Source organism: Pristiophorus japonicus, chromosome X (genome assembly GCF_044704955.1).
Source record: "Pristiophorus japonicus isolate sPriJap1 chromosome X, sPriJap1.hap1, whole genome shotgun sequence".
In the NCBI taxonomy this organism is placed as follows: domain Eukaryota; kingdom Metazoa; phylum Chordata; class Chondrichthyes; family Pristiophoridae; genus Pristiophorus; species Pristiophorus japonicus.
The window spans coordinates 15850545-15994723 of record NC_092010.1 but is presented as its reverse complement, the minus strand read 5'-3'; the positions used below and the strand labels follow the sequence as shown (position 1 = coordinate 15994723).

General features: G+C 43.7%; 1 protein-coding gene across 1 annotated transcript; it reads left to right on the top strand.

Annotated features, from left to right (window-relative positions):
• The first annotated feature begins 39262 nt into the window (after positions 1 to 39262).
• On the top strand, positions 39263 to 137513 carry col2a1a (collagen, type II, alpha 1a). Its single transcript, XM_070869409.1, has 53 exons — positions 39263 to 39314; positions 39960 to 39976; positions 43228 to 43260; positions 43620 to 43652; positions 43759 to 43812; positions 44106 to 44207; positions 47742 to 47819; positions 59582 to 59626; positions 59801 to 59854; positions 60405 to 60458; positions 60572 to 60625; positions 62123 to 62176; positions 62368 to 62421; positions 64006 to 64050; positions 64274 to 64327; positions 64894 to 64938; positions 65444 to 65497; positions 70088 to 70186; positions 70695 to 70739; positions 71703 to 71801; positions 73145 to 73198; positions 73696 to 73803; positions 74856 to 74909; positions 76117 to 76215; positions 78066 to 78119; positions 79161 to 79259; positions 81556 to 81609; positions 83686 to 83739; positions 84151 to 84204; positions 84589 to 84642; positions 85695 to 85739; positions 91368 to 91466; positions 91562 to 91669; positions 92397 to 92450; positions 94729 to 94782; positions 95035 to 95088; positions 96446 to 96499; positions 97661 to 97768; positions 97881 to 97934; positions 101802 to 101855; positions 102899 to 103060; positions 103233 to 103340; positions 116619 to 116726; positions 116817 to 116870; positions 125516 to 125623; positions 125871 to 125924; positions 126883 to 126990; positions 129576 to 129629; positions 130417 to 130524; positions 130865 to 131153; positions 133368 to 133555; positions 136095 to 136337; positions 136694 to 137513. The coding sequence occupies exons 1-53, from the start codon at positions 39305 to 39307 to the stop codon at positions 136838 to 136840; spliced, it is 4182 nt and encodes a 1393-aa protein (XP_070725510.1). The 5' UTR covers positions 39263 to 39304; the 3' UTR covers positions 136841 to 137513.
• The last annotated feature ends 6666 nt before the right edge of the window (positions 137514 to 144179 follow it).

Here is a 144179-nt window from a genome sequence, read left to right as displayed (position 1 = left end):
GCTCCGAGCTCCCTAAATTCGCCTCGTAGGACCTCATCCCGTTCTTTACCTATATCGTTGGTACCTATATGCACCACGACAACTGGCTGTTCACCCTCCCTTTTCAGAATGTCCTGCACCCACTCCGAGACATCCTTAACCCTTGCACCAGGGAGGCAACATACCATCCTGAAGTCTCGGTTGCGGCCGCAGAAACGCCTATCTATTCCCCTTACAATTGAATCCCCTATCACTATCGCTCTCCCACTCTTTTTCCTGCCCTCCTGTGCAGCAGAGCCAGCCACGGTGCCATGAACTTGGCTGATGCTGCTCCCCCCTGATGAGTCATCCCCCCAACAGTACTCAAAGCGGTGTATCTGTTTTGCAGGGGGATGACCACAGGGGATCCTTGCACTACCTTCCTTGCACTGCTCTTCCTGTTGGTCTTCCATTCTCTATCTGGCTGTGTACCCTTTACCTGCGGTAAGACCAACTCACTAAACGTGCTATTCACGTCATTCTCAGAATCGTGGATGCTCCAGAGTGAATCCACCTTCAGCTCCAATTCCGCAACGCGGTCCGTCAGGAGCTGGAGGCAGATACACTTTCCGCACACGTAGTCGTCAGGGACACCAGAGGCGTCCCTGATTTCCCACATAGTACAGGAGAAGCATGACACGTGTCCAAGCTCTCCTGCCATGATTTAACCCTTAGATACACTTAAATTGGCAACAACAGTGCTAAAAGTTACTCACTAATCTAGAAGAGAAAAAAGAAAAACTATTTACCAATTAGCAGCCAATCGCTTACCCACTTGGCTGTGACGTCACCTTTCTCTTTCTTTCTACTTCTTTTTTGCCTTCTCCCTGTAGCTGCACAAGCTGGGCCTTTATCGGCCTCTTGCCGACTCCAGACTCACGTCTCTCCGACGCACCTCCCGACGCCTCTCGCGGCCTTTTGTAGGCCTCTCACCGACCCCGGACTCACATCTCTCCGACTAGGGGGCATAGTTTTAGAATAAGGGGCTGCCCATTTAAAACTGAGATGAGAAGAAATTTCTTCTGAGGGTTGTAAATCTATGGAATTCTCTGCCCCAGAGAGCTGTGGAGGCTGGGTCACTGAATATATTTAAGGCAGAGATAGACAGATTTTTGAGCAATAAGGGAGTAAAGGAATATGGGGAGAGGGCAGGGAAATGGAGCTGAGTAGATGATCAGATGGCCTATTCCTGCTCCTATTTATTATGTTCTTATGTTCATAATAATCTTGAATTGCTTTTCAATGACTCTAAATGGCTTTCCACAAACTCTTTTTGACAGTTCCACACTGTTCACTACTCACAAAAAAAATGGTACTGCCAGACTCATGTCCACCCTCAAAGCCTCCTTGATGAAGTGCAACATCCCCACCGACACCTGGGAGTCCCTGGTCAAAGACCGCCCTAAGTGGAGGAAGTGCATCTGGGAGGGGGCTGAGCACCTCGAGTCTCATCGCCGAGACCATTCAGAAATCAAGCGCAGACAGCGGAAACAATGTGCGGCAAATCTGTCCCACCCACCCCTTCCCTCAACGACTATCTGTCCCACCTGTGACAGGGACTGTGGCTCTCATACTAGAATGTTTAGCCACCTAAGGACTCATTTTAAGAGTGAAAGCAAGTCGTCCTCGATTCCAAGGGACTGCCAATGATGTTATGATGATTCGGGAACCACGCAGCCGGTATATCTTCTTGTGCTCCACGTGCATTTGCCTTTAAAAGGAAATTCCACCAAAATTTCTTTGTAAATAAATCCCATTTTCGTCACCATTTTGTATTGTATTTGCTTCGAGTTCTTTGCTTAATAATTGATAGCAACACATTGCTATTAACAACTGGTTGGTTCATTAACAAAGGCAGCTCGAGATCTGTGTTTCAGAGCTTGAGTGGCAGCTGCAGTCACTGCATTGCATTTATGAGGCTGAGAACTTCATGGATAGCATGTTTAAGAACTGTTGTGTATGCAATAACTGTTAGACTGAGTACTGTTTAACTCCAAGAGGTATGACCTTGGCTCTGCTTTATTAAGGCCCAAAGTGACAAATATACAACATGGCTGGCCTTTTATACTTGGGCTGCACGCCTCGTGGGTTATGGGGAGCGGGCGGGTAAGTGGACCTGAGTCCACGGCCAGATCAGCCATGATCTTTTTGAATGGTAGAGCAGGCTCGAGGGGCTAGATGGCCTACTCCTGTTCCTAATTCTTATGTTCTTATGCTCTTATGTTCTTATATATGCGTGCAGCCCAATGACTTCCAACAGTAACGCCATCTAGTGGCTAGTGATCCCAAAAGTATATACATGACAATACCCCATTCTGAGATATCAACATAGTCTTTTACAAATTGAGACGGCCCAGTGTTTTACACTCCCGGGTTGACCGTCTCCGTTCAACTCCAGCCTTGGGTGTGTGTTCAGAGTCTATTGTGACTGGTGGCTGGGTGGCTGACCTGGTGGGAGTGGCAATGGCCATGTCAGAGATTGAAAGTCCATTTTCATTGAACAAGTCAGTGATTGAAAGTCCCGATTCACTGATAACCACTGAGTCCTTTGATGACTGGGGGTAGGTTGGTTGTCGATTGTCTCTTCCTCCGACTGTTCCGGTTCGTCTGTGTGCCGCAGCTTTGTCTGATCCATATGTTTCCTGCATGTTTGCCCATTTTTGAGCTTCACAATAAATACTCTGTTGCCCTCCTTGGCCATGACAGTACCAGCGATCCACTTGGAATCCTGTCCATAATTCAGAACATATACAGAATCATTTCAGAAATATCGAGTGACACAGCTGCACGATCGTGATACCCTTGCTGACATTGTCTTCTATATTCAACATGATTATTCAAGTCAGGGTGTACAAGAGATAGCTTGGTCTTAAGACCGCTCCATCATTAGTTCAGCAGGTGAGACTGCGGTAAGCGTGTGTGGTCTTGTCCTGTAACTAAACAGTATGCATGACTGGCGGGTCTGCAGTGACCCTTGGGTTACTCGCTTCATACTCTGCTTTATGATTTGGACAGCATGTTCTGCTTGCCCATTGGATGCAGGTTTGAACGGTGCTGACCTTACATGTTTGATACCATTGAGTTTCATGAACTCTTGAAACTCCTGACTGGTGAAGCACGATCCGTTGTCGCTAACAACGATGTCAGGCAGACCATGTGTCACGAACATGACACTGAGATTCTCAATGGTAGCTGTGGATGTGCTGGATGACATGATTATACACTCTATCCACTTTGAATATGCATCCACCACAACAAAAAACATCTTCCCCAGGAAGGGACCTGCAAAGTCTATGTGGATCCTGGACCAAGATTTGGACGGCCACAACCACAGACTCAGCGGTGATTCCGCTGGTGCTTTGCTGAGCTGCATGCAAGTGTTGTACTGATGCACACATGATTCCAGCTCAGAGTCAATTCCCGGCCACCATACATGAGACCTGGCGATGGCTTTCATCATTACAATGCCGGGATGTGTGCTATGCAGCTCATCTACAAATTTCTCTCCCTTTATTCGGCATAACAACACAATTGCCCCACAGTATACAATCCGACTGAATAGACAGTTCGTCTTTGCGACGAATGTAAGATTTGGTCTCCTCGCACATTTGCTTGGGTATGGCAGACCAATCACCTTTGAGGATGCAACTCTTCACCACTGATAAAATCAGGTCCTGGCTGGTCCAGGTCTTCACTTGTTGAGCCGTGACAGGGGTTCCTTCACTCTCAGAAGCATCCATAACTAACAATAGGTCCGCCGGTTGTGGCATTTTCACCTCCGGTGTGGGCAACGGCAGACGGCTCAAAGCATCGGCACAATTCTCGGTGCCAGGTCTATGGCAAATGACATAATCATAAGCGGATAATGTCAGAGCCCACCTCTGGATGCGGGATGAAGCATTGGTATTGATCACTTTGTTTTCAGAGAACAGTGAAATGAGCGGATTGTGATCTGTCTCCAGTTCAAACCGAAGACCAAACAGGTACTGATGCATCTTTTTAACCCCATACACATAGGCTAGTGCTTCTTTCTCTACCATGCTGTAGGCTCTTTCTGCTTTAAAAAAGGGGACAGACAAAAGGCAGTTAACTATAGGCCGGTTTGTTTAACATCTGTAGTGGGGAAAATGCTTGAAACTATCATTAAGGAAGAAATAGCGGGACATCTAGATAGGAATAGTGCAATCAAGCAGACGCAACATAGATTCATGAAGGGGAAATCATGTTTAACTAATTTACTGGAATTCTTTGAGGATATAACGAGCATGGTGGATAGAGGTGTACCGATGGATGTGGTGTATTTAGATTTCCAAAAGGCATTCGATAAGGTGCCACACAAAAGGTTACTGCAGAAGATAAAGGTACGCAGAGTCAGAGGAAATGTATTAGCATGGATCGAGAATTGGCTGGCTAACAGAAAGCAGAGAGTCGGGATAAATGGATCCTTTTCGGGTTGGAAATTGGTGGTTAGTGGTGTGCCACAGGGATCGGTGCTGGGACCACAACTGTTTACAATATACATAGATGACCTGGAAGAGGGGACAGAGTGTAGTGTAACAAAATTTGCAGATGACACAAAGATTAGTGGGAAAGCGGGTTGTGTAGAGGACACAGAGAGGCTGCAAAGAGATTTGGATAGGTTAAGCGAATGGGCTAAGGTTTGGCAGATGGAATACAATGTCGGAAAGTGTGAGGTCATCCACCTTGGGGAAAAAAAACAGTCAAAGGGAATATTATTTGAATGGGGAGAAATTACAACATGCTGAGGTGCAGAGGGACCTGGGGGTCTTTGTGCATGAATCCCAAAAAGTTAGTTTGCAGGTGCAGCAGGTAATCAGGAAGCGAATGGAATGTTGGCCTTCATTGCGAGAGGGATGGAGTACAAAAACAGGGAGGTCCTGCTGCAACTGTATAGGGTATTGGTGAGGCCGCACCTGGAGTACTGCGTGCAGTTTTGGTCACCTTACTTAAGGAAGGATATACTGGCTTTGGAGGGGGTACAGAGACGATTCACTTGGCTGATTCTGGAGATGAGGGGGTTACCTTATGATGATAGATTGAGTAGACTGGGTCTTTACTCGTTGGAGTTCAGAAGGATGAGGGGTGATCTTATAGAAACATTTAAAATAATGAAAGGGATAGACAAGATAGAGGCAGAGAGGTTGTTTCCACTGGTCGGGAAGACTAGAACTAGGGGGCACAACCTCAAAATACGGGGGAGCCAATTTAAAACCGAGTTGCGAAGGAATTTCTTCTCCCAGAGGGTTGTGAATCTGTGGAATTCTCTGCCCAGGGAAGCAGTTGAGGCTAGCTCATTGAATGTATTCAAGTCACAGATAGATAGATTTTTAACCAATAAGGGAATTAAGGGTTATGGGGAGCGGGCGGGTAAGTGGAGCTGAGTCCACGGCCAGATCAGCCATGATCTTGTTGAATGGCGGAGCCGGCTCAAGGCGCTAGATGGCCTACTCCTGTTCCTAATTCTTATGTTCTTATTAGACAAACTTTTTGAAGCATGCGCGACTGGTTGAAGTTTACCTGGCTCATTAGCTTGTTGGAGTATGCAACCAATTTCATATGACGAAGCATCACAGGCCAATACTAAACGTTTACATGGGTCATAATGTACCAACAGCTTGTTAAAGCATAGCAGATTAGTGGCTTTCTCAAAAGCTCTGTCTTGAGACGCACCCCACACGCAGTTGTCGCCTTTTCTTAGCAGCATGTGCAGTGGTTCTAATAAGGTGCTCAATTTAGGTTGGAAGTTGCCGAAGTAGTTGAGTAGACCCAGGAATGAATGCAGCTCCGTCACATTCTGCGCCTTGGGTGCATTTTTGATGGCCTTGGTTTTCGCGTCCGTGGGCCTGATGTCGTCAGCAGCAATTTTCCTCCCCAGGAATTCGACCTCCGGTGCCATGACGATGCTCTTCGAGCGTTTCAGTCTGAGTCCTACTTTGTCCAGATGATGTAGAACCTCTTCCAGGTTGTTCAGATGTTCGGCGGTGTCACGACCTGTGATCAGGATGTCATCTTGGAACATGACGGTTCTGGGAACGGACTTCAATAGACTCTCCATGTTCCTCTGAAATATTGCTGCAGCCGAGCGAATTCCAAAAGGGCACCTGTGATAAATAAACAGTCATTTATGCGTGTTAATGCTCGCAAGTCTCTTCGATGTCTCAACCAGCTCCTGTGTCATGTAGACTGACATCAAGTCCAGTTTGCTGAACGACTTCCCCCTGGCTAGCGTTGCAAACAAGTCATCAGCCTTCGGTAACGGGTACTGATGCTGTTTTGAAACTCTGTTGATCGTAGCCTTGTAGTCTCCACAGATTCTGACTGTGCCATCACTTTTCAGCACAGGAACAATGGGGCTGGCCCATTCATTAAATTCAAGCGGTGATATGATCCCTTCACGCTGGAGTCTGTCCAGTTCGATTTCGACCTTCTCATCATATACGGAACTGCCTGAGCTTTATGATGGACGGGTCTTGCATCCGAGTCCACGTGGATCTGCACCTTGGCTCCCGTGAAGTTGCCGATGCCTGGTTCGAACAGTGAGGGGAACTTGCTCAGTACTTCGGCACATGTACCTTCCGCCGACGACAATTCCTTGATGTCGTTCCAATCGCATCTGATTTTTTTTAAGCCAGCTCCTGCCGAATCGTGTTGGGCCATTGCCTGGGACAATCCATAGCGGTAACTCGTGAACTGCACGGTCATACGACACTTTAATTGTGGTACTGTCAATCACCGTTATGAGTTCTTTGGTTTACGTGCGCAACTTGGCATTGACTGGACTCAGCCTGGGCCTCACAGCCTTATTATCACACAGCTTGTCGAATGCCCTCTGGCTCATTATCACTCGCCCCCGCATCGATACCGGCACCCCATTAAATTTCATGTTGATCATTATCAGTTTGCTCTTAGTTAGGAACGAGTATAGTCCATATACTTCCTTCTCTGGTATCTCAGATTGCGTATCCAGATCCGCGCTAGTCTGACCATCCTCCACGTGATGTGTCGCAGCACGCTTGTTCATCTGCGGACACTTGCGCTGGAGATGCCCTACTCTCAGACAACCTTTGCAACTATATTGCTTAAATCGGCACTGCTGGTGCCGGTGATTTCCCCCACAACGCCAACACGGAGAAATCGGCTGTGTTCAGCTGGCGGACTTTGGGCAGCCTCAGGTTTCAGGTACGCAGTCAGGTAGGCCCTGCCATGTGCCACTCTGCTGAATGCCAAATCAATCATATTTACAGTACTTGCCAAGTTTCGATTTTTTACTGATATCTGCTTTCGACGTCTATCCGTCGTCATGCATGACTGAGCGATCGTGATGGCCCTGTTCAAGTCCAACGTCTCCACCGTCAGTAGTTTACGCAGGATCACCTCGTGGTTGATGCCGATTACAAAGAAGTCCCGCAGCATGTCTGCCAACACAGCCCCGAACTTACACGGTCCCACTAGATGTCTCAGGTCGGCAACGAATTCCGCCGCATTCTGGCCCTCTGAGCGAATGTGCGTGTAAAGCCCTTATCTCGAGATGATGATGCCTTCGTCTGACTTAAGGTGGTCCTGTACCAGTGTACACAATTCTTCATACGCCTTCTTTGTTGGACTCCCAGGCAGGAATAGATTCTTTTAGACCCTAGATTTTTGGACCGCAACCCATGAGGAGCACCGCCCTGCGCGATCTGCGTCGCCAACCTCCTCCATTTTGTTGGCCATGAAGAACTGGCTCAAACGGCTCACAAAGTCTGCCCAATCTTCTTCCACAAATCACTCCAACAATCCAATTGTGCTCATTTTTGCATGCAAAGATTCGTGTTGCCTCGTCGCCAAATGTTGTGTATACAATAACTGTTAGACTGAGTACTGTTTAACTCCAAGAGGTATGACCTTGATTCTGCTTTATTAAGGCCCAAAGTGACTGATATACAAAATGGCTGGCCTTTTATATTTGAGCTGCACACACGTGCGTGCAGCCCAATGGCCTCCAACAGTGACGCCATCTAGTGGCTAGTGATCCTAAAAGTACATACATGACAAGAACATAAGAACATAAGAAATAGAAGCAGGAGTAGGCCATTTGGCCCCTCGAGCCTGCTCCACCATTTTAATATGATCATGGCTGATCTGATCTTGGCTTCAGCTGCACTTTCCTGCCCACTCCCCATAACCCTTCACTCCCTTATCATTCAAAAATCTGTCTATCTCCACCTTTTAAATATATTCAATGACCCAGCCTCCACAGCTCTCTGGAGCAGAGAATTCCACAGATTTACGACCCTCGAGAGAATAAATTCCTCCTCATTTCCGTTCTAAATGGACGACCCCTTATTCTGAAACTATGCCCCCGAGTTGTAGATTCTCCCACGAGGAGAAACATCCTCTCTGCATGTTTAGAAGAATGAGAGGGGATCTCATAGAAACATATAAAATTCTGACGGGTCTGGACAGGTTAGATGCAGGAAGAATGTTCCAGAACCAGGGGTCACAGTCTAAGGATAAGGGGTAAGCCATTTAGGACCGAGATGAGGAGAAACTTCTTCACTCAGAGAAGTTGTTGATGCCAGTTCATTAGATATATTCAAGAGGGAGTTAGATATGGCCCTGATGGCTAAAGTGATCGAGGGGTATGGAGAGAAAGCAGGAAAGGGGTACTGAGGTGAATGATCAACCATGATCTTGAATGGCGGAGCAGGCTCGAAGGGCCAAATGGCCTACTCCTGCACCTATTTTCTATGTTTCTATGTACCTTGTCGAGCCCCCTCAGTATCTTATGTTTCAATAAGATCATCTCTCATTCTTCTAAATTCCAATGAGTATAGGCCCAACCTGCTCAATCTTTCTTCATAAGTCAATCCCTTCATCTCAGGAATCAACCTAGTGAACTTTCTCTGAGCTGCCTCCAATGCAAGTATATCTCTCCTTAGATAAGGAGACCAAAACTGTACGCAGTACACTAGGTGTGGTCTCACCAATACCCTGTACAGTTGTAGCTGGACATCCCTGCTTTTTACTCTATCCCCCTTGCAATAAAGGCCAATATTCCATTTGCCTTCCTGATTAATTGCTGTACCTGCACACTAACGTTTTGTGTTTCATGTACCCCCCAGGCCCCTCTGCACTGCAACAAGTTTCTAGAGGTGGACACCTCGCAGCCTAAGAGTGTGCAGACAGAGAGGGAATGGGTGACCGCCAGATAGAAGAAGAGGACCAGGCAGGTAGTAAAGGAGACCCCTGGGTGCATCTTGTTCTCCAAGTATTCTGTTCTGAGTACCGGTGGGGTGGGCGATGGTTCCTCTGGGGAGTGCAGCCAGAGCCAAGACCACGGCACCATGGGTGGCTCAGCTGCACAGGGGGGGAGGAAGAAGAGTGGAAGAGCAATAGTGGTAGGGGTTTCGATAGTTAGGGGAGCAGACAGGCGCAGATGTGACTCCAGGGTCAAGGGTCTCACTGAGCAGCTGCAGGTCATTGAGGGGGGAGGGTGAACAGCTAGAGGTCATGGTCAATATCGGTACCAATGACATGAGTAGAAAGAGAGATGAGGTCTTGCAGGCAGATTTTAGGGAGCTAGGAGAGATTAAAAAGCAGGACCTCAAAAGTAGTAATCTCCGGATTACTCCCGGTGCCATCTGCTAATGAGTACAGAAATAGGAGGATAGAGCAGATAGGACGTGGCTGGAGAGATGGTGCAGGAGGGAGGGCTTTAGATTCCTGAGGCATTGGGATAATTTCTGGGGGGAATGTACAAGCCGGACGGGTTGCACCTCAACAGAGCTGGGACCAATATCCTTGCAGAGAGGGGAGGGGTTGCTGCGGAGGAGAGTTTAAACTAGCTTGGTAGGGGGATGGGAACCTGAGAGTAGATTCAGAAGGGGTTGAAGCAAAGCTGGAATTGGAAAGCAGAAAATTAGATAGTCAATTTGGAAGGCAGAGGAAACAAAGGCAGAAAATAGACAACAGGGGAGTTTGGCTGTGCTAAATGGTATATACCTCATATGCCCAGAAGAGGCAAGGGCCCAAGGGCAGCACGGGCCAGCCCACACTGCGATGTGTGTACGCACTAGGTCCGTGCAGCAGAGCTGGTCTCCAGTCGTCTTGGTTAACCCTTGCCACTGGACGAAGACCTAGCTCTGTCAAGTCCGTGTGGTGGCTGGTGTGCAACGGCCACCACACGCTAAAAAATCCACGCACAGGCATCTTCCACCCTTCAACATGTAGTTCAGGACCTGGAACATTAGATCCCTCATTGAAACACCTGTGAACTCATCCATTTTTGGCGTGGAAGCAAGTCATCCTCGATATAGAGACTTAGTTGCAAGGTGACCAGGGTGCTTGACAATCCAGAAGGACGGACAGAAAGGAAAAGGAGGCGGGGTAGCTCTGTTGATAAAGGATGGAATCACTGCAACAGTGAGAAATTATACTGGCTCAAATGATCAGGATGTTGAAACAGTTTGGTGAAGATAAGGAATAATAAAGGGAAAAATGAGAAAAAAGTCACTGGTGGGAGTAGTCTATAGGCCCCCTCACAGTAGCAACTCTGTTGGTCAGAGTATAAACCAGGAAATAGTGGGGGCTTGTAAAAAGGGTACAGCAATAATCAAAGGTGATTTTAACCTTCATATTGATTGGACAAATCAAATTGGTCAGGGTAGCCTTGAGGAAGAGTTCAGAGAATGCATAAGGGACTGGTTCCTTGAGCAGTATGTAACGGAACCAACCAGGGGGCAGGCTATCTTAGATCTGGTCCTGTGTAATGAGACAGGATTAATAAACAATCTCCTAGTAAAGGATCCCGTCGGAATGAGTGATCATAGCATTGTTGAATTTCAAATTCAGATGGAGAGTGACAAAGTTGAATCTCAAACCAGCGTACTAAGCTTAAATAAAGGAGACTACAAAGGTATGAGGGCAGAGTTGGCTAAAGTAGACTGGGAAAATAGAGTGTAGGACAGTTGATGAACAGTGGCGTACATTTAAGGAGATATTTCACAACTCTCAAGAAAAATATATTCCAGTGAGGAGGAAAGGGTGTAAAAGAAAAGATAGCCATCTGTGGCTAACTAAAGAAATAAAGGACGGTATCCAATTAAAAACAAGGGCATACAAAGTGGCCAAAACTAGTGGGAGGACAGAAGATTGGGAAGCTTTTAAAAGCCAGCAAAGAATGACTAAAAAAACGATTAAAGGGAAGATAGACTATGAAAGTAAACTAGCACAAAATATAAAAACAGATAGCAAGAGTTTCTATAGGTATATAAAAAGGAAAAGGGTGGCTAAAGTAAATGTTGGTCCCTTAGAGGACGAGACCGGGGAATTAGTAATGGGGAACATGGAGATGGCAGAAACTCTGAACAAATATTTTGCATCAGTCTTTACGGTAGAGGACACGAACAATATCCCAACAGTGGATAGTCAAGGGGGGAGGAACTTAACACAATCACAATCACTAAGGAGGTGGTACTCAGTAAGATAATGGGACTAAAGGCAGATAAATCCCCTGGACCTGATGGCTTGCATACTCGGGTCTTAAGAGAAGTAGCGGTAAGGATTGTGGATGCATTGGTTATAATTTACCAAAATTCCCTGGATTCTGGAGAGGCCCCAGCAGTTTGGAAAACTGCAAATGTAATGCCCCTATTTAAAAAAGAAGGCAGAGAAAAAGCAGGAAACTATAGACCAGTTAGCCTAACATCTGTAGTTGGGAAAATGTTGGAGTCCATTATTAAAGAAGCAGTAGCAGGACATTTGGAAAAGCATAATTCAGTCAGGCAGAATCAGCATGGATTTATGAAAAGAAAGTCATGTTTGACAAAGTTGCTGGAATTCTTTGAGGATGTAACGAACAGGGTTGATAAAGGGGAACCAGTGGTTGTGGTGTTTGGACTTCCAGAAGGCATTTGACAAGGTGCCACATAAAAGGTTACTGTACAAGATAAAAGTTCACAGGGATGAGGGTAATATATTAGTATGGGTAGAGGATTGGCTAATTAACAGAAAACAGAGTTGGGATAAATGGTTCATTCTCGGGTTGGCAATCAGTAACTAGAGGGGTGCCGCAGGGATCAGTGCTGGGACCCCAACTAGTTACAATCTATATTACTGACTTGGAAGAAGGGACTGAGTGTAACGTAGCCAAGTTTGCTGAGATGGGAGAAAATGCAATGTGTGAGGAGGACACAAAATATCAGCAAAAGGACATAGACAGACTAAGTGAGTGGGCAAAAATTTGGCAGATGGAGTATAATGTTGGGAAGAGTGAGGTTATGCACTTTGACAGAAAAAATCAAAGAGCAAGTTATTATTTAAATAGAGAAAAATTGCAAAGTGCTGCAGTACAGCGGGACCTGGGGGTCCTGGTGCATGAAACACAAAAGGTTAGTATGCAGGTACAGCAAGTGATCAGGAAGGCCAATGGAACCTTGGACTTTATTGCAAAGGGGATGGAGTATAAAAGCAATGAAGTCTTGCTACAGTTATACAGGGTATTGTTGAGGCTACACCTGGAATACTGCATATAGTTTTGGTTTCCATATTTAAGAAAGGATATACTTGCTTTGAAGGCAGTTCAGAGAAGGTTCACGAGGTTGATTCCGGAGATGAGAGGGTTGATTTATGAGGAAAGGTTGAGTAGATTGGGCCTCATTGGAATTCAGAAGAATGAGAGGTGATCTTATCGAAACATATAAAATTGAGGGGGCTTGACAAGGTGGATGCAGAGAGGTGTTTCCACTGATAAGGGAGACAAGAACTAGGGGTCATAATCTTAGAATAAGGGGCTGCCCATTTAAAACTGAGATGAGGAGGAATTTCTTCTCTGAGGGTTGTAAATCTGTGGAATTCACTGCCTCAGAGAGCTGTGGAAGCTGGGCCATTGAATAAATTTAAGACAGAGATAGATAGTTTCTTAACCGATAAGGGAATAAGGGGTTATGGGGAGCGGGCAGGGAAGTGGACCTGAGTCCATGATGGGATCAGCCATGATCATATTAAATGGTGGAGCAGGCTCGAGGGGCCATATGGCCTACTCCTGCTCCTATTCCTTATGTTCTTATGATATGAAGGACCGCCTAAGAAAAGAAGAAATACTTCAATGCAAGGAGTCGAGGGAATAAGGCAGATGAGCACAGATAGACACTTGGGAGTATGATATTGTAGCTATTCCTGAGACATGGCTGAAAGAACGGCAGGTATGGCAGCTCAACATTCCTGGTTACAGGGTTTTCAGACGAGATGGAGAGGGAGATAAAGAAGGAAGTGGGGGTGGGGGAGTCGCAGTATTGATTAAAGAAACAATTACAGCTGTGAGGAGGGAAGAACATTGAACAAAAAGGGGAGATCACACTATTGGGAGTGTATTATAGATCCTCCAAACAGTCAGAGGGAGATAGAAGAGCAAATTTCTGGTGTAAAAACTATAGGGCAGTAATAGAAACATAGAAACATAGAAAATAGGTGCAGGAGTAGGCCATTCGGCCCTTCGAGCCTGCACCACCATTCAATAAGATCATGGCTGATCATGCAACTTCAGTATCCAATTCCTGCTTGCTCTCCATACCCCTTGATCCCTTTAGCCGTAAGGGTCGCATCTAACTCCCTTTTGAATATATCTAATGAACTGGCCTCAACAACTTTCTGTGGTAGAGAATTACACAGGTTCACAATTCTGAGTGAAGAAGTTTCTCCTCATCTTGGTCCTAAATGGTTTGCCCCTTATCCTTAGACTGTGACCCCTGGTTCTGGACTTCCCCAACAGCGGGAATATTCTTCCTGCATCTAACCTGTCCAATCCCGTCAGAATTTTATGTTTCTATGAGATCGCCTCTCATTCTTCTAAATTCCAGTGAATATAAGCCTAGTCGATCCAGTCTTTCTTCATATGTCAATCCTGCCATCCCGGGAATCAGTCTGGTGAACCTTCGCTGCACTCCCTCAATAGCAAGAATGTCCTTCCTCAGATTAGGAGACCAAAACTGTACACAATATTCAAGGTGTGGCCTCACCAAGGTCCTGTACAACTGCAGTAAGACCTCCCTGCTCCTATACTCACATCCTCTTGCTATGAAGGCCAACATGCCATTTGCCTTCTTCACCGCCTGCTGTACCTGCATGCCAACTTTCAATGACTGATGTACCATGACACCCAGATCTCGTTGCACCTCCCCTTTTCCTAATCTGTCACCATTCTGATAATCTGACTTCCTGCATTTGCCACTAAAGTGGATAACCTCACATTTATCTACATTATACTGCATCTGCCATGCATTTGCCCACTCACCTAACCTATCCAAGTCACCCTGCAGCCTCTTAGCATCCTCCTCACAGCTCACAATGCCACCCAGCTTAGTGTCCTCTGCAAACTTGGAGATATTACATTCAATTCCTTCGTCTAAATCATTAATGTATCTTGCAAATAGCTCGGGTCCCAGCACTGAACCTTGTGGTACCCCAATAGTCACTGCCTGCCATTCTGAAAAGAACCCGTTTATTCCTACTCTTTGCTTCCTGACTGCCAACCAGTTCTCTATCCACATCAGTACATTACCCCCAATAACATGTGCTTTAATTTTGCACACTAATCTCTTGTGTGGAACCTTGTCAAAAGCCTTTTGAAAGTCCAAATACACCACATCCACTGGTTCTCCCTTGTCCACTCTACTAGTTGCATCCTCAGAAAATTCCAGAAGATTTGTCAAGCTTGATTTCCCTTTCATAAATCCATGCTGACTTGGACCGATCCTGTCACTGCTTTCCAAATGTGCTGCTATTACAACTTTAATAACTGATTCCAACATTTTGCCCACTACCAATGTCAGGCTAACCAATCTATAATTCCCTGTTTTCTCTCTCCCTTTTTAAAAAAGTGGGGTTACATTAACTACCCTCCAATCTATAGGAACTGATCCAGAGTCTCTAGAATGTTGGAAAATGATCACCAATGCATCCACTATTTCTCGGGCCACTTCCTTAAGTACTCTGGTATGCAGACTATCAGGCCCTGGGGATTTATCGGCCTTCAATCCCATCAATTTCCCTGACACAATTTCCCGCCTAATAAGGATTTCCTTCAGTTCCTCCTCTCGCTAGACCCTCGGTCCCGTAGTATTTCCGGAAGGTTATTTGTGTCTTCCTTAGTGAAGACAGAACCAAAGTATTTGTTCAGTTGGTCTGCCATTTCCTTGTTCCCCATTATAAATTCACCTGATTCTGACTGCAAGGGACCTACATTTGTCTTCACTAATCTTTTTCTCTTCACATATCTATAGAAGCGTTTCCAGTCAGTTTTTATGTTCCCTGCAAGCTTACACTCATACTCTATTTTCCCCCTCCTAATTAAACCCCTACGTCCTCCTCTGCTGAATTCTAAATTTCTCCCAGTCCTCAGGTTTGCTGCATTTTCTGGCCAATTTATATGCCTCTTACTTGGATTTAACAATATCCCTAATTTCCCTTGTTAGTCACGGTTGAGCCACCTTCCCCGTTTTATTTTTAAGCCAGACAGGGATGTACAATTGTTGAAGTTCATCCAAGTGATCTTTAAATGTCTGCCATTTCCTATCCACCAGATATGATGTAATTGGGATTACGGAGACATGGCTCCAGGGTGACCAAGACTGGGAACTCAACATCCAGGGGTATTCAATATTCAAATGGACTGGAAATAGCTACTTGAAGGTAAATCAGTGTCAAAGCATTAGGAGGCATTCAAGGAAGAGATCTTGAGGGTACAAAGCAAGTATGTTCCCTTAAAGAAAAACGGTGGGACTAACAAATCTAGAGCTCCCTGGATGTCAAGGAGAATACAGGATAGGATAAAGAAAAAAGGGAGGCTTATGACACATACTGAGAGCTCAATACTGCTATAGACAGTGCAGGGGTGAAATTAAAAAGGAAATGAGGAAAGCAAAGAGAGATCATGAAAACACTTTGCAAGTAAACTTAAGGAAAACCCGAAGATGTTTTATAAATACATTAAGAGCAAGAGGATAACTAAAGAAAGTGTAGAGCCTATTAGAGACCTTAAAGGTTGTCATGTATGTAACCTTCATGTAACAACACTGTATACTGTATACACCTAAGAAATGCACCTTGACCACAGGGGGTGGACTTGTGGGAGACACTCCTCACCTGGTCATCCAGATATATAAAGGGAGGTCCCACGCAGGGTCATCACTTCTTGGTCCTGTGAATAAAGGTTCGGGTCACAGAGTGACCTTGTCTGCAGAATGTGCCTCGTGTGAATTTATAGTAGTGTATAAGGACATTACATTTGGCGATGAGAAACGGGAATCAACGACTCATGAGAATGGCCACCGGTAGCACAGAGGAACGCTACTGTGTTGGTGAGGACTGGGACGATTTCGTTGAGAGGCTCTAGCAGAGCTTTGTCACGAAGGACTGGCTGGGAGATGCAGCGGCTGACAAGCGAAGGGCGCATCTACTGACCAGCCGTGGACCTAAGACGTACGCGCTGATGAAAGACCTGCTCGCACCCGAGAAGCCAGCGGACAAAACCTTTCAAGAACTCAACAAACTGATCGTTGAGCACCTCAAACCGGCGAGCAGTATACACATGGCCCGACACCGATTCTATACACACCGACGTCGGGAAGGACAGAGCATACCAGACTTCATTGCGAACCTTCGGCCAGCCTCTGTAAGTTCACAGACGCCTGCAGGGGGGAGATGTTAAGGGATTTCTTTATTGAGGGCATTGGTCATGACGGGATTTTCAGAAAGCTAATTGAGACCAAGGACTTGACCTTGGAAGTGGCAATGTTGATGGCTCAGACCTTCATGGCGGGGGAGGAGGAAACCAAGATAATATACGCGCGCAACTCTGCTTCCAACGTGGCGATGGATCAGGGAGTTAACATTGTAAATGCGACTCAGAACCCCACAGGCAGGCAAGGGCAATTCGACACCACGCAGGCAGTAACAGACTCGAGAGTGGGTCATCAACAGAGACAATGGCAGGTTGAACGGACATTTACGCCATCACGGTGGACAATGCGTCCCGGGATGGGGCCATTGACACCCACTAACAGAGTGCTCAAGAGTAATCAAAGAGACAATCAGAGAGGAATGCCTGGTAACAGCCCTTTTGTTCACAACAATCTCAACTCATGCTGGAGGTGCGGGGGCAGACATGCTGCAAAAACCTGTAGGTTTCAACAATTTACCTGTAGAAATTGTAACTTCAGTGGACATTTAGCCAGAATGTGCAGGAAGCCCGCAGCAAGGCTAATTTACGAGGCAGATGAACCAGAAGAGGGGTCTACAAGGCAGGTTGATGCTTGGGACAAAGCAATGGACACTGAAGTTCAGCAGGTTCATGTGGCAAACATCCACAGCTCATATACCAAAACGCCATCTATGATGATGAAAGTCCTATTAAACTATATCCCGGTGCTGGACACGGGGGCCAGCCAGTCACTTATGAGTGTCCAACAATTCGAGAAACTATGGCCACTCAGAGCTAGCAGACCCAAACTAGAACGCATTGACACGCAATTACGGACGTACACCAAAGAGATCATCCCAGTGCTAGGCAGTGCAATGTTGGTGGTCACACATAATGGATCAGAGAACCGGCTGCCACTCTGGATTGTCCCGGGAAATGGTCCCGCGCTTTTGGGGAGGAGCTGGCTAGCCGAGATGAACTGGAAATGGGGGAATGTGCACGCCATTTCATCTGTGGAGCGAAGTTCATGCTCACAGATCCTACAGAAATTTGAGTCACTGTTTCAACCTGGTGTCGGGACTTTCAAAGGTACCAAAGTAGTGATACGCATCACCCCGGACGCCAGACCAGCGCACCACAAAGCCAGAGCTGTGCCGTATGTGATGCAGGAGAAAATTGAAAGTGAGTTGGACAGGTTGCGAAGAGAGGGCATAAGTTCACCCATTGAATTCAGCGACTGGGCAAGCCTCATCGTCCCTGTCCTAAAAGCGGATGGCTCGGTCAGGATCTGTGGCGACTACAAGGCCACTATCAACCGAGTGTCACTACAAGACCAATACCCGCTTCCGAGAGCGGAGGATCTTTTTGCCACGCTGGCAGGCGGCAAGCTGTTCACCAAGTTGGACCTCACTTCAGCCTACATGACCCAGGAACTGGCCGAAGAATCCAAGCTACTGACCACCATCACCACACACAAGGGGCTGTTTGTCTAGAACAGGTGTCCGTTTGGCATTCGATCAGCGGCCGCTATCTTTCAAAGGAACATGGGGATCCTGCTCAAATCCATCCCTGGAACAATCGTATTTCAGGACGACATCCTTATCACGGGTCGAGACACCGAGGAACACCTCCACAACCTGGAGGAGGTGCTGTGCCGACTGGACCGGGTAGGTCTGCGACTAAAGAAGTCCAAGTGTGTGTTTTTGGTCCAGAGGTCAAGTTTTTGGGCAGGAGGGTTGCCGCAGACGGGATCCGGCCTACCAAATCCAAAACGGAGGCGATTCGTTGTGCGCCCAGGCCCAGCAACACATCGGAGTTGCGTTCATTTCTGGGACTCTTGAACTATTTCGGGAACTTTCTGCCGAACTTAAGCACATTGTTGGAGCCGCTACACATGGTCCTGCGTAAGGGTTGCGATTGGTTTTGGGGGGACTGTCAGGAACGGGCTTTCAATCGGAACCTGCTTTGTTCTAAAAAGCTGTTAATCCTGTACAATCCCTGTAAGAAATTGGTTTTGACATGTGATGCATCATCCTATGGAGTTGGGTGCGTGTTGCAGCAGAGTAATGATGAGGGCCAACTCCAACCCATGGCTTCTGCCTCCAGGTCGCTCTCCCAAGCAGAAAGGGGATATGGGATGGTTGAAAAGGAAGCACTCGCATGTGTCTACGGGGTGAAAAAGATGCACCAGTACCTTTTTGGCAGAAGGTTCAAGTTAGAAACGGACCACAAGCCATTAACATCCCTGTTGTCAGACAGCAAAACTCTCAATGCCAATGCGTCAGCTCGCATACAGTGATGGGCTCTCACACTGGCTGCATGTGACTACACCATACGGCACCGGCCAGGCACCGAAAATTGCGCTGACGCGCTCAGCAGGCTTCCACTGGCCACCACTGAGGGGGCAGCGGAGCAAAGCGCTGAGATGGTCATGGTCGTTGATGCCTTTGACAGCGCAGGCTCCCCCATCACAGCCCGCCAGATCAAAATCTGGACCAACAGAGATCCCCTCCTATCCTTGATTAAGAAATGTGTCCTGACTGGGGATTGGGCGCCCGCACACAGAGCATGCCCTGAGGAGGTCAGACCGTTTCACAGGCGGATGGATGATCTCTCCATCCAAGCCGACTGCCTACTATGGGGCAGTCGGGTAGTCATGCCCCAGAAGGGAAGGGAAGCATTCATCAGGGAACTCCACAGCGAGCACCCAGGCATCGTGCTCATGAAGGCCGTTGCCCGGTCACATGTATAGTGGCCGGGAATTGACTCAGACCTGGAACACTGTGTTCGCACGTGCACAACATCCTGGTTAGCGACAACGGCCCGTGTTTCACTAGCTATGAATTCCGGGAGTTCATGTCAGGTAATGGCATCAAACATGTCAGGACAGCACCGTTCAAGCCGGCTTCCAATGGCCAGGTGGAACGTGCGGTCCAAATCATAAAACAGGGCATGCTCCGGATTCAAGGACCCTCCCTTCAATGCCGGCTATCGTGCCTCCTGCTGGCCTATAAATCCCGACCACATTCGCTCATGGGAGTTCCGCCCGCGGAACTACTCATGAAACGTACACTAAAAACTCGGCTGTCCCTCATTCATCCAGTCCTGTCAGACATTGTTGAGGGCAAGCGCCAGTCCCAAAATGAGTGTCATGACCGTAACACAAAGGGGAGATGTATAGAAATCGATGACCCTGTATTTGTTCTTAATCACGCTTTGGGGCCCAGCATGGACACTGAGGAACCTGAGGAAGATCATGAGATGTTGCCCACACCACTGCCAGTGAACGAGCAACAAGAACATTCAGCAGCATGCACAGTCCCTGCGGCCAGCCCGGACAAGCCGGAATCACCACAGGTGACAGAGACGCATGCCAAGGCTCAACAACCAGAGCCCCAACTGCGGCGCTCCACGAGAGAGCGTCGACCGTCTGAAAGACTTAATCTTTGACCCCATAAGACGTTGGGGGGGAGGTGATGTCATGTATGTAACCTTCATGTAACTGTAACCTTCCTGTAACAACACTGCAATACTGTATACACCTAAGAAATGCACACCTTGACCACAGGGGGTGAACTTGTGGGAGACACTCCTCACCTGGTCATCCAGGTATATAAAGGGAGGTCCCACGCAGTGTCATCACTCCTTGGTCCTGTGAATAAAGGTTCGGGTCACAGAGTGACCTTGTCTGCAGAATGTGCCTCGTGTGAATTTATAGTAGTTAATCTGTGTGTGGAGGCAGAAGACATGGGTATGGTTCTTAATGAATACTTTGTCTGTTTTCACAAAAGAGAGGGGCGATGCAGACATTGCAATCAGGCGGGGGGAGGAGCAATGTGAAGCATTAGATGAAATAAACATGTGAGAGAGGAAATATTAAAGGGTTTAGCAGCTTTGAAAGTGGATATATGCCCAGGCCCGGATGAAATGTATCCCAGACTGTTAAGAGAAGCAAAAGAGGAAATAGCAGAGGCTCTGACCATCACTTTCCAATCCTCTCTGGCTACAGGTGTGGTATTGGAGGACTGCTAACATTGTACTGTTGTTTAAAAAGGGAGAAATGAATAAACTGAGTAATTACAGGCCAGTCAGCCTAACCTCGGTGGTGGGAAAATTATTGGAAAAATTTCTGAGGGACAGGATAAATCTTAATTTAGAAAGACATGGATTAATCAAGGACAGACAGCATGGATTTGTTAAGGGAAGGTCATGTCTGACTAACTTGATTGAATTTTTTGAGGAGGTAACAAAGAGGGTTGATGACGGTAGTGTGTTTTATGTCGTATACATGGATTTTATCAAGGCTTTTGATAAGGTCCCACATGGCAGACTGGTCACGAAAGTAAAAGCCCATGGGATCCAGGGTAAAGTGGCAAGTTGGATCCAAAATTGGCTCAGAGGCAGGAAGCAAAGAGTAATGGTTGATGGGTGTTTTTGTGACTGGAAAGCTGTTTCCAGTGGGGTTCCGCAGGGTTCAGTACTAGGTCCCTTGCTTTTTGTGGTATATATAAATGATCTAGACTTGAATGTTGGGGATATGATTAAGAAGTTTGCAGATGATACTAAAATCGGCTGTGTGGTTGATAATGAAGAAGAAAGCTGCGGAATGCAGGAAGATATCAATCAACTGGTCAGGTGGGCAGAACAGTGACAAATGGAATTCAATCCAGAGAAGTGTGAGGTAATGCATTTGGGGAGGGCTAACAAGGCAAGGGAATACACATTAAATGGTAGGACACTGAGAAGTGTAGAGAAACAAAGGGACCTTGGAGTGCATGTCCACAGATCCCTGAAGGTAGCAGGCCAGGTGGATAAGGTGGTTAAAATGGCATACGGAATACTTGCTCTTATTAGTCGAGGCATAGAATACAAGAGCAGAGATGAACTGTATAAAATATTAGTTAGGCCACAGCTAGAGTACTGCATGGAGTTCTGGTCACCACATTACAGGAAAGATGTGATTGTACTGGAGAGGGTTTGGAGAAGATTTGTGAGAATGTTGCCTGGACTAGAAAATTTTAGCTATGAGGAAAGATTGGATAGGCTGGGTTTGTTTTCTTTGGAACAGAGGAGGCTGAGGGGAGACCTGATTGAGGTGTATAAAATTGAGGGGCCTCGATAAAGTGGATAGGAAGGACTTATTTCCCTTAGAGGGGTCAACAACCAGGGGGCATAAATTTAAAGTAATTGGTAAGGGGTTTAGACAGGATTTGAGGGGAAATGTTTTCACCCAGAGGGTGGTGGGGGTCTGGAACTCACTGCCTGAAAAGGTGGTGGAGGCAGAGACCCTCACCCACATTTAAAAAGTACTTGGATGTGCACCTGAAGTGCCGCAACTGACAGGGCTTCGAACCAAGAGCTGGGAAGTGGGATTAAGCTGGATAGCTCTTTGTCGGCTGATGCGAATACGACGGGCTGAAATGGCCTCCTTCCGTGCTGTAAATTTCTAGAGAATTTCCTCTCACATCGCCCATTTACCGCCCAGTTAGCGCCCGTTTTGGAGCAAAAATATAAAATACCGCCCGTTTCAGCTCCCGATTAGCGCCGACGGTAATTTGGGTCGACCATTACTGCCGGCGTTGCTGCAAATCGCCCACCCACTTTGGACACCCAGAAATCGTGGAAAATTCACTCCCAGTGCTAAATTCCAATAAAACGTTTCTTTTGAGGCCCGCCCATTAACGCTGCGCTAGATACTGCCCATTCTGGAGTACGTACCTGACTTGGGCCCAGCGTTATGCCTCCCTCTATTTTGTTTGCAGCTTTACAGTGGGCCAGAAGATCATGGATAATGAAAAAACCTTTAAATTCTTGATGCAAATCTAATTATATGTGGTGTACATATTAACAGATATGTGAGGTTTCGACAACATGACCACCACGACTGTAGTTAAGTGATTCTATGCAGAAAATTAACTTCTGTATCTGATTGGGACAATTGGGAGAACCTTCCGTTCAGTAGGCTTTGGACTGACACATGTGCTGAATTTCTGCTATAAATTGGTTCTGTGTTAGCTGATTGACACTTCGACTTTGTGGTGGACTGGAACATCACCTCACCAACGTGCAAACATTGTATCAGGAAGCCTATGAAGGATTGTGACCTCTAAAAGCCTTGCAAATTATTGGATTGTGTAATTAAAAAGTTCTCCTAATCTAACGGGTATTCAAAGGGGCTCACTGTCTCACACACAGACCAGGCACTGAATTAACTCCCAGTACAGGATTACAGAGAGAAAGGGACTCACTGTCTCACATGGAAGGGTTGTGTCCACGCAATGGAGCCTCATCCAAGTCACTGTGTACATAACGACCTGAGGTGGAGTGGGGAGAAGGGAGTCAGTCACTGGGTGTACAAGGAGAGGGGAGGGGGATGGTGTCCGTCACTAGGTGTGCATCCAAGTAACCATTCTTCACGTGGCTTCACAGTGTGGTCGTGGGGCTATTCAACTGTAACAGGCATGACAACTGTAATGTATGCACCTGTGAAAATGCTCACAGGTTGGTAGAGCTGTTGCACTGTGAGTGGCTTACCCAGTTATGTGATGTTCACAAGACTCAAGAAAACCCCAGTCAGTTGGGTCTAGGTCATCCAAGATGAGGTATGAGTTTACATGGGTCACGGGCAATCACACATTTAAAGTTGTCTTTCCTAAAAGTTGTCAAATGGTATATATTTTCCCCTTCCCAGAAGTGAGTGACACACAGTACAAGAATGGTTTATTTGAATAAAAATTTGATATAAAACTTGTAATTTGGATTAAACTTTAACAACATAATAAAATAACATTTTTTATGAATACAAATTTTCACAACAAAAATCATTATAAACAACAAACAGCAACAACAGTATAAACAGCACTGAAAAGACTCTGCACCCGTCCACAATTCTACCTGTGGCCACCTTTCCCAACGCCTTTCCTCCCAATTGCCCCCTGACAGCCCTCCTCCTCCTCCCACTAACAATAGCCCTGGCCCTGCCCACGTCTGGTCAAGTACGTCATGCACCAGCAAAGCACCTCGAGCGTGACTGCTGAGGGGGGGGTGGGGGGGCGACAATGGCAGTGCTATGTTTGGGGGTTATGGAGAAGATGGAGGAGCTAAGAAACTGGTTGTCCCCCAATGATCAGGTGCTGTCACCATTGGTGGTATGGCACCTTGGGGTGCAGTGCCATATCCCACGACCATCGATTGCCGCATAGCATTGGCATTGGCGGTCCGGGTGTTCTTCCTCACCGCGGCAATCAGCTTCACCATGTCCTCCAATTGACGGGCTGCTAAAGCCTTGATGTTTTCAGACAACCCAGCAATGGCCTGGAGGAGCTCTTGAATCAAATCAATGCTCATCCTGGACAGTCCTACCATGTCTAGGCTAGCATCTGCCTGTCGTGTACCTTCGGCAGATTCACCATGGGGGTCGGTATGCGCTGTGCAGTCCACTTGATCCCGCTTTCTCAGGCCAGAATCCAAGAAAGTTGGATTCCGACGAGGAACCGGTGGCCGCAGGTTGAAAGGACCCTTGAAGTCCCGCCACCCCTCCCTCCTTATGCACCACCACCATTACAACGTTTTGAGGAGTGTTGCCCTCCAGCTCCTCCAACACCATCTCCTCTGTCTCCTCCACTATCCCTTCATTTGGTCTTCCCTGTAATGACTCCTCTCTAGGAGGAGCAGGGGACTCCGCCTCTGCAACTGTAAAAACATGACATTAATGGTTGGCGACAGGGGAGGGGAGGGGTCAGAGGTAACATCAGAGCAATTCACTTTGCGCAGGCTCATGTGGAGAACAAACATTTTTTACTGAGAATCATTACATGAAAGTATCATAAGCAAAGTATAGAGAAAGTACATGACATAACAAAACTTCAGTCCCAAACAGTTTGGTTTCCAAATGGCACAGTGCAATCAACCAAAAAATCACTAACAACATTTCTTGCTCCCACCATTACATTACATTCTACATTATTTTGCCATAAGATTGAATTACATGACCACAGTACAGTCCAGGGATTATTCAGATTTACCCTCCGGGAGAAGTGGTTCGGCACCAGCACACGTGGCGGTGTGACCATACGCCCCCGTGAGGGCTGCAGCACGTTCCTCAAGGTCAATCCGAGGAATGGTGTTGGGCGGACCACCGCCCGTTTTGTGGAGCTTCGCCCTATTGCCGGCTAGTTTTTTCTGCAAAGGTGACAAAAAATGTGAGAACTAATTTGACAGCTACTAATACCGAGCACACACACACATACATATACATCCCCAATTAACCATCCCCCAATCTTTTCGGCAACGACGGCACGATTTAAGTTTTGTTAGCACGCAAATGTTGCGTGATGAACACATGAAAATACAGAGGACTAACACAATGAGATCGATGATGGGAAATAAAAATGACACCAAGCTTTACAACAAAATAAAACATGTCACTATTCAAGAGTAAATCGTCAATGTATGATAAAAGTTAGTACTTACTCTCGCAGACCCACCGATGTAATTCCACCATTTGTGGCACTGGTTCGGGCCCCGCATCATGGGCGCGACGGAGGACACCGCCTCCGCGATCTCTCGCCATAACCACTGATACACGAACAGTGATGGTTTCTCTCGCCCACCCAGTGTTAACTGATTCCAACGGGTCTCCACTTCGCCCAGCAATGCCTCCTGGGCTTCCTCCGAGAAACGAGTGGCCCTTTTTCTCCCACCTAACTCCCTCTCCACTTGCATGGCTCGATGCTCCATTGTATTGATATTTATTTATATATATATTTCAATGTAATTATTTATTTATTATTTTAAAGATTTATTATTATTATAATTATTACTAGTTATATTATTAAATTGTATTTTTTTATAATATGATATAATTGCCAAGATACTAAATACTCCTCAAAACACCTCAAAAATCCTCACAGCTCCTCTCTCACAGACCTGAACCAACCTCTGCAGCTTCAAGATGTCCAGTGCTGTCCTACTCTTCTCTGCACATGTGCAGGGTCACCCTTGACCCCGAAATCACGGGAGAATGACCGTGCATGCACAGAGAAGAATTTCCGGCCGTTTTCTACAGAGGTTCTGCTTCCCTTTCTAAAGATAAGGTGATCGGCGACTTTTCTCTTGGTTTGGCCGCCAGCTCCAGTTTGCTATCGCTAGTATTGGCCACCGCCGACATCGAGGACCCGAAAACTTCGGGAGCGTGCACCAGCGGTATTCCGACGGTTAAAAAGACGCAGCCACCGAAATACCGCTAACGATCGGGCGCCAGCGATGTGAGTGAAATTTCTAGCCCAATGATTCTATGAAAGGTTTAACAATCAAACTACACATTACCAGTTCATCTACTAAGCTCACAACTGCATGTCTCATCGTGGATGACCTAGACCAACTGACTGGGGTTTTATTGAGTCTTGTGAACATCACGTGACTGGCTAAGCCACTCACAATGCAACAGCTCTAGAACTCTTTAAAATTATATAATTAAACCAAGTGCCCCTTTTTGGCAAGGGTGCTAGAACCTACACATTTACAAGTAAACTTTAAGGGAACCTTGCCAAATCAAATCAAAATTCTGTTCCCTGTTGCAATGATGCACTCCAGTCCCTCCAGTGCTCACGTCTCACAGAAGGCCGCAAGTGTACCGGTGGACAGCGCATGCTCCATCTCCAGGGACACCCTGGCGCAAATGTAGCCGCGGAAGAGAAACAGGCAGTTGCGCTAAATGACTCCCTCGACCACCTGCTACCTGGACCTGTTAATGGCCACCTTGGCTAGGCCCAGGAGCAGTCCTACGAGGAGGCCCTCTGACCTACCCGCTCCTCTCCGCACAAGTGCCCAAAGATCAAGAGCATGGGATGAAGTGCAACCAGAAATCGAGGAGTAGCCCCTTCAAATAATGGAAGAGGGGCTGCAACCTCACACACTATAAAAACATGGAGCACGGACTCTTCCAGATCGCAGAAGATGCAGGCGGCCTGGGAGTCCATGCACCAACTTAAAAACTTATTGCACGGGACTGCCCGATGCAACACCCTCCAGGCCAAGTTCCCAATAGATAAAGGGAGGACTCCCGCGTAGAGAGCACTCCATTGGGGACCCCTGCCTCCTCCGGGCAGCAAGACAGTGCGCCATGGCGTATCCGGACGGCAGACGAGGATGGCAAAATGGAGGGTGTGCAAGACCAGCCCACACAGGAATCCCCACACAGAGCTGAAAAGTACAGAAGGGATTTCCCGGAGGAGGCTCAAGTTGTGAGGCGTCAGATCCCGAGGGTGGTTTTGGGGCTTGCCGCCGATGAGGAATTCCATTCGGACGGGGGTCAGTTCGGACGGGATCGCCCCACGTGCTTGATCCTCCTCAACACAGCTATTGGAGTCAGGGCCCAGTGCCACTTGTAGCGACGATGGCTTTGGCCACGAACCTGACATCGGCGCAGGATAGTCGCTGCATCAGCTCCTCTGGCGCCATCCAACCCGCTCCTCTGCAATCCAGTAGGACCCTGACTCTTGTCACCATGCCAAACATAGCTCTCTCCTTCGCCTGCCACCTAAATCTGCGGTTGTGGAAGTACGGATTCCTGAGCAGCAGCTCCTGAAGGACAGCCGCCACTCCAGACGAGTAACAACTGCGCTTGCAGGTGATCTTGTTCCAAATCCTGATGAGTTCCTGGTAAAAGACAGGCAGCCGCTGCATGGAGGCCCGGACGCCTCCCATAGTTGAGGCTGTACTGCTGCCGGAAGAAATACGTTAACAGATCACACCATCTGGGAGGATGCTCGATGTGCAGGGACTGAAGAAGGAACGTCGCAGCCTGGGTGCACACGCACACCAACGCCTGACTGCCCTCCCTAAGCGGGAGACTCAGAGCCGCGGCAGAGACCCAATGCTTCCTGTTGTCCCAGAAGAAGTCGACAAGCTTCTTCTGTATCTTCGTGACAAACGCAGGGGGAGGGGTCAAAGTGACCAACCGGTACCACAGCGTAGTGGCCACCAGCTGCTTTATGACTAGCGCTCGACCCCTGTAGGACAGCACATGGAGTAGTCCTGTCCAGTGCCCTATGTGAATGATGAGCAACAGCTCTACAACTCTTTTTGGTTGAAGACAAATAAATCAATTAAATCAAGTGCTCCCATTAAGGGGCGGGGTGGGGGGGGCCACACTCCAAACATTTTCAAACAAGTGCCCCCTTGTTTTTTTGGCCGGGAGTTTCCGAGGGCACCGAGAGGCAAATTATACAAGTGTCCCCTGGCTAAAAGGGGGGGCAATAAAACCGGCAATAAAACAAATTAAACTTTAAAACATATGAAATCAAATTAAAATTTGGTTGCCGGGGGTGATGATGCACTCCAGTCCCTCCGGCGCCCACCTCTCGCGGAAGGCCGCGAGCGTACCGGTGGACACCGCATGCTCCATCTCCAGGGACACCCTGGCCCGGATGTAACCGCAGAAGAGAGGCAGGCAGTCTGGCTGAACGACCCCCTCGACCGCCCGCTGCCTGGACCGGCTGATGGCCCCCTTGGCCGTGCCCAGGAGCAGTCCTACGAGGAGGCCCTCGGACCTACCCGCTCCCTTCCACACAGGGTGCCCAAAGATCAGGAGTGTGGGACTGAAGTGCAACCAGAATTTGAGGAGCAGCCCCTTTAAATAATGTAACAGGGGCTGCAACCTCGCACATTCCGTAAAAACATGGAACACGGACTCCTCCAGACCGCAGAAATTGCAGGCGGCCTGGGAGCCCGTGAAACGGCTTAAAAATTTATTGCACGGGACTGCTCAGTGCGCCACCCTCCAGGCCAAGTACCCAATAAATAGTGGGAGGACTCCCGCGTAGAGTGCGCTCCATCGGGGACCCCCGCCTCCTCCGGATGGCAGACGAGGATGGCAAGGTGGAGAGTGTGCAGGAGCAGCCTATACAGGAAACCCTTCCACGCAGAACTGAAAGGCACGGAGAGAATTTCCCCGAGGCGGCTCAAGTTGTGAGGCGCCGGCTCCCGAGGGAGGTTTCAGGGCTTGGCGCCGATGAGGAATTCCGTCCGGACTGGGGTCAGTTCGGACGGGATCTCCCCACGTGCTTGAGCCTCCTCGACACGGAGTCAGTGCCCAGAGCTGTTTTTAGTGACTCGATGGCATCGGCCGCGCGGCGGACGTCGGCCGAATTTAGGTGCCGTGCCAGCGTGTCTGGCGCCATCCAGCCCGCTCCTCCGCCATCGAGCAGGTCCCTGACCCTGGTCACTTCACCAGCCACAGACCTCTTGTCCGCCTGCCACCTAAAACCGCGGTCGTGGAGGTATGGATTCCTGAGCAGCGGCTCCTGCAGGACAGCCGCCACTCCAGCCGGTGGAGAGCTGCGTTTGGTGGCGACGCTGTTCCAGACCCTGATGAGTTCCTGGTAAAAGACAGGCAGCCCCTGCATGGCGGTCCTTACGCCCCCCAGGCTCACAAACAGGAGCTGCGTGTCATAATTGAGGCAGTACTGCTGGCGGAAGAAATACGTCACCAGCGCACGCCACCTAGGAGGGGGCGCGCCGTAAAGGTATCTCTGCAGGGTCTGAAGACGGAAATTCGCTAGCTCGGTGCCAACGCACACCAACGACTGACCGCCCTCCCTAAGCGGGAGACTTAAGTGCTTCCTGTTGTTCCAGAAGAAGTCCACCAGCTTCTTCTATATCTTGGCGACAAACGCAGGGGGAGGGGTCAAAATGACCAACCGGTACCACAGCATAGCGGCCACCAGCTGGTTCATGACTAGCGCTCGACCCCTGTAGGACAGCACTTGGAGCAGTCCTGTCCAGCCCCCTATGTGAGTGGTGAGCAACAGCTCTACAACTCTTTCGTAGGCAACAGCTCTACAAAGCTGTGAGCATACTCACAGGTGCATACATTACAGTTTTCAATAACTTCCCCACCACCGATGTTAGGTTAACTGGCCTGTAATTTCCTGCTTTATCTCTTTCCCGCCCCCCCCCCGTCTCCCCCCCCCCCCCCCCGCCGCTTTCTTGAACAGTGATATAAAATTAGCAACCCTCCAGTCCATCTAGCACTGCTCATGTATCCAATGAGGATTGAAATTGTGTTTGACAAATTTATTAGAGTTTTTTGAGGATGTAAGTAGCAGGATAGATAAATGGAAACCAGTGGATGTAGTATATTTGGATTTGCAAAAGACATTCGATAAGGTGCACATGAAAGATTATTACACAGATCAGGGCTCAAGAGATTGGAGTTAATGTATTAGCATGGACAGAAGATTGGTTAACGGACAGAAAACAGAGAGTAGGGATAAACGGGTCTTTTTCAGGTTGGCAGGCAGTAACTAGTGGGATGCCGCAAGGATCAGTGCTGGGGCTTCAGCTATTTACAATCTATATTAATAACCTAGATGAAGGGACCAAGTGTAATGTATCCAAGTTTGCTGATGATACAAAGCTAGGTGGGACAGTAAGCTGTGAAGAGAACACAAAGTGTCTGCAAAGGGATATAGACAGAGTAAGTGAGTGGGCAGTAAGGTGGCAGATGGAGTATAATAAAGGGAAATATGAGGTTATTCACTTTTGGTAGAAAGAATAGAAAAACAGAATATTTTTTAAATGGTGAGAAACTTTTAAATGTTGGTGTTCAGAGAGATTTGGGTGCCCCTGGTGAGACCACACCTGGAGTACTGTGCACAGTTTTGGTCCCCTTATCTAAGGAAGGATATACTTGCCTTGGAGGTGGTACAACGAAGGTTCACTAGATTGATTCCTGGGATGAGAGGGCTGTCTTATGATGAGAGATTGTGGAGAATGGGCCAATACTCTCTGCAGTTTAGAAGAATGAGAGGTGATCTCATCGAAACATACAAGATTCTGAAGGGGATTGACAGGGTAGACGCTGAGTAGTTGTTTCCCCCGGGCTGGAGTGTCGAGAACTAGGGGGCACAGTCTCAGGATAAGGGGTCGGCCATTTAGGACTGAGATGAGGAGGAATTTCTTCACTCAAAGGGTTGTGAATCTTTGGAATTCTTTGCCCCAGAGGGCTGTGGATGCTGAGTCTCTGAATATAATCAAGTCTGATAAATAGATTTTTGGAGTCTAGGAGAATCAAGGAATATGGAGATCGGGCGAGAAAGTGGAGTTGAGGTCGATGATCAGTCACAATCTTATTGAATGGCGGATCAGGCTCGATGGACCGTAGGGCCTACTCCTGCTCCTATTTCTTATGTTCTTAAATATTGTGACCAATGCCTCTGCTATTTGTACCTTTGCTTTCTCAGCAACCTAGGACCAGATGTCTTACCAACTTTCAGTAATGCTAATCTTTTTAGTCCGTCTTCTCGATCTATTACTATCCTGTCCATAACTTCCCTTTCCTCTTTTAGTGTAAACTTCACATCATCTGGTTCGTTTGTGAAGACAGGTGCAAACTACACATTTAATACTTTGGCTATGTCCTCTGCCTCTACATGAAGATTTCCCTTTGGGTCCTTATTAGGCCCATCTTTTTCCCTAGCTAACCGCTTACACTTTAAGGGCTAGAAATTGATCAGCCTACCGCCGCGTTTCTCGGCAGTATTTCCTTGTTTTGGGCGGTCTTTCATTCATTGGGAATTTCATCAGGGCCTCAGGCCAGTGGGTTCGAAATACCACTGGGGAGCGGACTGCCAGCGTTCAACGCTGGGAAACCGCTCCCACCCGAGTTTGGTGGGAGTGGTGATCCATACTTCTGAAAAAAAAAACACCCAATTGGAGCAGCCTTTTGATGGATGGTCAGTATGAAACACTCCAATAAAAGGTTAGTGAATGTTTTTTTTTAATTCTTTTGCAGCGATTCAGTTAAAAAAGGTCCTTTGAATGTTTTCCGATATTTTATTTTTTATTTTTTGAAAAAATATTTTTTGTGTTTTCCCCCCTCCCTAGGCCGACTCTAGCCTCGGACTTAATTTGACCAGGATCGCCGAGAATCCACATGCAACACCCATTTTTCCTGCCGAGAGTTTTTTTTCCTATTTTTTGACCAAAGTTCCGCCCAAAGTACCGTCAGGATCTTAGCGGTCTTTTCAACGGTAAATGGGCAGAACTTGCCTTTGATCAATTTCGACCCCTATATGTTTATAAAATGTTTTCGGGTTCAATTTAATATTGCCTGCTAATCTTTTCTCGTAACATCTCTTGTAACATATTAACTTTTTTCAATTCCCTCTTGCACTTTCCATAATCTTCCTGGTTATTAACTGCATCTTTCTCCTGACATTTGTCATGAGCCTCTTTTTTCAGTTTTATTTTAACCTTTATTTCCTTTTTTGCAGCAGAAACTTTGAACCAATCAAAAATCTTGGACATGATTCTACAGTCAGACATCCATGAACTTACTGTAATCTAACATTACCATAAAGTGGAGGAGTTATGTGTAATAGAAGTATATTCATGTTTTAGAATACTTATATGCATATTTTGATGGGGTATGTTGGTTAAAACAAACTGGGATTATAATAGACACAAAATCTCTTAAGCAAATCTTTTGTGGGTTGATTGGAAAATCTAAAATGTGAGGGTTGGGTTGTAGTGAGAGCAATTTAGCCTTTTTGTGATTGGAATAGCTGTGGTATCCCCTTCCCCTCTCTTTTTTTCAATCCTAATTAGGAGGTTTGTTTATCTTTCAACTTTCATTTCTAACAAAGGGTTATACCCAAAAACCTTAACCTGCCTTTTCTCTTTGCAGAAGCTGTGAGACCTGTTGTGTATTTCCAGTATTTTCATTTTTTATTACAGATTCATTCAATTATTCTTCAATTGTCTATTCTGAACACTTAAACTTGACCATTTATCCAGTCTGCTGACTGTAATGGCAATGCTACCTCCACAGAATGGGAAGCTGACTCTCCATCCATCTCACTGGGTCGATTTTCCATTGTGGTGTTACATCACGTGACAACAGCCCCTCCCACCCACCTTAACACCTGGACCAATCACGTTAGGACATTCTGCACACCTCGGGCTCCAATTGGTCGGATTTCCAGTGACGCTCCCTCATCAATTGGTTGCTCTTTCTTTCTGAATGGCAGCTGTCAAACTCGCTCCATCCCCTCAAAAAAATCCACTGGATGAAGTTTATTGGGGGAGGGGGGCCTGTGAAAAAAGTTCATTCACAAATTTCTTTTGTTCATTTTTATCACAGAGAGTTCATTTTTATCACAAAAGAAACCAACACAACGCTAAGACCCAACAGTTTCAGTGCATGGTTGTCAAGTTTGACTGACGGACAAAAGTTGAAGTTAGAAACTGTTGATGGGAGCTGGTTGTAGATGGATCTGTTAGACTAGGGGTGAGGAGCAGATACAAGATTGGAGGGAATTAGAATCTTGGGGACCACACATAAAATGTGATACAGACAAAGCAACAAAAATAGTCCATTGATGTCTTCTGGATTGAAACATGGAGGTCAAGGACACCTGCATCTAGAATTCAAGGCAAATAATGCCCATTGCAGCCCCAGTCCCCCAGTCTTTCAGTCACAGTAGATCATTAAAAGTTAGTGTGCAGCCGACACCGGAGATATGCTTTTTGGTGCAAGTTTGCTGACAATGGTCAACGAATTAGTGGACTGTCTGCAGGGTGTGTAAGGGGGCTCCTGCATGCTCCTCTAGAGTGTAAGGGAGCACGTCAGTCCGCACAGGAGCTAGCCTCAAGCCATGGGAACATCTCAAAATCGGACACAATTGTCTCTGCGCGTGCCAGAGTCCCGTCACTGAGAACACAGTTAACACATTCACTCCCCAGAACTTTCTGAAACTCTCAAATCTGCGACAGGTGAACAAAATATCAAATACATCGTGATTATTTCAAAGTAATAAACTGTGAACACAGACTGTGCTCTGTAATCCTGTTTTCACAACTTCGTCCAGTGGAAATCTTAAATACTGTGAGCAGAGTTGTCCCTCAAACTGATAGGCAAGGCTTTTAATAAACAAAATCTGAATTGCCCAATATTATTCAGAAAGACACTTCGTTGTTTAAAGACATTTCTTTAAATATCTATCATACAGAAAAACAAAACGTAAAAATAATTCTGAAAGATTATTGGAGTTAACTAAAAACCTGGCAGTATTTCTTCTAAAGTCTTACAACTTCACATTTCAACGGAACCTACCAAGCATAAAGTAACGTTTCTTTTTCACTGCAATAGATTCCTGTTCTAGTTTGAGCTTGCACTGCAATGTTGCAGAGAGAAAAAGCTGGTCGGAAAGTGAAGCCCATGGGATTTTTCACAAAGAGAATACACACGTGAAACGTTAAAGTCGGGAACACTTGCTGAAATAAATGTTTGATTCGAGTTGGTCTAAATTTGCGATGCTATGATAAATCATTAAGGTTTTTTTTAAAGGGGGTCTTGGGTTTGTCTCACCCAGGAATATATAGAATTATAAAGACTAAGACGCTCTTTTAAGCCCGGGGCACCAGCTCCTGTATTCACAATTCACTCAAAACGTCTGCATAAAACTTCTCGAAAAGTTGAGCAAAACTCTATTTCTCCTTGCTAAGTTCAAAACGACCAATTTTAAGAAAACGTGTGTTGTAACTGACTTTCAAATGGTGGTTTTTAATTAAGAAAAACTTGTTTTAACCGTGATGAAGTTCACGCTGAAAGTTTTTTTTAGAAAGTTAGTTTTTTAAAAGCAGTATTTTGGGGACGGCTGGCTGGGCTGGAAGGCGGGGCCTTGGTGAATGGGGAGAGCGAGCAAAGGATTGGAGAGGGTCGGGTTACAGCTCGACTGGGGGGCAAGGGGTGGATCAGATTCACAAACAGTGGGGATATACGCAGTCATTGAAGGGAGAGCGGATTTAAAACTGCAGTACCCGGCCCAGAGCAGAGAGCGCTGAGTTTCTGCTGGGGCCCGGTACTGGATACCTTTTTTACCCGTTCCAAGGTTGACTTTATGACGGCTCGGTAATCGTGGGACTCCTCTTCTCTCTTCATCCACATAACGACTCTGCATGTCTAATATTTAGATATGTTCAGGTTTGTGGACTCCCGAACATTAGTGCTGCTTGCAGCAACGCAAGCCATCCTATTAGCTGTTGTCAAATGTCAAGACCCAGATATCCGTAAGTGTATCTTTTTCATTCTTACAAAAAAAAATGCTTGCAAAAAGTGAATTCGTGTAAAATAAAAGTTTATGATTAGTTTTATAGAAGGGTCTTCAATTGGAAATTCAGCAATGAAAAGATTGGGGGAGGGTACAGAGAATTACACTTCTGAAATTTTTTATCGTTATTTTTATTGTTTTTAATTGAAACGCTTGTGGGACTGTTTAAAAGTAACGGGGGGCGTCATATGTGAGAGTCATGTGTATCTCTTTGATGTATTGTGTCGGTTTGAAACCTTTTTAAAGTTTGAAGCGAGTTTGTGAAATCAAAAGGAACCTGTTTTAAAAAGTTTTTTTTCTAAAACTGTTGGAATTGCGAAAAGTGGAGTGGGGATTCCGGGATTCAGGAGCAGTACTTGTCCAGTTGAAAGTATAAGCAGGTCTTGGGTGGGGGGGGGGGGGGGGGGGAGGGAAATGGTGTGTTTGAATCAGTAATACACAGCCAACCTGGGAAGTTTTAATCCGGTAAACTTGAAGATCAGAATTCCCCCAATCCATCGAAATTCCTTTATTATTTTTTTAAGTCTGCAGCTTCCTACTCCTGACACTTTGGGTTAGGAACCAGGACAAAGCAGTGGGGTTGAACTGCAAACTTAGCAGAGTCTATCTAAAGGTAGCACTAGAAGGATAAATTAACTTGGAAGTTTGCAAAGGTCTTCAAACCACACTGAACGTGGAGTGTGCACGCAGCTCAGACGAGCTGGAAGTATTTCATGACGGTTTTGAGAGGAATTGCTTAAATTCCCCAGCCAAGCTGATGATGCTGAGGTCAAGAGAATAAATTTAACAGCTCTACTGAGAGGCGGGGGGGACTTGGAGCCGAGGAACGACTCCTGTGTCAAGTTTTGGCAGCCAAAGCCATAACACAGGCACTGGAGGCGAGCGAGAGGAAAGGGGTTAAAAAAAAAACAGACTTTTACGGTGGGATGGCGTGAGGACAGATAGAAACTGTGAGGGAGATTGATAGGTGGCCAGACTGGAGGGGGGAAGCGCCTCCTCCAGAGGGGCCCAGTCGAGGGATCAAACAGTCCTGCCCAGCACCCTGACATCCTCCTATTCACGGTAACACAAGAATGGGACAGAGAGATAACTTGGGACTATATAACTTTAGCATAATCGGAGAAAAGTATCCACAGATCCTATTTGGAGTTGCTTAACTCACCTTTATTTTCCTATATTTTAGCCACAATAACTTATGCTTACAAATTGTAGCTAAGGTTATGAATTTTCTACTAGTTTAAAATATTTTAAAAAGACTCTAATTGGTACATCTGTTAACCTGATTCGGACATCTGCCACGGTATTTAGACGAATCCCAGGTTTACTATGAAACTTGAAATGTACTCGTCTAAACTCAGTAACAACAGAAAGCAACAATAAAAGATACAGGCCGATCTAACAAGAAAGGACAGGTTTCTGTGTCACTTGATACGGTCTAGGCTCTCTCGCTCTTGTCTGTCTTCGCCCTTCATGCGAAGCCAGTCACTCTTTCTTCTATCGTTTTACAACCAGTCAGCACTCACGACGCTCTAGACATCAATTCCTCCCCTTACCTCTGAAAGTTTGAAACACCTGGCTGGGGTGAGCCGGGTGTATTGTGTCTGATCCCTGATTGTAAGATTAGAGACTTCAGTTTGTCAGCAGAAGTGAAGCTAAATTGAAAGGGCTAGAGAAAAAAAACGTGTTTGTGTTTGTAATTTCGAGCCATAAAATACATCATTAGTTATCAAAATTGGAGTTGAGATGGATTTGGAAAGACATGAAAGGCGTGTTCCTCTTTTAAAAGCTGTTTGTTTGTATTATAGTGTGGTTAGAATGCGCTAGTTACATATCAAACCTCTTCAGTTCAGTCCAAAAATACAAAGGAACACTTCAGAGCAGCGCAGCTAGTAAACTGGTATATAAAGATTTCAAAGTAGTCATGGAGTCTGAAATACTGCACCCCCCCACTTTGAAATAGCAGAAAGTTCGAGCCTCCTAACCCCAGAGGTTCTGACAGTGACCTTGTAATTTGTTCCCTTTACGAATACCCAGTGAAAATCTCTCATTGGTCTCCAGAAATGGTTCAATATGTTTCAAGTTGCTAGTTAGCTCTCTGAAATATATATCAATATTATATATAAATAGCTGGAAATACATGTTAAATGAAAGTGCTATAATGTCTTCCAAGCATAGTTACCTTTGGGTTATTTATTTCTGGAAGTTAGACTGCAGTTCAGATACGCGTTGGAATGCAAGCAGGAGCTGGATGTGAGCAGGTTCTGAATGATGCTTTTGTGTCTCTGCTGTTTGCCTGGAGAGGTGTGAGTGTGTGTGTGTGTCTGTGGATTGATTGCAATCCCCTTACTATTTATTTAACCTGGTCCCGACAGTACGCTGTGAATCGGCGGCTCTGTATGTCAATTGAGAATGAGATCTATTCATTCGATCTGAGGGTCTACCGGGCTCACACATGGGAGAGAAGCTGATCCCAAACCAACAACTGGGCACATTCCAGAGGCGAGACAGCTTCCATCATACCTCCGATTGCAATTTATACCTGATATTGACATGTCTTAAATATTGAAATAATATGGTTTGCTAAAGAAAAGTACTAATTTAAAAACGTTTTGCATATTCATAAATACATATTTAATATTCTCATACCTCCAATAGACCGTTTCCCCAGTTTTGATCACAATGGATACACAGCGCTTTCGACTAGATTTTTTATAACGGGCAATTAGCAGTCAGGCTTTGTAAATGAAACCTCGAATAAAATGCAGTAGTTTCAGCAAAGGAATTCTAAAATTCGTTATTATGCCGCGATTTTATTGACGTTTATTGATATACATATTTAGCTTTGAGTTAGAATGTGAGTGGGGTGTTACAATGCCGCCATCTGGTGGAAATTGTGTGCATGTGCTTCCATTGTCTAGCTATATGGACACATATATTGCTAAAAAAATATTCTACGACAATGAAGTAGCTCATGGCTTGTAGATTTACAACCGGATATTCCAGCTTTTGGTAACTTCTTGAAAATGTTTTCATTTAGATGCTGCAAGAATTTAACCTACATGTAAATTTGGAAATATAAAGGGTTTTATGTGTAATTAAGATAATTATAAATACTTATGTATATATATGTTATACTTTTATATATAATATATAGGAAAACTGATATTTTTGTAATCATAGTTATTAATTCCGATAGTACATTCAATATTGTTCTATTGCAGTATAACTAGCCTGGAAAGTTTTAAACGAGAATTTTATTCGAGTAGATATGTACAGAAACTCATGATTGTTTTGTCGTGCGTCTCAGTCTGTTATTTATGACTAACAGATTTCTTGCCCTCTCTTTCTCTCCTCTCCGCCCGCCATTCACTTACAGAGGAGCTGCAAGTGAACTGTGTGCAAGACGGGCAAAGATATAGTGACAAAGATGTGTGGAAACCCGAGCCTTGTAGAATCTGTGTCTGTGACACTGGGATTATCCTTTGCGACGAGATAATCTGCGAAGATCTTAAAGATTGCCCTAATCCTGAGATTCCCTTTGGAGAATGCTGCCCTATCTGTCTGAACGACCGAGCTGCTCCCAGCGATCGTAATTTATTTATTTTTTTCCTATATAAATAAATTACTGTAAAGTCCCCATTCATGGACACAATCGCCAGGGTCTTCCCTGGGAAGATTTGTCCATCAGTGGCTGCTGTGTTTTCAAACAAAAAGGTGAAATCTGTATTTTTCTTGTACTTTCTCTTTTGCTGTCGTTTTATTCATTGCTGCAGTAAGTTCAAAGATATCGAGACTAGGCTGGATTTTGCAAGCTCGCTTTGATCATTTTATGAGAATTAGAAATCGATTCACTGGCGTTTTTTTCCTACGAAGTACCCAGTCGGGAAATAAAAGTCAAGTCACAAAGTGAGTCACATTCTAGCTGAGTGTCACACACTGCGATTCTTGCTTTCATTTCCGAAAGCTGATTTCATCAAATTGCAAGTAGTTACTACGTTGGGTCAATTTAAAATTAAAAAAGGGCCTTCATAGCTCCACGATTTTACATCCCAAATGTATCCACCTCCTAAAACACCTGTAAAGCACCTGACCTTAGCAGAAGCACTGTGTGTTCCCTCACTGTTCCTGTTTCATGTGACATGTGAGTTGAATGCACTCCGGAGATAGTTAACATCAACAATCTCCTGAGATTCCCCACTTCTCGTGGGAACAGATTGGGCTGTGAATACACCAGCACCTGTACCTCAATGCCACTATGAAAAATATTTGCCAAGTTCCGTACAGTCAAACTCTTCCACACATTTCTCCTAATGGCTGTCTAGACCAAAATTAGAGATTTTCTCTCCTTTTGTACTTTTGTGTGCAAATCGGAAAGATTTAAGACTTTGAATTTATTGTTGTGAATTCTGCTGCTGGTGCTGAGTGTTCCACAGATGACCTGCATACTGTTGGGTCTCCTGTATAAAATAAGATGAAGTCAGGTACAAATCTTTGAACATTTATTACTGCTTGTGTCAGTAAATAAAAGAGGCAAAAGAGAAGTACGGGATCTTTGTAAATCAGATTATGCTTTTTTAAAAATAAGTATTTGCTGCAAATGTTTAAAGATATATATTCAATTATGCTTATTATCTAGCCAAGCCTTAATGCCAACTGAGCAATTTTGTTTTGCCAAAAAATGCTGACTTTAAGAAGCTTTTTTCTTTAAAAAATCCCAAACTCTGCTGGAGGATTAATCGTTATCTGATAATTTGCTTTTTTAACAGGTCATTTTGCGAGCCTTTTTTTTTAATACATTCTGATATGTGCTTGCTGGTTTTATTGCACTGAATCGTAAGTACTTGACAGACAATTCCCTGATGTTTGCAGAGTTAAATATTTGTATCTGGATGGGCAGGTGTTGCAGCCATAGCTCAGTGGCAGTCAAATGCACGTCACTGACAGTGTCTACAGTCATTGCCCCACACCAGTGTGGGAAACCAAGGCTGGGATTTTTATCAAGTACCTCCACCCCAGCTAGGGCAGCACTGTTAGTCTGTGAATGCCATATTATGTACATGTGGATATAGCTCTCATTAAAGACACTGTATAACGTATCATTTTTTTTTCCTTCCCATCACACACAGGGCAGAGAGGTCCTAAGGTAAGATCATACTATCAATGACTTGCATGTTTAGATTGGCTTAAACATTTTATGTCCAAGCCTGAGTATTGTGTAGAGTTAACGATAGTACAAGCCTGTTAATGGCATCAGCCCAGCCCCACCACACAGAACAACAGTCCCTTTATCCAGATCAGGCACTGTGGAATGTATATAGGGAATGACTGAGTGCACATGATTCTTTTACCTACTCCACACCATGATCCTTTAGAGGTCAATGGATTTGCACATCTTGTCCGACCTGCAGTTCATTATTTAATGGATTTATGCAGCTTAATTTTCATTACTGGTGATCAGACCCAATATATATTTACTACAGGATTTGCTATTTGGTGAATAGGGTGAAGAATATGTTTATTGTACACAGCTGGCAAGAAAATAATTTTAATGGGCATAAGTGAAATGTTAAGTGACTGACCGAGCATTTGCCTGAGGCACATCATAGTACAAAAGACAGACTGTAACATTATCCACAGTCAGTACACCTGGAGCAGAAGTACAGAGCAACCTCAGGATCCACCACATTAAAATTACACTTTTTAAGTATTGTTATTTTCAAACATTGTTTGAACTAATAATAACGTTTCAGTACCTGCACAATAGAACGTCCCACACTTCCCTGGAGCATGGTCCTGAGCACAGTCCCTGACAATGGCCCAAAGATTACTCCCTGACACTGCCCTGAAAACACTCACTGACCCTGCCTTGTCTACAGTCACGGACACTGTCTGCAGTCACCGACACTGTCTACAGTCACCGGCATGGCCCTGTCTGCAGTCACCGACACTGTCTACTGTCACCGAGGCTGTCTATCGTCACCGACACTGTCTACAGTCACCGACGCTGTCTATAGTCACCGACACTGTCTACAGTCACCGGCACGGCCCTGTCTGCAGTTACCGACACTGTCTACAGTCACCGACACTGTCTACTGTCACCGACACTGTCGGCAGTCACCGACACTATCTACAGTCACCGACTCTGTCTACAGTCACCGACGCTGTCTACAGTCACCGACACTGACTACTGTCACCGACACTGTCTACTGTCACCGACACTGACTACTGTCACCGACACTGACTACTGTCACCGACATTGTCTTCAGTCACCGACACTGTCGGCAGTCACCGACGCTGTCTGCAGTCACCGACACTGTCGGCAGTCACCGACACTGTCTACAGTCACCGACATTGTCTACAGTCACCGACACTGTCTACAGTCACCAACGCTGTCTACAGTCACCGACATTGTCTACAGTCACCGACACTGTCTACAGTCACCGACACTGTCTACAGTCACCGACATTGTCTACAGTCACCGACGCTGTCTACAGTCACCGACACTGTCTACAGTCACCGACACTGTCTACAGTCACCGACATTGTCTACAGTCACCGACACTGTCTACAGTCACCGACATTGTCTACAGTCACCGACACTGTCTACAGTCACCGACATTGTCTACAGTCACCGACATTGTCTACAGTCACCGACGCTGTCTACAGGTCACCGACACTGTCTACAGTCACCGACGCTGTCTACAGTCGTGTCTGCAGTCACCGACATTGTCTACAGTCACCGACGCTGTCTACAGTCACCGACATTGTCTACAGTCACCGACGCTGTCTACAGGTCACCGACACTGTCTAAAGTCACCGACGCTGTCTACAGTCGTGTCTACAGTCACCGACATTGTCTACAGTCACCGACGCTGTCTACAGTCACCGACATTGTCTACAGTCACCAACATTGTCTACAGTCACCGACGCTGTCTACAGTCACCGACACTGTCTACAGTCACCGACGCTGTCTACAGTCACCGACGCAGTCTACAGTCACCGACACTGTCTACAGTCACCGACGCTGTCTACAGTCACCGACGCAGTCTACAGTCACCGACATTGTCTACAGTCGCCGACGCTGTCTACAGTCACCGACATTGTCTGCAGTCACCGACATTGTCTACAGTCACTGACGCTGTCTACAGTCACCGACACTGTCTACAGTCACCGACACTGTCTACAGGTCACTGACATTGTCTACAGTCACTGACGCTGTCTACAGTCACCGACACTGTCTACAGTCACCGACACTGTCTACTGTCACCGACACTGTCTACAGGTCACTGACATTGTCTACAGTCACCGACGCTGTCTACAGGTCACCGACATTGTCTACAGTCACCGACTCTGTCTACAGTCACCGACGCTGTCTACAGTCACCAACGCTGTCTACAGTCACCGACACTGTCTACAGTCACCGATGCTGTCTACAGTCACCGACACAGCCCTGTCTAAAGTCACCGACACTGTCTACTGTCACTGACATTGTCTACAGTCACCGACACTGTCTACAGTCACCGACATTGTCTACAGTCACCGACACTGTCTACAGTCACTGACACTGTCTACAGTCACTGACACTGTCTACTGTCACCGACACTGTCTACAGTCACCGACATTGTCTACAGTCACCGACACTGTCTACAGTCACTGACACTGTCTACAGTCACTGACACTGTCTACAGTCACCGACACTGTCTACTGTCACTGACACTGTCTACAGTCACCGACACAGCCCTGTCTACAGTCACCGACACGGCTCTGTCTAAAGTCACCGACACTGCCTAAAGTCACCGACACTGTCTAAAGTCACCGACACTGTCGACAGTCACCGACGCTGTCTACAGTCACCGAAACTGTCTACAGTCACCGACACTGTCTGCAATCACCGCCTTGAGTTCAGTTATTAATATTGACCCGAGTACAGTCAGATAGTACACTGAATACTGTCACAGACTGTATACAGTTACTGACACTACCCAAATACAATCACTGACAATGCCCTGACTACCAATCACTGATCATACGCTGAATACAATCACAAACATTGTCTGAGTGTAATCATCTGTATTTTTGAAAAGGAAACTACAATACCCACTCCAGGAACCCCCTGCAGAAAGATACGATAATCGTGTCCTCTCCCATCATCCTGACCCAGAAATGTTTGCCATTGGTGTACCAATATGCACAGTTAATGCCAAGAGACTGCATGCTCATGGAAATACATTAAAATAGATAATTGCACCAATATACAAACTTTTACACAGTGCACTTAAAAACATACATGAATATTGTTTATTGCACACAAGGAAATAAACTCTTAAGATGTTTCACACTGTTTCCACTCATCAGTTTAAGTATTAATGTCCTTTTCTTTTTCAAATAAATTTAGGGACTGAAAGGTGAACCAGGGGACATTAAAGATGTAAGTTAGATTCATGCTTTTAAATATTATTGAAAATTCTACGAACTTTTCTGCTTTACTGCGGGCCCCATCTGCTTGTATTAACTCACGGTGAAAGTAACAAGAATATCAGAGCTTTGGTTTAAGTTTTTGCATCGGCATTTATCACACTGACTAAAGGGGTCTACATAAAGGCGCTGAAAATGTAACCAATGCTGTTGAATATCCTTTTGACATTAATCATTCATGTAGAAGTTAGATATTTGAATGCTTGATTTTTTTTTAAGGTTTTACTTACTGCTGAAATACTAATTCATCAGGATTGATAAGATTCCAAGCATTGCATCTCTATGTTACTTACTTTTCTTTCTTTATCCCAGGTTGTAGGACCAAGAGGACCTCCAGGCCCACAAGTGAGTTTCTCATGTTGAAGGTTCCTTCTTCCAAACGTTGTGGCTACTGTTGGAATTTTAGAAAGCATTTTGAATCTTGCAACGCTTCTCTTTGCTTTTCTCTTAGGGACCATCTGGAGAGCAGGGCACAAGGGGATCACGTGGAGAGAAGGGTGAAGCAGTGAGTGATCTTAGCACGATGTGGTTTTTCACTAGTTCCATGCAATGTAGTAACTTTGGTAAAATAGCAAGATGTGTTACAGTATCCCAGACTCCATGGTAACTAGACTGCAACAGGAGTCAGGGAAAAGATATGTCTCTAGAACTGCAGCAACTGAGAGCTGAACTTTAATGCTTTGTACATGTAAGAGCAGCATTTCCCCAGTTAGTAATAAATTCTGATGCGTTTGCTGTCGATTTATGCATGATTTGAATTGTCTTTTCTAATTCGGAGGCATTTTCGTCTGATTTCAGGGTGTGCCTGGTCCACGTGGAAGAGATGGTGAACCTGGAACTCCCGGCAATCCTGGCCCACCCGGACCACCTGGATCATCTGGCATGTCTGACTTTAGCGGAGTAAGTACAACTGAACCAACTTAACCTGCTCTTTAATGCGCAACCCAGTTCCTCTGTTACTCAAGTCTGAATTGTATCACAGTTGTGTTTAAGCTTTCCATTCTCTCTACGGCATCACTTTTCAAAAATGTTATATTTTAATTAGAAAACAGTGACTTTAATAAAATGAACACTTGCCCAACAGGCCCAGTCTGTGGTTTTGTGTATCTCTGCCCTCCAGTGCAGCCTGTAACCGTCAGTAAAAGCGAAGCTGTCTCAGCACTCCCTAAACCAATATACAAATGTACATAGAGAAACATAGAACCATAGAAAATAGGTGCAGGAGTAGGCCATTCGGCCCCTCGAGCCTGCACCGCCATTCAATGAGTTCATGGCTGAACATGCAACTTCAGTACCCCATTCCTGCTTTCTCGCCATACCCCTTGATTCCCCTAGTAGTAAGGACTACATCTAATTCCTTTTTGAATATATTTAGTGATTTGGCCTCAACAACTTTCTGTGGTAGAGAATTCCACAGGTTCACCACTCTCTGGGTGAAGAAGTTTCTCCTCATCTCGGTCCTAATGGCTTACCCCTTATCCTTAGACTATGACCCCTGGTTCTGGACTTCCCCAACATTGGGAACATTCTTCCTGCATCTAACCTGTCCAGTCCCGTCAGAATTTTAAACGTTTCTATGAGATCCCCTCTCATTCTTCTGAACTCCAGTAAATACAAGCCCAGTTGATCCAGTCTTTCTTCATATGTCAGTCCTGCCATCCCGGGAATCAGTCTGGTGAACCTTCGCTGCACTCCCTCAATAACAAGAATATGAAAATATATATGAAAAAGGACAGGCAAGGACCAGCTTGTCCATCAAGCCTGTCTCATCCTGACATGGTGTAACTTCTGCACATCATGACCTCTTATCAGAAGATTATTTGAATGCAGGGGGGAATCACAATCAAGCCTCACCTCTATGTCCACACATGCCCACTGTCCAGCAGGAGTCACTGGATAATGATCAGGAACTAGTACCCTGGTAGAATTTCCCCCACCTAACCCAGCGACACTGAGGCCAATTGCAGCATACTTAACACTACACTGGGTGAGATCAGCTAACTCAGCACAGCTGGGGGATGGAACCAGAAACCTTCCTGATCTTTTACCCATCAAAACATCACGAGCCAAAGTCGAGTTCTAAGTATATCTGAATCTGATTCAGTGGACGTAGGATTGGAATCAGTCTGATAGGCACTTCTTTCATACTATCTGGTCTCCTGATCTTTTTTTAATCACTTGATGGTCATTTTAATTCAAACTGAGGTTGTCATGATGGAAGCGCTGCAGGAAGATTGGCAGCCATTTCCCAAACAATGGGATTTTGCCTTTAATGCCATTTGTAATCCGAGAACCAAAAATATCAAAGCTGTCCAATTTGGTCACGAGTTCTTTTTTAAACAAACAAATGCAGCAGTAAACAAATTAAACAATTCCCCGGAATTTCCACTCAGCTGAATGCAAAGTATCAGGGAGTATCATCCCTGACTAGTCAATAGTAGAAGTCTACACAATTAATTGCTGTCAATATTAAGTGTAGAAGGTGAAAGTTCAGTGGTGCGCAAAGACCTTCACTACTTTTCTTGGTAAAATAACTAAGAAATATTATTTATAGAAATATGAATTAGCTGAGCCAATGACAGCCTTATAAAGAGACAGTAGAGGTAGGAACATGAATTAGTTATACATTGTGCACAAATTCTCTATGTATGTCAATAATCTCAAAGAACAAATTGCTTAGATTTGACCATTGATGTAGACAGTCTAAATGTGTTAAAGAAACAATTGGATCAAAAGAGAGGTAAACAGACAGGCTTGCATTTATATCAGGTTTCTCAGACACATCTCAAAATATTTAGTATACAATGAATTACTTTAAGTGCAGTGACTGTTGGAATGTAGACAGAGACATCAGCTATTTTGCACACAACAAGATCCCACAAACAGCAATAGGACAAAGAACCGGTTATCTGCTTTTGGTGGTGTAGGTCAAGGGAAGAAAATTTGCTGGCAGTGGGAGAAACTCCCTAAGAAGGTCGATTTAGAGCATTTAAGAATGCAAAAAATCAAATTAAGAATTAGATTTTTATTGTGAGATTGTTATTGTCAGGGATAATGCCACATATTGTCTGTGATTGTGACACAGACTTAGAAAATATGTCAGCAACAGTGGTAAATACCTCATAATCCTGACTGTATAACTGATAGGTGTCAAGGGCAGGAGTAAGGTAACAGTCAGCCATGAGAAGAGATGGTTATCTGGTCACATGATTGGCTGTTATATAATTAGTTGTTGTTTTCAACTAAATAAAATAAAACCTCCCTCTGTTCTGCCCCAACAATATGCCTCAGCCTCAGTTTCCTATGTTTCACTTCCTGTGGCGAGATTGCCAATTTTGACCAAATTAGGGATTGTTTTGTACTGTAGGCCCACACCCACAAAGAGCTGGATTGAGACTATACAAAACACATTTCATGTCAGCCCCAACAGAGAGAGGAGATTTTTGTCTCCACTGTCTGGATTTGAAGCCAGGTCCCCAGAGGTTAGAGGTTGAAATGATAACCCACAAGATTACCCAGTGCCCTAATAAAGCCCAAGGTAATGGGGGAGAAAGTCACCTGGTTTGTACCTCCCGTTAGCACCTGCGGGGGGCGATAACGGGCCGCTAAGGGGTTACTGACCGGGCACGGCAAATTCACCGACGCCTTCAAACTTCCCTGGCGGTTTTGCACTGGCGCTTTCATTTACCGCCTCGCTCTCTTGCGCCCCGGAGATCGTGACATCATCCGGTGCTTATCGCCCCGTTATCGCCCCGGATGTGATATTTGCTCCCGCCCGCTGCAGCATTGCCGGGCGTCAACAACGGCAGCTGCAGGAGGCGTCACCTCGGCTGGTCGCTTGGGGAGCAATATTTAAGAGCAGTGGTGGTCAGGTAGGGCAAACTTTATTACTCGCACCAGTCTGGTGCCTTCTGATTGTTTTTGATCCTGCGATTCCTCAGCCCTCCACTCTCAGAGTGCTTGGGGCTGTTATGCACGTAGTGCAGTTTCCATGGCCCCACAAAGAGAACATTAGGATTGATTCAACCCATCATTGCCTCTTTCCTTTAAGCGAGGGAAGGAGCCTCTAAAGAAGACAGCGCTGCACTGAACATTGTTCGATGCTCTGCCGCTACCGCCCCTCTCACACACTTTAGGGAACGGTAGCGCTTGATTTAGCATTCCACTTCCCTCTTGGAATGCGAAAGCTGAAGCTCCCGGGAGCAGCACATCTTTTTCGCCTGGCGATACTTTTGCAACTATTCAAAAGTTATTGCCCCAAATGGGGTGTTACGCAATTTTGAGCCCATTGATTTGAGACTTTGTGATGTTGCTGTGATATTACGCATGAGGATGTAAGTTTTCGTTCTCGCTGGTGTTTCTGTAGCAGATGACATATATTGAGAGAGTGAAGCAGTTACACAGTTAATTCAACCTTTTTTTGTACTTCAACAGAACTTTGCTTCTCAGATGGCACGAGGATTCGATGAGAAAGCAGGAGGTGCTCAGTTGGGTGTTATGCAAGGACCAATGGTAAGAAAGGCTTTTATTTACCAGCAATATTCACAAAGTGGAAAAATCATACACACCTGACACCTTTGCTCACCAATGATCATAATGAAATAAACAGGCTTTAATTAAACATTAAACAATGGCACGCTAAATATCTAATTCCAACTATACTTATATAAGGATATGATGCATGCAGTGTTAAATTAGTACCCATACATAGCCCTTTGTATGTATCGCTCCATTTCGATCCCTCATATCTACCCCTCCATACACAGTCCTCATAAATATCATTACACACATCGCCTTCCATAGTTATTCCTCCATACATAGTCCACATGTCTACCCGTCCATAAATAGCCTTCCATATCTATCTATACCCACATCCCCATCCATATACACGTATCTATAACTCCCTGTACCCACATAGTCTTTCACACACAACCATCCATTACTTCCTCTGTGCCCTCCCCACTCGGAAGGTCTGTGTCCATACTTTCCAGTCAGTAGTCAGTGGATTGTATCAGACCCTTCAGTTACACCTGCCCATTCCATTACATTACCTAACCTCATATTATTACCTTCAACATTTCCAGGCAGTAACAACCCAACAGCTTTCCTTGTGGTCACTCATCATACTCAGCCATGTCACTTCTCTCTCTTCCATTTATAATGGAAGAGCCCTTTCATTAGTCCATCTTCTTGTCCAGCTAGTTTTCAATCTCTATCTGTAGTCCAGAGTTCAAACACACTCAGTCTTCTTACATCACCATACAAGTTCCAATTTTCATATCTGTACAGTGCTTTTGGCCACATATAACACAAGGGCCTGGAGTTTCCGTGAGACTGTGCTGGGTTTTTCAGTGCAATTCGCCCCAAATCGGCCAAACCAGCGCAAAAGATCAAGGAATTTCAAATGCAAATCACATTCAGTTTCTGTGATCTTTTGCGCTAGTTTTAAAAACATCGTGCTAGAAGCTGGTCTCATCACAAAACCGGCCACACCTCCAGATCAAATTAATCGCCATTGCGAGTTTCAACTAATTGCGCTCGTTTGCGGGACTTCCAGGAGGCCCTTAAAATTACGCAGCTTTTTTTTAAGTGCAAGGACACTAATAGTCACTTTTTAAAATATTATTATTTTTAATTTACTAAGAAATTGACCACTGTACACCAATGTTACTAGCAAATGGTTCTGTATAGTATTTTAAAGTCATAATCAAAATCGGGTTAATCACAGTTTTAAAAATATTACATTCTAAAACACTGCCTGATTGCACTGGTTCATGGCAGATTTTCTGTTTGGCAATATGCAAATGCGTTTGACTGGAAACCTGAGCAAAAAAAACACTTCTCAAAACTAGCGCAATTTGCGCCCGGATCACCGATTGCACCCAAAGCAGAAACTCACCACACATTCTACTTCCAGTTACATAGGGCACAAATTTGGCCAGGAGTTGCTCCGTTTTTTTTGGAGCAACTTGATTTTTTTGGAATATCATAAAAATCGCAATTCTGCACATTTAATTTGCGCCAGTGTAAGTGAGTTAGTTAGGATTCTTTTTTAGTTTAGTTTTTTTTTCAAAAGGGGGCATTACCAGCCACCTACGCCTGTTTTGGCCATTTAAGCCAGTTTGGACAGCTAATAGTTGCTCCAAACTAACTTAGGCCAGTGTATGTGACCACTTGTGGCCCACACAGAAAACCCTTGGAGAATTAAGAAATCAGCGCAAGTAAGTACATTCTAAAGCACAAAGCACTAAACAAAGTACAAAAATAAGCATTTAATAACAAATAAAAAAATACAAGGAAGCTGAGAGGACCTGCACCAAGACTTACAAAGCACTAAACAAAGCACAAAAAGTAATAAGCAATTAATTAACAAATAAAAAATAGAAGGAACCCTGCATCTAAAGCACCAAGGCCAAAGAAATAAGCAATCAATCAATCAATAACAAATAAAAATAGAAGTCTTACCTTTTATGTGAAGGGAAGACAGTGGGCCGCCGATGAGGGAGCCCATTCGGCCAGGGATAGGGGCGGCGTGCTTCGGCCCCTCCCACACAGCCTGCAGAGCACACTCTCACAGATTCTGGGGGAGAGGAGCTACTGCGCATGTGTGCACACTCTAGCGCGCATGTGCAGAGGTCCCGGCACTGTTTTCAGCGCCGGGACCTGGCTCCGCCCCCGAATTCAGTTGCCACACTGCGCCACCATCAAGGAGAGGCTGGGGAGTGGCCAAACTTGGCCTGAAGATTTTTGGCGCCCTTGAAGTTCTACAAAAACGGCGCACCTCTGGTGAGTGCGCCAGAAATCTGTACTGGTCAAATTTAGGCCCATGCAAATTCCTTCAAGTTACGAAATGCCTCTTTTGGAATTTCTATCCTTTGCTGAAATTTGCTGTTACTTTGGCCATCTGTTGTTATGAGACTGTCCAAAATATTTTTTTTTATCTACTTGCTCTATTTCTATACTATTCACTCATAGGTCAATTTTGGGAGGTCACCTTTCTTCACTATTGACAGTCTTCCTAGCTTTTATTTTCAATCCACATTTAAACTGGTTTAATTTATATTCTGAAGGACCTCTTGTAATCTCCATTTTGTACCTGCCATTAGTACTGAACCAGCATTCATCAGGTTGTCTGGTTTCCATTGATATTGAACCCAACTTGAAGTCCTCCAGTCTGTCTATTATAACCAATTCAGAATATATTTAACACATTCTAATCTGGTCATTGTCCATTTTGTTAACCCGTTATCAACTCTTACTCTGTTATTCCCAATAAATCTAAATATTTCTAATAAGACTCTTGTCTTTCACATCAATAACAACTCTTTATTAATCTTCTGTGCTTCACTCTGTATAACACTTTCCGATAAGTATAACTTTACCAATCTAACACTCCTAGCAGAGAGCTAGGTATAAAGAAAGAGGGGATTCAAGATAGGGTAAAAGCAATGTCCCACTGGGATAATGAGATAGGGATGTACCAATGTCCCACTGGAATCATGGGATAGGCCTAAACCAGTATCCCATTGGGATGATGGGATAGGGTTACATCAGTGTCCCACTGGGATAATGAGATAGGGATGCACCAATGTCCTAATGGAATCATGGGATAGGCCTAAACCAATATCCCACTGGGATCATGGGATAGGGTTACACCAATGTCCCAATGGAATCATGGGATAGGGTTCACCAATGTCCCAATGGAATCATGGGATAAGGTTCACCAATGTCCCACTGGAATCATGGGATAGGGTTCAACAATGTCCCACTGGGATGATGGGATAGGGTTACACCAATGTCCCACTGGGATCATGGGATAGGCCTAAACCAATATCCCACTGGGATCATCGGATAGGGTTACACCAATGTCCCACTGGGATCATGGGATAGGGTTACACCAATGTCCCAATGGAATCATGGGATAGGGTTCACCAATGTCCTACTGGAATCATGGGATAGGGTTACACCAATGTCCCACTGGGATAATGGGATAGGCCTAAACCAATATCCCACTGAGATCATGAAATAAGGTTCAGCAATGTCTCATTGGGATGATGGGATAGGGTTGCACCAATATCCCACTGGGATCATGGGATAGGCCTAAACCAATATCCCACTGTGATCATGGGATAGGGTTCAGCAATGTCCCACTGGGATCATGGAATAGGGTTCAGCAATGTCCCACTGGAATCATAGGATAGGGTTCAGCATGTCCCACTGGAATCATGGGATAGGGTTCAGCAATGTCCCACTGGGATCATGGGATTGGGTTACACCAATGTCCCACTGGGATCATGGGATAGGGTTTCAGCAATGTCCCACTGCGATCATTGGATAGGATTACACCAATGTCCCACTGGGATCATGGGATAGGGTTCAGCAATGTCCCACTGGAATCATGGGATAGGGTTCAGCAATGTCCCACTGGAATCATGGGATAGGGTTCAGCAATGTCCCACTGGGATCATGGGATAGGGTTACACCAATGTCCCACTGGGATCATGAGATAGGGTTACACCAATGCCCCACTGGATCATGGGATAGGGTTACACCAATGCCCCACTGGGATCATGGGATAGGGTTACACCAATGTCCCACTGGGATCATAGGATAGGGTTTCAGCAATGTCCCATTGGGATCATGGGATAGGGTTACACCAATGTCCCACTGGGATCATAGGATAGGGTTCAGCAATATCCTACTGGGATCATAGGATAGGGTTACACCAATATCTCACTGGGATCATGGGATAGGCCAAAACCAATGTCCCACTGGGATCATGGGATAGGGTTACACCAATATTCCACTGGGATCATGAGATACGCTTACTCCAATGACCCACTGGGATCATGGGATATTCTGCAGCTTCTCTGTTCGGATGCAACCTTCTTTACCTGCCTTTCCTTTGATGTATTGTTTCTATCACCTTGTTTGTTTTTAATACCTCCTCAGTCTCATTATATTCTTTGCCCCGAAGACTTCCTTTGATGTTGCAACCAGAGCTGTTTCAAAGTTTTTCCAACATTTCTCTCTTTCTGTATCCCTGTCAACCTCCTTAAATCTGTGACTCATTTCCACAACACCCTTCTTGGTGCGCTGATCTTTTTATGACATCGGTGTTAATCTTTAACATAGTTGTGTCTTTGCGAACAATCTTGAGCTTTATTCTTGTTGCTGTTGTGACTAGGTTGCGCTCTGAGTTGCAGTCTGCCTCAGGAATGCTTTCATATTCATTACTTAGTTTATAAAGCTTTCCTATCACAGTGCAATATTTCCTATTTCTAATAATTTGCTCGACTTCATCTTCAGGTTCTTTCCATGTGTGTAAGCTTCCTCTGCCTTTCTCTTCCACTTTTTGGTTCTATCACATTCTCATATCTTCCTCATCCCACTTTAATGTTTGTGTCACTCGGTGTCCTCATGGCTTTTTACCATTTTCTGTACCAACTCCACCCCTACATAACAGTCCAATTACCACATTTTCATAATCTGTTATCAGTGCATACAATTGAATAATGTTCATGTTTATTCATTTCACTTCCCATTTCACTAAAATTATCCTGCCAGAAAAACCCTGATAATCTTTCAGACTTTTGGTTAACACAGAGTTCAGGCTCTGCCAGCCTCCCCCTGCAACGCCCTCGCCCCCTCCCCCTCCCACACACACACTCCATGGGTGGCATTTTCCACTAAAGAAACGGGTGGGTTTCCAATCCCCACCACGAGGTCTTCCACCCCCCCGCCCCCCGCCAGTGATGATGCTGAGGCCGGCCACAATCCTTCGGTGGCCAGCCCCGATCCTCCCTTCTCCCTACCGATCCCCTGTCAACCCACGCAATCCCCATCGCCCCCTCCCGATCCCTGGCCGACTCCAATCCCTGAAACCCGATCACCCCCCCACGATCCCTGACCATGCCAGATCCCTCTCAATCTGGCTGGCTGTGGGCGGGAATCCGAGGCCTCACATTCAAATCAGGCCCTGCCATTAAAGTCGGCAGAGCCACCAGGAAAATCAACCTCCCAGGTTTTCCACCCACCTCGAAGCCCCCAAACCCAAACCGCCTCTCATTAAAATATCCGGCCCTCTATGTTTTTCTATTTCAAGAGTAGTTTAGCTGGTACCCTTCATTTGTGATTCTCTTCCTGACATTCTTCCATTGTACTTTATTAAGACTAAATTTGATCTCTTTATCCTTTCCATTTCTCTCCCCTATTACATATTACCCTTCCAGTATGAGCTTCTTGTATCCCATGTTTACATTTTTAAGCACTTTCACAGGTTTTCAGAGACATGAATCTATTAAACATGATGTAGGTCATCCAAATCGCTCATTGAGAAACACATTGAGTGATTTAGTCCATCCAAGTCACATTCAAAGCTTCTACTTCCCAAAACTGCATGTTTGCTTTCCCCAAGCCCAGTATCAGGATCGTTCATTTGTGGCCTTGACATCATGAGTGCTCTAGATTATGAAGGACAAATATGCCCTGGGATTCCCTCAAATACTGGTGATGACTAACCACAAGCTAACTTGCAGCAAAGTTCTATTTTGTTTGTGCAACACACTTTACCAGTTCTACTGCGCTTTGTCTTTACACACTTTACCAGCTCTTCACCAGCAGCAATTGCTGAAGTGGGCCAAACCAAGTGAAATAGTTAGAACTATAACTACCTATACTCACCCCGCTCCATACACATTCATCTATAACTAACTATCCCCATGTCTCCTCCATATATACCCATTCATAATTACTTCTACACACATTCCCTCCATATATACCTATTCATAATTACCTTTAATAAATCCCCTCCATATATACCCATCCATAATTACATATAACCAAATCCCCTCCATATATACCCATTCCTAATCACCTATACCAATATACCCCTCCATATATACACATTCAGAATTACCTCTACCCAAATGACCTCCATATATACCCATTCATAATTACCTATCCTGACGTCCGACCCAGATATACCCATTCATAATTACCTGTACCCAAATCTGCTCCAAATATTCCCAATCATAATTACCTATACCCACATCCCTTCCATAGATACCCATCATAATTGCCTATACACATGTCCCCTCCATCTATTCCCAATCATAATTACCGATAGCCAAATTCCCTCCATATATACCCATTCATAATTACCCATACCCACAAACCTATATCAATTCATAATTATCTATGCCAAAAAAAACTCCATCTATACCCATTCATAATTACCTATACACACATTCCCTCCATTTATACCCATTCATAATTACTTATACCCAAACCCCATCCATATATACCCATTCATAATTACCTCTACCCAAATGTGAGTATAAGTAATTATGGAGGGAATTTGGGTACAGGTAATTATGAATGGGTATATATGGAGGGTATTTGGGTGTAGGTAATTCTGAATGGGTATATATGGAGAGGTGTATTGGTATAGGTAATTATAAATGGTTATATATGGAGGGGATGTGGGTTTAGGTCATTCTGAATGAGGAAATATGGAGGGGATGTAGGTATAGGTAATTATGAATGGGTATAGATGGAGGGGAAGTGGCTATAAGTAATTATGAATGGGTATATATGGAGGGGATTTGGGTATTGATAACTATGAATTGGTATATATGGAGGGGATTTGGGTATATGTAATTATGAATGTGTGTACATGGAGGGGATTTAGGTAGAGGTAATTATGAATGGTTATATATGGAGGTGATTTGGGTATACCCTCCTCCTAAAGCGAAATCCCCTCCATATATACCCATTCATAATTACCTATACCCACATCCCCTCCATCTTTACCAATTCATAATTATATATACCATTACACCCCTCTATATATATCCGTTCCTAGTTCCCTATACCCACATCCCCTCCATATATTACCAATTCATAATTACCTGTCCACACATACCCTCAATATATACCCATTCATAATTACTTATACCCACATCCTCTCCATCTATACCCATTCATAATTACCTCTACCCAAATCCCCTCCATATATAGCAATTCCTAATTACCTATACTTACAACCCCTCCATATATACCCACTCATAATTACCTATACCCAAACTCCCTCCATATATACCCATCCATAAGTACCTATCCCGACATCCCACCCAGATATACCCAATCATAATTACCTGTACCCAAATCTGCTCCATATATTCCCAATCATAATTACCTATACCCACATCCCTTCCATATATACCATTCATAATTACCCATACCTACAAACCTTCCATATATACTAATTCATAATTACCTATACTGAAAAACCCTCCATCTATACCCATTCATAATTGCTTACAAGCACATCTCCTCCATCTATCCCCATTCATAATTACCTATACCCAAATCCCCCCATATATACCCAGTCATAATTACCGCTACCCAAATGTGAGTATAAGTAATTATGAATGAGTATATATGGAGGGAATTTGGGTACAGGTAATTATGAATGGGTATATATGTAGGAGATGTGTTTATTGGTAATTAGGAATGGGTATATATGGAGGGGATGTGGGTATAGGTAATTATGAATGGGTATATATGGAGGGTATTTGGGTATAGGTAATTATGAATGGGTATATATGTTGGAGATGTGTTTATCGGTAATTAGGAATGGGTATATATGGAGATGTGGGTATCAGTAAATCTGAATGCGTCTATATGGAGGTGATGTGGATATAGGTAATAATGAATGGGTATATATGGAGGTGATGTGGGTATAGGTCATTAGGAATGGGTATATATGGAGGGAGTTTGGGTATAGGTAATTATGAATTGGTATATATGGAGGGGATGTAATTATGAATGGGTGTTTACAGAGCGGATTTAGGTAGAGGTAATTATGAATGGGTATATATGCAGGTGATGTGGGTAAAGATAATTCTGAATGGGTATATATGGAGGGTATTTGGGTATACACTTCTCCTAAAGCCAAACTCCCTCCATATATACCCATTCCTAATTATCTATACCCAAATCCCCTCCATAGATACACATTCAGAATTATCTATACCTACAATCCCTCATAAGTACCTATCCCGACATCCCACCCAGATATACTCAATCATAATTACCTGTACCCAAATCTGCTCCATATATTCCCAATCATAATTACCTATACCCACATCCCCTCCATATATACCATTCATAATTACCCATACCTACAAACCTTCCATATATACCAATTCATAATTACCTATACTGAAAAACCCTCCATCTATACCCATTCATAATTGCTTACAAGCACATCTCCTCCATCTATCCCCATTCATAATTATCTAAACCCAAATCCCCCCATATATACCCAGTCATAATTACCGCTACCCAAATGTGAGTATAAGTAATTATGAATGAGTATATATGGAGGGAATTTGGGTACAGGTAATTATGAATGGGTATATATGTAGGAGATGTGTTTATTGGTAATTAGGAATGGGTATATATGGAGGGGATGTGGGTATAGGTAATTATGAATGGGTATATATGGAGGGTATTTGGGTATAGATAATTATGAATGGGTATATATGTTGGAGATGTGTTTATCGGTAATTAGGAATGGGTATATATGGAGATGTGGGTATCAGTAAATCTGAATGCGTCTATATGGAGGTGATGTGGATATAGGTAATAATGAATGGGTATATATGGAGGTAATGTGGGTATAGGTCATTAGGAATGGGTATATATGAAGGGAGTTTGGGTATAGGTAATTATGAATTGGTATATATGGAGGGGATGTAATTATGAATGGGTGTTTACAGAGCGGATTTAGGGAGAGGTAATTATGAATGGGTATATATGCAGGTGATGTGGGTAAAGATAATTCTGAATGGGTATATATGGAGGGTATTTGGGTATACACTTCTCCTAAAGCCAAACTCCCTCCATATATACCCATTCCTAATTATCTATACCCAAATCCCCTCCATAGATACACATTCAGAATTATCTATACCTACAATCCCTCATAAGTACCTATCCCGACATCCCACCCAGATATACCCAATCATAATTACCTGTACCCAAATCTGCTCCATATATTCCCAATCATAATTACCTATACCCACATCCCCTCCATATATTCCCAATCATAATTACTGATAGCTAAATCCCCTTCATATATACCATTCATAATTACGCATACCTACAAACCTTCCATATATACCAATACATAATTACCTATACACACATCCACTCCATATATACCATTCATAATTACCGATAGCTACAAACCTTGCATATATACCAATTTATAATTACCTATACAGAAAAACCCTCTATCTATACCCATTCATAATTGCTTACATGCACATCCCCTCCATCTATCCCCATTCAGAATTACCTATACACACATCCCCTCCATATATACCCATTCATAATTACCTCTAACCAAATGTGAATCTAAATAATTATGAATGGGTATATATGGAGGGAATTTGGGTACAGGTAATTATAAATGGGTATATATGGAGGGTATTTGGGTATAAGTAATTAGGAATGGGTATATATGTAGGAGATGTGTTTATCGTTAATTAAGAATGGGTATATATGGAGATGTGGCCATCAGTAAATCTGAATGCATCTACATGGAGGTGATATGGGTATAGGTAATAATGAATGGGTATATATGGAGGTGATGTGGGTATAGGTAATTCTGAATGGGTATATATGGAGGGGATTTGGGTATACCCTCCTCCTAAAGCCAAACTCCCTCCATATATACCCATTCATAATTACCTATACACACATGCCCTCCATATATGCCAATTCATAATTATCTATACCATTACACCCCTCTATATATACCCATTCCTAATTACCCATATATTACCAATTCATTATTACCGATATTCACGTCCCTTCCATATAGACACATTCATAATTACCTATCCCGACATCCTACCCAGATATACCCATTCATAATTACTTGTACCCAAATCTGCTCCATATATTCCCAATCATAATTACCTATACCCACATGTGAATCTAAGTAATAATGAATATGTATATATGGAGGTGATGTGGGTATAGGTCATTAGGAATGGGTATATATGGAGGGAGTTTGGGTATAGGTAAATATGAATTGGTATATATGGAGGGGATGTAGGTGTACATTATTATGAATGGGTGTACTCAGGGGATTTAGGTAGAGGTAATTACGAATGGGTATATATGGCGGTGATGTGGGTAGAGATAATTCTGAATGGGTAAATATGGAGGGGATTTGGGTATACCCACATCCTAAAGCCAAATCCACTCTATATATACCCATTCATAACTACCTGCAAATACATCCCCTCCATATATACCAATAATAATTATATATACCATTACACCCCTCTATATATACCTATTCCTAGTTACCTATACCCACATACCCTCCATATATTACCAATTCATAATTATCTATACCCACACCACCTCCATATATACTCGTTCTTAATCACCTATACCCACATCCCCTCCATATATACCCATTCATAATCACCTATACCCACATCCCCTCCATATATACCCATTCATAATCACCTATACCCAAATCCCTTCCATATATACCCATTCTACTTACACATCCCCTCATCCCCTCCATATATATCCATTCATAATTACATATACTCAAATCCTGTTCAGAAAACCCATTTATAATGACCTCTACCCAAATCCCCTCCATATATACCCATTCCTAATTACTTAAACCCACATCTCTTCCATATATACACATTCATAATTACCCATACCCAAATTCCCTCCATATATACCCATTCCTAATCACCGATATCCAAATACCCTCCATATATGCCCATTCAGAATTAGCTATACCCACATCCCCTCCATATATTTCCATTCATAATTACAGTACTTCTAACCAAATCCCCTCCATACATACCCATCCATAACTACCTGTACACTCACAAATCTCCGTACAAATGCATTCATAACTACGTCTACGCACATTGCCTCTACAGATGTGCTCGTAACTACCCTTACCTACATAACTGTCCATGCACATACCCATCCATAACATACCATACCACTTACCTATTCATACATCTATATACCATTTATAAATATCCCTGGATACCATACCTACATATATATTTTAAAGTAATTCTCCCTGTACCCATACTAACTAACCCCAGATCTGTACACAAGCACCCACATACCCATACAAAACTACAACATACCTATATGTAATAAGCAACATGGCCATAATTACATCTCTAACTGGTATTATCTTTCATTTACAGGGCCCCATGGGACCCAGAGGACCCCCAGGACCCACAGGCTCTCCCGTAAGTATTGATTATCTGACCCGCTTTCTTTTGTGGTTAATATTAGATTACTAACTTAATGAACATAACACAGGACTACTTGAAGAGAATTACATTTAAGATATGAGTGTCCTGTAGATAGAGCTATTTTAGTTCTCCTTAGATTTGTCACTAATGGCTTTGTTCTGTTGACAGGGTCCTCAAGGTTTCCAAGGATCTCCTGGAGAACCCGGTGAATCTGGTGCTGCTGTAAGTACCCCGGAGAGTATGAGTAAATCCGTTTTTTTTCCGACTCCGAGAATGACTATGCGAATCTCTGCTCCAGATTACATAGAAGGGAAAATAACCCAGCATGGTCTTTACTGTGGGATAAATTTGAAGATTTAAGTGCTGTAATGTTTAAAGACGTGTTTTCAAAGAAAAAAGACAATTCAGTTTCTTCTGAGAGCTCAGAAACTTTATCCAGTGAGTAGCTGAGCCATATAGACCAAGAAGGGCCCAGCTTCGATCCGGGTCTGTGCTCAGCCAGGGGACGGGGTGGGGCTGAAGGCGTGGTGGAGTGGGGACAGCAGTTGGGGACCTAAAATTGACAGCGTGTGAATGTGTACAATAGCAAACTTATATTTGTTAAACCTTTATTTGGCTTATGACTTGAGTTTGACTGTCATCACTGACATGGCAGTTTGACAGCTTCTGTTTGGGGGGGGGGAGGGGAGGGGAAGGGGGCAGTCACTTCCTGGTTCTAGATTAAATGGACCTTTGTGATTCTCTGTTGTAAATGACTGTTTCTTTGTTGCAGGGTCCTATGGGTCCCCGTGGTCCTCCTGGACCTGCTGGTAAACCTGGTGATGATGTAAGTCCTCTTAAGTAATTTAACAGCTTAATTGTCAGATTTTTTATTTGATTTAGACAGTACTGCGTGGTAACACAGGGAGGATTAACCGGGGGATTCCATTTATCCCACAGGGCGAGGCTGGCAAACCCGGAAAATCAGGTGAACGCGGACCCCCAGGACCACAGGTACAGCAACATTCTGACTGAAGTAACAGAAATACCTGTATTAAACATTTCTAGCTGAACAGACAGGCATTAGACTAGCTCAAGGGCTTGTTTGCCTGTGTGATCTGTAGTTTGTTCTCAAACTAGAAGACAAGGAACAAGTATGCAGATGTTAAAAAAACAAGAAAGATAGAAAGTGTAAATGATACACAAGAAATATAAATAAATTCCATCGAGCTAGGGCTAATCCAATCCTGTAGGTTAGAAATGCTCAAGTAACTTTAGCTATCTACCAGGAGTTCGTCAAATTCCACGAATTCCACTATATGCACAGTCCCCATAGACACAAAGAATGAGCCTATTCAGCTCTCCAATACCCTTCCTCCATAATTTGGGCAAACATTTCTATTCCATTCTAAGTGGGAATGGTAGCATTGTCATTATGTTATTGGACTAGTAATCCAGAGGCCTGGACTAATGATCTGGAGACATGAATTCAAATCCCATCAAGACAATGAAAGAAGTCTGGAATGAAAAGCTAGGGTAACCATGAAACTACCAGAGTGCTGTAAACACCCATCTTGTTCATTAATGTCCTTTAGGGACGGAAATCTGCCGTTCTTACCCGGTCTGGCCTATATGTGACTCCAGACTCACAGCAATGTGGTTGACTCTTAACTGCCCGCTGAGTTGTACCAAACCTACAAAGAATTAGCACCACATGGATTAGAGCGGTTCAAGAAGGCGGATCACCACCACCTTCTCAAGGGCAATTAGGGATGGGCAATAAATGCCGGCCTTGACAGTGACACCCACATCCCGTGAATGAATAAATAAATAAAAATGCATGGTCTCCAATGTATGTTCTTCCATTCCACATTTTGAAACCTTACATGAAAGTCCTGTCAGTAACTACAAGCCAAGATCTGCCAATAATTATAAACCAGTTGTACAGCACCAGTATTGCAGCATTCACATGAATAACCTGTCAGTAGCTCCAGAACAGTTTTTACATGAAGGCATATAACTACAAGCCAGTACATGTTGTATTACACTTAGGGCCTAACAATCAATACAGATCAAAGCCTTTTGGTAACTAAAAACCAGTATATGTAGCATGTAGCATTATGCTGAGGGGCTAATAGTTACTACAGGGCAGTATCACAACAATTACATGAAGGACGTGCAACTACAAGCCAGTAGATGTAAAATGACACTTAGAGCCTACCGAATGATTACAGGCCAGATCTTTTCAGAAACAAGAAACCTGTGTTACATATTAATAACAAGTGCCTGAAATTAAGTATTGGACATATTTTGCTACAAAAAGTAATCAATTATTTTATGGCATAAACATTTCTTTCTCATCAAACAAAATTAAAAACCTAGATGTTAGTACTGTGCAGATGAGAAGGAAACATTCTGTGCCTCTGTAAAATAGAATGATTAACAAAATAATTGATTTTAATTTTGCTGAACCTCTACCTCACAGTCTCCTTTTCTCCTTTAATTTCCCAGGGTGCTCGTGGTTTCCCAGGAACCCCAGGTCTTCCAGGTGTCAAAGGTCACAGGGTCAGTACCTCAGATATCACGCCAGTTTGGAGATACGAGAATAAAATATGACACGTTAATCTTTTGTAAAAAAAAATTCAATAATAAATTAAACAGTAAAAAATCATGCTTCAAAGCCACATATTTTTCTGCCTTTATTTAATGAAATATAGGTGACTTTAACCCTTATGTATTTTGTTTTTACCCCACAGGGTTACTCAGGCCTTGATGGTGCTAAGGGTGAAACCGGTGCTGTAGGTGTAAAGGTACAGAAGATACATCAGTATTAAAGCATAACTGTGCAGTCAAATTCGGGATTTTTTAAACTTCTATCTTCTAGAACTCCTCTCTGAATAAACATATTTCAATCTGGAATAGGCCTGTAAAGAAATATACCAGTTTGGGATAGGCCTGTACAGAAATGTACCAGGTTGGGACAATACTGTGCAGAAATATTTTAGTCTGGGCCAGGCTTGTATAGAGATTTTACAGTCTACGGTATGTGTAAAAAAAATTCAGTCTGGGATAAGACTATGCTGAAATAGCCCAATCTGGAATGAGCCTGTGAAGCAATGTTTTCATCTGGGATCAGCCTGTGCTGAAATGTCACAATGTGGGATATGCCTATATTGAAATCTGTCAATCTATTCTGATCTAGTCCATATTCAAGTGCACTGCCTGAAATTGACACTGGCATGTGGCCTGGATTTTCCTCGAGGAATCTGCTTGTTTTCCAGTGATCCCGGAGCAGTGCATGGAGGAAAATAGGACAGTGAGGCCTACGGCTCAATTCCCACTCCTAAGGCTGGCATCCTAACTTCCTCGCCCCCTTCCTCCCCACACCAATGGATGTGGGATGACAGTGACAAGGGCTTGGGACTTTGGATGGTTTCCCTTCCTTCCAACTTTAGTGCCGCTGACCCACAGCAAGCTAAGGAGGTGGTAAAGGAGCTGTTGCAGGAGGAGGCAAGAGTACTCTCTAGTCGGAGGGAGATGGCCTATATTTGGTCACCTCCCCCACTTCTAGCCCCCCCAATGTCTAGTTAGGTATCAGAAGAGCGCATTCAGAGCCATCAATGAGTGAAATTTGCTTCACCATTACAGGCGTCCTGGTCCATTTAACAGTGGACTCAACATTCCCAGTTTTGTAGCAAGTGAGCTGAGCAGCATCACAATATTTCCCTCCTCGGCAGAGGTAGACTTCCTAAAGGAATAAAGTAATTTTAACAATTGCGAGTGCTTCAGATCGTGAGCCGATGGCAGCGTGCAACATGAGTCTCTGTCCTTTCATAAATCTCATCTGCTTAATCTGTAGCTCCAAGTCAAAATTAAAGATCAGCATGTGTTGTAATGTGCAAAACGGAAAATATATTCGTTCTCCGATGCATAAATTAAAAGAGCAGCTGAACAGGCACCTGGCTGAGGAACCTCCACTGAAGCTAATTATTCAGTAATATCTGAGATAAACCATAAAACACTTGAGATGAGGTTTTGAAGGTTGTTGGAGGCAGATAGTGAGGGGTGGATAGGTGTCCTGGGTGTCATAGGGGAGGGGTTTCAGAGCAAGGTGGGAGAGGATGGAACTTGGGTCAGTCCTATCTTTAGTAGATGTATCAGGAGAAGAGCTGGGGTGACTGGGTGGGTGGGAATTGTTTGTCATTGAAATTGTAGTTGGGATGAAGTCAAAAATCACGAAGCAAGCAGCTGACAATTGTATGCTTAAGGTCAGAATTCTACTCCTGTAATGGAGGGATAATCATTTATTAATGTTGCTGAATTTTCTGTTCTTTAGCTGAACTCTTCCCACTGACCATTCTCTAAATGGTTACCTCTCTGCTTTCTCCATACAGGGTGAAGCTGGTGCTGCAGGAGAGAATGGAGCTCCTGGTCCCATGGTGAGTCTGAATTTCCCACTTAACTCCAGTTAACTTAACCGCAAGAAGATAACTATAATACTTTAACATTTTCATTATTTAATTGTGATGATTCTAAATGCTAACTTAAATTATCTTGAAACATTTTTTAAAATTTCATCAAAATTAAATCTGCATCTGTTGTTGTGAAGACTAGCAGGAAGTTTTAGCCGTAACACTCAAAGGTGCTGCTCTTTCTTTGCAGGGTCCACGTGGTCTGCCTGGTGAGAGAGGTCGTCCTGGACCTCCTGGTACAGCTGTAAGTAAAACACCAACCTTCAAACTGTATTAATATAAATGCCAAGCACTGATGTCTAACTTGTACAGCAAGCTCACAGTGGATTTCACCCGATACATGCCATCCATTTCACACTCATGCAGAATCGCAGATTTAAATCAGTTTAGAAACTTTGGCAGATATCTTGAAACCAAAGCAGATGCAGTTTAAATTGGTGGGGGAAAGGGTAGGGGAGTGTGACTAAGGGAAGAGTTCTTTCAGAGAACTGGCACAGGGGCAATGGGCCAAATGGGGAAAGGGCAGTCGAATGGGACTAAGGGGAGAGCTCTTTCAGAGAGCCAGCATAGGCACAATGGGCTGAATGACCTCCTTCTGTGCTGTAAAATTCTGTGATTGCAATTTAACATAGAAAACAATAGAATATATCCATTCCATCATTGCTGATACAAATTATTGCTGCATTTATTTCACACTTACACAGTCAAATCTTAAGCACTTTACAACTACTTTGGTCTTTAAAATAATTAGCCGATGCAATTTTGCATGACCCAATTCTGTGGCGCTGACCCTGCCTCTTTGTTTCACAGGGAGCCCGTGGTAACGATGGTCTGCCTGGTCCAGCTGGTCCTCCTGTAAGTATCTCAGGTTAAATATATATTTTATACACATATCTAGGGTGGAACTCCTCCTGTCAATATTTTAATCAAAAAAAATACAAATCCTGTCACTCCAACCTTTTAACTAAAATGATTATCTGGAGCAATTTCACCATCTTTGTTTATTTTGTAAAGACACAATGTAGCACTGTTAAAATCATATTATTCAGTTAATTCTTAAGCTCCACTCATTGCAGTATACTATGTTGATATTTATTAAAGCTTTATTCAGCTCAGACAATAAGGTACTGTAGTTCAGAAACTCATAGGTTAAAACAAAGTTTTTTAAAATTAGTTTTTCCCCGTTTCTTTATATTGGAGCACTATAATCCACTGGCACTCGGTAGCTTTTTGGGTTGTTAAAGAGAAAAATAAATCTTTTTGTATTGTTTCTTAACACTGGCTAATTCTTTTCAGATGTTGATTTTTGTCTTCTGCTCCGCTCTGTTGACTAATTCTTTGCCATATTTTTTCCCCTCAGGGTCCAGTAGGTCCTGCTGGTGCTCCCGGTTTCCCAGGTGCTCCAGGTTCTAAGGTGAGTGGAGGCTGCAGGAGATAATCACTGAATCTATCCAGCACTGCTGACAGCCTGAATAAGCAGCAGTACTAATGACATTCCTCTCTGAGGGCTGGTCTGATTATGAAGAGATGTAGAGGCCCCTTCATTCCCCTCACCCACCCTCTCCTAGAACAGAGAAAAAAAGAGAGAGAGAGTATGACTTGGCAGGATAACCAGCAGGGCAGGAATTCCAGCTTCCGAAAGGCACAAGCTGATTAAATAAAGCAAGCCTTTGAGCTGGGAGGTCACTGAGAGCTATACACAGAGAATTTGAGGCCACAGGCAACATTCTTTCACCAGTCTATGACGTTTAAGAGAGGCACAGAGCTGGAGATACACGCTGACAAGTGAGATTTATTCACATTCATCTGCAGGATAGGCATTTGGGATACTTGACTGGACCTGATTCATAGTTTAAACCCCTATGTAGGTTGAAATACATACTCTAAAAGACTTTCAAAATGCTATTACTCTGAAAGATTGATCAAACAGTTAAACCTGAAAAAAGATGGTTAATTATTCCATCAGATAGCTTGCCCATTATCTTTGCCTGGCCCAGACAGTGAGTGATCAAGACTAGAAAGCCCTGGACTAACAATATTATTACACAAATGTCCATTTCCAAACACGGTTTGTGTTTTGTTTAACCTGAACAAAATTCTTGTCCTTGTCATTTATTTCTGTCTTGTCTCTTTAAGTAACAAAACATCTTCAGATGTGTCAAACTAAAACAGAAGTTATTTAAAATACCATTTAGTCTAGCTAGAAATGTGCATTCCTCACAAATCTATCTACTTAAAATAAAATCACCAGCGTTCTGTGAGAGAGAGTTGTATAAAGAAAAAAAGAAAGACTTGCATTTATATAGTGCCTTTCACAACCACCAGACGTCTCAAAGCACTTTACAGCCAAGGAAGTACTTTTGGAGTGTAGTCACTGTTGTAGTGTGGGAAACGCAGCCTCCAATTTGCGCTCAGCAAGCTCCCACATACAGCAATGTGATAATGACCAGATAATCAGTTGTAGTGATGTTGATTGAGGGATAAATATTGGCCAGGACACCGGGGATAACACCCCTGCTCTTCTTCGAAATAGTGCCATGGAATCTTTTACATCCGCCTGAGAGGGGGCCTTGGTTGAACATCTCATCTGAAAGACAGCACCTCCGACAGTGCAGAGTGTCAGCCTTAGATTTATGTGTTCAAGTTCCTGGAGTGGGACTTGAACCCACAACCTTCTGACTCAGAGGGGAGAGTGCTGCTCACTGAGCCACAGCTGACATAAAACTCTTGTGTCAAAAAAATGTTGGCTCTGATGTTTGAGGCACGAGTCAGAGCAAGGTGGTACACTGTTAATGAACAAACGAGTTAATTTGTTTTGGCGTCTAATTTTTTTAATTTGATCTGAGGAAGAATAAAAAGTATGTTGATTTTGGCTTAAAACTTCTTAGTCTCAGTGTTTCTTTCAGAGAGAGATCTGTTTTCAGTGGTATCACAGAGTTCAGCTAACTGGTTATGGCTAGCTGGACAGCCTGAAACCAAGACCAGAAAATGGAAGGAAATCATAGCTGCCCCAGACACAGAGCATAAAACAGCAGGAGATTTAAGTAGGCAAAGAGAACCTGATCCCACACCATCCCCCTCCCACCAATTGCCCCTCCCCCATCCTGGCACATAGTAACGTTAAAAAGCTGCCTAAATACACTCAGACGTCTCTGTGTAATGTGCTTCATGCTGTCGGGACTAAGAAGAGTTTATATGTGTCTGGGAAAGTTATTAAAATCAGGTATAGGACAAGAGACAAAAACTGGCAATGCAGGGAGAGTGAAAAAGGAAAACCATGGATGAAAGCAGAGCAGGAACGAGAAGTTTTATTGCACAAAATGAACCTGGATTTAAACCTTTAAGTCCCATTGTTCCAATACACATATTTAAACGCTAAAACTGTTTCCATTATCTCATTTCAATTCTCCTGTCAGAATAAAATTGCCAGTTTTAATGCAATGAGCTCACACTCAAATATCGCTCGCCTACAATCCAAAACTGCCTCTAAGTTAAGCACATCACTGCTATTTGCATTCAGCATCCACAGAATAACTAGGTTCAGGGTATGCTACTGCTTAGAAAGATTCTTCTCTCTTAATAGGCCATATCCCTTGTCATCAAAACTGACCGGATGTGCCCATTCACCATATTTTGATTGCTGGCCAACATTCCTCCCTCAACTAATGGCAACGATAAAAGAAATTTTGTTGCTGATTTTGTAGGACATTGCTGGCACAGAATGGCTGTTGCATTGATCCACATGACAGTGCCTACACTTCAAAAGTGATTCACTATGCAAAACACTTTTGATGTATGATAAGCTGCTATATAAATGCAAGCACATTTTTATTTTATTTTATTCTTTGGAATCTGGGTGACACTATTGCCTATCCCTAGTTGCTCTGAGGACATTTAGGGCTAGAAACTGCATAGCTGTGTTTAGACTTGATGCAGGCGTTTCTGTTTTTCTCCAACTCAAGGTTGACAGATTCATCTCTCTGCTGTGTAAGGTGCTAAGCAGACCCCCATCTGGAGCACTGTGTGCAGTTCTGACCACATAATCACACAAAGGACATTATTCACCTTGATAGGGTGCAGAGGCCATCAACAAAGATGATTTTGAGTATCAGGGATTTAAGTTATGAGGAAAGGTTAAGGAAGTTGGGATTTTTTTAAGGTTTGCCACCAACACTAACCTGCAAAGGAAGTTCGCGGGCGTTGGTACTTTTGCCGCGCCCAGTCGGAAAGCCGTTAGCGCCCCGTTATCGCCCACCAGAGGCTATCGGGAGGTGCAAAGGAGGCCAATTTCACCCCCTGTGAGGCCATTGCTCACCTTGGTTAAAAGGTCATTAAATTCTTGGAACTGCACCTTTATTAGTATTTTCTTTAAATGCTTATAGAGAGAATTCACCTATGGTCAGAAACTTTTATTAACTTTCCTCTGAACCTTGACCCAAATCATTGGATATACCCCATAGTAATACCATTGGGTGCAGCCATACCCAAATTGATGCATGTACCCCATACTGATACCACTGAGCACAGCCATACCCAAATCACTGGGCACACTGTATACGAATACAACTGGGCATAAACATAGAAAGAAAGAAAGACTTGCATTTCTATAGCGCCTTTCATGACCACCAGACGTCTCAAAGCACTTTAAAGTCAATTAAATACTTTTGGAGTGTAGTCACTGTTGTAATGTGGAAAACACGGCATCCAACTTGCGCACAGCAAGCTCCCACAAACAGCAATGTGATAATGACCAGATAATCTGTTTTTGTTATGTTGATTGAGGGATAAATATTGGCCAGAACATCAGGGATAACTCCCTGCTTTTCTTCAAAATAGTGCCATGGAATCTTTTACGTCCACCTGAGAGGGCAGACGGGGCCTCGGTTTAATGTCTCATCCGAAATCCATACCCAAATCACTGGACATACCCCATATCCAAAACCATTGGACACAGCCATATCCAAATCACTGAGCACACTGCATACTAATATAACTGGGCATAACCATACCCAAATCACTGGAGTTACAACATACCCAAAACCACTGGGCACAGCCGTACCCAAATCACTGGATATACTGCATAATAATACCACGGGGCACAATCATACCCAAATCACCGGGCATACCTCATACCAATGCAACTTGACATAGCCATGCCAAAATCACTGGACATGCCTCATACCAACACCACTGGGCATTGCAATACCCATATTAATGGTCATACCCAGTACCCATATCACAGGTCATGCTCCATAGACATAGCCCCTGGTCAGACCGTATCGATATCACTGGGCATGGGTCATAAACATATCATTAGACAAGGCCCTTAGCCATATCACCAGGCATGACTTGTACCCTACCACTGGTTGTGCCCCATATCTATCTCACTGGGCATGTCCTTTACCCATGCCACTGGTCATGTCTTCATTCTTATAACCGGTGCTTGGCTTGTAGCCTTACAAATGGTCATGCCCATACCTTTATCACTGGGCCTGGCTCATACCTATACCATTGGGCATGTATTTTGTCCATACCACTGGCTGTGCCCCTTACACATGTCAGTAAGCATGTTGTGTGGCATATTGGGATGGGAAATCAAGGGGTTAGCAAGAGGGGAGCCAAAAATTCATTCATAAGGGTGTTATAAAGGAATGTGATTTAATATGTAATATTTCTATGGCTCTGAATGTGGACCATTAACTTTAACAGGTGGCGCTGTCCCTCACTGTGTACGGAAATTTGCACCTTACCCAAGGCTTTCCCTTTTTCATAAGCATTGTAGAAACTAACATGCTTGCTTCCCAACAGCAGCTTTCATGTAAGGAAGCAGAGTTCAACAATGTTTTAAACTTATTGGAGCTGGCAACTAGATATAATATGCCATTGAATTGGTCAATACAGTTAATTGAATCAGTCATATTTTTGGATTGTGCAGAAAATGCCACACGGGTGTTACTGTTTCTGCCCGTTGTCCTAATGTCTGTTTCCTTTCTATTCCACGCAGGGAGAAGCTGGTCCAACTGGTGCTCGTGGTCCTGAGGGTGCCCAGGGTTCAAGAGGAGAGTCAGGTAGCCCCGGATCCCCAGGTCCTGCTGGAGCTCCCGTAAGTTATCGAATCCATCACCAAGTCTTATATTTTGTAATTTCTCACCATTTGCAGGAATACAGTACACACAAGTCTTTGTGGGCTGTTGCCAATCACGGATTGAGTAACAAATTGCCTATCTTCCGTGGTTGTGCCCTCAGGCTACTTGACTGTGGCAGAATATCACAGCTAGTTTGATCCTGTCCTCACACTGGGTCGCTAGATTTTTCCCTACTCTAGCCCAGAGAAGCTGAGTCCAACTGGAGCAGTTTAACTTCCTGAGAAAATCTGTTCTGTATTTACTTCCAATAAAATATGCAGATTTCATTTCCTAAATATTGTAAACTAGGTTTAATAAAATATGGAATCCTAATCATTAATGTGCAATAGTCTGCTCCTCAATGAAATATGGTAAGCGCCTGTGTCATTTTTAAATGTTGTTTTAGAAATGTAAACCCATTTATGCCTTGCTATTTTGATGTTGCTGAGTTACAATGACTTATGTCTCCTCTGTCTCTCCTTGCAGGGTAACCCTGGTACTGATGGTATTCCTGGAGCAAAAGGTTCCGCTGTAAGTATCGCTCCATTGTTTCTTGTTTTTAAATGATATAATCAATTAAAATTTCTAAATATCTAAATAGGTTTGAATTTTCTTATCTGGCAACCATTTAACCATAACTGATTTAAAACTCTGGAGAATTCTCGGTCCATGACGATCGTAATAAGGACAAGCTCGTTTAATAAACAGCAGAAGTGTCCTGCATACCAAATATTGATCTTCTAATAGTTGAGTTAGTGATTGCCAGTGTAGCCTCCTAAGTCTTGAGAGCAACATGAGGATAATGCAGTTGTACAGTATGATATCAGGAGTAGGCACGGCAGAGAAAATAATTATTGCCTGTGTGAAGGGAACGCGACCTTAAAGGAACATTTGCTTGATTCGGCCACTTTGGTGTTTGTTTAATGTGGACAATTTTCCTTCATCAAGTAATGACCATGAGATAGGGCAATTGATTTGGCACGGTGAGACATTGACGCTTTCTGTGAGTTTTAACGCTTATGCATGCTAAGTGATTTATGAAAACATTTTTATTTTCATCGTGATATGATCATCACATAATTTCCTATACTAACTCGATCTTTTCCTGGACCTCAACACTGTGGAACTCCTTACTACCTCAGTCTTCCCATTCTTATACAATCTACAAGCTTTTAAAACCAAAACTTGCCATCACCCAACCACTTCAATGACCTCAGTTTCTTTCCTAGTCTTTTCATCCTTGCTGGTGACCTACACTGTGGGCCTTGGCCCTTCAACTAGATTTCTAGATGGTGTCCTTCAACAAGACTAGTGTTTGATATAATGTCCATCGTGATCTACTATGATTGCTCACCATCTTCATGATCATGAATATAAAGCCTACATTTGTTACTTATTTTAGTTAAAATTTAGTGTTGTCAAGGACTGGTATCTTCATACCAATCCCCAGTCTACCAGTTGATGCTAACTTATCTTGTTTTCTTCTCCTCATAGGGTGCTCCTGGTATTGCTGGTGCTCCCGGTTTCCCTGGTCCACGTGGTCCTCCAGGGCCACAAGGTGCTACTGGTCCTCTCGGTCCTAAAGGTCAACAAGTAAGTAAAAATATTTAGCGTTTAAGAGTGTAATTTCTTTCTGAATGGTTGTGAAATATAAAACATGGTTTCAAAGTGAACATTTTCCCAACTGGAATCTTCTGAAAATTTCATTACTTTCAGTGGAGTTTTATGGGCATTTCTGGTTGCTATAGAATGAATCAACCAAGTTATGTAATATTTGTAACAATGTACCAGTACACCACACCACACCAAACTTACCATGTCAAACTATACGAAATGGCATGACTTAAACATGCCTGCTACATCAAATCAGACTTTTTCAAACTACACCAAACTTCACTATGTCAACCTATGTTAAAATTACACACCAAATAATGACAAACTTCACCACACAAAATGATATCAAACTGCACCATGCCAAAACTACACCAAACGTTATCATACCAAATGATAACACAGCAAACTTCATCATGCCAAACTTTACCAAATTACACATTACCAAACTACACCAAACTTCATAATGCTAAACTATTCCAAATTACACCTCATCAAACTTTACCAAACATCTCCTCATGCCAAACTACACCAAACTTCACCATACAAATCTACAACGAACTTTACAATGCCAACCAGTGCCTTTCTCAAGGGCCACTCACAGGAATGCTGCACCATGCACCTTTGCACTGTGAGCTCCTGGCCTCAATGACGTTACTGTGAGCAGTTGCCAAATGGAGGCCAAGCACTTCTTTGGAGGAAGAGAAAGTAAAACTATTAAACATTCCTATTTTAACAGGACCCTTTTACTCACTGTATGGAGGCTGGAATAATCCTGCCTTCTCTTGCTTTCTTTTGCTGTCGAGTAAGAAAAGAAACACAGTGCTATCACGAGGCCTATTGAGCATATTAACACCGCTACCTTGTCACAAACTCACACATGAACCAATGCACTTTAATGTTGTGTGATATATTTGTGCAATACTTTTATTTCACCCCCTTTAATTACTACCCCCACCAGTGACAGATCTGTAACCACCAGTACTTCATCCAAGTACTATACAGCTCAAAATGCTGTCTTCAGATGCAACCCAAGTTTGGAAGGATTGAATCTAGAATATTACTCCTGGGTGTTTCCAATTCGAGTGGACATTGTGAAAATTTCTCACAGCCAGAGTTGCACTGTATTGAAAAATTAGTGACAACAGTGAGAAAAGGGACAGCCCTGAATCCCAGCTGTGACAACATCCCTTGAACTACATGGAGCAGCACATCTGCCAAAGGCCACAGTTTCTGAACACCACTGGTCTACATTATGATGACATAGGTTAAGTGAGTGCTCCCAGTCCCCAACTTCTAAACCTGTTATTTATTTTGTCTGACAGGGTGACCCTGGAGTCCCAGGATTCAAGGGAGAAGCAGGCCCGAAAGGAGAATTTGTAAGTAAAAGATGTGCATTTTTATTTCAGCATTCAAAAGTATAGGTAACCCTTTTGGTTCAAATAATAATAAATACTACCCAAAATATCAGGGGACACAAATTAAAAATGAGGAAGTTAGGAAGCATATGGGGAAGTCAGGTGCAGCATTTGAGTTCAAAGGGTAATTAAATTACAGAATTATTACAGGAGGACATTGAAGTAGACTGGAGAGATAAGCAAATGTATGTCTAAAGAGGGAAAGGATTGATGGATATGGTGAGAAGGTTAGTAAGTATCAAGAATAGACTAGCTTGTTGGCCTAATGGCCTTTTCCAGTTCCTAAACAAATCTTCAGTCCTTGTATATGAAACATACAGTAATAACTCATTAAAAGTTATATTTTAAGTCTGCTCTATTTTCTAATTGTTCTGTAGATGTAATTAGTCTCACAGAATAAATAGAGGGTGCTCATCCTTTCAGTGTACCTAATATTTTTTTCCTGATGCTTCCTGTAGGGTCCTGTTGGTCCTCAAGGTGCTCCCGGCCCTGCTGGTGAAGAAGGCAAGAGAGGTCCTCGTGGTGAACCTGGTGCTGCCGGTCCAAATGGTCCCCCTGGCGAGAGAGTGAGTTCCCCCTCAATCACAAACTGCTTGTTAGGAGATCACGTTGATCAGACTGACAAAGTCCAGCACAAAGCACCAAGGGAAAGATATCTGAACCAGTAGTTCTGTACTTGACAACCCACTATAATCAAAGATAAAAGAATCAATACTTATACCATGCTGCAAAATGTTGTCTATTTGTAATAAGTAGAGTTGACATTATTACGTGATCTGTGTCTTTGTTTTGATTCTGTAAGCAGTATAGATTTGAAACTGGACAGAAACTTGACATATATATTTTAGGGTGCATATGGGATATGTAGTGAGAAGAGATAATAAGCAACACTGCAAAGGCTGGACATCTGAAATGAAGGCAGAACATGCTAGAGATGCACAACAGGTCTGTCAACATCTGAAAGAGAACAAAAGGTTAACGTTTCAGTTCTGTGAAGGGCCTCCCTGAAATATTAACCACTTTCTCTTTCGAATGCTAACTCGTTTGCTTTGCAACTCCAGTAAGTTCTGTTTTTATTATATGATGATGAGAAGCCATGCGGTGTGCTTTATAACCCTGGCGAAGGTGGGTAACACCACAGTACATTATAGGGTCATAAACTGTATGTATTCATGTATTTTAGTTGTGTCAGATTTGAAACAAAGATCTAAAACAAAAATGACAAAGTCTTTGGCCTAGAAATCTGACTTGTGCAGTGGAGCAAAGCGGGCAGTATCGGATTGGCCGCCCATTATATGCAGCGCCATAGACTCAGTTCTATTGCAGTCAATGGAACCAAATATGCTGTGTATAACGGTCGGCTGATCCGATACCGTCCGAGACAAATTTCTAGGTCAGTGATTCTAAATGGGAATTGAATTCATGCCGAGATTGAGAGTTGTTCTAGGGATCTCACTGTGAGATTGTTTTCTTCCAGTTAGGCCTGCATGAAGATGATGTCATTATGTAGAGTGTACATTGTATGTTGATGTGTTGTATCTCAGTTGTGAAGATTTGTTTTATTAATATTTTACTACGGCCTCTGTAATCTCATTGGTTCTTTTGTTTCCATTGGTAGGGTGCTCCTGGTAATCGTGGTTTCCCAGGTCAGGATGGTCTTGCTGGTCCTAAGGTAGGTACCATAGTTCATATGGTTACATTGTTTAAGGTTAAAGTCACATTTCCTTTAAAATTAAACAAAGCACAAATAATTATTTAATTACTTAATTAAAAATGAGCATTTAGAATTCGGATTCAATGAATCATGGCCCCAAGACTCCTCATTAGTTGGTTCTCTGAAGTCAAAGCTTCTTGGGCAACTAAAATCCCATCTCGAACTGGAACTCAATCAAAAATTATTTCTAAATCATTTGAGACAGTAAAATAGTGACAACTGACGAGATGATAAAATTAACTCCAACTAGGGTAAGATTCATTTACCCAGAAGAGCAGTAACTACTCAGTTTAAGCTCTACATTTATATCACATCTCGCAATTTGTAAAAAGATGCAAAGCATTCAATTTAAACTATAAGGCAATGGAATACTGAAAATTAGAGGGAACCTGAATTTCTGCGGGGTTCTACCGATCCCCTGCTATAATTTCAATGGGCGATAGGCGAAATCGCCAGAGGAACAGCCATCACCCGCGAAAATTCCAAGTGATAATTACTAAATGGTTTTGAATATTTCTCTGATTCAGATTTTACTTCAAAAGTACGTTTTTTTTTAAATTTGGAAAGATGGTTAGAGGGTCATTGCCAAAGTGCAGGGCAACTGAAGTTGAAAGAGTTGGAGAAGCAATAGGGTCGATGGAAAAGTAATGGTTAGGTGATAGCAAACTGGAGTTTTAAAAGCCAACAAATTGTTGAAGGAAGGGAAGAACATAAGAGGATAAGGAGCAAGCAGTTTGAAGCCCTGGGAATGAATTAGTTAGAGTAGGAGGCAGTGCAATAGATCTTGATTTCAGCACAGTGGGGTTGAGCAACAATTTGTAGGACAGTACATTTGGAGCTGAGGAGGCTAAGAGAGAGAAGCAATGGCTTTTTGTTCAGAGCAGCAATTAAAATATGGAGCAAGGCAAGAAAGATTACAATGTAGAGAGGAAGAGGTTGGAGGCTAGAGGCAGAGAAGGATTGTTTATCAGATGACAAACTTCCTATCTAGGAGTGCAAGAAATGCTTGAAGAGTCTCCCCAAATATAGGAACAGTATTTAAGCCTTGGACCAACTAAGGCTTTATAGAGAGTTAAAGAGTTGTTGAGTGCAAAATAAGTTTAATGATGCATTATTTCAGATTTTTTACAACAAACTAATAATTTCTTTTTGGTTTCCATTGCAGGGTGCCCCTGGTGAGCGCGGTGCTCCTGGTGTTGCTGGTCCTAAAGGTGCTAATGGAGATCCTGGCCGTCCTGGTGAACCTGGTCTGCCAGGTGCAAGAGTAAGCAAAGATTTTACAAAACAGCCTCTTATATTCAAATGTACATGAACTGTTTCTGATACCTTCCACTCCTGTCGGTAGATAATGTTCTGAGGGAACATTCACCACATTAGAGACATAACACAGTATTAATATTCTACTTCTTGCACTTACTTATTTTTTTCAAAGCCTTTTCTTCAAACATATATCTCCAACATTAAAAGTAGGAATCATATAACCATCAAATAACCATTTCAGAAATAAATAGAGTGAAGCATCGAAAGTTAACACACCAGCCTTTCACCTCTAGGCCCAAGGTATATTATGGGAAAAGAGCTTGGTGCTGAGATTGGGGTCCCTGAAATAGAAAATGTTCCATTCCCCAATACTTAACTTGGTAAGTATTTGATAAGTCATTAATGCTCAATCTGTGGAGCATTTTGAGCCCTGTGTAAGACAGCCCCTCTCTTACAGATTGTATATTAGAATCTTTTCCCACCCATTGTCTTTCTGCAATGGAGCAAGCTCAGGTGAACATTTATGATACCAGCCAATATTAACTGCCTATGTACCATGCCTTAAAAGGCCTATTTAATAAAAAGAATCACAACAGTAATCCTTGTAAAGAAAGAAAGAACTTGATTTGATATGGCAACGTTCACACCTTCAGGATGTCCCAAAGCACTTAAGCGATACTAGACCTCAGAAATCAGCTTCTATTAGTGTCCTTTCACTTGCTGTATGGATGCTGGAATAGCCCTGCCTCCTAACATTCCATTCCATTCCATTGAGCATTCCATTGCATTTTGTCACTGGACAGCAAGAGAAGGAGGGTGCTGAATTCCAGCTCTGGTAACAACTTGGAGCTGGACAGGTCTCAGTGAATGTCCAAAAGGACATATAGATTTTACTGAGCACCACACCTGAGCCACAATTGATTCCCTGACTATATTGTGAGTACCACTGCATTATCTCCATACTATTACAGCCTGCACATCACATTAGTAGAGCAGTCTCAGTGCCCTAAAATACATGGCCTGCAGTAAAGAGAAGTATTTACACACATTAATGGGAGATCCCGGCTTGTAGCCAGTGTGTGCAGGTTCACTGTACTTGCTGCGGTGAGTTAGACAATTGCAGAAACTTTGTATTCTGCTGCACTCTAGGAAGACATGTTGCAGCATGTTGCCAGGTATCCTGAGGCATGGCGCAAGGTTTGATTTGGTTCCGTTCATTCAACCTTTTATTGGGATCCTCCACATTGATGCAGGATGCCGAGATATTTCGGTATTGCCAAGCTCAGTGGAAATTCCCAGTAAGGGAGGAACGCTGCACCATTCAAAACATGAAAGCTTTGTAAGTATGCATCAAATATTTTTTGTATCCCAATACTCATAAATATGGAACTGTTCTAGTTAACAATTAAACCAAACATTGTAGACAAACCCAAGTAACTGTAACCGAGGACCCATGTCTTTAGATTGAATGTAAACAAAGAGATAACTGCATTTTTAATCCTGTCTATCTGATTGGCTATGCAAATCAAAACTCCCCCTCAATTAGATAAGTGACATTTCATTATATGGAGCCTGGAAAAATGTTAAAACACATGTAATAACTTATCATTTTTACTGACACTATGTACAATCCCTTTAAAACATGTACATCAATAAATCTTTAAAATCTCTTCTCCCTCTCCCCAAAAGAGTAACTTGGCAAAAGTGAACTAGGAGCTAATAGTTTATTAAGCAGTGACCAACTGTTAGTGATTGTGTTAATGATAAAAAATCTCTTAATAGTGAATGAAGAATCTGGATGTCCTTATCTTACTGTTTTTTTTGACTCTTTTCATTTGTGTGTGTCTTGTTTAGGGTCTTACTGGTCGCCCTGGAGATGCTGGTCCTCAAGGAAAAGTTGGAGCTACTGTAAGTTGAGCCAAAGGTTTCTTGCTTTTACTGTCCTTTTCTAGAATCTGTCTAGGCAATGTCGGACAAAATGGAAAACCTGTACCCAAGGTATCTCCAAAAGTACTTTAAAGGGGTGGGGATTCAAAACTGAGATTGTCTAAGTCACCCTGCTTAAATCATACCCGCTGCTGGCTAACCTGAATGCTATTGATGGTGGCTGTCGAGGCAGTCACCATGGATCAGTGAATGTTCTATTATCCCAGCTGAAGTAGAACATGTGACAACTAAGGAAGTGCCACCCTCCTAGGTAGAGGATCTGTAATGGCAAAGGATTCAGACCATTTTCCTCAATAGAGGAGGGTATAGATACCAAGGTAGTCAGTCATTCTCACTCTCCCAGGCAGAGAAGGGTATGGGAGCCATGGTATTCAGACCCTTCCATTCTCCCAGGCAGAGGAGGGTATGGGAGCCAAGGTATTCAGACAATTCCATTCTCCCAGGCAGAGGAGGGTATGAGAGCCAAGGTATTCAGTCATTCTCACTCTCCCAGGCAGAGGAGGATATGGGTGCCAAGATATTCAGACAATTCCATTCTCCCAGACAGAGGAGGGTATGGGTGCCAAGGTATTCAGACCATCTCATTCTCCTAGGTAGAGGAAGATGCAGGAAGTATGCCGTCATCAAGAATAAGGTGTGTGGGGTGCTGACCCATCCACCTCCATGGCACGAACCTGGTATTGCAGTACTTCCAGGAATGGTGCAGTGGCTCTAGGCCTTTTGGCTAAGAGCATTGGCGCAGAGTGATCCTTGATGTGTGCAAGGTGACCTCTGGCGTTTGTGATTTGATAAAGAATTGGAAAGATTGGCTACGAATTAAAAAAAAATATATATCTCAAAATAAACACAAATTCTATGAATGATTTAACTTCTGAGGAACCCTTGTGTTGGTTCCTTTTTACTATTCAACAGGGATCATGTTACTGTCAAATAAATGAAATATACATGAACTGCTCTGTGACAATGATTAGGAAAGTTCACCTATTTCTCTTTTGTCTGCAGGGTGCCCCTGGTGAAGATGGCCGCCCTGGCCCACCTGGTCCACAGGGTGCTAGGGGACAGCCTGGTGTCATGGGTTTCCCTGGACCAAAGGGTGCAACTGTAAGAAAAACATATACTTTACTCTGGTTTCTGCATGTGTTATACCGTACTCTGATAGATTCTGCATGCGTTATACCGTACTCTGATAGAATCTGCATGTGTTATACCGTACTCTGATAGAATCTGCATGTGTTATACCGTACTCTGATAGATTCTGCATGTGTTATACCGTACTCTGATAGAATCTGCATGTGTTATACCGTACTCTGATAGATTCTGCATGTGTTATACCGTACTCTGATAGATTCTGCATGTGTTATACCGTACTCTGATAGAATCTGCATGTGTTATACCGTACTCTGATAGATTCTGCATGTGTTATACCGTACTCTGATAGAATCTGCATGTGTTATACCGTACTCTGATGGATTCTGCATGTGTTATACCGTACTCTGATAGATTCTGCATGCATTATACCGTACTCTGATGGATTCTGCATGTGTTATACCGTACACTGATAGAATCTGCATGTGTTATACCGTACTCTGATGGATTCTGCATGCGTTATACCGTACTCTGATGGATTCTGCATGTGTTATACCGTACTCTGATGGATTCTGCATGTGTTATACCGTACTCTGATAGATTCTGCATGTGTTATACCGTACTCTGATAGATTCTGCATGTGTTATACAGTACTCTGATGGATTCTGCATGTGTTATACCGTACTCTGATAGAATCTGCATGTGTTATACCGTACTCTGATGGATTCTGCATGTGTTATACCGTACTCTGATAGATTCTGCATGTGTTATACCGTACTCTGATAGAATCTGCATGTGTTATACCGTACTCTGATAGATTCTGCATGTGTTATACCGTACTCTGATGGATTCTGCATGTGTTATACCGTACTCTGATAGAATCTGCATGTGTTATACCGTACTCTGATGGATTCTGCATGTGTTATACCGTACTCTGATAGAATCTGCATGTGTTATACCGTACTCTGATGGATTCTGCATGTGTTATACCGTACTCTGATAGAATCTGCATGTGTTATACCGTACTCTGATAGATTCTGCATGTGTTATACCGTACTCTGATGGATTCTGCATGTGTTATACCGTACTCTGATAGATTCTGCATGTGTTATACCGTACTCTGATAGATTCTGCATGTGTTATACCGTACTCTGATGGATTCTGCATGTGTTATACCGTACTCTGATAGATTCTGCATGTGTTATACCGTACTCTGATAGATTCTGCATGTGTTATACCGTACTCTGATGGATTCTGCATGCGTTATACCGTACTCTGATAGAATCTGCATGTGTTATACCGTACTCTGATGGATTCTGCATGCGTTATACCGTACTCTGATGGATTCTGCATGTGTTATACCATACTCTGATAGATTCTGCATGTGTTATACCGTACTCTGATAGATTCTGCATGTGTTATACCGTACTCTGATGGATTCTGCATGTGTTATACCGTACTCTGATAGATTCTGCATGTGTTATACCATACTCTGATAGATTCTGCATGTGTTATACCGTACTCTGATAGATTCTGCATGTGTTATACCGTACTCTGATGGATTCTGCATGTGTTATACCGTACTCTGATAAATTCTGCATGTGTTATACCGTGCTCTGATAGATTCTGCATGTGTTATACCGTACTCTGATGGATTCTGCATGTGTTATACAGTACTCTGATAGATTCTGCATGTGTTATACCGTACTCTGATGGGTTCTGCATGTGTTATACCGTACTCTGATGGATTCTGCATGTGTTATACCGTACTCTGATAGATTCTGCATGTGTTATACCGTACTCTGATAGATTCTGCATGTGTTATACCGTACTCTGATGGATTCTGCATGTGTTATACCGTACTCTGATGGATTCTGCATGTGTTATACCGTACTCTGATAGATTCTGCATGTGTTATACCGTACTCTGATAGATTCTGCATGTGTTATACCGTACTCTGATGGACTCTGCATGTGTTATACCGTACTCTGATGGACTCTGCATGTGTTATACCGTACTCTGATAGAATCTGCATGTGTTATACTGTACTGTGGTAGAATCTGCATGTGGTACACTGTACTCTGATAGAATCTGCATGTGTTATACCGTACTCTGATAGAATCTGCGTGTGTTATACTGTACTCTGGTAGATACTGCATGTGTTATACCGTACTCTGGTTTCAGTATGTGCTGTACTGTACTCTCTGATAGTTTCAGTAGATTTCCTATTATGGTAAAGCAAAACTATTTGATAGACATAATGTTCTGCCAATATTGAATGTAAATCCATTATTTTCTTTCTTTTCACTAGGGTGAGCCTGGCAAGGCTGGTGAGAAGGGTCTCGTTGGCGCTCCTGGGTTGAGGGTAAGTCACCCGATCTTTTTCAGAACAGCTGTAATTCAACAATTGAAAGCTATTGATCTTGATTGACCTATTAAGCAGGCATTATATCATGGTCAACATTGATGTACACCTTGACTAGCCTAGAGCAGCACTGTATGATATGATGATCATAATATAGTATTCTAGTGCAGGTGATAGCAAGTATTTTAAATAAAGCATACAGAGCTGGGAGTAGCAAGACACACTCTTCATTGGCTGGGTTCTATTGAGATTTTGATGATGAATGGGTACAGTCCCCAACACTCCTTACTGTGCAGGCTATTTTACAATAGTTAATAACCTGAAGTGCATAGCCTAATTTTATTTAACTATGTGGAAATGCACTAAAGGCAATTAAATGCCACTCTGATGTCACAAGGAAGCTGTTATTACACCAGGAAGATCTTGTTGAGTTGCAGTGGAACATCAAAATGTTAACTAGTATATTACCAATCAAAATTATAGTGCAGTTTGGTGCAGTGCAAAGTAGAATAATCAAATGCCATAATTGAGTGCTGTTCTTGCACAGTATTGTAAGGCAAGGTACAGTGTAAAATAATAATGTAAGTGTAAAATCAATGATTCCACATTCCCAGCAGCAACTGGGTTCAACAGAAGCATGGGTTGGAAAACTGGCACTGCACTGCTGTAGCTATATCTTCAACCCATTGTCTCTTTGAGCATGTCTTCCTGCTGGGAGTACGGGATCAGTAAACACACCTTGTATCGTATAGCACAACCTATTTATACAGGTAATACCAATCCCCCTGATCCCAGTTCAATCTCCATTAGCATCATAGGACAAACCCCTAAAAGTAACTGTTTCATTGGTTCTAACAAGTGTATGAGAACAATAACATTATCAACAGTGCTGTACATAGGTATATTATAAGTATTCCACATTATATATAGTAAGGTATATATGAACATTGCCTAATTCTCCACATTATATATAATGCTGTATATGTACAAGTACTCCACAGTCTGTACTGTACAGCATATCTGTTACACATACTCCATATTATATAGTGCAGTATATGTACATTAGAAGTCCTCCACATTTCATATATAGAATAGTATATATGTATATTGCAAGTACTCCACATTATATATAGTACTGTAAATATGCATTACAATCACCCACATTACAGTCCACAATATGGGAATTACAACAACTTCAAATTATATATAGTGCAATATATATGTACATTATCAGTCTCCCACATTACAGTGCAGTCTATATGCCTAACAACTACATCATATTATATAAAATATAAGTATCCCACATTACATACAGTACATATGTATATTAGCAGTACTGACATTAAATACCGCACAGTGTATAAGTACATTACAAGTCCACCACATTATATACAGTACAGTATGCATATACATTACGAGTACCACACATTATATACAATACAGTACATAGACATCATGAATGCATCCACAATATAATCTAGTAATGTAAAGGATATTGGGGCATTGTATATGTGCAATATGATTTGATATAGCATGGAGTAATACAATATATACAATGCATAACATAATATATGCAATATACAATATATACACAGAACATTATGGAATAGCACAGAATATACATTGTATGGTATACTAAAGTACAATATAGTAATATACAAATATGTACAATATATTGTATAATACAGCATATGTGTAGAACTATATGCACAGTATAGCATAGCACAGTATACAATATATGGATAGTATGGTATAGCATAACATGATAAAGTACGTTATGGTACATTATAGTATAGCATCACATGATTATAATAAAGCACTCCATAGTAATGATGTAGCACTGTAATATAATATGATAGCATAGTATTATATAGACAGTATACTAAAGTACAGTAAATTGCAATATACTATAATAGCAGCACACTGAGTCTGAGTGGCAACCACTTGGACTGAGTGTTTTACAGTGGAGCCCTTGCAGGATTAACAGAGAACTCTAAAATCTATTTTTATGTTAAGATGTTACAGCTTTGATTCCATTACTTTATGCTGAATGCCAACTCTCTTTCCTTTCCATAGGGTCTGCCTGGCAAAGATGGTGAGACAGGCGCTCAGGGTCCTCCTGGTCCAGCAGTGAGTTCAAATACCTTGGATGATTTATCATTTAAATTTAAATTTGTCTGATCAGACTGTTAAATTAGAACTCTTCAATGCATTTAAAAGATGGTCTTTATGTCATCCCTCATGCCCCTCCATATTGAAGCGCGTTCCACTGACTGTCACATTTTATCAGATTTTAAGCTAACTTGTAAAATTTCTGTTACAAAAATTATCGGACTTACAGTAACTTTCATTTAAATAAAATGATGGCTGACTCTAAAACGCTTCATTATCTTGTTACTAGAGTTTAATGGGATCTCTCATATTGAGCTGTTTCCATCAGCACTCTTCAACACGGCCACAGATACTTGCCTGAAATATTGGTGTGTTAATAGCTGAGCGGTGTTTATCCACTCCTGACACTGCTGCTGTTTCATTTTGCAGGGTCCTGCTGGTGAGAGAGGGGAACAAGGTCCTCCCGGTCCTCCTGGCTTCCAGGTCTGTAAGATAAAATCTATTCAATTTTACTAAAAGATCTTATTTCACGCAGCCTGACTTTGTTTTAAGTTTGTGATGTATAATTAGCAAACTGACTCGTTTAGCAAGGTATCATTCATGTTATTTTTTTAAATTCTAAATCTTTTAGTACTAAAGCAGATTGCTGCTGTTACTTAATTAAAGCATGATGTTTGGAAGATGACATTTCCAAAACTCCTTAGTATTATATTAATTTCTTAGAATTATTACTATAACCCTATTGAATTTATTTAACAAAATCTCTGGATAACAATAAATCTACCCCACACAAATCCTGCTTCTTCTTGCTCTCTAAAGTTCCAGATTTCCCTTTATGTTAATCAAATTGTTTTGCACTTATTGCAGGGTCTGCCAGGTCCCCCAGGTCCTCCTGGTGAAGGTGGCAAGCCAGGTGACCAGGTAAGTTATCTATTAGCTACAGGCAATACAGCCTTTAATGTTAAAACATTCAACTGTTCAGTCTTTAGCCCTTCACATTTATTTGTAATCTAAGCTGATGTGAAGGGCCAAGAGGCCCACAGTGTAGGGCGTCACCGAGGTAGAAAAGAGCAGTAGGAGTAAATCAGCAAATAATATATAGCATCTTATCACGTCAGAACATGTCAATGTGTTCATACAGTGAGTTATTTTTGAAATGCAGTGACTGTTCTGTAGCTTATGATTAGGTGGCACCAAATTTGGCCTTTAAAAGATTATAGATTGCAGGTGGAAGGGAAGACTGGAGGGAGGTGACGAGTTCCACAATTTTGGGTCTTAAGAAACAATGGAGGTAATTTGAAAGTTTAATGGTCACATCGGCAACCGATTTTAAACCTCTCCTGATTTTTTTTTATTGAAGTCAATCATATAGAAAATCAGGCTAGGTGTAAAGCGGTCTGTTGATTCGCTATCACCCGATTTTAGACACACGATAAAAGCTTAAATGACCCTAAATGAATTAGGGTAAGAGACGGCACGATAAATCTTGATTTCAATACAGTCAGGATACAGGGTGGAGGATGGCTTATTTGGAGATTAGAAGGAACAAGAGAAGAATGTACAGAGGAAAATTGCTATAGTAGTCTCGATAAAATAGAGGCAAAACAAGTTCCAAAAGTGCAAGAGCCTTGGAGGCCAGAGATCAGAGAGGGATCACTGATCAGACAAGCTGTCCAAGAGAGGTATTAGAAAAGTCTCCACACATATTGTATGTGGCGGGAGCAAAATTAGTTACAGCTAGCCCTCGCTGAGGGGTAACTGCATTGGTCCTCACTATAGAGGGTAACTGGGCTAGTGAATGAATTTCTTGAGGAAGACCCAACAAAAATGCAGCAGCAATAGTACTGGACAGACTTACACAGGTTGCTCTAGTACTGAAATTACTCGACCTCTACACCGCCCTATATAATGTCATGTCTGTGCAATCTTTACTGTCTGTCACCACTCACCTGTATTTTCTTTTCCTTGAACAGGGTGTTCCAGGTGAAGCTGGTGCCGCAGGTCAAACAGGTCCAAGAGTAAGTAACACCTATACTGTTACATTTCCCTATACTGTTACAGACCCCCTATACTGTTACAGACCCCTATACTGTTACATTTCTCTATACTGTTACAGGCCCCTATACTGTTACAGACCCCTGTATTATTATAGACTCCTATACTGTTACAGACCCCTATACTGTTACATTTCCCTATACTATTACAGGCCCCTATACTGTTACAGACCCCTGTATTATTATAGACTCCTATACTGTTACAGATCCCTATACTGTTACAGATCCCTATACTGTAACATTTCCCTGTCCTGTTATATTTCCCGCCCTGTTATATTTCCCTGTCCTGTTACATTTCCCTATAACATTACAGACCCCTATACTGTTCCATTTCATTATATCATTCCATTTCCCTATACCATTCCATTTCCCTATACCATTCTAGATCCCTACACTGTTCAGATCCCTACACTGTTACATCTCCCTACACTGTTACATTTCCCTATACGGTTACAGACCCCTATACGATTACAGACCCCTATACTGTTACATTTCCCTACACTGTTACAGGTCCATATACTGTTACAGGTCCCTATACTTTTTCATTCCCCTATACTGTTACATTTCCCCATACTGTTACATTCCCCTATACTGTTACATTTCCCTATATGGTTACAGACCCCTAATATGGTTACAGACCCCTAATACGGTTACAGACCCCCTATACTGTTACAGACCCCTATACTGTTACATTTCCCTATATGGTTACAGACCCCTAATACGGTTACAGACCCCCTATACTGTTGCAGACCCCTACACTGTTACAGACCCCTATACTGTTATATTTCTTTATACTGATACAGACTCCTACACTGATACAGACCCTGAAACAGTTACATTTCCCTATACTGTTACAGTCCCTTATACTGTTACATTCACCTTTACTGTTACAGACCCTTTTACTGTTACAGACCCCTTTTCTGTTACTGTTACATTTCCCTATACTGTTACATTTCCCTATACTGTTACATACCCCGATACTGTTACATTTCTCTATACTGTTACATTTCTCTATACTGTTACAGACCCCTTTACTGTTACAGACCCTTTTACTGTTATGGACCCTTTTACTGTTACGGACCCCTTTACTGTTACAGACCCCTGTACTGTTACAGATCCTTAGACTATTCTGGATCCCTGTACTGTTACATTTCCCTGTACTGCTACATTTCCCTACACTGTTACAGACCCCTATACTGTTACATAACACCATACAGCTACAGACTACCATACTGTTACAGACCCCTATACTGTTACATTTCCCTATACTATTACATTCCCTTATAATGCTACATTCCCTTATACTGTTACAGGCCCCTATACTGTTATATTTCCCTATACTGTTACGTTCCCTTATAATGTTACATTTCCCTATACTGTTACATTTACCTATACTGTTACAAATCCCTATACTGTTACATTTCCCTATACTGTTACATTTCCCTATACTGTTACATTTCCCTATACTGTCACATTTCCCTATACGGTCACATTTCCCAACACTGTCACAGACCCCTAAACTGTTACATTCCCTTTACTGTAACAGATCCCTATATTGTTCTGGATCCCTATACTGCTACAGACCTATATACTGTTACATTTCCCTATACTGTTCTAGATCCCGATACTGTTACAGGCCCCTATACTGTTACAGGCCGCTTTCCTGTTACAGGTCGCTTTCCGGTTACAGGCCCCTTTCCGGTTACATTTCCTTATACTGTTACATTTCCCTATGCTGTTACAAATCCCTATACTGTTACATTTCCCTATACTGTTACAAATCCCTATACTGTTACATTTCCATATACTGTTACAAATCCCTATACTGTTACATTTCCATATACTGTTACAAATCCCTATACTGTTACAAATCCCTATACTGTTATATTTCCCCATACTGGTACAGATCCCTACATTGTTACATTCCCCTATACTGTTACAAATCCCTATACTGTTACATTTCCATATACTATTATATTTCCATATCCATAACTTATACTGTTGCAGACACCTATACTGTTACTGATCCCTATACTGTTACATATCCCTACATTGTTACAGACCCCTATGCTATTACAGGCCGCTTTCCTGTTACAGGCCCCTTTCCTGTTACAGGCCCCTACACTGTTACAGACCCCTATACTGTTATATTTCCCTATGCTGTTACATTTCCCTATGCTGTTACATTTCCCTATACTGTTACATTTCCCTATGCTGTCACATTTTTATAAACTGTTACCGACTGAAATAATGTTACAGACCCTATACTGTTACAGGCCCCGATACTGTTACATTTCCCTATGCTGTTACATTTCCCTATGCTGTTATATTTTTATAAACTGTTACCGACTCAAATACTGTAACAAACCCCTATACTGTTACAGACCCCTATACCGTTACATTTGCCTATACTGTTACAGACCCCTATACAGTTACATTTCCCTATACTGTTACATTTCCCTATACTGTCACATTTTTATAAACTGTTACTGACTCAAATACTGTAACAAACCCCTATACTGTTACATTTCCCTATACCGTTACATTTCCCTATACCATTACATTTCCCTATACTGTTACATTTCCCTATACTGTTACAGACCCCTATACTGTTGCATTTCCCTATACCGTTACATTTCCCTATACTGTTACAAACCCCTATACTGTTACATTTCCCTTTACCGTTACATTTCCCTATACGTTCGCATTTTCCCATACTGTCACATTTCTCCATACTGTTAGATTTCCCCATACTGTTACAGATCCCTATACTGTTACAGACCCCGATTCTATTGTAGACCTCTATACTGTTATATTTCCCTATACTGTTATATTTCCCTATACTGTTGCATTTCCCTATACTGTTACAAACCCCTGTACTGTTATATTTCCCTATTCTAATCCAACCCCTGTACTGTTACAGTTACAGACCCCTATACTGTTACAGATCCCTATACTGTTACAGATCCCTATAACAGTTCCATATGCTGTTACAGACCCCTATACTGTTACATTTCCCCATAATGTTACAGACCTCTATACCGTTACAGACCCCGATACTATTACATTTCCCTATGCTGTTACATTTCCCTATACTGTTACATTTCCCCATACTGTTACAGACCCAAAACTATTATGGACCCCTAAACTGTTACATTTCTCTATACTGTTACATTTCCCCAGACTGTTACAGATCCCTATACTGTTACAGATCCCTATACTGTTACAGACCCCCATACTGTTACATTTCCCCATACTGTTACAGATCCCTATACTGTTACAGATCCCTATACTTTACAGATGCCTATACTGTTACAGACCCCTAGACTGCTACAGACCCTCTGAATGAGCACAAACGCAGGCATTATCAGCATACTGCAGCTCAACGACAGAGGTTGGGGTGATCCTGGACCTGGCCTGAAGGCGGCGTAGGTTAAACAGCTTCCCACTGGTTCTTTAGTTTAGTTCCACTGCAGCGGGGAGCTTGTTGATTGTGAGGTAGAGCATGGCAGCGAGGAAGATTGAGAAGAGGGTTGGAGCGAAGACGCAGCCCTGTTTGACCCCGGTCCGGACATGGATTGGGTCTGTAATGGGTCCGTTGATAAGAATCACGACCTGCATGTCATCGTGAAGCAGGCGAAAGATGTCTCCTCAAGATCCTACAAATCCCCTGGGAGGACTGGCGCACCAACATCAGTGTCCTCGACCAGGCTAACATCCCCAGTATTGAAACACTGACCACACTCGATCAGCTTTGCTGGGCAGGCCACATATTTCGCATGCCAGATACGAGACTCCCTAAGCAAATGCTTTATGTGGAGCTCCTTCATGGTAAACGTGCCAAAGGAGGACAACGGAAACATTATAAGGACACCCTCAAAGCCTCCCTGGTAAAGTGCGACATCACCACTGACACCTGGGAGACGCTGGCCGAAGACCGCCCGAGGTGGAGAAAGTACATCCGGGAGGACGTTGAGCTCTTCCGAGTCTCAACGCAAAGAGCATGAAGAGGCCAAGCGCAGGCAGCGGAAGGAGCGCGCGGCAAACCCGCCCCACCGACCCCTTCCCTCTACGAATGTCTGTCCCACCTGTAACAGGGTCTATGGCTCTCATATCGGACTGTTCAGCCATCAAAGAACTCACTTTGGGAGTGGAAGGAAGTCCTCCTCGATTCCGAGGGACTGCCTATGATGATGATGATGATGACAGACCCCTATACTGTTACTTTTCCCTATACTGTTACAGGCACCTATTTTGTTACATTTCTCTATACTATTACATTTCCCTATACTGTTACATTTCCCTATACTGTTACACACCCCTATACTGTTACACACCTCTATACTGTTACTTTTCGCTGTAATATTACCGACCCCAATACTGTTACATGTCCCTGTACTGTTACAGACACCTATACTGTTACAGACTGCTATACTGTTACAGACCCCTATACTGTTACACACCCCTATACTGTTACAGACTGTTACATGTCCCTATACTGTTACATGTCCCTGTACTGTTAGATGTCCCTATACTGTTACACACCCCTGTACTGTTTCATTTTCATTTACGGTTACATTGCTCTATACTGTTACATACCCCGATACTGTTTCAGTTCCATTAACAATGAAATTTCCCTCTACTGTTACAGACCCCTCTACTGTTACAGACCCCTCTACTATTACATTTCCCGATACTGTTACATTTCCCTATACTGTTACAGGTCCCTATAATGTTATGTTTCCCTATACTGTTACAAACCCCTATACTGTTACAAATCCCTATAATTTTACAGACCCCTATAATGTTACAGACCCTTATACTGTTACAGTCCCCTATACTGTTACAGTCCCCTATACTGTTACAGTCTCCTATACTGGTACAGTCCCCTATACTGGTACAGTCCCCTATACTGTTGCATTTCCCTATGCTTCTAAAGCTGCTATATTGTTACAGACCCCTATATTGTTACAGACCCCTATACTGTTAGACCTCTATAACATTTCCCTATACCGTTACATTTCCCTATACCGTTACATTCCCCAATACTGTTACATTCCCCAATACTGTTACATTTCCCAATACTGTTAAAGACCTCTATACTGTTACGGACCCACATATTGTTACGGACCCCTATATTGTTACAGACCCCAATACTGTTACATTTCCCAATACTGTTAAAGACCCCTATACTGTTACAGACCCCAATACTGTTATACTTCCCAATACTGTTACATTTCCCTATACTGTTAAAGACCCCTATACTGTTACAGACCCCAATACTGTTACAGCCTGCTATACTGTTACCGATCCCTATACTTTTACACATTCCTATTCAGTTACACATCCCAATGTCGTTATACAGCCCTATCCTGTTGTACACCCCTATCCTATTACACATTCCAGTTATGTTGCAAAGCGTTAGAAATGCTATTTACCCTATCTGCTATGTACAGCCTATCCTTTATACACTTTATATATGCTGGTAGCATTGCTCCCGTTTCCTATACATATATCCCAGTCGTGTTATGTGACAGTGTTTCTGCTCTTGTACATATATCCTAATAATGACATGACTCTCCTTGTCCTCAGGGTGAACGTGGTTTCCCAGGTGAACGCGGAGCTCCAGGTTCCCAGGGTCTGCAGGGTCCACGTGGTCTCCCAGGTACTCCTGGTGCTGATGGTCCTAAGGTAGGATTCTACCTTTACACTTATGAAAACATAAAATTTTGTACAACCATTTCTAAAGACCTTTCTCTAACCCAGGCTCTTGCTTTATTTTGCAGGGTGCAGGTGGTGCTCCTGGTCCCAACGGTGCTCAGGGTCCTCCCGGTCTCCAGGGTATGCCAGGAGAGAGGGGTACTGCTGGAATTCCTGGTCCAAAGGGCGACAGAGTAAGCTTTCTATCTTACCCTTTCCTAATCCTAATTGCCGACAATTTGTGTAAGACTAATAGTCAACATTTACCATGAGGGAGTTGTTCTGCTCAAATGTAATATTTATTACTATATACATTTATTACTCTGAGCTTGAGCTCCCACAGCTTTTCTTTAGAAACGAGGAGTCTTTGAGGTAAGCTCTGAGGTGTTCAAGATTAAGAATAGAATTGACAAAACTGATTAGGCAAATTACTCAGTAGGCGACACAAGTTCAAAATTAGATAGTGAAGAGTAAGCAGGGAAGTTAAGCAGAACTTTTTCACCCAAATGATAACGTAGTAGTGGAGCAAGTTACGAGAGAAGGCCATTGAAGTGGACAGTATCAATAGGTTTAATAGGCTACTGGATGTGTAGCTGGAATGAGAAGCCAGAGAGCAGATGATCAGCTAAATTGGCCCAGGCTTTTGGGGAATAATGGTCTTTTCCTGTATTTAAAATGTCTTAAATTCTCAAGTTTCTATAGTCACTTTGAACACTAGTAGTGCCTTAAAGGAAATGAACAAAAGTTTTTCTTTTCTGATTCACACAAAAATTGAGCAAGAAAAAAAATTAGCCTTTATTCATGTAGTATAATTCGTGCTAGTTTTTATGAAGAGATTAGCAAGTAAAGCAACTGGCATTTCACTGTCTTAAGTCTCTTAAAGGTACAACATTCATTTTCCCTTTCTCGTTTGTCTCTTAGGGTGATCATGGTGAAAAAGGTCCTGAGGGCGCACCCGGCAAAGATGGTGGACGAGTAAGTGAAACACTCCACGCTCAAAGTTTTCTATAATTCAGTCACATCTCTGTTTTAGATTTGTGTGTGTTTAATAATGGGCCATTTAAAGGGGGTGAATATTCTAGGCCATGCTACACACATTGTGAATACAGGAGAATTTGGCCTGTGTTTACGCCATGTATCTGACTGTGCTGATGCACATGCTCATGTGATGACTCTAAGACATAGCCCACGGGTCCATAATCCATCTATTTATCTACCTACCTACATATAATAATAGTCTTGCACCTAGCATGTCGACACACCTGAAAGTGTCACACATGCAGAGTCTGTGCTATGCTTGCACCTGATTGGTTCACATCATTGATTCACAAAACAACAATAAATCACAGCTGAACAGAATCTATCAGAGAACAAATAGCATCTTAAAAAAAGAGACAGAAAGCTAGTCATTTCCCACTGGCTTTTTCTAACCTAGAGCCGGAACTTATAAGCAACTGCCAGTCTATAGAGAAACAATTGCCCTCTAATTGACCATTGCATAATTCCAACAATTAAATCTTGTGGACAGACACACACACTCAATTAAGTTCCATTGCTTGTAATGGTACATTAATATTTTGATTACTGTAACCGTATTGATTTCGTGAGCGGCAATTGGGAGAACTATGAGCTGGCAGTTGGCAATTCAGCTCATAAATCCACAGTTATAGTAACTCTAGTTGGTCTTACATAAGAACATAAGAAATAGGAGCAGGAGTAGGCCATTTAATACGATCATGGCTGATCCAATCATGGATTCAGGTCCACTTTCCTGCCTGCTCCCCATAACACCTTATTCCCTTATCGGTCTATCTCTGTCTTAAATTTATTCAAAGACCCAGCTTCCACAGCTCTCTGAAGCAGCGAATTCCACAGATTTACAACCCTCTGAGAGAAGAAATTCCTCCTCATCTCAGTTTTAAATGGGCGGCCCCTTATTCTAAGATTATGCCCCCTAGTTCTAGTCTCCCCCATCAGTGGAAACATCCTCTCTGCATCCACCTTGTCAAGCCCCCTCATAATCTTATACATTTCGATAAGATCACCTCTCAATCTTCTGAATTCGAATGAGTAGAGGCCCAACCTTTCCTCATAAGTCAACTCCGTCATCTCCGGAATCAACCCAGTGAACCTTCTCTGAACTGCCTCCAAAGCAAGTATATCCTTTCGTAAATATGGAAACCAAAACTGTACGCAGTATTCCAGGTGTGGCCTCACCAATACCCTGTATAACTGTAGCAAGACTTCCCTGCTTTTATACTCCATCCCCTTTGCAATAAAGGCCAAGATTCCATTGGCCTTCCTGATCACTTGCTGTACCTACATATTATCCTTTTGTGTTTCATGCACAAGTACTCCCAGGTCCCGCTGTACTACAGCACTTTGCAATCTTTCTCCATTTAAATAATAACTTGCTCTTTGATTTTTTTTCTGCCAAAGTGCATGACCTCACACTTTCCAACATTATACTCCATCTGCAGTAGGTTTTTGTGTTGAAACCAGAGCTGCCATCTGTCAAATTAAACTTTCTGTATTGCTCTCAGTAACAGCTGAAGAATCGGTGCAACTGCAATGAAACTCAGTCATCCAATTTATTTTAGTGTTTCCCAAACTTTCTGGTTAAAGGAGATTTTATAATATTGGACCCAGAGTTGTTTTTCTCTTCCTGTGGGGAAGTGCTTAGCATCTACATTTGAATCAAAGTTGATTCAAGAACAAATTTGTTTTTTTTCCTACAGCATTGTTTATTCCGCCACTTTTCCCCACTAACTCAGCACAGACTAGGATGGAACTTGGGACATTCCTGTTCCTTGTGGGTGAATGTCAAGCCAACATTTGGGTTGAGATCATGCTGTGTGATGTTAGTCACGAATACATTGATGCATCTTTATGAAATTCCTCTGCTATTGTAACAAAAGTTATAAGGCAGATAGTGAACAAAGACATTTCTTACCACTGTATTTGTTACTAATATCATGCAGTGAGATTTCACCCCAATTATTCTTTTATTGTGATCTGTTCTGTGTATTACTCAGATGGGTGGTAAAATCCTTTTTTAATATTTCTGTGAAATCAGATTTTGATTATTTTACTTGAGTTTTAAGCTCTCCAGCTCACAAGCAGACAGTCCCACTGACTGAAAGATGCCTCTGTAATAAATGCGGTTATTAATGACAGTAGATGTGCTAGTCAGCGCTCACTGCGGCCTCACTTCAAGACACAATCTGACTTGTTCTTTCTCTTCCTATTCTAGGGTTTAACTGGTCCAATTGGTCCTCCTGGCCCAGCTGGTCCCAATGGCGAGAAGGTAAAAACACTGATGAGGTTTATGTTTGTGCAAAATGTGAAGAACTCTCTTCAATAATATGTAAAAATTAAAGTACATTACCAAAGACAACAGATGCCTGACTGGTACAAAGGCTACTTACATGCTGTTGCTTCTCACTTTAAAAAAGAAAATACATTTATTGAATTGCTTCAGAGTGAATAAAGTTCTGCTGGTCATCACCGTGGCTGTCCCCTGTATCTCGGTAACTCTTTTCTCTTGTGTCTCCTTTAGGGTGAAACAGGTCCTCGTGGTCCGACAGGTGCTGCTGGTTCCCGTGGTGCTCCTGTAAGTGTAAAGGGTTTAATTCCTCTGCTGCTGTGAAAACTAGAGCAAAATGCAAGTAATATCCCAGCTGTACGCCTGGGTTTACAAAGAATATGAAAACTCATGTTGGGGAGTTGAGATAATCAAACATTACTTGTTGAGTACCTACTTATTCTGATGTTAGAATTCCATCCTACAGGTTTAAGTACTAATGCTCATGGTTCATCTGCTGGTGACAAGGGAGCCAGATGCTTCTTGTTCAAAACCAACCTGAATTGGGTCAACGTGCTTTGATTGATTTTGATCTGCATTGACCAGGTCCCAGGTCGGTTTGCATAACACATGCTGGCTGGTCTGGGTAATTGAGCAAGGGATTGCAGTTTGACAGATCACTTGAGGGTTGACCAAGGTGAGGCTGAACGGAACACATTTGGGTCGGGAGATCTGAAAAGCACAATTCTGAAGCAATTTGCCCTTTGGATTCAAAAGTGCATGTTTGTCCCTGTATCATTGGTGTGCACTGGATGACACTGCAACCAGTATTGCAACATCATCTAACCAATCCCCAAGGAGAACTTGGCTCCAGTAGTTCCTATCAATATAGTCTAGCGCTATCTGAGTGTCTCATCATCCTTAGCCATTATGCATGATTTTGTAGCTATTACTATTCATTATTTAATATTATGTTATTTTTAATTTCTCAGAAATTAAAACTATTATAATAATATTTAGATTACATCTATAGTCCATTAAAAATCTTAGCTCTGAACTCACTTTCTATTAAATTTTCCGTTGTAAATGCCTTTGTCCACATTTATAATGGCAACGGCCTATGTAAACTTGTCACACTGTAATTATACCCTCCCTTCAGTGGAGGCGGTGCAGCACCAACACTGGTAAGAGAATCTAATCATAGCATGACAAATTAACATAAACAGTTTCCATTGTAAATGTGGACAAAGCAATTTATATAAAGAAAATGTAAAAATAAGGACAGAATATTTAACTTTAAAATGGGGCTAACCCCCACCCCCATTCACCTGAATAAAAATCTTGGTCTTGACTCCCCATGTGCAATGCCATGGGGTATTGACTAGTTTACTATATATTTTATTTGGTCATAGATGCAGAATATTTCAAGCTAAGTCCCTTCAGCCTAAATTTACCTTCCTGTTCCATGTGATGCTAATTGGGAACTCTCAGTTTTTGCAGGTGTGAAATAGTTACTCAATGCAATTGGCTGAGCCTGAGCTGCACTCTGTTGGACTACAATCGTCCCTTGCCACCCACCACACCTCCCCTCCCACCCCTAACATCATCAGGTTCTTTAATGCTGTCACTGGTGTCTGTGTGTAACCTGCCTATCTTTGTATTTCAGGGTGACCGTGGTGAGACTGGTCCTCCTGGTCCTGCTGGCTTTGCTGGTCCTCCTGTAAGTATAGACTAAGAAACAATAAGATAACTGTCACAACAAATTATAGATGCACATTAATAAGTCAAATTCTACCGAACAGAGCTAAATAGTTCTGTGTGATAGTAGCATAACAACACGTGGACGCTCTTGTTAAAATACCGAACAGAGGAGTTCCATATGAACACATTAACACATGGTCTACTTTAATTCTTTGGCTTGTTTAATTATCTGTATTATAATTTTTATTTTTGTTACCTTTTAGTGTTCAGACTGATGGTTATTTATTTTTTCATACAATTTAATACAAGTGTCATTTCCTTCAGATGGCTGGCCAATGACCTGGTCAGCAAACTCTCCTCAATAACCATCAATTCCATTGCAAAATCAGTGATCCTACCCTCACTGGGAGCTGCTGGGAGACATCAATATTCCCTTTTTGGTTGGGATTGATCCCATTTTGTCCCAGCAGCTGAAGGGCAGAATTGTTTGCCCCAGCTGATAAGGTAGGATCTCCTGCTGGCTATTAGAGTCAGGATCTCCCCCAACCCTCCCCAGGATCTCTGCTCTGGCTGGTGAAGGGCAGAATCTCACCTGGTTGATGGAGGGCAAGATCTATCTTGGATGATGGAGAATGGTATCTCTTCCTGGCTACTGGAGGTTAGATATCCACCCAGGATCCCTGCACTGGCTGATAAAGGATGTAATCTTTTCTGGCTCATGAAGGTTGGACCACCTGCACCCAGCCCCCCACCCCACTTCGCAAGCCCCCACAGTTCCTTGGATGTTGGAGGCCCAATCTCTAGGATCCCTGCCTTGGCTGATGAGGGATAAGATCTCCCGTGGCTGATGAAAGGCAGATTTCTCTCCAGGATTCCTGCCCTGGCTGATGAGGGATAGGATTTCCCTTTGGCTGATGGAAGCCAGATCTACCTCTATGATCCCTGCCTTGACTGATGAAGGATAGGATTTCCCCTGGCTGATGGAGGCCAGATCTGTATCCCGGATCTTTGCCTTGGCTGATGAAAGAATCTCACCGTGGCTGAGGAAGGCAGGATCTTACCCCAACCTCTCATTTGCTGTCTCTAGTTAAGGACCCTCTTAAGTCAGCTGAGGTCACACTTTCCGAGTTACAGTGTACTCTATGCTGTTGCTCACACTCCTGCCCTTTCTTTCCAACAGGGTTCAGATGGTCAGGCTGGTCCCAAGGGTGAACCTGGCGAGACTGGACAAAAAGGTGATGCTGGCGCTCCTGGTCCTCAGGGTCCATCAGGTGCTCCTGGTCCACAGGTGAGACAAAAATATATTATAAATAGTTCTGTTAAACCACTGGATTTCACCAGTGGAGACATTACTTTGACATAAGTTCACAGTAAAATTACTTTCTCTTTCCTTCCTTTAGGGTCCAACAGGTGTTACTGGACCTAAAGGTGCTCGTGGTGCTCAGGGTCCTCCTGTGAGTATGGCTTTATTCAGTTACAGTTTTAAAACAAAATGAAAATGGATAACTATTACCCTTGATAACTAACATACTTACATAATAGTGTTGCTAGGGCAACCAGACATTAAGCTGATCCTCAGAACTTTAGCCCTCCTTTCGCATGTGTTTTTCACACATCAGCTTAAATGTAACTGTCTTGTCCAGAACATGTGGATAGGTTATTTGGTATACAAAAGTATTTCATTCACACAGAGTTTGTAGATGTGCAGAAATCTGTATCACCTAGTTGGATTTTAGAGCTGGGATCGAGGAGTCAGTAACCGGTTACTCAGAGCTAGGAGCCTTCAACTGGAAGTTGACACATGGGAGGCGAGTGCTGGGAGCCAGAAGCCAAGTGCCAGCAGTTGGGATCTGGGAACTTGAAGTGGGAACTTGCTAGGAGCTGCTGGGAGCTGGCAATTGTGAGCTGGTTGCTAGCAGCCATAATCTAGAAGCCCCCAGCTGGAGGCTAAAGCCAGGAGTTGGGAGCCCAGAGGCTGGAGTATTGTTCGGAGAGCCTGGACCCAGGAGCTGTCAGCCAACCAGTAGCATCCAGCAGTTAAGAGTTGGGAGTCAGGATCCAAGAGCTGGAAACTGGCAATTGGGAACCGGTAGCTGGAAGCTGCTGGGAGCCAGGAGCAAGCAATTGGCACTGAAACTTATAAAAATCAATCGCCACTTATCATTTGCTTTGCCATTTAAATCTAACCATCTGCTGGTTCCAACAGATCTAGCAGAGCAGTGTAGACCTCCTGTGTGACTTAAATATGGTGAAAATGCAGAAGCAGGAGTCTGACACTTACTCCACTGCAGATACAGACAGCGTTTGCATCACACTTGCACCACTTTGAGCTAAACTGTTCAGCCATTCCCATTATTATGATAGCCACATATTTTACCAGATTATCCAAAATGAAAGAAAACATTTTTTGAAATGGCTGTTCATTCAGTGACTGTCAGATGTTTTAAAAATCTGGTACAGCAGGTATTGTACATCACATGCTGCACAGCGGGTTGAGTAGAACCGACCACTGGAGATACTATAAAGAAGGCATTGTATAATAGATTTTCTTACTTTATCAAGGGCACTACCCACCCATTTAATCCCCTCCCACAGCCCATGTACACACTCCCCTATCACTGACACTACCCACCCACTTAATCCCCTCCTACAGCCCATGTACACACTCCGCTATCACTGACTATATCCACCCATTTAATCCCCTCCCACAGCCCATGTACACACTCCCCTATCACCGACTATACCCACCCATTTAATCCCCTCCCACAGCCCATGTACACACTCGCCTATCACTGACTATACCCACCCATTTAATCCCCTCCCACAGCCCATGTACACGTTCCCCTATCACTGACTATACCCACCCATTTAATCCCCTCCCACAGCCCATGTACACACTCCCCTATCACCGACTATACCCACCCATTTAATCCCCTCCCACAGCCCATGTACACTCTCCCCTATCACTGACTCTACCCAACCATTTAATCCCCTCCCACAGCCCATGTACACGCTCCCCTATCACTGACTGTACCCACCCATTTAATCCCCTCCCAGAGCCCATGTACACACTCCCCTATCACTGACTATACCCACCCATTTAATCCCCTCCCACAGCCCATGTACACTCCCCTATCACTGACCCTACCCACCCATTTAATCCCCTCCCACAGCTCATGTACACACTCCCCTATCACTGACTATACCCACCCATTTAATCCCCTCCCACAGCCCATGTACACACTCCCCTATCACTGACCCTACCCACAGATTTAATCCCCTCCCACAGCCCATGTACACACTCCCCTATCACTGACTATACCCACCCATTTAATCCCCTCCCACAGCCCATGTACACACTCCCCTATCACTGACTCTACCTACCCATTTAATCCTCCCACAGCCCACGTACACACTCCCTTATCACTTACTCTACCCACCCATTTAATCCCCTCCCACAGCCCATGTACACACTCCCCTATCACTGACTATACCCACCCATTTAATCCCCTCCCACAGCCCATGTACACACTCCCCTATCACTGACCTTTCCCACCCATTTAATCCCCTCCCACAGCCCATGTACACTCTCCCCTATCACTGACTCTACCCAACCATTTAATCCCCTCCCACAGCCCATGTACACACTCCCCTATCACTGACTCTACCCACCCATTTAATCCCCTCCCACAGCCCATGTACACACTCCCCTATCACTGACCCTAACCACCCATTTAATCCCCTCCCACAGCCCATGTACACACTCCCCTATCACTTACTCTACCCACCCATTTAATCCCCTCCCACAGCCCATGTACACACTCCCCTATCACTGACCCTACCCACCCATTTAATCCTCTCCCACAGCCCATGTACACACTCCCCTATCACTGACCCTACCCACCCATTTAATCCCCTCCCACAGCCCATGTACACACTCCCCTATCACTGACCCTACCCACCCATTTAATCCTCTCCCACAGCCCATGTCCACACTCCCCTATCACTGACCCTACCCACCCATTTAATCCCCTCCCACAGCCCATGTACACACTCCCCTATCACTGACCCTACCCACCCATTTAATCCCCTCCCACAGCCCATGTACACACTCCCCTATCACTGACCCTACCCATCCATTTAATCCCCTCCCACAGCCCATGTACATACTCCCCTATCACTGACTATACCCACCCATTTAATCCCCTCCCACAGCCCATGTACACACTCCCCTATCACAGACTCTACCCACCCATTTAATCCCCTCCCACAGCTCATGTACACACTCCCCTATCACTGACTATACCCACCCATTTAATCCTCCAACAGCCCACGTACACACTCTCCTATCACTGACTATACCCACCCATTTAATCCCCTCCCACAGCCCATGTACACTCTCCCCTATCACTGACTATACCCACCCATTTAATCCCCTCCCACAGCCCATGTACACACTCCCCTATCACTGACCCTACCCACCCATTTAATCCTCTCCCACAGCCCATGTACACACTCCCCTATCACTGACCCTACCCACCCATTTAATCCCCTCCCACAGCCCATGTACACACTCCCCTATCACTGACCCTACCCACCCATTTAATCCTCTCCCACAGCCCATGTACACACTCCCCTATCACTGACCCTACCCACCCATTTAATCCCCTCCCACAGCCCATGTACACACTCCCCTATCACTGACCCTACCCATCCATTTAATCCCCTCCCACAGCCCATGTACATACTCCCCTATCACTGACTATACCCACCCATTTCATCCCTTCCCACAGCCCATGTACACACTCCCCTATCACTGACCCTACCCACCCATTTAATCCTCCCACAGCCCATGTACACACTCCCCTATCACTGACCCTACCCACCCATTTAATCCCCTCTCACAGCCCATGTACACTCTCCCCTATTATGGACTCTATTCCATCTATTTAATCACCTCCCAAATATTACCCATTCTTCCTGGCCCCTGTAGCAGAGGACCAATACGTCCTTATGTGTGTTTAGTAATCTTAGTCTATACCTATCCCAATGAGCGCCAATTGTGTTCCAAGCCTGACTTTTTGATTTGAACACAGTGACCTTGTACGGAGGAAGAAGAGCATTCAGGACAGTGTGTTTAGAAGTGAGGAGGAACAAGAGTGGAAAGTTCAAATGGTGATAGTGGTATCAATTAAATAGGGAGAAACGAGATCGTTGTTAAAACCATAATGTGTGAAGTGTAATATAAAACTACTTTTTAGTGATACTCCAGCTCAGCGTTGATTTCTCATGTTCAACTTCTTTTTCTTTTTCTTTCTTAGGGTGCAACTGGTTTCCCTGGTGCTGCTGGTCGCGTTGGTCCACCTGGTCCAAATGTAAGTAACACTCAGGGTTATAATGTGTCTGGTTTTTGTAGCTGTAGATAAAAATCATCCTTGGGAAGTAGGTGCTGGTTCGAACAGAAGAAGCACTAGATAGATTTATATTGTTCAACCTCAAAGGCAATAGGGCACTACAATTGGCCCCAGTGTCCTGGATTAGCGAGGGGAAATATCAGCCAGGGTTTCTCTTGCTGCTCACTATCCAGTGACCCCTGCTGGAAAATGGGTTTGAGGACATCGGGTGAAGACAGGATAAAACTTGGCTGTGATACTTTCTAAGGTTGACTGGCCTTCATTCACTGTCTATGCTCACACATGAAGAATGGAAACTTCTGTGTGTGCAATGGAATGATAAACAATATTACAATACAGCTAATTATGCAGTAAATTTGCAACATCTTTGCAAAATTGAGGCACAAATTAATCTGCTCAGTGGGGCCTGAGCTGTAATTGACGGAGTGTGAATACTTTGCCCTCTGCAGAAGGCAGAAGAAACAATTATAATATACAGTGGAACTGCTGTTATCAGCCAAAATAGGGGGAAGCAACATTGGTGTATGATGGAACTTGGCAGATAATCGAGAGTCTGCCATATTTGGTCTTGCGTGTGCAGTGTGGTACTACCATTGCTGTGGGATTGAAGACATATACAATTCAATTATCAGAAACTTAGTTTAATTGTTCTCAGGCTGTGATGCCAACTTATGGCAGATGGGAGGGTGTTGGTGTTAGGGCTGTCCAATATATCACAAGGTTCTATCATGCAACCAGGAACGGGGTTAATTGGAACACAGATAATGGAGGTCCCATTGCCATTACAACGTAAACCCAGAAAACTAATAGATATCAAATTAAATGCGTAAAAGGACATCATTTCAAATCAGGGAATCTCAACAGTCGGCCAGTGTTAAAAGACACTTTGTATCATTTTAGATTTTATTAAAGTCTCAGTCGAGATTCCTTTTATCCATTCCTACCAATTCCTGTTGGTAAGTTTCTTCAGTTCTGTCTGTTAATAGCTGCTTCTCTTCCTGCAGGGTAACCCAGGCCCAGTGGGCCCTCCTGGTTCTCCTGGTAAAGATGGTCCTAAAGGTCTGCGTGGTGATCCAGGCCATGCTGGGCGTGCTGGCGACCCTGGTCTTCAAGGTCCAGCCGGTGCTCCTGGTGAGAAGGGTGAACCTGGTGAAGATGGTCCTCCTGTAAGTATAGAATAAGAGAAAGTTAAATAATGACAAGCAGTTAGTGCCTGCTTTATTGTTTCATTTATAGTCCGTGTTAAAATGTTCTCTTGATTCATTTTTTCCTGCTTTCTACTATTTTACAGTGTAAAGTTCATGCAATTAAGTGTTGTTGTCTCTCATTCTCTGATAGGGTCCCGATGGTCCTTCAGGTCCACAAGGTCTGGCTGGTCAGCGTGGTATTGTAGGTCTTCCTGGTCAGCGTGGAGAAAGAGGTTTCCCTGGTCTCCCTGGTCCTTCTGTAAGTATAACAGGACATTACATAAAACTGACTCCTTCCACCTTCTGTATAATTAGTCCTATCATCACCTTACTGAGAGAAATGATGCACTCAGCATTGGGTGATGTGCTCTCAGTAACGGTCAAGCTAATCAGGCTCAACAATGCCCATACTCATAAGATCCAGAGAGTCATTGACTCGAGGCAGTACCCACTAATAGGTGTTAGCAAAGACTAGTTAATTATAAAAATAAAATGGAGCATGAAATACTATTAAAAAGTATAGACAAACCAAATGATATACAGTACAGAGAGCAGTCCTGTAATATATACAGTACTGAGATCTGTCCTCTAGTATATACAGTGAGCAGTCCTATAATATATACAGTATGGAGATTTTTTTTAAATACCTACAATACAGAGATAGTCCTGAATATATACAGAGTAGAGACTAAGCATGTTATCAATACAATATAAAGTAGAGAGAGTAACCTAATATCAAGCATATAGAGACCAACCTTATAATAAATACAGCACAGAGATTAGCCCAGTAATATCTTCAGTGTAGAGACCAGCTATTTAATATACACAATATAGAGACCCACCATTTAAAACATACAATTTAAAGATGAGCCCTGTAACATATGCATTAGTTATTAACTTAATATGTACAGCACTGAGGCCAACTCTATAATATAGACCTCAACTTAATTTATACAATATAGATACTAGGACTGTCATAAGTACAGTATATATAAACTAACCTAACATTTATTCCAACCTAAAAGTAGCAGCCAGCCATGCAATATAGACAGTATAGAAACTACATCTGTAATATTGACCAGACCTGTAATATCCACAGTGTAGAGACCAGCCCTGAGTATATAAAGTAGAGACTGATGTAGTATCTACAGCTATCAACCCTGTAATACAGGGTATATACAAAATACGGACCAGCCCATAGTATTTGCAGTGCAGAGACCACACTCTCATAAAATATATAGAATAGGGACCAGTCCTGTAGTATATATCAGGACCGGTCCTGTAGTATATATAGGGACCAGTCCTGTAGTATATATCGGGACCGTTCCTGTCGTATATATAGGGACCAGTCCTGTAGTATATATAGGGACCAATCCTGTAGTATATATAGGGATCTGTCCTGTAGTATCACAAGTATAGGGACCAGCCCTGCAGTATAAATATATACCACCCCTGTAATATAACTAAAGGGATCAGTTCTGTAGTATATATAGGGACCAGCCCTGTAAGTACCAGTCCTGTAGTATATATATAGGGACCAGTGCTGTAGTATATATAGGGATCTGTCCTATAGTATCAAAAGTATAGGGACCAGCCCTGTAGTATATATAGATAACACCCCAGCAATATAACTAAAGGGACCAGTCCTGTAGTGTATACAGAGACAAACCCTGTAGTATATATAAGGTCAAGCCCTGTAGTATATATAGGGTCCAGTCCTGTAGTTTATACATATGGTTCAGTCCTGTAGTGTATATATAGGGTCCAGTCCTGCAGTGTATATATAGGACCCAGGCCTGTATTAAATATAGGGACCAGTCCTGTTGAATATATAGGGACCAATCCTGTAGTATATATAGGGCCAGTCCTGTAGTATATATAGGACCCAGGCCTATATTAAATATAGGGCCCAGTCCTGTAGAATATATAGGGACAAGTCCTGTAGTATATATAGGGCCCAGTCCTGTAGTATATATAGGGCCCAGGACTGTAGTATATATAGGACCCAGGCCTGTATTAAATATAGGGCCCGGTCCTATAGAATATATAGGGACAAGTCCTGTAGAATATATAGGGACCAGTCCTGTAGAATATATAGGAACCAGCCCTGTAGTATATATAGGGCCCAGTCCTGTATTAAATATAGGGCCCAGTCCTGTAGAATATATAGGGACCAGTCCTGTAGTATATATAGGACGCAGGCCTGTATTAAAAATAGGGCCCAGTCCTGTAGAATATATAGGGACCAGTCCTGTAGTATATATAGGACCCAGGCCTGTATTAAATATAGGGCCCAGTCCTGTAGTATATATAGGGACCAGTCCTGTAGTATATATAGGGACCAGTCCTGTAGTATATATAGGGACCAATCCTGTAGAATATATAGTGACCAGCCCTGTAGTATATATAGGGCCCAGTCCTGTAGAATATATAGGGCCCAGTCCTGTAGAATATATAGGGACCAGTCCTGTAGTATATATAGGACCCAGTCCTGTAGTGTTGATAGGGACCAGTCCTGTAGTATATATAGGGACCAGTCTTGTAGAATGTATAGTGACCAGCCCTGTAGTATATATAGGGCCCAGTCCTGTAGAATATATAGGGCCCAGTTCTGTAGAATATATAGTGACCAGCCCTGTAGTATATATAGGGCCCAGCCCTGTAGTATATATAGGGTCCAGTCCTGTAGAATATATAGGGTCCAGTCCTGTAGAATATATAGGGCCCAGTCCTGTAGAATATATAGTGATCAGCCCTGTAGTATATATAGAGTCCAGCTCTGTAGAATATATAGGGACCAGCCCTGTAGTATATATAGGCTCCAGTCCTGTAGAATATATAGGGCCCAGTCCTGTAGAATATATAGTGACCAGCCCTGTAGTATATATATCGGGTCCAGTCCTGTAGAATATATAGGGACCAATCCAGTAGTATATAGGGCCCAGCCCTGTAGTACATATAGGGTCCAGTCCTGTAGTATATATAGGGACCAGTCCTGTATTATATATAGAATCCAGTCCTGCATTATATATAGGATCCTGTCCTGTAGTATATATAGTAGTATATATAGGGACAGACCTATATTATATATAGGGACCTGTCCTGCAGTGTATATATAGGGACCAGTCCTGCATAATGTATATAGGGACCGGTCTTGTAGTATGTATAGGGACCAGCCCTGTGGTGTATTATATATATAGGGACCCATCCTGGTATATATATGTATATATAAGGACCAGCCCTGCATTATATATAGGGGCCAGTCCTGTAGTTTATTTGAACATAAGAACATAAGAAATAGGAACAGGAGTAGGCCATACGGCCACTCGCGCCTGCTCTGCCATTCAATAAGATCATGGCCAATCTAATCATGGACTCAGCTCCACTTCCCCGCTTGCTCCCCATAACCCCTTCTCGTTTAAGAAACTGTCTATTTCTGTCTTAAATTTATTCAACGTCCCAGCTTCCACAGCTCTCTGAGGCAGCGAATTCCACAGATTTACAACCCTCTGAGAGAAGAAATTTCTCATCTCTGTTTTAAATGGGCAGCCCCTTATTCTAAGATCATGCCCCCTAGTTCTAGTCTCCCCCATCAGTGGAAGCATCCACCTTGTCAAGTCCCCTCATAATCTTATAAGTTTCGATAAGATCACCTGTCATTCTTCTAAATTCCAATGAGTAGAGGCCCAACCTACTCAACCTTTCCTCATAAGTCAACCCCCTCATCTCCGGAATCAACCTAGTGAACCTTCTCTGAACTGCCTCCAAAGCAAATATATCCTTTCGCAAATATGGAAACCAAAACTGCACGCAGTATTCCAGGTGTGGCCTCACCAATACCTTATATAGCAGTAGCAAGACTTCCCTGCTTGTATACTCCATCCCCTTTGCAATAAAGGCCAAGATACCATTGGCCTTCCTGATCACTTGCTGTACCTGCATACTATCCTTTTGCATTTCATGCACAAGTACCCCCAGGTCCTGCTGTACTGTGGCACTTTGCAATCTTTCTCCATTTAAATAATAACTTGCTCTTTGACTTTTTTCTGCCAAAGTGCATGATCTCACACTTTCCAATATTATACTCCAGTATATATAGGGACCAGTCCTGTAGTAAAAATATAGGGCCCTGTCCTGTAGTATATTTAGGGACCAGCCATGTAGTATATTTAGGGACCAGCCATGTAGTATATTTAGGGACCAGTCCTGCAATATATATATAGGGACCAGCCATTAGTATATTTAGGGACCAGCCCTGTAGTATATAAAGGGTCCAAGCCTGCAGTATATTTAGGGACCAGTCCTGTAGAATATAGAGGGACCAGTCCTGTAGTATATATGGGTCCCGTCATGTAGTATATAGGGACCAGTCATGTAGTGCATATAGATAGGGACCAGCCCTGTAGAGTATATATAGGGCCAGCCCTGTAGTATATATAGGGACCAGACCTGTAGAATATATAGGGACCAGTCCTGTAGTATATATAGGGACCAGTCCTGCAGTATATATATATATATATATATATAGAGAGAGAGAGAGACCAGCCCTGTAGTATATATAGGGACCCGTCCTGTAGAATATATAGGGACCAGTCATGTAGTGTATATATATATATATATAGAGAGAGAGAGAGAGAGACCAGCCCTGTAGTATCGATAGGGACCAGTCCTGTAGTGTTTATCGGGACCAGTCCTGTAGTATATATCGGGACCAGTCCTGTAGTATATACAGGGACCAGTCCTGTAGTGTTTATAGGGACCAGTCCTGTAGTATATACAGGGACCAGTCCTGTAGAATATATAGGGACCAGTCCTGTAGAATATATAGGGACCAGTCCTGTAGTATATATGTGTCCCGTCATGTAGTATATAGGGACTAGTCATGTAGTGCATATAGATAGGGACCAGCCCTGTAGAGTATATATAGGGCCAGCCCTGTAGTATATATAGGGACCAGTCCTGTAGAATATATAGGGACCAGTCCTGTAGTATATATAGGGACCAGTCCTGCAGTATATATATATATATAGAGAGAGAGACCAGCCCTGTAGTATTTATAGGGACCCGTCCTGTAGAATATATAGGGACCAGTCATGTAGTGTATATATATATATATATATATATATATATACAGAGAGAGAGAGAGAGAGAGAGACCAGCCCTGTAGTATCGATAGGGACCAGTCCTGTAGTGTTTATCGGGACCAGTCCTGTAGTATATATCGGGACCAGTCCTGTAGTATATACAGGGGCCAGTCCTGTAGTGTTTATAGGGACCAGTCCTGTAGTATATATAGGGACCAGTGCTGTAGAATATATAGGGACCAGTCCTGTAGAATATATAGGGACCAGCCCTGCAGTGTGTATATATATATAGAGAGAGAGAGAGAGACCAGCCCTGTAGTATATATAGGGACCAGTCCTGTAGTGTTTATAGGGACCAGTCCTGTAGTATATATAGGGACCAGCCCAGCAGAGTGTATATATATAGAGAGAGAGACCAGCCCTGTAGTATATATAGGGACCAGTCCTGTAGTGTTTATAGGGACCAGTCCTGTAGTATATATAGGGACCAGCCCAGCAGTGTGTATATATATAGAGAGAGAGACCAGCCCTGTAGTATATATAGGGACCAGTCCTGTAGTGTGTATAGGGACCAGTCCTGTGGTATATATAGGGACCAGCCCTGTAGTATATATATATAGAGAGAGAGAGAGACCAGCCCTGTAGTATCGATAGGGACCAGTCCTGTAGTGTTTATCGGGACCAGTCCTGTAGTATATATCGGGACCAGTCCTGTAGTATATACAGGGACCAGTCCTGTAGTGTTTATAGGGACCAGTCCTGTAGTATATATAGGGACCAGTGCTGTAGAATATATAGGGACCAGTCCTGTAGAATATATAGGGACCAGCCCTGCAGTGTGTATATATATATATATAGAGAGAGAGAGAGACCAGCCCTGTAGTATATATAGGGACCAGTCCTGTAGTGTTTATAGGGACCAGTCCTGTAGTATATATAGGGACCAGCCCAGCAGAGTGTATATATAGAGAGAGAGAGACCAGCCCTGTAGTATATATAGGGACCAGTCCTGTAGTGTTTATAGGGACCAGTCCTGTAGTATATATAGGGACCAGCCCAGCAGTGTGTATATATATAGAGAGAGAGAGACCAGCCCTGTAGTATATATAGGGACCAGTCCTGTAGTGTGTATAGGGACCAGTCCTGTGGTATATATAGGGACCAGCCCTGTAGTATATATATATATATAGAGAGAGAGAGACCAGCCCTGTAGTATATATAGGGACCAGTCCTGTAGTGTTTATAGGGACCAGTCCTGTGGTATATATAGGGACTAGTCCTGTAGTATATATAGGGACCAGTCCTGTAGTGTTTATAGGGACCAGTCCTGTAGTATATAGAGGGACCAGTCCTGTCGTATATATAGGGACCAGCCCTGCAGTATATATATAGAGAGAGAGACCAGCCCTGTAGTGTATATAGGGACAAGCCCTGTAGTATATATATATATAGAGAGAGAGACCAGCCCTGTAGTATATATAGGGAGCAGTCCTGTAGTGTTTATAGGGACCAGTCCTGTGGTATATACAGGGACTAGTCCTGTAGTATATATAGGGACCAACCCTGCAGTATATATATATATATATAGAGAGAGAGAGAGAGACCAGCCCTGTAGTAGATATAGGGACCAATCCTGTAGTGTTAAAAGGGACCAGTCCTGTAGTATATATAGGGACCAGTCCTGTAGTGTTTATAGGGACCAGCCCTGTAGTATATATAGGGACTAGTCCTGTAGTGTTTATAGGGACCAGTCCTGTAGTGTTTATAGGGACCAGTCCTGTAGAATATATAGGGACCAGCCCTGCAGTGTATATATATATATATATAGAGAGAGAGAAAGACCAGGCCTGTAGTATATATCGGGACCAGCCCTGTAGTATATATAGGGACCAGTCCTGTAGTGCTTATAGGGACCAGTCCTGTAGTGTTTATAGGGACCAGTCCTGTAGAATATATAGGGACCAGTCCTGTAGAATCTATAGGAACCAGCCCTGTAGTATATATAGGGCCCAGCCCTGCAGTATATATATATATATATATACAGAGAGAGAGAAATATATATATATATAGAGAGAGAGAAAGACCAGCCCTGTAGTATATATAGTGACCAGCCCTGTAGTATATATAGGGACCAGTCCTCTAGTGTTTATAGGGACCATACCTGTAGTGTTTATAGGGACCAGTCCTGTAGAATATATAGGGACCAGCCCTGCAGTGTATATATATGTAGAGAGAGAGACCAGTCCTGTAGAATATATAGGGACAAGCCCTGCAGTATATATATATATATATATAGCGAGAGAGAGAGAGAAAGACCAGCCCTGTAGTATATATAGGGACCAGTCCTGTAGTGTTTATAGGGACCAGTCCTGTAGTTTATACAGGGACCAGTCCTGTAGTATATATCGGGACCAGCCCTGTAGTATATATATATATGTATAGCGAGAGAGACCAGCCCTGTAGTATATATATATATGTATAGCGAGAGAGACCAGCCCTGTAGTATATATAGGGACCAGTCCTGTAGTGTTTATAGGGACCAGCCCTGCAGTATATGTATATATATAGAGAGAGAGAAAGACCAGCCCTGTAGTATATATCGGGACCAGCCCTGCAGTATATATAGGGACCAGTCCTGTAGCGTTTATAGGGACCAGTCCTGCAGTGTTTATAGGGACCAGTCCTGTAGAATATATAGGGACCAGCCCTGTAGTATATATATATATATATATATATAGAGAGAGAGAAAGACCAGCCCTGTAGTATATATAGGGACTAGTCCTGTAGTGTTTATATGGACCAGCCCTGTAGTTTATATAGAGACCAGTCCTGTGGTATATATAGGGGACCAGTCCTGTAGTATATATAGGGACCAGTCCTGTAGTATATATAAGGACCAGCCCTGTAGTTTATATAGAGACCAGTAATGTAGAATATATAGGGACCAGTCCTGTGGTATATATAGGGACCAGTCCTGTAGTATATATAGGGTCCAGTCATGTAGAATATATAGGGATCGGTCCTGTAGTTTAGATCGGGACCAGTCCTGTAGTTTATATAGAGACCAGTCATGTAGAATATATAGGGACCAGTCCTGTGGTATATATAAGGACCAGCCCTGTCGTTTATATAGGGACCAGTCCTGCGGTATATATAAGGACCAACCCTGTCGAATATATATAGGGACCAGCCCTGTAGAATATATAGGGACCAGCTTTGTATTAAATCTATAGGGACCAGCCCTGTAGTATATATAGGGACCAGTCCTGCGGTATATATAAGGACCAACCCTGTAGAATATATATAGGGACCAGCCCTGTAGAATATATAGGGACCAGCTTTGTATTAAATCTATAGGGGCCAGCCCTGTAGAGTATATATAGGAACCAGCCCTGTAGAATATATATAGGGACCAACCCTGTAGTATATATAGGGACCAGCCCTGTAGAATATAGGGACCAGCCCTGTAGTATATATAGGGACCAGCCCTGCAGAATGCACAGTAAAAGAACCAATCCTGTAGTATATCACATTATACCCTGGCCACAAAACTAGATTGTTGTGTACTGGATCACATTTTGTACTGGGTCATAATATGTACTGGATCACAGTGTATACTGGATCACACTGTGCATTGTTCACATTGTGTACTGGATCATAGCTTGCTCTGAGCCATGTTGTGAACTGGATCACACTGGGTACTGTGTCATTTTTGTATACTGGATCACACTTGAGTATTGGAGCATGTTGGGTATTGGATCCCACTGGGCACTGGTTCACATTGAGTACTCGATTATATTGGGTACTGGATGATATTGAGTGCTGAGTCATAGTGGTTATTGGATCACATTGTGTGGTTGCTTAACATTTTCAAGATAATGATCCAAGATTCAAACTTTAAAAACTGTTGTGATGTTTATGATTTACAGTTAATTGGAATGTATATTCTGCTAGAACACACGGTAAATGTTTCATGAAACTAGGTTCATCACACCATCATCCAGCAGATACTGGTCAGGGGCTATAACTATTTGTCTTTAAGAGCTGCACTTTAACGGCTAGCAATTACTGTTTTTTGCACTAATGTAGTTTTAACTGAGCATTACATAAGGTTTGTAAGGGTTATGAAGCACAATCTGGCTGAATTTTCTTCAATGCAAGCTCGCATGCGCTATCATGATCGCAAAATGCAGCATCCAATGAAAGCAGAGCATCAATAATCATGGCCAGCACCTTGTTTAAAGAAAAGAGAGGTTTGTATCATGCCTTATCACATCTTGCAGAAACATCTCAAAGCGCTAAAGAAGCAACGGATTACTTCTGGAGTGGTATGACTGTTGTTATGTTGGCAAATGCGGCAGCCAATTTGCAAACAGCAAATGAGATGAATGATCAGTTAACCTGTTTTTGGTGGTGTAGGTTGAGCGCTAAGCAGCCGCTTAAAGCATTGAAATTGCGCATGTCAGTCCAGTGCAGCTGTTTCCACAGCAATTTTCTTCGGACAATGGAATGTACCAGGCACAGGAAGTACCATTTTGACAACCAGGCGCTAAAGGCTTTAATAAAAGGAGTGAGCGAACATATACTGCATGGAGGACTGCTCCTCCTCAGAAACACCTGATTCAGCAGGTATGGCAAGAAATCGTGGAGCATGCAAATGCTATTTCCAGAGCAAGATGTCAGGAAGAAGATGGCAGATCTCAAGAAATCGGCTAAGGTAAGTCAATAATATTAATATGCACCTGCCATAAGCGGACATGCAAGAAAGTCAACCCTGGCAAACTTCTCAGCCTTTCCTGCTTCTCTATGAAAACTGGTATGAGGAGAGTAACCAGTGCAGCACTGCCGTGAGATACAAGGGCAATGAATGTTTATCATGAATGGGGATGTTTATGTATAAGAGAGATGCAGTTCTGAAGAAGTGCTTATGCAAATCTGTGTGCACAGCAAAAATTCCAAAAGGGGATTTCGACAATGACTGTTTGGAAGTGAACCTAGCAGGGTGATACCCATTTAATAAAAACATCTAGTATGTCACAGAAACTGTACAACTGCTTGACATTGTCAGTGCTCTGTGTACATTCAATATATCAATACTGTTCTTCTACTTGCAGGACAAGATGACCTTCAATCAGCGAGAACAGTGCTGCACTGGACCCTGCCAATACCAGCCCCCTACCCTATTCAAGAACGCCACTTTGGAAATAATATGCAGGGAGAGTATAGAGGGAGTGGGTGACGTCGAAGCTGAAAGCTTCCAACGAGTTCATGGCTAGTACTATAATATTCATGTTATATAATTTTGTCCTGTTGAATAACTGTCATCTGGCACATGCTCAACCTAAGTAACAGTGCAGATAATACCATGGAATGACAAATTATCTTCTCTTTTCACAGAAATGGAGAAACAGAGTGTAGCAACACCCAGTGTCTGCGAGAAATGCCGCAACTCACAGCACTCTGTATCACAATCACTATCACTGCCAAACGCCAACTACAGCTACACACCCTACAGGATGTAGATAGTGAGGTTCAGAAGGGGGTCTCAGGGTAAGTTACAGCTAATGGGTGAGGAGGAGAAAGTGGTGTTGGCTACAGAGGGCCAGGCATCTACTGATCAAAAGTGCAACATGGTTACTGGCCCTGCTGCACCGCCTAGGGATTTTGACCTCACAGGACTTTCTTACAAACAGACATTGCTGTCTGTCAGATCATCCACCTGAGTCACTTGTTTACATGGAATATTCACTGCAAGATCTTGAAAGGATTGTGGAGGAGTACACTACCTAAATCTATGCAGTCATGGATCAATGTTTCTCTGCACTGCAGTTATCCATGGAGTGTGTGGTGCATCTGCAGTGGAATCCCCAGGGTGCAGGTCATAGGCACAGTGGGGGCATCTCTCATGAATGTTCACATTATCGCTGTAGAGACCTTGGGCTCAAGTCTTAAAGAAGCTCTTTTTGCTAGCTTCAGCACACTTGGAGATTAGATACAGATGATCTTGATTAAAGATTCACAGACCTTATAGATGCCCAAAGTTCTGTTCTCACATCAGTGGACATGTTAAGGGAATGCCCAGTTGCAGGTAGTAATTAGAAAGCTCTTATGATGATCCAGGCCATCAAGCATCCCTACACGAGTGTCAGTAGATTTACCAGAAAGTAGATATGAACAGGCAGCTAGAACAGCCAAAGACATGACTGAGGCATAGGCAAAGGTTATTGGATTCCATACCACATGGAGGTCTCGTGCTACTACAATTCCAAAAGCCTGACAATGGAACCCAACAGCCGGACAACACGTTTACTCCTTCCGAGAGGGAATCACTAAGGCAGAGACGAGGTAGGCCAAGTGTTGTACCCCACAACAAACCACGGGCACAAAGGGGAAGCACTGGCAATATTCACTGAACACATAATGGTTGGAATAAAAATACTGGATTTGATTTGTACATTGTTCTGTGTGTTTATTTGTCTTTGGTTAGAATAAAATAGGATCCAGGTGGGAATAGATGAAATCTGAGGAACTGCAGAGGAAAGTGCAACTGCAGCTGGTTTAGGGATATGTCATTTATATATGTGGATGGCAGTTTTATTACATGGGACAGCACTGGCACTCACTGGAAGACACGTTGGATTGGTGCCTGTGCACCAGGCCTCCCTGCTGCACTGCTGGTTCTGCAGCTATTTCTTTGTTCTTCCTCTCAAACTTATGGTTTGCCGCAGCTTTGGCATTCTGTTCTTCCTCCATGGTGAGATGTCTTTGCAGAGAAAGAAAGAAAACCATTGCATTTATATCGCTCCTCTCAGATGTCCCTAAGTGTTTCATTGCCAATAAATTGTTTGGAAAGTGCAGTTACTGTTGTTCTGTAAGCAAATGCAGCAGCTAATTTTGCGCACAGCAAGATCACATAAATGGCAAATGAGATATATGACCAGTTAATCTGCTTTTGGTGGTGTTGGTTGAGGCATGAATATTGGCCAGAACACCAGGAGAACTCCCTGCTTTTCTTTGAATCGTGCCATCGATCGTCTACATCCACCTGAACAGACAGCACTCCCTCATTACTGTACTGAAGTGTTAGTTAAGACCATGTGCTCCAAATCCTGGAGTGGTACTTGAATCTATGACCTTCTGATTCAGAGAATGGAATGCTACCAACTGAGCCAAGCTGGCAGAGCAAAGTTATTTAGCAGTTTATGGTGATTCATGAGGCCCTGGGGGGGCTGTATTGTAAGGTATCACCTGATCAGCCAAGAAGACATCTGAAACACTGCTTTAAGACCGCAGTGCTATGTTCTATAATTTTCCTGGTTGGAGCAGGACCCTCGTTGTACGTGTGGCTCTGCTGCTGTCTGTAGTTGGTGCATGGATGTCATGAACCCTGGCTGCAGAGAGTACTCTTGGTCTCCCAAGAGCCATTCTTCCACTCCTCTCTCCCCTTCAAGTAAAGATGGCACAGATGACTTAAAGTGAAGGCATCATGAGAGTTCCCTGCACCACTTTGTGCTGGGGGTTGCACACCAGTTGGACTCTGATAGACCAAAATCCCTTTCCTTTCATGTAGCATTGTGTATGAGGACCTAAATAGTATTATGGGTGCAATCAGTGATCCCTGGACTTTAGGTAGTACAGCAGACCTGGAGAATTCTGCTGCCTCGTCACATTATTGTTGTTGGACCACAGCCAAAATAATGATGTGATTGACCCTGCTAAATAATGCACCTGTCACCCCCTTGATACATCTATGGTTAGCGAACTGGCTGATGCTGCAGATGTCCATAGTCCTAGCCAAGAAGGACCAGAACACACAAAAGTTGAAAACCTTGGACACTTTAGTCATTGTCAGTGCCAGATGGATATTTGCCTGTGTCCAGAAGTCCTCATTGAGGAGATGGCACTGCTCTGTCACCGCATCCAATGCCACCATTCCTCAATCATTCCCAGATCATTGTGCCAATGTGTTGTGTACCAGTGCAACTTCACTGTCCTCCTTGTGAGCGATCTTACATCCCAGACTGTTATTTATGTTCTTGTTGAATACAAGTGATGTGCTGATTCCAACATATATGCTGTACAAAACAGCTGCAGTTGTAGCTCTCTTCTGTAGCACCTCAGTAAAGTGGAGCAGGGGGTGGGAACACACTGTATGTGTGAAGTGGGCAGCTTGAAAAATGATGTGAGTAGAACTTAAGGACCAACTTTGTGGGATTGAACCAGCCCTACACATGGATTCAGCGCTGTAACACTGAGCAACCACTTCATCCCAGCAAGAAAGACATGATAATGTTGTACCCCCACACTCCTGTAATTACCAACACCTAACGCACCACCAGGAGCAGGGGTGTTAACAGTGACACCAACAGTCATTTCCAGCTTTAAGCTATTTGAAAGAACTGGTGCCTCGAATACATTCTGATATGTAACCTCCATTTTGCTTTTCTTTCCAGGGTGAGCCTGGCAAACAAGGAGCTCCTGGTTCTGCTGGTGACAGAGGCCCCCCTGGCCCAGTTGGCCCACCTGGTCTTACTGGTCCATCTGGTGAACCTGGACGTGAGGTATGTAAATATTTATATCATGATTCTATAAATGTGTTATTTTTTTCTTGTGTTCTATTGTGAGTCTGACTGCTCTGTATCTCCTGACAGGGCAACCCTGGTGCTGATGGTCCTCCCGGTCGTGATGGTGCAACTGGTGTAAAGGTAAGATAAATAAATTATACATTAACACTGAAGGGACTTAATGAGTTTTTTTACACTGGGGTCTTGCTTGAAATAAATTCAAAGACCTAAATATAAAAATGTTCATAAACCCATTTCACTGAGGATCAGGAACAACACAGTTAGTTACAAAATAAAGCACCCTCTGCCCCAGTAACCTGCCTGAGTCCCAATCTCAGAAGTGCACCCACCCATGGACCCGAGTAAGATTAGAGCCAAATTGGGAGCATTTTGCACTGTGAACCCATGTTCGATAGATACTGGATTGGCATTGGTCTCTGCTTCAATCACCACAGTTAATGATTGAAGCAGAGACCATGTCAACATTTAAGAATAGGTTAGAGAGGTGGTTAAAGAGAAGGGGAATAGAGGGATAGTGGAACATGGCTGGCACATGGGATTAGGACTACTGATCTTGTGGAGGATAAACACCAACACAGATTGGTTAGACCAAATAGCCATATTATAATTTCTAAATAATTCTAAGAGACTGATGAACTCATACAATATTACAGTCTGCAGAAAGTGAAGCCTTTCATCACATCAGTCTGAGCTCGATTTGAATCAAGGGCCCGGGACAAATGGCAACAACTAGCCCATTGCACTGGCTAGTTAAATGCTTAAATATCTAACCATTGAACATCAGCAATCATGATGCCTCATCTTTGCTCCCTCCAACTAAAGAACATCAAGACCTCCTGTATGTGTCTGAATATGTATTAAAATGTGTGAATTTGCTAGGTTAACCGCGACCATCAGGATTCCAGTTCTCCAACATTGCAATTTGCAGCAAAAACGGTCTTTAAAAGAAAACATTGATTATACAGTGGCTAAAAGCTATCCAAACAGATTAAGTGGACAATATAATGGATTAACTAGTAACAGATAAATAAATGGTTTTGTTCATTGATTAATTAAAAGTTTGGTAAGCATTGCCAAAATTATTCAGAAGAACAATGTTGAATCTTTTTCATGTTGTTTATATTGTGCTCCAGTTCATTGACTTAATTTTGTCATAATATCTGCTGAGTTTACTTTTACAAATGTGCATGGGTAATGACAGTGTCAGACCAAGGGAAAGGGACACAAACAGAGAACGCTTTTATGTGCCATGGGGATGTCAACATTGGCAAGGTGGGGAGGGACTCCATTATGGCCAGTGCAGGATTGATAAAGTTAGAGAGGAAAGTCAATGTGCTAATACCAGTCACAAAAAAAGAGGCTCCTTGTACCTCAATCATTAACTATGCCAGGCAGATAGGATCATGTACCCAGATATTACCAGCACCAGTGAGAGAAGGGGCTCCATATACACGGATATTACCAGTGCCACAGAGGGACAGGCATGTACCCAATTATTACCAGTGCCACAGAGGGATGGGCATGTACCCAATTATTACCAGTGCCACAGAGGGATGGGCATGTACCCAATTATTACCAGTGTCACAGAAGGATGGAAATGTACCCAATTATTACCACTGTCACAGAGGGATGGGCATGTACCCAATTATTACCAGTGTCACAGTGCGATGGGAATGTACCCAATTATTACCAGTGTCACAGTGGGATGGCCATGTATCCAATTATTACCAGTGCCACAGAGGGATGGCCATGTATCCAATTATTACCAGTGCCACAGAGGGATGGCCATGTATCCAATTATTACCAGTGCCACAGAGGGCTGGGCATGTACCCAATTATTACCAGTGCCACAGAGGGCTGGGCATGTATCCAATTATTACCAGTGCCACAGAGGGATGAGCATGAGCCCAATTATTACCAATGCCACAGAGGGATGGCCATGTATCCAATTATTACTAGTGCCACAGAGGGCTGGGCATGTACCCAATTATTACCAGTGCCACAGAGGGATGAGCATGAGCCCAATTATTACCAGTGCCACAGAGGGATGAGCCTGTGCCCAAGTATTACCGGTGCCACAGAGGGCTGGGCATGTACCCAATTATTACCAGTGCCACAGAGGGATGAGCATGAGCCCAATTATTACCAGTGCCACAGAGGGATGAGCCTGTGCCCAAGTATTACCGGTGCCACAGAGGGCTGGGCATGTACCCAATTATTACCAATGCCACAGAGGGCTGGGCATGTACCCAATTATTACCAGTGCCACAGAGGGATGAGCATGAGCCCAATTATTACCAGTGCCACAGAGGGATGAGCCTGTGCCCAAGTATTACCGGTGCCACAGAGGGCTGGGCATGTACCCAATTATTACCAATGCCACAGAGGGCTGGGCAAGTACCCAATTATTACCAGCGCCACAGAGGGCTAGGCATGTACCCAGTTATTACCAGTGGCACAGAGGGATGAGCATGTGCCCAAATATTACCAGTGCCACAGAGGGCTGGTCATGTACACCATTATTACCAGTGCCACATAGGGATGGGCATGTACCCAGTCATTACCAGTGGCACAGAGAGATGAGCATGTATCCAATTATTACCAATGCCACAGAGGGCTGGGCATGTATCCAATTATTACCAATGTCACAGAGGGCTGGGTATGTATCCAATTATTACCAGTGCCACAGAGGGATGGCCATGTACCCAATTATTATCAGTGCCACAGAGGGATGAGCCTGTGCCCAAGTATTACCGGTGCCACAGAGGGCTGGGCATGTACCCAATTATTAATAATGCCACAGAGGGCTGGGCAAGTACCCAATTATTACCAGCGCCACAGAGGGCTAGGCATGTACCCAGTTATTACCAGTGGCACAGGGGGATGAGCATGTGCGTAATTATTACCAGTGCCACAGAGGGCTGGTCATGTACACCATTATTACCAGTGCCACAGTGGAATGGGCATGTGCCCAAATATTACCAGTGCCACAGAGGGATGGGCATGTACCCAATTACCAGTGCCACAGAGGGATGGGCATGTACTCAGTTATTACCAGTGGCACAGAGGGATGAGCATGTATCCAATTATTACCAATGCCACAGAGGGCTGGGCATGTATCCAATTATTACCAATGCCACAGAGGGCTGGGCATGTATCCAATTATTACCAATGCCACAGAGGGCTGGGCATGTATCCAATTATTACCAATGCCACAGAGGGCTGGGCATGTATCCAATTATTACCAGTCCCACAGAGGGATGAGCATGTGCCCAATTATTACCAGTGTCACAGAGGGATGGGCATGTATCCAATTATTACCAGTGCCACAGAGGGTTGGGCATGTATCCAATTATTACCAGTGCCACAGAGGGAGGAGCATGTACCCAATTATTACCAGTGCCACAGAGGGATGGGCATGTACCCAGTTATTACCGGTGCCACAGAGGGATGGGCACGTGCCCAGTTATTATCAGTGGCACAGAGGGATGGGCATGTACCCAATTATTACCAGTGGCACAGAGGGATGGGCATGCACCCAATTATTATCAGTGCCACAGAGGGATGGGCATGTATCCAATTATTATCAGTGCCACAGAGGGATGGCCATGTACCTAATTATTACCAGTGACACAGAGGAATGGGCATGTACCAATTTATTACCAGTGTCACAGTGGGATGGGAATGTACCCAATTTTTACCAGTGTCACAGTGGGATGGGAATGTACCCAATTATTACCAGTGCCACAGAGGGCTGGGCATGTACCTAATTATTATCGGTGCCACAGAGGGATGAGCAAGAGCCCAATTATTACCAGTGCCACAGAGGGTTGGGCATGCACCCAATTATTACCAATGCCACAGAGGGCTGGGCCTGAGCCCAATTATTACCAATGCCACAGAGGGCTGGGCATGTATCCAATTATTACCAATGCCACAGAGGGATGGGCATGACCCAATTATTACCAGTGCCACAGAGGGATGAGCATGAGCCCAATTATTACCAGTGCCACAGAGGGATGAACATGAGCCCAATTATTACCAGTGCCACAGAGGGATGAGCCTGTGCCCAATTAGTACCAGTGCCACAGAGGGATGGGCATGTACCCAATTATTACCAATGCCACAGAGGGCTGGTCATGTACACCATTATTACCAGTGCCACAGTGGAATGGGCATGTGCCCAAATATTACCAGTGCCACAGAGGGCTGGGCATGTATCCAATTATTACCAGTGCCACAGAGGGATGGCCATGTACCCAATGATTACCAGTGCCAGAGAGGGATGGGCATGAGCCCAATTATTACCAGTGCCACAGAGGGATGAACCTGTGCCCAATTATTACCGGTGCCACAGAGGGCTGGGCATGTACCAAATTATTACCAGTGCCACAGAGGGATGAGCATGAGCCCAATTATTACCAATGCCACAGAGGGCTGTGCATGTACCCAATTATTACCAGCGCCACAGAGGGCTAGGCATGTACCCAGTTATTACCAGTGGCACAGAGGGATGAGCATGCGCGTAATTATTACCAGTGCCACAGAGGGCTGGTCATGTGCCCAAATATTACCAGTGCCACAGAGGGATGGGCATGTACCCAATTACCAGTGTCACAGAGGGATGAGCCTGTGCCCAATTATTACCAGTGCCACAGAGGGATGAGCATGTACCCAATTATTACCAGTGCCACAGAGGGATGAGCCTGTGCCCAATTATTACCAGTGTCACAGAGGGATGGGCATGTACCCAATTATTACCAGTGCCACAGAGGAATGGGCATGTACCCAATTATTACCAGTGCCACAGAGGGATGAGCATGCGCGTAATTATTACCAGTGCCACAGAGGGATGGGCATGTACCAGTTATTACCAGTGGCACAGAGGGATGAGCATGTATCCAATTATTACCAGTGGCACAGAGGGATGAGCATGTACCCAATTATTACCAGTGCCACAGAGGGATGAGCATGCGCGTAATTATTACCAGTGCCACAGAGGGATGAGCATGTATCCAATTATTACCAGTGCCACAGAGGGATGAGCATGTACCCAGTTATTACCAGTGTTACAGAGGGATGGGCACGTGCCCAGTTATTACCAGTGCCACAGAGGGATGGGCATGTGCCCAGTTATTACCAGTGGCACAGAGGGATGGGCATGTACCCACTTATTATCAGTGCCACAGAGGGATGGGCATGTACCCACTTATTATCAGTGCCACAGAGGGATGGCCATGTACCCAATTATTACCAGTGACACAGAGGGATGGGCATGTATCCAATTATTATCAGTGCCACAAAGGGATGGGCATGTACCCAATTATTACCAGTGTCACAGTGGGATGGGAATGTACCCAATTATTACCAGTGTCACAGTGGGATGGGAATGTACCCAATTATTACCAGTGCCACAGAGGGATGGCCATGTACCCAATTATTACCAGTGCCACAGAGGGATAAGCCTGTGCCCAATTATTACCAGTGCCACAGAGGGCTGGGCATGTACCCACTTATTATCAGTGCCACAGAGGGATGAGCATGAGCCTAATTATTACCAATGCCACAGAGGGCTGGGCATGAGCCCAATTATTACCAATGCCACAGAGGGCTGGGCATGTACCCAATTATTACCAATGCCACAGAGGGCTGGGCATGAGCCCAATTATTACCAGTGCCACAGAGGGATGAACATGTACCCAAATATTACCAGTGCCACAGAGGGATGAGCATGAGCCCCATTATTACCAGTGCCACAGAGGGATGAACATGAGCCCAATTATTACCAGTGCCACAGAGGGATGAGCCTGTGCCCAATTAGTACCAGTGCCACAGAGGGATGGGCATGTACCCAATTATTACCAATGCCACAGAGGGCTGGTCATGTACACCATTATTACCAGTGCCACAGTGGAATGGGCATGTGCCCAAATATTACCAGTGCCACAGAGGGCTGGGCATGTACCCAGTTATCACCAGTGGCACAGAGGGACGAGCATGCGCGTAATTATTACCAGTGCTACAGAGGGATGGGCATGGACCCAATTATTACCAGCGCCACAGAGGGCTGGGCATGTACCCAATTATTACCAGTGCCACAGAGGGATGAGCCTATGCCCAATTATTACCAGTGCCACAGAGGGCTGGGCATGTACCCAATTATTATCAGTGCCACAGAGGGATGAGCATGAGCCCAATTATTACCAGTGCCACAGAGGGTTGGGCATGTACCCAATTATTACCAATGCCACAGAAGGCTGGGCATGAGCCCAATTATTACCAATGCCACAGAGGGCTGGGCATGTACTCAATTATTACCAATGCTACAGAGGGCTGGGCATGAGCCCAATTATTACCAGCGCCACAGAGGGCTGGGCATGTATCCAATTATTACCAATGCCACAGAGGGATGGGCATGAGCCCAATTATTACCAGTGCCACAGAGGGATGAACATGAGCCCAATTATTACCAGCGCCACAGAGGGATGAGCCTGTGCCCAATTAGTACCAGTGCCACAGAGGGATGGGCATGTACCCAATTATTACCAATGCCACAGAGGGCTGGTCATGTACACCATTATTACCAGTGCCACAGTGGAATGGGCATGTGTCCAAATATTACCAGTGCCACAGAGGGCTGGGCATGTACCCAGTTATTACCAGTGGCACAGAGGGACGAGCATGCGCGTAATTATTACCAGTGCCAGAGAGGGATGGGCATGTACCCAATTATTACCAGCACCACAGAGGGCTGGGCATGTACCCAATTATTACCAGTGGCACAGAGGGACGAGCATGCGCGTAATTATTACCAGTGCCACAGAGGGATGGGCATGTACCCAATTATTACCAGCGCCACAGAGGGCTGGGCATGTACCCAATTATTACCAGTGGCACAGAGGGATGGGCATGTATCCAATTATTACCAGTGCCACAGAGGGCTGGGCACGTGCCCAGTTATTATCAGTGCCACAGAGGGATGGGCACGTGCCCAGTTATTACCAGTGGCACAGAGGGATGGGCATGTACCCAATTATTACCAGTGGCACAGAGGGATGGGCATGTACCCAATTATTACCAGTGGCACAGAGGGATGGGCATGTACCCAATTATTACCAGTGGCACAGAGGGATGGGCATGTACCCAATTATTACCAGTGGCACAGAGGGTGGGCACGTGCCCAGTTATTACCAGTGCCACAGAGGGATGGGCATGTACCCAATTATTACCAGTGGCACAGAGGGATGGGCATGTACCCAATTATTACCAGTGGCACAGAGGGTGGGCATGTACCCAATTATTACCAGTGGCACAGAGGGTGGGCATGTGCCCAGTTATTACCAATGCCACAGAGGGCTGGGCATGTACCCAATTATTACCAGTGCCACAGAGGGATGGGCATGTGCCCAGTTATTACCAATGCCACAGAGGGATGGTCATGTACACAATTATTACCAATGCCACAGAGGGATGGGCATGTGCCCAGTTATTACCAATGCCACAGAGGGATGGTCATGTACCCAATTATTACCAGTGTCACAGTGCGATGGGAATGTACCCAATTATTACCAGTGTCACAGAGGGATGAGCATGTACCCAATTATTACCAGTGCCACAGAGGGATGGGCATGTACCCAATTATTACCAGTGGCACAGAGGGATGGGCATGTACCCAATTATTACCAGTGGCACAGAGGGCTGGGCATGTACCCAATTATTACCAGTGGCACAGAGGGATGGGCATGTGCCCAGTTATTACCAATGCCACAGAGGGATGGTCATGTACCCAATTATTACCAATGCCACAGAGGGATGAGTCTGTGCCCAGTTATTACCAGTGCCACAGTGGGATGGACTTGTACTCAAACATTAACTGTTGCAGTTGGTTGCTCCACATGCTGCAGACACTGGCAGTGCCAGGCAGGATCAAGGTTCATACACTGAGGAATCCTGCACGGAGCTGCCATGGTTACCCAAATGGTGGAGCATGCTGACTGGACTCAATGGTTTCCTCCTCTTTCTATGTAGCTATATGTATGTGAAACAGTATTTTATTTATAAAGGATGTTTTGTGTTCATTGCTTTTCTTTGTAACATGCTGTCATTTTATTTGACTTACTGTAACATTTTCAAATATCACATCTTCTCTTCATTCTGCAATCTTCTGTTGCAAACGAATTAATGAGATTTTTTAACTCCCTTCCCCCTCCCACCCTGAACCAGAGCCACCATTAAACGGGTGTATCAGGGCTAAACTGTAACCTGAGACATCATTCAGGTCATTGGTTATACCTTCGGCTGAAAAATTGAATCAATATTGATATGTAAAAAAACAATTGTGTTGTGCTATGGTCAATGTTATTGTTTGGTTTAAAGGAACCTTTTCGGGTTTTAAAAGATTTAATTAATATATTGGATCCTTGAGTATCTCAGGCTGTTGAAACCATAGAGGTTTATAGCACTGAAGGAAGCCATTTGCCGCATTGTGTCTGCGCCGGCTCTTTGCCAGAGCAGTCCAAAACTAATTCCACTGGCCTGCTGTCTCCCAATTGCACTGTATCTTTCTCTGCTTCAAATATTTTCCACATCCCTTAAAAGTGGTCGCCACTTCAACCACTCCTTGTGGTAAAGCATTCAACAACCCTCCACATGAAGTAGTGAAAGCTCATTAATCTACTGAAAAAGATTTCAGTTCCAAACTTGTTGATGATTATTGTCCTCCAGAGATCAGTGATCGGTGATGACTTTCTCCTTCTTCCTAATAGGGTGACCGAGGTCAGACTGGTCCTGCTGGTGCCCCTGGTGCTTCTGGTGCCCCTGGTGCTCCAGGTCCTGTTGGCCCAACTGGCAAGCAAGGCAATAGAGGTGAACCTGTAAGTATCAGTAGAACATCTGAATTGTTTAATTTGCAATAACTGGAAAATAACAGACATGTAACATGTAACACAGGTCAGAAAGATTTTAAATATTCATTTGTTAAATTCTTTACATTTAGTTTCTTAAATTTTTACTAAAGAGCCTATCATTAAATAATTTTGGTCACTAGTAATCTTTGTACACACCATTCATTCTGATTATGTTTTATGACTGAATTAATAAAGCTATTTTCCTTTGATGTAGGGTGCTCAAGGTCCAATGGGTCCTTCTGGTCCTGCTGGTGCCCGTGGTATGCCTGTAAGTAATCTTTATAATTTCATATTTTATAAAATGATGGTGTGAATTTTTTTCAGTTAATTAGGCTGAACGAGATGAGAAATTGGGTTAAAAGTTTAGGTTAACTTTTAACAGGAACGAGCAATTTTATTGCGTCAAGAGTTGCATCATGCATGTAACAGCTGAGATAATGCTACACAGAAATAATGCCTCACTTCAGAGCTTCCTGTTTCAGCAATAACATATCAACTGTCTCAGAGAATGTAGAGAAAGACACTTTGTGAAGATGCAATACACTCCTTACAAACCAAAGGAAGGCCCCGAGCCTAAATGGTGCAAGCACTTCACTTACCTTTAACCAGAACTTCCAGTATCAGGACAATGCTAGGAGTGAGATTTATGATCAGAGGGGCCAAAATTGCCCTGCTTTGCGATGCCCTGTTAGCGCCTCCCAGGGAAACTGTTTTTGCCCGGGCGGCAGTGGGTGGTGCTAGTGGCACCCACGAAATTGTGCGGGAGTTAGTGGAGGCACTGCCGCAGTAGCGCCGTGCCCCGCCAGTAGCATCCTGGGCCACGGTGCAACTGGTGATGACGCGGAGGAAATTGGCCAGCGCGAGGCTGCCGCAAGCGGGTGTCAACGCCAGCCTTGCGGGTCGTGAACTGGGCCGACGGGTGCAAGAAGTCCCGTCCCGAGTTGGTTACCGCCTCCAATTGGGGCACTGAGGAATTTCTCCCCCAGTGTCTGATCACAAGCCCATTGAAACACATTTTGCATTTCACTGCAGTACAATATTTTTTTTTTGATGCCTTGGTTAAAATAATGCCCAATTGAATTTCAACCAGCCATGTAAAATTCATACATTGATATTGTCACATAATTCCAGGATCATGTAGAAGTGTTTATTTTTGTAAAAATTGATAATTTTTTAACCCAAAATGACAAGCCTGCTTTAACCTCTTGCGTGAATCTCCTCTTCAGGGTCCTCAAGGTCCTCGTGGTGATAAGGGTGAAGCTGGTGAGACAGGTGAAAGAGGACAGAAAGGTCACAGAGGCTTCACTGGTCTGCAGGGTCTACCTGGTCCTCCTGTGAGTATTTTTAACACAGAAACAATACAATTCAAGATATTGCATTGTAAACCTAGTGGAACCGATTATTTTCACTTTGTATGGGCTCCTATATGCTATCTAACCTAACTTCTTATTTGTAAAGATACAAGTATTTGCTTTCGTATTGCATCTCATCATGCGCTTAGGACACTACAAAACACTTCACATCCAATGAATTACTTTGAAGCATAGTTGCTGTTGTACTTCAGTCAAATGAGGCAATCAAATTGCACTCAGCAAAGATCCCTCAAACAACAAATGAAAGAATAACCACAAAATCTGTTTTTGGTGATCTTTGTTGAGTTAGGACACCAGAACTCCCCTGCTCATCTTCCAATAGTGCCACAAGATCTTTAACATCCACCTGAACATGATTTAATGTCTCATCCATCTCTGGTCATGCAGCACTCCCTCATTACTGCACTGAAACATCACCCTAGATTACATCTTAAGGCCTGAAGTGGAACTTGAAGCCACAAACTTCTGACTCAGCAGCAAGAGTAATACCAACTTAGCTAGGGGAATATCAATTTCTTATATTCGGACTGATGCAAGAAATTGATGCCCACCTAATACTTTGTTGGTAAAGCCAGTGTATAACAGAACCACACAGACCAGAAGGAACCAGGCTCAATCCCCGGTCTGAGTTGAGTTCAATTATCCAGCAGTGGCGGCAATCGGGGCACAACATCTGGTCTCAGCACTCCTACATTAGGGAGGGGGGAAATTATCCAAAGTTCCCACTCCTGATTACTATCCAGTGATCCTCTGCTGGAAAGTGCATGTATGGATATCAGTTACAAACAGGATTGAGCTTGGCTGTAATGTACCCCCAATGATCAAATAGCCAGCCAACACAGCTGGCTCAAGGATGGTCATTTGGGTGAGATACCAGAGGGCAGCCTGGACCCATGGAACCATATTGTAGCAAGAGTCAGTGCCTTGAGGAAAGGAGAGGCAGAATTAATGGAAAATATTAAGAAATTGATTGTTGCCATCGTTGAGGATCAATGTAATATCTTTAAGTTGTGCAGGTTCCATCATACTGGAAATGGCCTGAACTGTTTCACAGAGCTATAACTATCTGTACCCATCCTCTAACTCTGTGGGTACTTGTCTTGTCCAAAGATGTAAGGAACAAAGGATTAGTTCCTATGTACCAGGTTGAAAGTAGTAGTGGCCCGTTGACCAGTGTGAAGGAAATATATTGAACAAGGTTGAATGAAGGAGCCATATTGGCCTTTGTAAATGTGATGTAATGACTAAATATTACCTTCACCTAAGGATGGATTTGCAAGGGTTAGCATTCAGAAGAGAAATTAATCTTCCTGTGATAGATCATAAGGTATATTTTTTTAAATCAGTTTACAATGTTTTCAGAATTTGCTGGGCAGTGAAACACTTTTCTACCTTGTACCTAGTGTTAGTATCAAGTATCAAGGTCAGATATAATATTAACCAGATATGGAGTAAGACTCCCTCTGCTTTACTCCACACCAACAACCTGAGGAGGAACCCCCCTTCCTCAGCATGGGACCATTGCAAATTTTTCCTTACACATCAACTATCCTTGTAACTCTTCTGAATGAGGTTGGCAATTTGTGCCAAATGATCCATTATTTTGTGGTCCCATCAGGAACATAGTTCAAATTGCCCAGATTCATTTCGCTAAGAGAGAGGAGACTTCTATTGGTTGAGCCTAGGGTTGTACCCAGGGCCCAGCACTTAAGGGACACTGTGTTAACCACTGTACTCTCAATTCCATTGGAAGGTACTAAGCTGCTTCAACTAGGATCAGATAATCTTTTCTAGTTAATTGAAGGATGTGCTGATATTCTGCTGCACTACATAGCCTATTAGTGATTCCAAATGAAGGAAGGGCTGGTTACCCAGAACAAGTTTCCAAGCACCCACCAAATATACACTGGAGCCAAACATTCGTCAATGTAAACACACCCATGACAGTATAGGTTGATGATAATACACCCCTTGACATTTGTGGTTTATCTCATTGAGGGTTGTAAAACCAGTGAGTTTTGTCCAATTACGAAAAAAACGTGTTCTATTTTTGGAGATAAATTTATTCTAATTCTCAGAATTTATTTGCATTTTATTATAAGACAATTTTGTCTGTCATTTTAAAACAACCCAAGACCTTTAGGAACAGGAAAAGATCTTTAAGGTCAAGAAGTCCACCTCTTTTTCAATGGATCAACTTCACTTACCCACCTTCTCATTATATCCCCTCAATCCCTCCGCCCTCCAAAAACCATTGAATTGTCTCTTGACCCTATTGCCGTCTTGCCCTGTCCTCACTCTCAGTGTAAATTTCAGCACAGAAAAAAGGGGCAGAGACCCAGCATAACTGGGTCCTGCTTCAAATTCTGCTCCTGCCCACCCAGGTTATGTGAGTTTGCACCCTGAAAATGTCGGAATTTCGGGGCTGTGGTCACATGTCAGAGAATGGCTTGCTGTGAATCTAGTATTCATTATTTTATGTAGCTCATTCTATTGTAACATATTTAGAGTGAATATATCAAATTCCTGTTTTCTATCTTTCCCAGGGTCCTGCTGGTGATCAAGGTGCTGGTGGTGCTGCTGGTCCTGCTGGTCCGAGAGTAAGTATTACTTTCAGTTTTGCACTAGGTTAGGCAAAACACAAGGGAGAAAATACATCTTCACTACAGGAATTCTGGATAAAGACTGTTAAAGATGAGCAGTACCACATCATGAATACTGTTTAACGATGACACTCTCCAAATACCACCATTAGAAATCTTGTACCTAAGATTAACTCAAAATCAAAGCTTGTTCAAAACATGCAAGTCATCTCAGATTAAAAGCTGAGGTTATATTGAATTTGTACTATTTAGTGGGTATGGTAGTCTAGTGGTTATGGTCCTGGAATAGCAAATCGGAGGTCATGAGTTCAAATCCCACAAAGGCAAGTTCTGAAATTCAATTAAATAAATCTGGTCATTTGTATCAGGAAAAATTACCATGGAAGCTGCCAAAATGTTGTAAAAACCCAACTGTATCATTCAGGGAAGGGATCATACCACCCCTACCCAATCTGGTCTGCCTGTGACTCCAGTCCCACACTACTTGTTCTCTGAAGTGGCATAGTAAGCCATTCAATTATAAAAAGCATCACTATGGCAACTAGGGATGGGCAATAAATGCAGCCTTGCTGACGTCATCCACATCCTGAGAACAAATAGAAATAAAATCTAGAAAGCAACAGTCCATTATTTAGGTCTTCCCCCTGTTAAGAAGTATTGTAAATGGTCAATCTGCATTATATTATTTAAAGTCTAACAATTATGTTGCTTTGGTTCACAAAGGGTAAAGCATAACTGTTAACAACAACTGGTTTATAACTGTCTTTGTTACTCTCCATTCCAGGGTCCTCCTGGTCCCGTTGGGCCACCTGGTAAGGATGGTTCTAACGGTCTGTCTGGTCCCATCGGTCCACCTGGCCCACGTGGTCGTTCTGGTGAAACTGGCCCAGCTGTGAGTATCATGCCATCTGCTACCCACTCTGTGTATTCAGCACATTTGATGTCCTTGATTGAAGTCACTGTAACATTATTATGCCTAGCATTATACCTAACGTTGTAAATAACAGATCAGCAAGCTCTTAATACGAGTCAATTAAAAAAGTAGTGAAACAACAGATAGAATCCTATATAACTGAGTAAACACTCTTTCTTCTCCTTACTTCCTCACTGTTGAAAACAAGACTCATCTCACTGTCTCTTGCTCTTATTCTTTCCCATAACTGTAGATCTCCTCACCTCCCTGAGGTCATTGTATAACAAGTTTTAATATTACTATGGATATTCCCCAACAGGGTCCTCCTGGTAACTCTGGTCCACCTGGTCCTCCTGGTCCTCCAGGCCCTGGCATCGATATGTCTGCTTTCGCTGGCCTGTCACAACCTGAGAAAGCTCCTGATCCACTCCGATACTTCCGGGCTGACCAGGCTGCTCCATCCCTTCGCCAACATGATGCAGAGGTTGATGCCACTCTAAAATCCCTCAACAACCAGATCGAAAATATCCGCAGCCCAGAAGGAAGCAAGAAGAACCCAGCCCGTACCTGCCGAGACCTGAAACTTTGTCACTCAGACTGGAAGAGCGGTAGGTAGACATGAGGATCGAAATAACACCAGCACATTAGCCTAAAATATACCATACATAGTAAAGGGAGGGTAAATTTAGTGGCTGTCATATTTAAAATTCTGTGTTTCATCTCAACTCCATCTTCGCACCCTGCTTGGTGAATTTAGCTATCCAATGTATCTTAGCAAACCAACGGCACCACCGCATTTCAAATGCCTGATCCTTTTCTCATCACTAGTCCCTGTGTAATCTCTCTGCACCAGTTTCATAGGAACAATTTGAAAACATTTAGCTTTGTTTCCAAGTGTCTCCTTGCAGATGACACGTTAATCAATGAAAATTTCCCACTCTATGGGCCCAAGTTTCCACATGATTTGCGCCTGATTTTTAGGAGCAACTGGTGGAGAACGGACTATCTTAGAAATCGCAATTCTCCACATTTTTTTTTCTGCAGTTCTAGTCAGGTAGAACAGTTCGACTTTGGAACAGAATTTTTTCTTCAAAAGGGGGCGTGTCCGGCCACTGACGCCTGATTTTAAAGTTTCCACAGTGAAAATGTACTCCAAACTAAAGTAGAATGGAGCAAGTGAAGATTTTTGTAGAACTGAAACAACCTGTTCTACACATTAAAAAATCAGGCGCAGGTTACAAATTAGGCGTCCAGAACGAGGTGGGGGGGAGGAAGGGAAGTCATTAAATTGTGTAATAAATCCTTATTTATACTTATACAAATATTATACAAATAAATCCAACCTGAATAAACATTTATAAGCAAAGAAAAGATTAAATAAACCATCTTCCTACCTGTGTGAAAGTGCTTCAGGCAGGCCTTTCGGGACCGAAGGCTGAACGGGCCGGCCCGAGACTTCGGGCAGGGCCCGTCCCCAGCACCAGATTTACAGGTAGGTGGCGTTGGGTTGGGTCGGGTCGGGGAGGTTCGGTTCGGAGGGAGAGAGAGGGGGGGAGGGAGAGAGAGGGGGGGAGAGAGAGAGAGGGAGAGAGGAGAGAGGGAGAGAGAGGGGGGGAGAGAGAGGGAGGAAGGGAGAAGGGGGGAGCGAGAGGGAGGGGAGAGAGAGGGGGGGAGAGAGAGGGGGGGAAGAGAGGGGGGGAGGTCAGGTCGGATCCAGTCCGGGAGTGGGAGTCGGGTCGGGTCCAGTGGCGGGGGAGGGTCGGGTCGGGGGGCGGGAGCGCGGGTCGGGTCGAGTCGGGGAGCGGGAACAGGAGCGTGGTTCGGGTCGGGTCAGTCGGGGGGGGGGGGGCGCGGGTGTCGGGTCTGGTCTGGTCTGGAGGCGGGGGGGGGGGGGGGGGGGGGCGGGGAGCGGGTAGTCGGGTCTGGTCTGGAGGCGGGGGGGGGGGGGGGGGGAGGTGGGAGCGGGTGTCGGGTCTGGTCTGGAGGCGGGGGGGGGGGGCGGGGAGCGGGTAGTCGGGTCTGGTCTGGAGGCGGGGGGGGGGGAGGTGGGAGCGGGTGTCGGGTCTGGTCTGGAGGCGGGGGGGGGGGGGCGGGGAGCGGGTAGTCGGGTCTGGTCTGGAGGCGGGGGGGGGGGGGGGGGGAGGTGGGAGCGGGTGTCGGGTCTGGTCTGGAGGCGGGGGGGGGGGGGCGGGGAGCGGGTAGTCGGGTCTGGTCTGGAGGCGGGGGGGGGGGGGGCGGGGAGGTGGGAGCGGGTGTCGGGTCTGGTCCGGAGGCAGGGCGGGGAGCAAGTGTCAGGTCTGGTCGGTGGGGGGGGGGAGCAGGAGCTGGCCGTGGGAGGAGCCTTACTCACGCAGCCCCAGTGAGGCCATTGGGCCAGGGCTAGGGGCTGCGTGCTTCGGGCCCCTCCCACACAGTTCGGCGCCTGGAGCTACTGCACTTGCGTGCCCACTGTAGCGCGCATGTGCAGAGGTCCCGGCACTGTTTTCAGCACCGGGACCTGGCTCCGCCCCCCCACAGCTCGTGCTGGCTGCGCCGAGGGCCAGAGGTCCTGCAAGTAGGTGGAGAATACCGAGGATTTTTTTAGGCGCACTTTGTGGCGCGAAAAACGGGCGTCCAGGTTGGGACTGCGCCGTTCTAGGCGCGTGTGGAAACTTGGGCCCTATATAAAAAATTTTAACTAAATTGCACATTTTGTGAATGGAAATATCCAGCATGGAATGGTGTGAAATATCTACGACATGTGAGTTTCAATGGGACAGTCTTTGTACAATTTCACAGCTCGTCTTCTCTGTGGTTTTGCTAATATGTTTGTTCTATCACAGGTGATTACTGGATCGATCCTAACCAGGGCTGCACACTCGATGCCATCAAGGTCTTCTGTAACATGGAAACCGGTGAGACGTGCGTCTATCCGAACCCAGCAAGCATCCCACGAAAGAACTGGTGGACAAGCAAGGGCAAAGACAGGAAGCATGTATGGTTTGGCGAGACTATGAACGGTGGTTTCCATGTAAGTACCTGAGTGATTTTTATACGGAAGTTAACAATAAAAAAGTGAGACGCTGAATATGAATCACCCATAGAGTTAGTGAGTAACTCGGCCTCACACTGAAAGGAAAAGCTATCAACCAGTTGACCTACTTCAGTATTTGTACAATAGGATAACATTAGACTTTTTAGGAACAGGAGGCCAGTCATACCAAAACACATTCCTATTTGGCAGATCTTAACTCGATCTACCTGATTTGTCACTAATTCCTCAATCTTTGCTAAATTTATCCATTGGTCAAGTTAGTTTCTCCGGTGAGTAGTTTAATGTTACCGACCAAGTAGCTTTTTTTTAAATTTCAAAATATACTTTATTCATATAAAAATCTGTACAGTACATTCAAAAGCAGTTCAGTACATTTAGCTGCAGTCAGCAATCCCATACACTACATTTGGGTGCTGACGGCAGTTCCGTTCGATACATTTCCTTGCTTTTCAGTTCAAGTACAATTCGGTACAATACGGGATACATTGTAGTACATTCAACAAATGACATTACACGTGTCACTATACAGTACATGGAATGGGTGACGGTACATTTACATTTTTCTTTTCAATGTGCATTACGAAACAGACCTTGCATTGTACATAGGTGTTTACAGATCATGGTGCTCCATGCACACAAAAAAGAAGTTACAAGTACAGTCCGAGGGGGGTTTGTACTGATTCCTGCCCCCGGGTTTACAGTGGCAGAAGGGTTTTAAACTGTGGCCCTTCCCCACCGTGCCTTTGCGGCGACTGCACCAATTTTAAGTGCGTCCCTCAGCACGTACTCCTGGATCTTGGATTGCGCCAGTCTGCAACACGCAGACGTGGACATCTCCTTACTCTGGAAAACCAGCAAGTTTCGGCAAGACCGAAGAGCGTCTTTGACCGAGTTGATGGCCCTCCAGCAGCAGGTGATGTCTGTCTCGGTGTGTGTCCCTGGGAACAGCCCGTAGAGCACAGAGTCCTGTGTTACGGAGCTGCTTGGGATGAACCTCGACAGCAACCACTGCATCTCTTTCCAGACCTGCCTTGCGAAGGCGCAATCCTGAAGGAGATGGGTGACAGTCTCGTCCGCCCCGCAGCTGACTCGGGGGCACCGTGCCGTGCTGCTAAGACGTCGGCTGTGCATGAACGCTCTGACGGGTAGGGCCCTCCTCACCGCCAACCAAGCTACATCTTGGTGCTTGTGTGAAAGCTCTGGCGATGAGACGTTCTGCCAAACGAGTTCGACAGTCTGCTCAGGGAACTACCCGACAGGGAACCACCTCTCCTTCTTTCGTAGGGCGTCCAGGACCTTACATGCTGACCACTGTTTTATGGCCTTGTGGTCAAAGGGGTTTTTTGTGAAAAACTTTTCCACGAAGGACAGGTGGACAGGCATGGTCCAGCTGGTGGGGCCGTTTCGCGGCAGCGTGGCCAGACCCATCCTTCGCAACACCGGGGACAGGTAGAACCTCAGCACGTAGTGACACTTGGTGTTTGCGTACCGGGGGTCTGTGCACAGCTTGATGCAGCCGCACACAAAGGTGGCCATCAGGATGAGGGCCACGTTCGGAACATCTTTTCCTCCACTAGCTCCCAGATTCAATCCCCAGGTCTGTGCTGAGTTAGCTGATTTCTGCTGGGGCACTGGTAGAGGCACCACAGTTGTCCTTACACCCTTAAGTTAGAGTGTGGAAAAGTAGCCAAGGTTTCCGCTCTCTAGTGAATCTTGGGGGTGAACCATGGAACCATATTCCAATGAGGAGCCTACTAAACCTTCAGAAAAGAGGGAGAAAATTAGAAGGGGAAAAAAGCAACCCACATTGTTGTGTCTTAAGCCCATTGACGTTGTCTGCTTTAATGTCCTTCCCTGGAAACTTAATCCACAACTCAATTACACTTTGGGTGACGTAGTTCCCTCTGTACTCTAATTTCCTAAATTGTAACATGTTTCTCCTGGGATTTGAACCCTTCCCAAGTGACTGTGACAAATCTATTGAATGTTCATCTTGTTCATATTTATCTGAAATGCCATATTCACACCTTGAACCACAGTCAGTATTCAGTTCAGGGTACCCTTTAATGTTAAGACTGGCTGTTGCTCTTCTCCCCTATCTCCATTGCTGAACTCCATTTGTAGTTCTATGGGGATCTGTCAGCAGCTCTAGTCTAAGGTTTCTCACAATACCTAACTGCTCCATTAGCAGCTTTAGATTTTTCAAATACAATAAAAATTTATCTTAAGTAGATTTTGTTTTCGAAAGCCACACAAACCCATACCGATTCTCTCCTGTTAATGAGCAAGAAATCTAGTTGATTTTCTCCCTCTCTGAATGCAGGGGTGCTGAGGTCAATTGCAGTGCCCCTAATGCCTCACTGGATGAGATTAGCTTGCACAGCACAGACTGTGGATTTAACCTGGAACCTTCCTGGTCTGTATTGTTCAGGCCAATGAGAAGGAATTTTTAGATATTATGTGCATTTGTGAGGTTCTTCACAGAGTCTGACTCTTTCTTTCCCTTCTCTTACAGTTCAGCTATGGTGATGGTAGTCTGACAGCCAACACTGCTGCCATCCAGATGACCTTCCTGCGTCTGCTGTCCACTGAGGCCTCCCAGAACATCACCTATCACTGCAAAAACAGCATTGCTTACATGGATAGAGCTACTGGCAACCTGAAGAAGGCCCTCCTATTGCAAGGCTCGAACGACATCGAAATCAGAGCTGAAGGAAACAGCAGGTTCACATACACTGTCTTGGAGGATGGTTGCACGGTACGCTTTTGGAATTTATTTCAAATTAAAGTTAATAAAAAAATATTAAATAGAACAGTGCATGAAAGACATAGATTTGTTTCCTTTGGGATTTGTTTCCTTATTTATAGAATAAGTAAATAAGAATAAGCCAGTTAGCTCTAGTGGTAGAACATTGCAGTCTCGTTCTGAGGACCTTGCATTTGAATGAATTTTCCTGCAAGATCTTCAGGAAATGATTTTCAGTAATGTTTAAAAAAGAGAAACAAAGACTTCAAGATGTTGCATTTAAGTTAATACTGTCACTACTGGAGGTGTATCAATTTCATTTGGATTCTGAGTTTACAACTGAAAATATCTTTATTGTACTTTTCCAGAAACATACTGGCAAGTGGGGCAAGACAGTCATTGAATACAGATCACAGAAAACAACTCGCCTGCCCGTTGTGGATGTTGCACCTTTGGATATTGGTGGTTCAGATCAGGAATTTGGTGTTGACATTGGTGCAGTCTGCTTCTTGTAAAATAATAAGGACCTCAGTACTTTCCAATCACTTCTAGGACTTCTGCACTGAATGGCTGATCCAATCCATCACTCCATTCATCCACACGCTTACATTTTGGACTTCATGGCCTAGCTGGACAGACTGTGAAAACGGTTAATTTATTTATTGTTTTCCTGTAAGATCTTCAGGTCAGGTGGAAGTGTTACTGATATCTGTTGAAGGCCCTCCCCTGGATTGTACCAGCGCAGGTATTACTAATATTCATGCCGTACCAGTCTGTAAAAAGGTTACTAGCAGGAGACTGTGTAAAATATTAAAAAATGGTGCTATGTTGTAAAACCAGTCTGTAACATGGAGAACAATTGATATAAAAAATGTGGAAAGTACAAGTTGATCTGGGCTTTTTTTTTGTGGATTTTTTTTGCAGACTTTGAGAGATTCGAACTGCTCCAGTATCTAACTTTGCCTGCCCTCTTTTTCTATCAAGATGAAGGAAGTTTGGAACAACAATCTAGAACTTCCCTAGTTTAAGCTACCTCACACTAATGATCTTGAAGGGACTAAACATACAGTAGCAGGGATAGAAGCTGGAAAAAAAGTCCCGACAATCACTCTTATTTCCAATTTAATTCAAAAAAAATGGTACTTTTTTTTTGGCTTCTGGTTTCTCCTTCTGTGGCAGTTTAGTGAACTAGAGGGATCCAGTCAAGATTTGATGGTGCTGAATAAAACGATTCTGAAGCTGCCATTTGTGGTGTTGCAGAATTGTAACACCAAATTAACATCCGGTCACTTTTATAAAGAACAAAATCAGTATTGCAGCAAAAAATTCTAAGTGGATGATGTGTGATTTGATCTCCAACCAAATCTGGTGAAAACCATTCACAGAATTTTTTTTCCCTATGTTTTCCAAAGTTAGGCATGTGGATAAAATTAATCCTTTTTTTTTTCTCCTACAACCTATTTTTCTCCCTAATTCCATACATCTCTTGCTTTCGTGCAACCTTTTTCTTGTAACTAGAGGGGGAAAAAAAAAGAGGTAGGCTTTTTTGGGGGCAAAACAAGCCAAGGATATGTGCTATTTTGTATATGTAAAATAGTTCAAATGTTTTTAAATATTTTGCAATACTGGTTTTAAGCATGGTAGACTAGAACATTCCCATCACAACACTAATGATCTTGTTCCTTGTGAAAAGATTCTGTCACTTTGTACTTTTTTTCTCAACCCACTACCCCTCCTCTGCAGCAATAAAGATAGAAAGCTTTTCTATAAAAACACATTTGTTTTGAAATTTTTTTATTTGTATTAAATCCATCCTATGGTGTATCTTTGTTAAATGTTTATCTATTCTGGGATATTTCATGACAGAAAATTGAAACGACACAAATAAAACTTAATTTAAAAAAAAGTACCCATTGTGGTTTTAGCTGTTTTTTGATCCAAAAAGTTACTCTCAGTGCCCTGCATTCAGGGCTCTGTTGGTAGGACAAAGTCTAAGAGAGATATAGCCCCTTTAGTTCCCAACCAAATGGTTTTTTCTCCCCATTTTTCTTACCCTCCTGACTCTCGCTGGGTGTTGGTAGCCCCTCCTCTCCCCACCAAGCCCAAGAGGTCATTCTCCGCGTGTCAACCCAGAAAGTGAGCGTCGTTAGGTAGGTCTTGTCCTCACCCAATGCCGCAGGGGATGCTGGATAGAAAGCCAGAGCAGGAATCCAGACTTATTTTGTCCCACCCTAGACCAGCCCAGATGCAAATTGTAGTTCCCCAACTGCCACACCAGCTGTTATCAGCTAACTCAGCAGAGACCAGGAGTAAATCCTAGGTCTGTGTGGCCACGAGGTGTTGGGAGAGCTCCATACCAAAACAATTCAACAAGATATAATCCCTAAAAGGCATGTAATCTAACCCGCCCATTGAGAAACTGACCAGACCGGGTGCAACGCTGATTTCACAACCTGCCCGATTTTACTCTCCATGGAAGTCAATAGTGGGCAAGGTGTAAAACTAGCGTTCCACCCAATCCCATAGGTTTCCTGCCCCGTGAGTTAGATTAAAATTACCCCCAAAGTTTTAGTGCAACATCTAGAGTGACTGAGTTGAATCCAGAACAAATTGCAAAGTGCGTTTATGAATGAATTTATTATAAAACCTTTGGCGGGTTTGAGAGCGCCAGTATTCCCTATGCATGATTTCTGCAGAGGAATAAGAGTCTATCGGGGCAAACAGAATTAAATAATGTTGGTGTAAATCTCTGGTTTTAACTACTAACAGTACACTGTTTTCAATTCTGTTAGGTAATGAATCCCTTAATAAAACTGTAATGATCAAAATGTTTCAGGTCCTGTCTTGTACCATGGTGTAGTGTTTTGGCCCATGTTTTGCCATCTTACTTGCTTCCAATCTTGACTGGTCCATTTGAGTAGAGGCACGTCCCCACAGGCAAGGAAGGGTTTAGGAAAACTGGAGAGTCCTTGGGACCGGATACTGGCCAGTTATAGGGCAGGTCATTTCACTGCCCTCTCCCTGGGGAACAATGGGCATTGTGTGGAAGTAAAAATATACTTAAAATGCCAGTTAATGTAATAGAGGTGTAATGACATTTGTATAATTTATAAGACTTACAAGGGATGATTACGTATTGGGATTATTAGCTGCCAAAAATCAGTTACAAAGAAAGACAGACTTGGATTTATATAGTAGACCACCAGACGACTCAAAGCGCTTTACAGCCAATGAAGTACTTGGAGTGTAGTCACTGTTGTAATGTGGGAAATGCGGCAGGCAATGTGCGCACAGCAAGCTCCACAAACAGCAATGTGATATGACCAAATAATCTGTTTTAGTGATGTTGATTGAGGGATAAGGATTGGCCAGGACACTGGGGATAACTCCCCTGCTCTTCTTCAAAATAGTGCCATGGAATCTTTTATGTTCAACCGAGAGCTGATCGTCTCATCTGAAAGACGCCACCTCTGACAGTGCAGCACTGCATTGGAGTGCCAGCCTAGATTTATGCGTTCAAGTGAACCTACAACCTTCTGAGTCAGGTGAGGGTGCTACCCACTGAGCCACATCTGACACTGTGTAAAGTACAGGAATAACCTATCAGCAGTTCTGCTATCAGTTTTGAGGCAAAGAAACTTAATGTTTGCATAAAAGGGCTGTAAGGAACCCAAGGTGAGTTATGAATTGGCAACATTACAAAAGGTAGGTACCAAATGACTTACTCATTCCTGACTTTATATCTAAATGTTCCACTCACCTCAAAATGGTTTATGATCACAAGATAATTTACATTGTTAATTAGTGCTGCTACACCCACTTGATTGTTTCCTGATGTCATTATTGTACGCTCACACTCAGCCCTACTCCTATCATCTATTCAGTCCAAGACCTCATGGGAGGAGAGTAATCTAGGTGGTCACTGAATGGGTGAGCGTGGTTCCTTGCTGCAATCGGTGCTCAAAAAATATAGGGTCCTAATTTCAGCTATAATATTTCAAGATAGTTTTAACCCTATCCTATTATATTCAAGGCATCAAATAAATAGGAGACTAAAACACAAAAGCAGAGTGTTCAAACTAGGGTCATTAAACAAACAAGGGGCAGAGGGAGGAATAAAAAACCCCAGAAAATGCTACAAATCTCAGGTCAGGCAGCATCTGGAGAGACAGAGTTAACATTTCAGGTCTGAACCTTTTGCCAGTTCTGACAAATGTTTGAGATGTAGCAGAATCTTAAAGTACAGGGGCACTGAAAAGTAGGGGAGGAAAGAACAAAAAAAGGGAAGGTTTGAGACAGGGTGGAAGGCATGAGACAAAAGACTAAAAAGGGATGATTACCATCTCATTTTTGCCAATTGCACAAATTAACAAAAGATGAGTCTAGATGAGGTTTGAATGGCAGAATCACCACCAGCTACCATGGGAGAGAGAAAAAAAAGGAAAGGGAAAAAACATATAGGCAAAGATTATAGTCTGAAATTATTGAACTCTAGGTACTTTACAGCCTTCTGGACTCAAACAAAAGATGAGGCACTATTCCTCAAGCTTGGGATGAGCTTCATTGGAATAATGTAGGAGGCAGAGGATGAAAAGATCATAAAGTGGGAGTAGAGTGGAGAATTAAAGTGACAGGCGACTGGAAGCTCAGGATCACGCTTACGGACGAAATGAAGGTGTTCTGCAAAGCGGTCATCCAATCGGTGTTTGATCTCCCCAATGTAGACGAGACCACATTGTGAGCAGTGAATACAGTATAGTAAATTGAAAGCAGTACAAGTAAATTGCTGTTTCACCTGGGAGTGTCTGGGGCACTGGACCGTGGGAAGGGAGGAGGTAAAAGGGCAGGTGTTGCATCTCCTGCGCTTGCACGGGAAGGAGGGTGATCAGCAGTTAAGGGTGAAAATTCCAGGTTGCACCATTGCCAGCAGGAACAATGCATGGGCATTCTGCCAGATATTCATCACAAGCAGCGACGACTTAAAAGGACTTCCATTTGACCGAAACAGAAGAGTAGGGGTGAAAAGCCTTATTTTTCACTAATTGACTGCTCCAGACAGCCAGAGTCCCTCAAGCTCCTGATGCATGCAATGAGGCAAAGGAGGGTTACCTTGATGAGCACGCTGGGGAAAATTTGCCTGCAATGGCTGGCAGGGGATAGCCAAACCAGGAGCTTACTCTCGGCAACGCCCAGAGAAGCAGATTGCAAATATGGAAGATGGCAGCCAACCGGAGAAAATGTCAGTGGAATGCTACCCAGCAGTTTCCTATACAAGCATCTGTTTCAAGTATCGATGACTAAGTGCATTCTCCGAATTAGTTACTCTTGTACTGCTCACTCAACAACTTGCATTTATATAGCGCCTTTAATGTAGCTTCACAGGAATGTTATGCAATAAAAATTTGACACTGAGCCGCACAAGTAGAAATTAACGCAGGTAACCAAAAGCTTGGTCAAAGAGGTAGGTTTTAAGGAGCGTCTTGGAGGAAAGGAGGGGTGGAGGCAGAGAGTTCCAGAGCAACAGAAGGCACGGCCACCAATGGTTGAGCGGTAACAATTAGGGATGCTCAGGGAGGGCAGAATTAGAGGAGCGCAGCCATCTCAGTGGGGCTAGAGGAGATTACAGAGATAGGGAAGGGAGGCGCCATGGAGGGATTTGAAAATTAGGATGAGAATTTTGAAGGCGAGACATTTCTTAACCAGAAGCCAATGTAAGTCAGTGAGCACAGGAGTGATGGGCGAGTGGGACTTAGAGAGTTAGGACACGGGCAGCCCAGTTTTGGATCACCTCTGGGTTACATATGGTAGAATGAGAGAGGCCAGCCAGGAGTACGTTGGATCAATCAAGTCTAGAAGTAACAAAGGCATGGACCAGGGTTTCAGCAGCGGATGAGTTGAGGCAAGGGCAGAAACAGGCAATGTTAAGAGGTAGAAATAGGCAGTCTTAGTTATGCTGCAGATATGTAGTTGAAAGCTCATTTCAGGGTCAAATAGGACACCAAGGTTGCGAACAGTTTGGTTCAACCTCAGATAGAAGTTCGGGAGAGGGATGGAGTCAGTACCTAGGGAAAGAAGTTTGTGGCAGGGACCGAAAATAACTTCAGTCTTCCCAATAGTCAATTGGAGAAAATTTCTGCTTATCCAGAACTGGATGTTGAACAAGCAGTTTGACAATTTACAGGGGTCAAGAGAAGTAGTAATAAGGTAGAGCTGGGTGTCATCAGCATGACGCTGTGTTTCCAGATGATGTTGGCACGTGGCAACATGATGAGAAATAGGAGGGGGCCAAGGATAGATCCTTGGAAACACCAGGTCACCCGACCAAAGATTTTGTGCAACTTTACTGGCCTTTGAATGGTTAGCAAACATGGCCATACTGCAGCATGGTACACATAGACTGCAACAGTTATCACTGAAAATCATTCCAGGTCACTATAAAATGTAGTTTGGAACAACATCGAGCCTCAGTTTAAGCAAGCTGTAAAAATGAAAAATGACTTGCATTTAGTTAAACACGTATCAAGACCTCAATGTACCAAAGCACTTTACAACCAATGAAGTACTTCTGAAGTAGTCAGTCAGTCATAATGTAGGAAACACTGCAGCCAAATTTGCACATAGCAAGGTCCCACAAACCATTGAGGTAATGATCAAATCATGTTTTTGATGTTGGTTGGGATATAAAATATTGGCCAAGACACAGGGGAGAATTCCCCTGCTCTTCAAAATCATGCCACGGGATCTACATCCACCTCCGACCTTTTACAACCAGCTGACCGGCAAATGAAGCCTTGATTGTAATGTATCATCTGAAAGACAGCATCTCCAAAAGGCCAGCATTCCCTTAGCACTGCAGCATCTGCCTAGATTCTATGCTCAAGTCCCTGGAGTTAGACTTGAACTCACACCCTTTGGATTCAAGTGGTTAGCATGCTACCAACTGAGCCACAGCTGAATACTATGCCGAAAGGTTAGAGTGCATGTGCCCTGTTAAGTGACACCCAGTCAGTGCAAAAATCACTGAATTAAAAAAAAAAAAAATGTCTTATGTCTGCAATCAATTTGCTATGATCGGCAGCCAAAGGGTGGAGGACAAAGAGTAAACAATAAGGATGGGGGCATGATAGAGTCTCCAGGAATTACATTGAAAGTTTGTGCATGGAGCAAGATGGATTTAAATCAAAAGACTAAAGACTAAGGGCTGAAGTTTCCCCAGGGAGGAGTTGCTCATTTTTTTTTTGGAGCAACTTGATTTGTCTGGACTCTCTTTAGTTACAATTCTGGCCATTTAATTTACACCAGTGTAAGTGAGTTAGTTAGGTTTTTTTTTTTTTTTAAGTTCAGTTCTCTCCCCCCCCCCCCCCCCCCCCCAAAAGGGGGCGTTCCCAGCCACTTACCCCTGTTATAGTTGTCTGGCCAGCAAATAGTTGCTCCAAACTAACCTAGGCCAGTGTATGTTGCCACTTCTGTCCACACAGAAAAACCTTCGAGTTAAGGAATCAGCGCCAGTAACTACATTTAAAGCACCAAGACCAAAGTAATAAGCAATCAATAATAAATAAAAAAAATAGAAGTCCTACCAAAACATGGCCTGGAAGAGTGGGCCATCGATGGAGACCATTCGGCGCGGGGGGGGGGGGGGGTGAAAAAGGGGAACTCTTGATCAAAATGGTACAAATCCTCTGGGAAGGTCTGGAGCAGCCCTTGGACTTCAGCATTCTGAGGATCTTGTTCGCCTGCTCAGGTGCACCTGTTCCTGCTGTCGGGGCTGCTTACTGGGCTGCCTACGCGATGCAGTTACTCCAGTCCTCGCTCAGAGGGCCTGGCTTCATGTTTGGGGCACGGATCTTGAAG

What these genes read in the sequence shown, in the direction of transcription:
- col2a1a (XM_070869409.1), top strand. An exon ending in CTGGTCCCAATGGCGAGAAG is followed by an intron (nt 94,783 to 95,034) that starts GTAAAAACACTG and finishes TGTCTCCTTTAG; the next exon opens with GGTGAAACAGGTCCTCGTGG. An exon ending in AGGGTCTACCTGGTCCTCCT is followed by an intron (nt 126,991 to 129,575) that starts GTGAGTATTTTT and finishes TATCTTTCCCAG; the next exon opens with GGTCCTGCTGGTGATCAAGG.